At 46.0% G+C, this 122,113-nt stretch overlaps 3 protein-coding genes across 5 annotated transcripts; 2 read left to right on the plus strand and 1 right to left on the minus strand.

Moving 5' to 3' along the window:
• Positions 1-11,589: 11,589 nt before the first annotated feature.
• On the plus strand, positions 11,590-34,550 carry BUB1B (BUB1 mitotic checkpoint serine/threonine kinase B; the record flags this gene model as incomplete). Its single annotated transcript, XM_082282857.1, has 22 exons — positions 11,590-11,732; positions 12,072-12,131; positions 12,359-12,503; positions 13,260-13,456; positions 13,538-13,716; positions 13,832-14,019; positions 16,569-16,663; positions 18,471-18,697; positions 18,974-19,086; positions 19,600-19,697; positions 19,988-20,040; positions 20,845-20,929; positions 21,311-21,422; positions 21,905-22,191; positions 23,105-23,271; positions 25,312-25,452; positions 25,610-25,725; positions 25,994-26,155; positions 26,861-27,003; positions 30,112-30,283; positions 30,645-30,751; positions 34,361-34,550. 22 exons carry the CDS (start codon positions 11,590-11,592, stop codon positions 34,548-34,550), a joined length of 3,180 nt encoding a protein of 1,059 aa, XP_082138983.1.
• A 7,208-nt stretch (positions 34,551-41,758) lies between these two features.
• PAK6 (p21 (RAC1) activated kinase 6) lies at positions 41,759-77,845 on the plus strand (the record flags this gene model as incomplete). Of its 3 annotated transcripts, none has more annotated exons than XM_082283640.1 (9): positions 41,759-41,861; positions 63,159-63,367; positions 67,205-67,807; positions 70,949-71,440; positions 71,682-71,815; positions 74,514-74,640; positions 74,828-74,953; positions 75,630-75,764; positions 77,678-77,845. In XM_082283640.1, the coding sequence occupies 8 exons, from the start codon at positions 63,164-63,166 to the stop codon at positions 77,843-77,845; spliced, it is 1,989 nt and encodes a 662-aa protein (XP_082139766.1). The 3 variants fall into 3 exon arrangements, with proteins under 3 accessions (XP_082139766.1, XP_082139764.1, XP_082139765.1); XM_082283638.1 differs by lacking the exon at positions 41,759-41,861 and adding an exon at positions 53,775-53,862; XM_082283639.1 differs by lacking the exons at positions 41,759-41,861; positions 75,630-75,764 and having other exon boundaries at positions 63,164-63,367.
• A 5,754-nt stretch (positions 77,846-83,599) lies between these two features.
• Positions 83,600-119,921, minus strand: PLCB2 (phospholipase C beta 2). The gene is made up of 32 exons (XM_082284178.1): positions 119,547-119,921; positions 115,848-115,925; positions 114,275-114,343; positions 106,988-107,128; positions 106,247-106,326; positions 105,902-105,955; positions 103,800-103,875; positions 103,341-103,441; positions 102,865-103,031; positions 102,528-102,674; positions 102,202-102,359; positions 100,241-100,323; positions 99,786-99,870; positions 98,457-98,628; positions 97,591-97,688; positions 96,805-96,901; positions 96,597-96,681; positions 96,193-96,317; positions 95,107-95,261; positions 94,585-94,749; positions 93,516-93,615; positions 93,152-93,256; positions 92,126-92,211; positions 91,942-92,038; positions 91,719-91,772; positions 91,008-91,218; positions 90,638-90,809; positions 89,547-89,623; positions 87,802-87,897; positions 87,454-87,511; positions 84,776-84,862; positions 83,600-84,562 (listed from the first exon to the last, which is right to left on the minus strand). Exons 1-32 carry the CDS (start codon positions 119,628-119,630, stop codon positions 84,290-84,292), a joined length of 3,636 nt encoding a protein of 1,211 aa, XP_082140304.1. The 5' UTR covers positions 119,631-119,921; the 3' UTR covers positions 83,600-84,289.
• Positions 119,922-122,113: the final 2,192 nt, after the last annotated feature.

The raw sequence follows: 122,113 nt of genomic DNA on the forward strand, positions 1-122,113 counted from the left end.
TGCTGATAAATCCCGGGAGATGGGGTGGTTTTGTTGGAGCAGAGGAAAACGCATTCTTTTGCAAGGTTGCTCTACCTTTCTGTGGCTAATGACAGCTAGGGAATAGACAGGCTCTTTCTGAGAGAGAAGTGGAAAAGCCTGTTGGATATTACAGACAGTTCCCACAGCTCTGAATTGCATGGAATCAAGGAATGCTGAGAGGTGGTGGGCAGCATGGATTGCGTGTGGACTGCAGAACAGCTCTGACCAAGGCTCTGCCGTGGTTTAGTTGAAGAATGGGTAAAAAACTGCATTCCTGTCTAAGACTGTTTCTTTCTCCTGAAAGTCAGTGATGCCACACAGTTAAACCTCTTGGCATGCCCGTCTCTCGGATGAGGATTTGTTACTTACCGAAGGCAGCAGCTTTTCATACCAGGGAGAGGGAAGGAGTGGGTAGAGCTGAACACCGTGCTGAGTTAGCTTTAAGCAACTTAGGCAGAGACTTGGTAGGTAGGTTTAGATTATGTCGTTGAAATCTTAAAAGTAGATTTTTTTTTTTTTCTGCCTTTGAATCCATTTCCTCATGCTGCCATGGTCACCTGCCAAATAGTCTGGAAGTGTTGTGCTGAAACTTTGTAAATGTGATGCAAATCCTGCCATCAGTTGTTGTCCAGAGTTCTGGGCAGAAGGACCCTCTTGTGATCTTAGTTATGAATCCCCACACTCCCCAAAATAAGCTTTAGAACTCAAACATTAAGAGCACCTGTTTGCCCCATGATCACTCCCGGATGTGAGTTAATCCTGGTGAAGGCGGTTGGATTGCTGGTCTTGGTAAAGGTGTACCAGTGTTGCTTCCTCTCTCCTGAAATTAGCATGGAGGTTTCATCTGGCCCAAGAGCTTCCCTTTTTAAGTGCCTTTTGTCCTGTGTCCCTTTGCTCCCAGATAACCGTCCTACAAGCCAGAGTTTAGGGACTTGTCACGCCTGTGGTCACACAGCTCGATGGAGCTAAATTGAACAGGTCCTGCTTCAGGATGCACGGCAGTTCAGACATCATAAGAATTTTATTTGCTTTTGATTCGACCTTGTTAACAGTTCAGGTTGGATTTGTATTTTGTTGTTGGTTTTGTTTTATTTATTTATCAGACAATTCTGAGTAGTATGCTGGCCCTTTGCTGTTACTCATTCCAGTTTTCTTGTGTATTTTTCTAAGCACGGAACAGAATGTCTTTGCACTACTCCAAAACCAGATCCTGGAATTAGCCCAGTTGTCTCCCGTGCCTGCTTTTCTGTGCTACAATGAAGTACACAAAGCCCAAGTAATAAAATCATGTTTTTTCAGGACTCCCTGCAAAATTGAGCCCAGCATAAACCGTGTGTTAAGTACTCGCAAACCTGAGGAGCAGGAGGACCCACTGCAGCGAGTGCAGCATCACCAGCAGGATGCTCAGGAAAAGAAAGAGATGGTGATGTACTGCAAAGAGAAAGTTTATGCTGGAGTTGACGAATTCTCTTTTGAAGAGATCCGAGCTGAAATCTACAGGAAGAAAGTGAGACAGAAAGACGAAGGTATGTTTCAAAGTGGGCTGAAGCAAGTAAGGCTTTCCAGATGGAGTCATAAAAGTGTATTTGCTTCTGTCTCTATTGCAGCTGCTTCTCTTTTTCTACTGGGATAGTTGTTTAACTGCTCTGAGGTACAGAGCCAGTAACATATTCAACAGCTTTATATGGAAGCTGTGGGACAGGGAAAGACCGCCAGAAGTTTTGGTCCCTTGGCAATTCAGGCTGTACCCACCGACTGTATGGGAAATACGCATTGGGCCTTAGAGGTGTTTTTTTCCTTAGATGAAATACAAGCCATAGAACGGAAGAAGGAAGAAATACAAAGGAAAATTGAGGAGCTGGAAAAGAAATTAAAGAGGAAAGAAGGTGACAAGCAGCAACAATCGCATGAACCGGTATTGTTCTGATTTAACTGTTCTTTTCCAAGTAGCTGCAATTTTAAGTAAAAGTACCCAAGAAAGCCAAAAGGAAGCATATCTGATATTCTTCTAACACATTTTAAACTTCCTGTGACCGGATTCTTCACTAATAAAGTATATTCTCTCTCTCTCTCCTTTGCTTCCCTGTTTCCAAAACAATGCCTTCATAGTAAATACTTTAAATAATGAAACAGTTGTGACTTTGTTGTAAGCTATGTAACTGCTTACGTGTCCTTCACAGGAGACTTTAGTTACCTGTTAAAATTTATATATGGTTGCAAAGAGTAAATGATGCATTTAACTACAGTATGCAATGAAAGTGGACTTTCTTCATGCAGGTAAGCTAAGTATAAATAAAAATGGCTAAAGACAACTATTTTCTATCAGGTAATGACTACGTGACATTATCATCATGTTTTCGGAACCTTTTTGCCTGGTTTGCGCTTCCACTATTAGCACAGTAAATATTACCATATCCCACAACCGTAGGGAGGAGGAGAGAAGATCCAGCAGGCAGGAATTGTGCAGCGAGATTGATTTATTTATTTTACAAACTCTTTTATAGACTTTTCCTTCGTAGACTAATTGGACAAAGGATCAGCCACCCCCTGGGTGGATTGGCTAGAAATCCTAAACATCCATTGTCAAAATATTTTTCTACTGTACCATAAACATAGTTCTACAGGGTCACAGGTGTTCATAGTTTATAGAACTTCTGCTAATCTCTTTGTGAGAGGAAAAAGTATCCCACAGCTTAGAAAGCAGCAGGAAAATTCCTTGCTAACAGCATTTTTGTATCCACAATTCCTCCTTTTTGTTTTATAAGATAACAATACTACTATTAATCTTAAACAGAAATTTACATCAGTTAATAATTCTAAGTATGTCCATAAAGCTTTACTATCTGACTCCATAACAAGAAATTTAAAGTTCAGTTTCTGCTTGTGGAAGGACCATCTGCCTGATGGTTGACATCCTGGTCATCATCAGTCATTAGGCTGATGATCTACATTCTGGTCACCATTTGGATGGTTGGCATTCTGGCCATCATTTGGAGGTTGCCTGTTCTGCCTCTGGTGCCGTAGGTCAGGGCGAATGCATTTTGCAGGTAGCCACCGTACCCCAGTATCTGTGGAAACGCAAGCATACCCACAACCCCAAACGAGAAGCTCATGAGGGCCTTCCCACTGGTTAGGGAGTAAATTCCGTACCCAGACTTCTGCCCGGGGCAGCTGTCTGTCGCCTGCAGACTGCAATGAGAGAAAATGATTCAGAATAACAGGATTATTTGAATTTTGTGGTACTGTAAGGTGATCGATTGTATATAAAGCTTTTGCTAGTCGGCTTCAGTAACCAAATTCAAAGGTTCCTGTGAGAATCGTTGAAAAGCCATGGTAACAGCCCTTAATTCAACTAACTGAGCAGAGTCTGACTCGGATTGGTGTGTTAGTCAAGCACTGCAAAGGCAGTGTAGGATACTGTGCACCCTTACGCACAGTGACCCCTGCTAAAAATTTGTCCCAATCTGTACCCCCCAAGCTGCCTGTCCCTAAAGGGAAGTGGTTAGCAAGTTAGTTAAGGGAAGTGGTAGTAACATAAGGCCTAATTGTAGCTGTGTGCCCCTCTGAGTCCTTCACCACCACAGGCCGTTTGCTTAAATAGCTCTGTGTGGTTCCTCCTACTCCTGCGATGGCCGATCCCACCGGGGCTAAAGGCCATGAGGGAGGCCACGCAGAGAAGGAGATGATAGTTACATCAGCACCCGCATCAATCAAACCTCGAAGCTGAGTCCGGGGTGGACGGGGGTTCAGCAGGATCAGGGTACATGTCATCTGTGGCCTTTGGTCAGAGATGTCTGCAGTCCAGAAGGCCTGCGGAAGTCCCATAGATCCACTGCCGTTATCTTCGTGAGTTTGTTGTTCTATCCTGGGGACACAAGACTTAAAAGGCACTAATTTAGCAAGGTAGGTCTTTTCAGGAATAGTTACAGGGGGTTTTTGCGTGGAGACCATAGCACAAATCTGACCTTTAAAGTCAGCATCAATAACTTCTGAGTGCACTAAGATTCCTTGATGGGCAACGTCAGGTTTTCCCACCAGCATCGCACTGGATCCCTGGGCTAAGGGTCCATATGCATCCAAGGGAACCTTATAAATACCGCTAGAGTCTAAGACGACTGTGGCTGTGGTGTGGACGTCAAACCCGTCTGATCCCTGAGTGCTGTCTCTAGGGTGGCTGAGTAGGCCTGTGCCTGTACCTGTGCCACTCTCTGGGGGAGCAACTGCATCGGAGAGCAATTCCCCCTCCTTGCACCCCGGCGGAAGCTTCCCGACAAAGGCCGACCATCTGCATGAGTCCAGGATCTACAGTAGCCCATGCAATGCCCTGGCCTGCCACACCCCTTGCACTGGGGGATTGCTGTGTTCTCTTTTTGGCTCGGCTTAGGCTGTTTCTGTTTTTCGCACATTTGGGTTGCTTTGGTTCACGACCAGAAGATGTGTGAACAAGCTGCAGGAACGCAGCCAAAGCAGACCTTTTCTGGTTCCCAGATCCCACCTTAGCGCAGGCTTCGACCATGTCTGTTACCTCAGGGTCCCGTGCTAAGGCAACTATGATTTTTCTGCACTCCTCGTTTGCGTTATCTCTCACTACTTGCCTTAACAACATCTGTCTTAACCCATCATCCTCAACCTGCTTCTCGAGAGAAGCAGCGACTTTCTCTACGAAAGAGAGGAATGACTCCAATCTCCCTTGAACTATTTCAGTATATCGCTTCCTAGGCGCAGACAACTCTATGGTTTTCAACAGGGCAGCCATGCCAACCTGCTGAGCTTGCTGCAGGACGCTAGAGGACAAGGTACCCTGTAGACTGGGATCAGAGAAGGGACCAGTCCCCATAAGAACATCCGTTCCCACTGCACGTCTAGGATCGGCAGCAGGGAGCTGCATATTCCCTAATGTAGCCTTGTCGGCCAGCTTTCTCCACATTTTCTCAAAAACTGTAAATTGTATAGGTTGAAATAGGATTTGACCCAGGTGTCTGATATCGAATGGAGCAAGCAAATCTGTATTTATCACCCTTAACCTCAGCAGAACTGAGCCCATGTTGTGCCACCTTGGATTGCAGATCCTGTGCAACCTTCCAAGCAATCACCTCATGCTTGTCACACTCGCCTGAATTTGGGAGAGCCTTATACACTGGGAAAGCTTGGATCTCCCCTTTTGGGGAGTCAGTACCATCCTGAACTTCTGGCACAGCCTGTGGATGGAGTGTAACAGCTTCCTGATTACTCCCAGAATCCTCAAATCTGTTTGGCATCCCAAGTGATTCCAGTAAATTCCAATCACTCTCCTCCAAAGCCCGCATCTTAACTGACTCCAAGAAGTGATTGTAGTGCATCGGACACACAGTCACCGTGCAGTCCGGAAGGGTCTAAGGACCGGAGCAGCCTTTTCTTTCACTGCCCGGCTACGGCCGCTTTACGCCCCAGGGCCAGAACCTCATCTGCCTCACTGCCCAACGATGAGTCATCGAGTAAAGGCAACTCTGAGGTGCCGTGAACGAACAGAGGTGGGCTGGGAGGAACGGATTGACCAGAAGAGAAACTGACAGCAGAGGCTGCAGTTGGCTGTGCTGTGGTTTGAACTGCAGCTTCTTTTCGGGATGCGATCTGGGCTGGTTTTGACCGACCCGGAACTGGAGCTGCTGCGGCTGTCTCCGGTGCTGCTGTCGTGCACAGAGCCACTGCTGTCTCTTGTTCCGCGGCAGTGTTCGGTGCTACCGCTGGCCCCTGTGCTGTGGTCGCTTCCAGAACTGCGGCCGTCTCCTGCGCCAGTCGCTGACACCATGGCTGTGGGTTCCAGGTTTGGAGCCGCTGGCTGCGTCACTTACGGGTTCTGAGCCACGTCTCTCATGGACGGCACGGGCGGCGCAGGCCCAGCGCACCCCACGTGGCTGGGGGCCTCCAGCCCCTGCAGCAGCTGCTTTTGCAAGCTGAGCAGTTCTGATAACTGCCGTGATATGTTTGGCAGTTCCAACAACTGCTGTGATATATTCGGCAGATGATGTATTAGAAGGTCAACTGCTTGTGTCTGTGACTGCACAGAACAGTCTGGCACTACAGAGGGCAAAAAGGTACATCTGGGCATTCTCGGTGCAATGGATGCATGCGCAGATGGGCTAGGAGCCACCATGGGTGTCCAAGAGGCCAGACCACTGACACGTGGCCGCGGATAAGCCATGGCCACTGCTGAGCCAAACGGCAAGGCAGGCTGCGCGCCCTCCCACTGCCCAAACACCCCCGCCTCTGCCAGTGCGGGGTCCTTGGGGGCCGCGGAGCCCTGCGACTGTGCAGGGTGACCCAGTGCAGGCTCCAGGGCAGGCTCTGCCCGTGAAGCCGGGGGGGTTTCTTCGGGTCCACCACCACATGCCCCTGGAGCCACGTCAGTGGGGTCCTCTTCGGATATCTCTCCATCACTCGCCACCAAGACAGGCGAGCCAGCTCTGCTGCCACAGTCAAGGTCTATCAGCAGGTTAAATAAAAATCGCCAAGCGCAGAATAATTCTAACACTGCCAGATCCCCAAATGGAAGCTCATGCGGGACAGCACAGCCCATCTCCTGCTATATCCCAAAATCCAGGGCCGTGTCTCTGTCCAGGGAAATGCCATGCAGGGCAGCCCAGTCTAATAACTCACAGAGTGAATTCTCAGGAATGGAGGTGTGCATTATACTGAAAACACCTTTCCAGACCGTTACCACAGCGTCGCTTTTTAAGCTGCTGTTCGCCATTTTTTCAGTCCCGTTGTACATCCTGGTCCTGGGCGGGGGGGAAGGGAACAGCGTACCTCTAGAGAAATTCGGCTTGGCTCAACAGCGTGCAGGACACGTCGGGGTTCACCAAATATTAGCGCAGTAAATATTGCCATATCCCACAACCATAGGAGGAGGAGAGCAATCCAGCAGGCAGGAATTGTGCAGCGAGATTGATTTATTTATTTTACAAACTCTTTTATAGACTTTTCCTTCATAGACTAATTGGACAAAGGATCACCCACCCCCTGGGTGGATTGGCTAGAAATCCTAAACATCCATTGTCAAAATATTTTTCTACTGTACCATAAACATAGTTCTACAGGGTCACAGGTGTTCATAGTTTATAGAACTTCTGCTAATCTCTTTGTGAGAGGGAAAAGCATCCCACAGCTTAGAAAGCAGCAGGAAAATTCCTTGCTAACAGCATTTTTGTATCCACACTTCCACCACTGTAGAATCGAAGTGCGGCTTTGTTTCCACAGGCCGCAGAGATAACGGGAGCTTCGGCACCTTCGGGAATGCAAGCATTCACTTTTTCCAGTGCAACAGGATATGGGGAGAGACAGCCTCAGTCACAAAGGTAATAGAGGGGGTTTTAGCCAGCAGTGAGAAGACTTGTGAGGATATTTAGGTACAAGTAGTAACATGGATCACTAACAGCCTGTTTTTGCAGGTAGAATGGAATAAAGCCTTGGCATCAGCCTGTAACCAGGATGTGTGCTCTTTCTCCATATGCTTGATTATTTGTCTGAGGGATCTTAACTTCTTGCAAGTAGCACTTGTCATCTTGGCTTACCGTTTTTACAGGGTTTGTTTACATTTTGTGAACGTCTGTAGAATACAAACTTGTTGCTTTTCTGTTTTTCACAGTGAGTTCCAGGTCTATGAAGATACTCAACTACAGAAACCATCTTGTTCTGAGGGTAAGTAGTCAAGTTTTTTAGCGTCAAGGAGAAGGTTTGGTTAAAGGGAAGTGTTCCAGGAGTACCGAGATGGCAGCAAAGTAAAACCCAAAGCCTAGGTGGATTAGAAGAATGACAGTGTGCGTGCTAGTAGTGCCTTTTACCATATTGACCACAACATGGGGCATCTGAGGTCTGAGAACTGTCACTATCTGAAAGAACTTCCAAGCAGAAGAGCATTTTCCTTTCAGCAGCTGGAAAGTTTTCTTCCATCTTTCATGTTTGCAGTCTTACTAAAATCTCAGAAGAGTTTAATGCTACCATTAGATTGATACTTCCTTAAGTCCTTTTCCCCTAGAGGTTTTGGTAGAGGAATACAGACAGAAATTGTATATTTTTGATTTTGGTAAGTTGTGTTGGGAAGGTCACATCCTGAAGAAATTTACTTCTGATCCGACCTGACTCTGTTGCTGTTGACAGAGGTTATCCAGACTCCTGATGTGTGCCCAGATACCCACAGTGGAAATCCATTTGTAAACTCTGAGGAGGAACAGAGAAATGAGGGCAGCCTTGCAAAAAAAGGTACAAATTCTGAAGCGTAGTGTGAAACCAGCACGTTAGCTCACATAATATGGTGGTAAATGCGTGGTTCATTAATGTGACAAACCCAAGCCTGTTTTAATGGGTTTCTTTATATGCCAGCTCTGTAACTGCCTGCTAGGAGCAGTACTTTTAAGACAAGGTGTTAACCATTTTAAGTAGTGTTGGATATGCTATTTTGGAGAAACTGTGGATATGATAGAGCCTCTTGGTTTTTCTTTACAGATGTAGGTCTGCTTCCCCCACCGGCTGCTGCTCCATTTTTCTCTATATTTGATGAATCCTCTACTTTGACAAATCAGAATATAAGGTAGAATTATTCAAGACCTAGATTTCAGAGGGAAGGAAAACGAAGTATCAAAGCACTTTGTGTAGCAGCTGAAATAACTGTTTCTTGCAGGGGTGTGTGGGGGTGTGCATTTTGTTTTGTTTCTATGGGTATTTTTTATTTCCTCACTGGGAGTCCATGATGAGGAAATACTCTCCTCTTCTTCATCTTCAACCTGGAACTATTTAAGCTGCTCTATAGACCTCCTTCGTTCTGGAGAGCTGTATCTATTGCATACTGGTAGTTCTGTAGTAGAAATTAGTTGATTGGAAGAAAGGGAAATGTTCAGCTTTTAAATAAAGAAAAATTTGTCTTAAAGTCTACAACCTTTTCACTGTCTCTCCTTTTTTTTTCTCAGGATGAGCTGAATGGAATTGGACGTTTGACTGAGGATGCCATTGTGACTGGCTCCTACAAGAACAACACCCTTTGTGCTAACCCAGAAGACACGTGTGACTTCAACAGGGCTGCCCACCTGGCCTCCACGCCCTTTCATGGGGTGGCAGCTCAGAGAGTCCCAGCTCCTGCTTTCTCGCAGAGTGAACTGAAGGAAGACAGTCCAGAATCCGAGAGCGCACCTCTGAATCAGGAGACGCTGGTGTGTGAAGGAGCGTACACTGAAGCTCTCCGTGTAAAAAAACTGAGGTAATCAACAGTAAAGGACCTTAAACCCCTCCTCCTGCATGTCTTTCACAGTTGTGCTTTTAGTGTTGCTAAGGAAGGAGTTTCTGAAAAGACCAGAATATACTGGGGAGGGCCATTTCTTTAGCTCAGGGTCCACTCTGCCTTGAGCAGATTTAAGAGGTAATAGCAAGCCCACTTGGCTTTTCAGCATTACTGCTGTGGGACTTAACAACAAAGTTTTTTAACAAAATAACTTGCAGAGAAATTAATAAACGCATTCTGTCTTCATTATCAAACATGACAAGCAGAATCACTGGTTCCTTTTATACTTGTAGAGAGAAGGTAATTAATGGGACTGAGCATCACATTAACATAGCCATACTCTTCTGGGAACCACTTTTGGGCATGTCAAATTATGTATTTTCCAGGGATACCCAAAAAGTGAGGTTTTCTGTGACACCAAAGCACAACTACACGCCACTTGCAGGAAGTGAGCACCTCAGGAAAAATAACAGAATTTAAGGCAGAGAAATAACGTGGGGAATCGGCGGGTGCCAGCAGTTAGGAGAGGCAAAGAGCGGGAACACACGCGAGCAGGAACAGGAGTATGCCTTTCGGATGAGATTAACTGTGAGGGCATTAATTATAAAATTATTTTTATTTCCCCGCGGGCCGCCGCGGGTGAGGAGGAAACTACATTTCCCGTGATGGCCCGGGGCGACGCAGGACGGCGCCGATCAGGTGGGACTGGGCGCAGCCAATGGGGAGGTGGGAGAGGTTTGAATTCTGAGGCGGTGCCGCCGTTACGGCTTTTGCTCTGCTGGGGTCCTGTGGTGGCTCGGGCGGCTCGCGCCGCTGCGAGCTGTGTGCGGTGCGTCCCGCTGGGGGGGCGTTCGCGGGGCTGGGGCGGCCTGAGGTGCTTTGGAGTCCGTGAGGGGATGAGGGCTGAGGCGGTGTGGGGTGAGAGATGCGCGGGGCTGAGGGTTGTGTGGTCCGTGAGGGACTGAGGCGGCCGCAGCGGCTTTCAAGTGTGCGGGGTTGAGGGTTGTGGAGTCCGTGAGTGGCGCGTGGGTTCGTGAGGGGCGCGCACCGGTGGGGTCGGGGGGGGCTGAGGGGCTGTGGGCCGTGACGGGCGCTCGGAGATCTGTGGGGTCCGTGGGGGGCTGAGAGGTGTTCGGGTCTGATGTTTGTGGGGTCCATAAGGGACTAAGGCGGCCTTCGGGGCTGTGAGGTGCGCGGAGCTGATGGGTGTGAAGTCCTTGAGAGGCGCTCGGGGATCCGTGAGGGGCTGAGGGGGGCTGTGGGATCCCTGTGGGGCTGAGGAGCCGTGAGGTGCGTACGGCTTGAGGGGCTGGGGGTGGGCTATGGCATTCCTGTGGGGCTGAGGGGCTGTAAATTGTGAGGTGCACGGGACTGAAGCCGTTGTGATTACTGAGGTGTGTGCGGCTGAGGGCTGTGGGGTGCGCGCGCCTGTGAGGCGCTCGGAGGTCCCGGAGGGGCTGTGGTTTGTGAGGTGTGTGGGGCTGTGGGCGTCTCTGGGTGGCTGTGAAGGATCTGTGAGGTGCTATGTGGGGTCTGTGAGGGGCTGAGAGCTGAGGCGGTCCTGAGGGTCTATAAGGTGTGAGGCGCACGGGTCTGAGAGGCTGTGGGGTCCCGTGAGGGCGCGGAGGGCTGTGGGAGTCCTTGAGGGGCTGTGAGGTGTGTAAGGCGGAGGGACTGCGGGATCCGTGAGGGGCTGTAGGGGATGAGGTACTTGGCGCGCGCGGCTGTGGCTCTCTGAGACGTATTATTCTGCCTGGCACGGCTGCCCGGACAGTGCGGGGTCTCGGGCGTGGGGCGGTGCGTCCCGGGGAACCAACAGCCTCGCCTCCCCTCGGTGCCGGCGAGGAGTCCCCGCCGCCTCCCCGCAGGGGTCGAGGCTCGGCTGTGTCCCCCGCCTTCTGCAGCGGTTCCTGCAACTGGTGAAGAGCCATAGGGGCTCGACTGAGCCTCGCTGAGGCTCCCCCTGGCCGGAGCGCACCCGTCGCTAGCCCCTGTGAGGAAGGTGGGGGTCTCGGAGCAGGGAAGAGAGCAGTCACTGGGGAGGGAGATGGGTTAATCTTAGTGGCCTTTCCTGCTAACATCGCCTGCCTGCAGTTCTTCACTGTGAAGATTGGCTCTTTTTACATATATTTCCCGTGGAGGAGAATTAAACCTCCAAATCCTTCTAAAAGTTGGGCATCTGAGCGGCATGTTTTGGCTGCACAGAAAACTCGGGGACGAATGAGCTGAGGAAAGCCGGCTCTGTCAGGTTTCGGGTCAGTACCCAGCATTACAGGTGTCCATTTCTTGTTAAACGCAGGATTAAAGGAGAGGTGGTCATGTCCCAGGAGGGCAGCCACGAGTGGGAGCTGAGCAAGGAGAATGTGCAGCCCCTCAGGCAGGGGCGGGTGATGTCCAGCCTGCAGGAGGCGCTGGCTCAGCAGGACTCCTCCAGCCACACAGCTGTGCAGCTTAAAAAACAGTGAGTGATGTTATAGCAGCTCCTTTCCCCTTCCTCCCTCCTGCTCATTTTATCTATGTCTTCTTTAACTGTACTAATCTAATAGGCGTTAAAAAAGGCATAAAAGAAGTCTAGTAACTGATCTCTATACTATTATCACACTCTAGGATTTTAGAACTAGTCACTGCAGGTGCTGTGTAGTACAGACTTCAACTTTTTATGTTTGCAATGAAGCATTTAAACAGCAAACAGTATAGAGATTTCGCTGTGCTTTTTAATAAAATAACTCTTAGTTTGTAATGTACAAGAAATTTATAGTGATACAAATGTATTTATTGGATGAATAATTTTATCTTTTAGGGAGTTTGAAGCAGAAATACGATTTTACTCTGGAGATGATCCTCTGGATGTGTGGGAGCGGTAAGTTTCCCTTTATTTCAGAAAAAAGAGTTGAATGGTCAGACATCCTTGTAAAAGCAAGGGGAACAGATTCTAATTTAATAAGAAACTCATTAAAAGCTAAGTTCTATAATTGGTTTTTAGTGTTATATTGTGTTTCAATGTTGTGCCTATTTTTTTCTTCATCTCTTTGTATTTTACAGATGCTTATTAAGAACTGACTTACTATGAACACATTCTGTGTCTAGGTACATCAAGTGGACAGAGCAGACCTTCCCTGGGGGTGGCAAGGATGGCAACCTCGCAGCAGTTCTGGAAAGAGCAGTGAGAGCCCTCCACGGGCAGCAGAGATACTACAAAGATCCTCGCTATCTTAATCTCTGGCTCAAGTTTGTGAGTGTTTCAGGAACATCTCTTGGGGGCTGCGTTTCCTTGGGACTTGTCACGTTGTCTGCATACAGCTAAGTTGATTTTGTGACAAGAGTCAAACAGTGTTGTACAATGGGTGCAATATTTGATGTACTTTCCTGCAAACACATTACTCTTGAATTCTGCTTCTCATTTCCAGACTGTTTTTTAGGGTTGTTCACTTTGGACAGCTACAAGCTCAAGAAGTTTTTGTTTTGGAAAAGCTGCCTTGAATAAATAGAGCTCAAATATTTATTTAAGGAGAAAGAGAAGCAATTTAAAGATACATCATCTAAAATGTATCTGTCCTACCAGATATTTTAGCGTCTAGCTGTCTTCTATCCACATACTTTTAAACTCTAAACCAAGCTAAGTGTGTTCTGGTCCTGCCCTGTCTCTCCATTGCTGTAATTTTTGTTGTCCACATCTTTTCAAAGCAGCTTTTCCCCAGCTTTAGCTTGCTGAGCTAATTTACCAGTTCCAAAACTGGCAAGGAATGTGCTATACTTCATCTGAAGCTAAAATAGCTGTTCTCCGGAATACTAATATGGTGTAATTCAGTCACTGAACTACCTCAGATTCAAACAAGAAATGATAAAATGCTATGTACTGGCCTTACAGCTGCTCCTGTCAGATTTGTATTGAAATCAGTGGAGTCTTGCTGGGGGCATTGAAATGCAGATTTTGACTGGGAACCCTCTGCAGTACCGTGTGATTGTTGGCATACTTGGGTCGTTTCAGGGCGATTGCTGCAACGAGCCTTTGGATCTGTACAGTTACCTGCGCAGCCAGGAGATCGGCACCACGCTGGCCCTGCTCTACATCACCTGGGCGGAGGCGCTCGAGGCCAGGGGGAGCTTCAGGAAAGCAGATCTGATATTCCAGGAAGGGCTCCAGCGCAAGGCTGAGCCTTTGGAAAAACTCCAGGCTCATCACAAGTAAGGGACAAACTTAGATTTTCCCCTCAGTTCCTGGGGTAGGGAAGGTTATGCTAAGTTCTCCAATGTTTTTTTTTCTAGGCAGTTTCAGGCCCGTGTTTCTCGGCAGACACTACTGGCACTTGAGGAAAGTCCTGATGGAGACAATATGGGATTGCTGGAAATTGCAGAGCCTCAGAGAAGTTCACTGGCAGATCTCAAAGGCAGAGGGAAGAAAAAAGTGAGAGCCCCCATTAGTCGTGTGGGAGATGCAGTTAAAGGTACATTCCAGAGCTGAAACAACCTGTTATTGGAGGAGTTTCATCTCGGTAACGTGGAATTTGCAATTGAATGTGACAGTTGAAGGTTAATTGACTTAAATCTTTCTCCTTATAGCCATAAACCCAAACAGCCAGCCTCTGCCTTCTCTGCAGCTTTCCAATACTCCAAGTTTTGCTGTGTTTGATGAAAATTCTGTGTCTGGACCTGAGATTCCTACACTTACAGCACAGTCGTGGCCAGCGCCTCCAGTTCCCAGGGCCAAGGAGAACGAACTGAGTGCTGGACCTTGGAACTCTGGCAGGGTAAGGAGGCTCGAAATGGACTGGGAAAAGAGAGGAAGGTGTGTGTAAGCTGATGATTTCTGATCGCTGAGGCAGAGGTCGTGTCTTTCTCCCTTGCCTGTGGTTTGTGTCTATTGTAAATACAGATTTAATCATAGAATCGTGAAACTGTTTGACTTGGGAGGGACCTTATAGATCATCTGGTTTCACCTTCCACTAGACCAGGTTGCTCCAAGCCCCATCTAACCTGGCCTTGGACACTTGAAGGGATGGGGCAGCAACAGCTTCTCTGGGCAACCTGTGCCAGTGCCTGAGCACCCTCCCAGAGAAGAATTTCTTCCTAATATCTCATCCACACCCACCCTCCTTTGGCTTAAGGCCATTCCCTCTTGTCCTGTCACTGCATGCCCTTGTGAAGAGTTGCTCTCCTTCTGGAGAGTCCCTGGCCATGCATACTCTATTCAAGTTTAGCAAGCTGATATTGCTAGAATAAGGTTTAAAAACTCTGTGGAGTTTTAAAATCAAGGACTTGAAATTCTTGCTAACCGTAAGAATTGGCAGAGGTGGCCTGCTGAACTGTTTGGAGGGCAGAAAAGGAATGTAAGAGGGAAAGCATTAGCCAAGGAATGGGAGAGAAGCCAGGCATTAGTTAAACCTGTAAGGAAGAAGCATAAGAGTTAAATTATATTGGAAAATACGAGCTGAAGGAAGGACTTGTTGCCTGAATTGTGAAAATAAGCCATGTACAGCATTCTGCAAGTCTTGTTTTGAAGTGCTTGTGAGGAAAACAGAAGAGCGGAGATCAAAAGAATTCAACTGCTGTATCAATGGAATATTTATCCTGACAATAGGATCACAGAAAGTAGCTTCCAATGGCTTAAACTAAACATCAAAAGAAGCAGCTGAGCTACAGGTGCTTAGGCTGTTCTGGAGAAGTGATGCAAGGCATTGTCTGAAGGGAATCAATCCTGTGAGATCAGGTTTGTTTCATAGGTGCTCAGATAATCCCCAGTGTTCCCATGCTCTTTGTAGCTCAGAAAAGAACACTAGAAAGTCATGAGATTGGTGCCTGGAAATAGAACACAAACTTCTCCAGACCATGTTAGAATGATAATATAAAAGCAAACCTTCACTTGAAAGCCTTCAGGTACCCAATATGGTGAAAAATAGTGCCCCAGATTAGATCCTTACAATTGATAAGATCGGGCAATTAGAGTATCTGGCCAATATTGTCCAACTAGAGGAGCGGTTGGTTAGGTAATGTCCCACCCTGGGTTCTGCCCTCCTACCCTACCTTTTTTATGCCTGTGGTTACGTGGTGCCAAATAAAATGTCCTTGGAGAAGTAACAGGCAAGACATAACAAAATTTTAGGAATGTGTCAATAAGCACCTGTTCACTGTGGGAAGAAAGGTGGCAAAGTACTAGAAGTTACACCGAGGCACTTAACAGTCTACAAAGCTGCAAATACATGAAGATTACCTAAAAGCTAAAGACTTCAGGCATCAAGAGGAGAAAAATCTTTTCATCTTCTCAATATGGACACTGTTGTAAGTGAAGCTTAGTAACAAAACCTCAAATGAGGGAAGGATGCAACCAGGCTAAAATGGAGGGAAACTCCAGGAATATTCTTTTCAGATAGAAAGCAATTTGGTTAAATGAATGGACAAGTTTAGTAAATCACAGGTTTAATTTAGCTGAGAAGAATGAGAGGAAGAATTATTAATATAAAACTTCTCAGTCTCTTTGTGCTACTTGACACATTCATTCTGATCTCTGAGTGCTTCCATATTTCTTTTAATGTCTGCCCTTAGAGTTCTCTCTGCTCCCGCCTTACTGAAATTTCTTAGATTTAATGAAATAAAATATCCTGTTTCTGGCAGAAGGGTTGAGGATGTTTAATTCCCCTCCACTGAAGGGCAGTGCAAGAATAACCTTTGGTGAATGCTCTGGGATCTTAAAACCTGCCCAGGGAAGAAGGGGTTTCTCTTATTGCTGGTGTCAAGATGGCTCAGTAAGCAGTTTGGGAAATGATGGAAAAGAGGAGTGAGTTTGTGAAGTATTCCCACCACATAACTTTCTTTTTGTGCTGAAGAGTGCCAGAGAATTCAACTAGGCAGATGAGAGTAACGTGTTGTCAGACTAAATTCCACCTCCTCTCCTTAACTAATGGACCTCAGGAGCTGTTAAGGGATTTTTGTGGTGCTGAAATGGCCTGTGATGGGAAAATTGGAAAAAAAAAACCCACCCCAAGTCTGGAGGCTGTTGGTGGACAGGAGAATGAATATTATCAACGAACTGGGACAATCTTGGCTGTAAAATGAGGACCGTGGCATTTATATGTCTAATTTAAATAAGATATTGGGATAACAGGATAGTATGTATATATATCCGTGGATATGGATATAACATTCCCTCAGACTAACAGAAGCTGGGGCTGATGAGGGCACACAGGAGGAGCATGCCTTGCCTTTTAGGTGCCAGTGTTCAGCTGGTGGGCTGTGACTGTGTGAGAAGGGAATTGATCTTGGAAAAGTCTCCGTCAAGTTTAATTTGCCTTTCCTTCCGCAGCGTCCTCGCAGAACTGTGAATTCTGGCATGGAAGTGCCCCACCCAGTGCCCAGTTTCACCCCCTATGTGGATGAGTCAGTTCAGCCACAAATGATGTGAGTCTAAGAGCTGGAGATGGGGGATTGCATTTGGAATTCTCAAAGCCGCTTCCTAAAATTCAGAGTTGTTTTGCCAAGTCCTTAAGCCTCTTGAGCTACAAGAATTTAAAAATCTGCCAGCCTGGAAGCAATTAGTGCCACAGCTTGATGACAGAGGCTTCAGCAGAGGTTGCATAAGGACATGGGACGTGTTCAGAGCTGCTGATGATGTGGGAGCCTAGATCGTATTTAAATATGCTAATTAGTGTAATCACTTCACTCAGTGTGTTTACACAAAACCACAAGCTACCTGTCTTAGGGTGCTGTTTGCTGTGAAGCAGCCCCAAATTGAGGCAGACTTGTGGCTGGTTCTTTTCTATCTTGGGAGCTCTGTGCTCAGCATAGCTGGAGTTTTCTTCTGAAATAAGCTATCAGAGTTGCCATGCCAACAGTGTTGCTTAGGTTGTGGAGGAGTGAGTGTGCTGCTTGTACAGTGCTCCCTGAAATGCTGATAAATCCCGGGAGATGGGGTGGTTTTGTTGGAGCAGAGGAAAACGCATTCTTTTGCAAGGTTGCTCTACCTTTCTGTGGCTAATGACAGCTAGGGAATAGACAGGCTCTTTCTGAGAGAGAAGTGGAAAAGCCTGTTGGATATTACAGACAGTTCCCACAGCTCTGAATTGCATGGAATCAAGGAATGCTGAGGGGTGGTGGGCAGCATGGATTGCGTGTGGACTGCAGAACAGCTCTGACCAAGGCTCTGCCGTGGTTTAGTTGAAGAATGGGTAAAAAACTGCATTCCTGTCTAAGACTGTTTCTTTCTCCTGAAAGTCAGTGATGCCACACAGTTAAACCTCTTGGCATGCCCGTCTCTCGGATGAGGATTTGTTACTTACCGAAGGCAGCAGCTTTTCATACCAGGGAGAGGGAAGGAGTGGGTAGAGCTGAACACCGTGCTGAGTTAGCTTTAAGCAACTTAGGCAGAGACTTGGTAGGTAGGTTTAGATTATGTCGTTGAAATCTTAAAAGTAGATTTTTTTTTTTTTCTGCCTTTGAATCCATTTCCTCATGCTGCCATGGTCACCTGCCAAATAGTCTGAAAGTGTTGTGCTGAAACTTTGTAAATGTGATGCAAATCCTGCCATCAGTTGTTGTCCAGAGTTCTGGGCAGAAGGACCCTCTTGTGATCTTAATTTTGAATCCCCACACTCCCCAAAATAAGCTTTAGAACTCAAACATTAAGAGCACCTGTTTGCCCCATGATCACTCCCGGATGTGAGTTAATCCTGGTGAAGGCGGTTGGATTGCTGGTCTTGGTAAAGGTGTACCAGTGTTGCTTCCTCTCTCCTGAAATTAGCATGGAGGTTTCATCTGGCCCAAGAGCTTCCCTTTTTAAGTGCCTTTTGTCCTGTGTCCCTTTGCTCCCAGATAACTGTCCTACAAGCCAGAGTTTAGGGACTTGTCACGCCTGTGGTCACACAGCTCGATGGAGCTAAATTGAACAGGTCCTGCTTCAGGATGCACGGCAGTTCAGACATCATAAGAATTTTATTTGCTTTTGACTCGACCTTGTTAACAGTTCAGGTTGGATTTGTATTTTGTTGTTGGTTTTGTTTTATTTATTTATCAGACAATTCTGAGTAGTATGCTGGCCTTTGCTGTTACTCATTCCAGTTTTCTTGTGTATTTTTCTAAGCACGGAACAGAATGTCTTTGCACTACTCCAAAACCAGATCCTGGAATTAGCCCAGTTGTCTCCCGTGCCTGCTTTTCTGTGCTACAATGAAGTACACAAAGCCCAAGTAATAAAATCATGTTTTTTCAGGACTCCCTGCAAAATTGAGCCCAGCATAAACCGTGTGTTAAGTACTCGCAAACCTGAGGAGCAGGAGGACCCGCTGCAGCGAGTGCAGCATCACCAGCAGGATGCTCAGGAAAAGAAAGAGATGGTGATGTACTGCAAAGAGAAAGTTTATGCTGGAGTTGACGAATTCTCTTTTGAAGAGATCCGAGCTGAAATCTACAGGAAGAAAGCGAGACAGAAAGACGAAGGTATGTTTCAAAGTGGGCTGAAGCAAGTAAGGCTTTCCAGATGGAGTCATAAAAGTGTATTTGCTTCTGTCTCTATTGCAGCTGCTTCTCTTTTTCTACTGGGATAGTTGTTTAACTGCTCTGAGGTACAGAGCCAGTAACATATTCAACAGCTTTATATGGAAGCTGTGGGACAGGGAAAGACCGCCAGAAGTTTTGGTCCCTTGGCAATTCAGGCTGTACCCACCGACTGTATGGGAAATACGCATTGGGCCTTAGAGGTGTTTTTTTCCTTAGATGAAATACAAGCCATAGAACGGAAGAAGGAAGAAATACAAAGGAAAATTGAGGAGCTGGAAAAGAAATTAAAGAGGAAAGAAGGTGACAAGCAGCAACAATCGCATGAACCGGTATTGTTCTGATTTAACTGTTCTTTTCCAAGTAGCTGCAATTTTAAATAAAAGTACCCAAGAAAGCCAAAAGGAAGCATATCTGATATTCTTCTAACACATTTTAAACTTCCTGTGACCGGATTCTTCACTAATAAAGTATATTCTCTCTCTCTCTCCTTTGCTTCCCCGTTTCCAAAACAATGCCTTCATAGTAAATACTTTAAATAATGAAACAGTTGTGACTTTGTTGTAAGCTATGTAACTGCTTACGTGTCCTTCACAGGAGACTTTAGTTACCTGTTAAAATTTATATATGGTTGCAAAGAGTAAATGATGCATTTAACTACAGTATGCAATGAAAGTGGACTTTCTTCATGCAGGTAAGCTAAGTATAAATAAAAATGGCTAAAGACAACTGTTATCTATCAGGGTTTTAATGACTACGTGACATTATCATCATGTTTTTGGAACCTTTTTGCCTGGTTTGCGCTTCCACCACTGTAGAATCGAAGTGCGGCTTTGTTTCCACAGGCCGCAGAGATAACGGGAGCTTCGGCGCCTTCGGGAATGCAAGCATTCACTTTTTCCAGTGCAACAGGATATGGGGAGAGACAGCCTCAGTCACAAAGGTAATAGAGGGGGTTTTAGCCAGCAGTGAGAAGACTTGTGAGGATATTTAGGTACAAGTAGTAACATGGATCACTAACAGCCTGTTTTTGCAGGTAGAATGGAATAAAGCCTTGGCATCAGCCTGTAACCAGGATGTGTGCTCTTTCTCCATATGCTTGATTATTTGTCTGAGGGATCTTAACTTCTTGCAAGTAGCACTTGTCATCTTGGCTTACCGTTTTTACAGGGTTTGTTCACGTTTTGTGAACGTCTGTAGAATACAAACTTGTTTCTTTTCTGTTTTTCACAGTGAGTTCCAGGTCTATGAAGATACTCAACTACAGAAACCATCTTGTTCTGAGGGTAAGTAGTCAAGTTTTTTAGTGTCAAGGAGAAGGTTTGGTTAAAGGGAAGTGTTCTAGGAGTACCGAGATGGCAGCAAAGTAAAACCCAAAGCCTAGGTGGATTAGAAGAATGACAGTGTGCGTGCTAGTAGTGCCTTTTACCATATTGACCACAACATGGGGCATCTGAGGTCTGAGAACTGTCACTATCTGAAAGAACTTCCAAGCAGAAGAGCATTTTCCTTTCAGCAGCTGGAAAGTTTTCTTCCATCTTTCATGTTTGCAGTCTTACTAAAATCTCAGAAGAGTTTAATGCTACCATTAGATTGATACTTCCTTAAGTCCTTTTCCCCTAGAGGTTTTGGTAGAGGAATACAGACAGAAATTGTATATTTTTGATTTTGGTAAGTTGTGTTGGGAAGGTCACATCCTGAAGAAATTTACTTCTGATCCGACCTGACTCTGTTGCTGTTGACAGAGGTTATCCAGACTCCTGATGTGTGCCCAGATACCCACAGTGGAAATCCATTTGTAAACTCTGAGGAGGAACAGAGAAATGAGGGCAGCCTTGCAAAAAAAGGTACAAATTCTGAAGCGTAGTGTGAAACCAGCACGTTAGCTCACATAATATGGTGGTAAATGCGTGGTTCATTAATGTGACAAACCCAAGCCTGTTTTAATGGGTTTCTTTATATGCCAGCTCTGTAACTGCCTGCTAGGAGCAGTACTTTTAAGACAAGGTGTTAACCATTTTAAGTAGTGTTGGATATGCTATTTTGGAGAAACTGTGGATATGATAGAGCCTCTTGGTTTTTCTTTACAGATGTAGGTCTGCTTCCCCCACCGGCTGCTGCTCCATTTTTCTCTATATTTGATGAATCCTCTACTTTGACAAATCAGAATATAAGGTAGAATTATTCAAGACCTAGATTTCAGAGGGAAGGAAAACGAAGTATCAAAGCACTTTGTGTAGCAGCTGAAATAACTGTTTCTTGCAGGGGTGTGTGGGGGTGTGCATTTTGTTTTGTTTACATATGGGTATTTTTTATTTCCTCACTGGGAGTCCATGATGAGGAAATACTCTCCTCTTCTTCATCTTCAACCTGGAACTATTTAAGCTGCTCTATAGACCTCCTTCGTTCTGGAGAGCTGTATCTATTGCATACTGGTAGTTCTGTAGTAGAAATTAGTTGATTGAAATTATCAATAGACTTCAATTCTTGAGAGGAATGTGTTGGAGATCGGAAGCTGCTCTAACACATTTGTAATTGACCGTAACTTCTTCTTAGTTGTTCAGCAGATCGTAGCCAGAAAAGTGCCCGTCAACCTCTCGCTGTTCGTAAGCCTGTGGATTCTCTGACTGCCAAGGAAAACACAGCAGCAGCAGCAGCAGCAGCCTGTGTAAGGAAACAATTCACCCCACAGCAGATTTCCTGCCCAGGAGACACCAACACAGCCTGTGCTGCTGTCAGACCGAGCTAGGCTGGACTGGCATCACATCTAAAAAGCAAGGATTCTAAACTGCTGTCTGGCATGGCAGTAACTGAACGGGGTGATGATGAGATTATACTGGAACTATAATGCTGTGGCTGCCTCGTCCCTGGAGGTGTTCCAGGCCCGGTTGGATGGGGCTTGGAGCAACCTGGAGCTACTGGAAGGTGTCCCTGCCCATGGCCAGGGGGTGGAACTCGATGGTCTTTAAGGTCCCTTCCAACCCAGATCACTCTGGGATTGTATAATAAGTAGAATTCATGAAGACTGAGTGTCCTGTTCATGTTGGAAGGTGGTGGAGTGGAAGAAAGGGAAATGTTCAGCTTTTAAATAAAGAAAAATTTGTCTTAAAGTCTACAACCTTTTCACTGTCTCTCGTTTTTTTTTTTCAGGATGAGCTGAATGGAATTGAACGTTTGACTGAGGATGCTATTGTGACTGGCTCCTACAAGAACAACACCCTTTGTGCTAACCCAGAAGACACGTGTGACTTCAACAGGGCTGCCCACCTGGCCTCCACGCCCTTTCATGGGGTGGCAGCTCAGAGAGTCCCAGCTCCTGCTTTCTCGCAGAGTGAACTGAAGGAAGACAGTCCAGAATCCGAGAGCGCACCTCTGAATCAGGAGACGCTGGTGTGTGAAGGAGCGTACACTGAAGCTCTCCGTGTAAAAAAACTGAGGTAATCAACAGTAAAGGACCTTCAACCCCTCCTCCTGCATGTCTTTCACAGTTGTGCTTTTAGTGTTGCTAAGGAAGGAGTTTCTGAAAAGACCAGAATATACTGGGGAGGGCCATTTCTTTAGCTCAGGGTCCACTCTGCCTTGAGCAGATTTAAGAGGTAATAGCAAGCCCACTTGGCTTTTCAGCATTACTGCTGTGGGACTTAACAACAAGGTTTTTTAACAAAATAACTTGCAGAGAAATTAATAAATGCATTCTGTCTTCATTATCAAACATGACAAGCAGAATCACTGGTTCTTTTTATACTCATAGGCTTCTGCACTTATTTTGACTATATAAAATGCATTTAGTGTTTGTGGTTTAGTTCTTCTACAGAGTTAAGAAGTTGGAGAGAACAAAAAACTAGCAAACAACATTTTTTCGTTGTGAAGAAAAAACATCTATTGTATGGGAGTTTCTTAATCTAGAGCTGAGTTGGATTTTCTGGCTGTTAGTGTGTAAACGTGTATACCCTGCTGAAGGTGTTTTTTACTTGGGAGGTTCCTTGAAAACTGTGCTGATTATAATTAGGAGGAGTTATTTTCCACCAAACCCTTCACTGCTTTGAAAGCACTGAAATTTTATAGCAAAGGGAGTGATAAATATTCTGTATGTCTTCTGTTGTAGCAGTCAGATTTGGTGGAAGAGAAGATTAAAAAAATCATCTGCAGACTAAGTTTCTGAGTATAATCAATCATCAAAACTGAAATGAAGCTTTGACATGACTACTGGCTTTCTGCTAGGGATGGGAAGTAATTTCTTCATGTTAATTAAATCTGGGTGTGAGCAGTATCCTCTCCTAGTGCCTGGGTTGACATTATCTACTACTTGTATCTTTGGGAAGTCTGAGTAGTTGATGGCTTTATTTACAGCCCAATCATGGAAGCAAGCCTGGAAGATACTCGCTCATCAGGTTCTTCAGTCTCAGGAGGTTCTCTGTCCTCTGTTACACAAATGTCTGCTATTAAATATCTGCAGATCACTGAGAAACTGGATCTGGCTCAGAGCTTGCCTGCTGAAGTGGTTACTGATTCTGGAGGTGGAAATGTTACTGGTTAGTACTACCTTGAATTTCATTCACAACTAATAACTCGCAGCTGTGACAAAAAGTGGGGTTTTTTCTGTCCTTCCTGTATCCCACTGTGCTTTGTGTGTTTCCCATTGCTATGAGTTGTGACTGAACTTGTCTCCCTTGTCTGAAGCAGCAGCAAGGTGCAGTACAGAATGCTTGTCAGCATCCAAAGCATGTCAATATTAAGGTGACAGAGAAGTTACTTAATGTACTAAAGCAGGCAGTCTGTAGGAGCAATAAGATCAAATTCCAAAATTAAAAATTTGAACTGAATGGCAGTAATAACTTCTAAGATGGCTTTATTTTGGTTTGTCTTCGTTTTTTCTCTGTAATCATACTGTGTGTCTCCTGATGTGCTGATAAGCTACTACTTTGAAAAAGATGAATATGAATTTGGAGTCTAGTGCAAGTTGCATAATTTTGGTTTAAATCTGCACTTTTAACTATGCTGTAAGCTGTTGTGCTGCTTCACAGTATTATCCTTATTCCTATTGAGGGAAAACAGTACTGGTACTTAAATAGTCAATTTCTTTGGTTTTTTTTCTTCTAGTTAAAGGCCCTTATTTCTCTCTGTTCTAAATATTTAGATTACAGTTAGAAATGGTCACAAAAAGCCATCAAAATCTGGCCTGTGGAATTAGATTTGTGTTGAATGATGATTTTCAAATTGTTTAACCTGCTTTAACTCCTTTGATTTTGGTTTATGGTGCTTAGAATTGCGTATTTGAAAATTTGCAGTGTATCTACTCTGGAGAATTATGTTCTCATGTGCTTGCAGACTACTTTATGATGAAGCATGCTTGGGACCTGGAATGAAAATACAATTAGAAGTGATGTCACTGAAATAGCTGGAATATTTTGGATGCATCTTTGACTTGTTTTTCTCATATGTACTAATCTTTAGAGCAAGACAAAAAATCTCTTCAGAAAAAAAAAGAAAGCGTTTGTTCAGATATTTTAATGGTCCTTTCTTAAACTTTGGATCTTTCCTGTTGCTTTGTTTCTTGATTTATGCACATCTCCCTTGAACTACAGCTCTCACTCTGGATGTAGTAATTCTTAATACTGTGTAAAGAATGAAAATTACTTCAGATGTCTGTTAGTTTATTCCTGCAAAAAATGCCAGTAAATTTCCTAGGTTTGTGATGGCAAAAGCTTGGAACACGTTGTAGCCTCCAACCTACTCTGTTTCCTGGATCTGCTTTCACAGAATTGGTTCCTGAGCCGTACTTACTGCACTGCTTTTCAAATAAGTATGGGTATAACAGTAGATACTCTGGTTCTTACCTGTGTACTGTAAATGTTCTCTCTCATTACAGAATGGCATTTGGGAGAAGGCAGTAGAGACCATCTAGTTCTTGTGTTTTATCTCAAATGATCAGGCAGAGTAAACACTTGAGGCTACATCGGTTTTTTACAGATCACCTTGCCTGTTGAATGACCTTATATTCTGTTATGAAGGAAATTAAGTCCAGTCCTACAGGGAATTATCTTAGGTGTCTTCCAGGAGATAAAAAGCCATTAAGTTCTTAACATTGCAGTGACCAGCAGAGTTGGAGTCCAACTTTGTTTTCGTTTTCTTACATAAAACCTCTGCTGTAATCAAAGGACTAAATTTCCCTAAACCCCATAATGTAAAAACCCCAAACTGATCACTTGCTCTGGGCATGGATTTAAAAAAAGGAGTGTTGGTTCGCAGCATGAGTTTGAATTCTGCTGTGGCTGAAATAATTCAGAGCTTTGTCTCTTGTGAAAGATGCATTTTGCATGATGCTACAGTAGAACCCTTGAGACCTGATAATGGTATGTAAGGCAGTTATAAAGACAAGGGTCACATTGACTTCCCAGAACTATTGGAAAGAGATGAATTGATTTGCTAAGAGGTAGTAAATCAGAATGTGGATTGAAAGCTTCCAGTATCCAGGTTACTTTTACTGACAGATATAACCAAGTTGCAGAAAGCTAACGTAATTTCAGCTCATCTCTTCATGTTGTTTTTTTTCTTAGCGGATGATGTGGCTCAGTTCCTGTGGACCCCGGAACAGCGTGAAAAGCTTTTAGATTCTGTGCTAGCATCTGCTTCTCCAGATTTTCACTTGGAGACTGGAGCTCTGCCTCACATGGAGGTCAAGAAAGATGTTGAGCTGGGTAGGTGTGCCAGACACTCTGCAGTGCAGAGTTTGTGTTCTGATGGGTTTGATTTATGGTTCATACTCACCCTCTTAGTTTTTTGTGGTGCAGGTGGGGAATGACTTGGGAATAGCTATTTACTGTGACAGATCATGAATGTAAGCTTTCATCGCAGGAAATGAGACTTACTGCATCAAAATGGAATACTGGAACAATAAAGAATACAAGATATTCTTTGCCATTCCAGCTCGATGCGTTTTCCAGTGGTATGCAAAGGGATGTGCAATAAAGGTAACATGCATGATGGTTATTGTACAAGAAGTGTGAAATGGTAAAATCTCATCCATTAATATAAACCCCTAATTTCTGAATTCCATGCATGAAGTTTGCTACTTCAAGTCCTCTTCCTAATTGTGGATCTAGATTAAAGTTTCTGACTGCAAAAAATGTCTTCCTTGGTCAAGTGGGAGTAGAAAAAAAGAGGATGAGAAGAATATCAAGATGAGCAATTTTCACTTTATTCCAAAAATAAATGTTCTTCTTATGTACCTTCTTGTAGGTGTATTCTCAGCCTGTGCCTTGGGATTTTTATATCACCCTTGAGTTACAGAAGCGTTTGAATTCTGACTTTGACCAGAGCTTCAGTGAGAATTGCAGCTGTTACCTGTACCAGGATGGCTGTGCCATTGTGCACAGAGATACAAATTGCTTCACGCTCAGGGTCAGTACAGACAAACCAAGGACAATTCTTAGCAAACTCCTGCTTGGGTGCCAGTAGTGAGTTTGGGGTGGTGCTATGCTCATTGCTGAAGAGCTGCTCCTGTTTAATCCTGCAATATAGATGCTCTGGTCTTTATCTGTGTACAAATCACGGCTGTCTGTTAATGCCTCAGTTGGGTCTGGTTTCTCATTCATAGATCATGTGCTTCTCAGAGACAATCTTGAACCAATTTTTCACATTTTCTGCCTTTGTGAGTCATAAAGGACTGGAGCCAAGAACCACATGTTATTCCACAGCAAGATTGGCATCTAAAGCTGTTGTTTAACTTGACCTCTTTCAATACATTCCAGTCAGCTATAGCAAGGTCATAGCATTTAATGTCTTGCTGAATGATTAACACTTTAAGTCTTGAAGTGCATTTTGAACTGCTGCATGCAATACCACTGAAATTCAATAGTGATTTCAGTCCTCAGTTCAATTTCCCCCTCCTGATCTTTTGTCCAATTTTGAATAATAATGTTTCCTAACAGTTTACTGTTCTTGTAATTCTGTCTGGGCTGATCATGGGCAAAATCTGATTACACTAAATTTAGGGTGGGGCCGTTACCTCTGTACAGATGAATAATGAAACAAAAGGTCAGCTATAAATATTTCACCTAATCTAAAGTAGAAGGGTACAGAGATAGATGTTTATTCTCTTTTCAGGATATTCTCCGTGACCGTAAGTTCATCACAAAGGAAATCCTCTTCTTGGTTGTTCATGATCTTCTGCATGTGGTAGAGAAGCTGCACAAAGCAGAGATTGTCCATGGAGATCTGAGGCCAGAGGTGTTGTTTCTGGGAGACAGGTTTGTCTCTTCCTATGAATATGGGAGGTACAGAACAGTCATTTCAGCTACAGCTCCTGTGCTGCTGTAACTTCTACCCTTGAGCTGGGGTACTGAAATACTAAGGCCTGAAAAACAGGCCCTGAGCCGAAGCTGACTTCTAGTTGAACCTCCCAACCAAATGTTGTATTTGTATTCACTTATTAACAAAGTATCATTAGCAATATGATCGATGCATCCACTCACTGTTGAAACATGTATTCACCTTCCTGTATTTAGAAACCAGATAAAGCCACACCTGGGTTTTGGGGGTGTAGGAGCAAAGGGAACTCGCTAGGTTGTTCCTTGAGCCCTGGCCAGGCTTTGGGAGGAACCCAGGAGGAGGCTGACCCCAGATGTTCCCGCACTGAAAGTTGTGTGAGCTTGTTCATTGCACCCTCTCCAAGCTGGGCCCTGTCCCAGCACAGTCAGAAGCTTCTTTGCCTGTGGGTGGACACACCTGTAGGAATTCTCAGTTCCGGGAGGGGCTCTCCAGTGCTTGGCTGCCACAGGGGTCCCCAGCTGCTGTGTGGCCCTGGAGGATGGTGAAGTCTTAGGGTCACTGGTACTTTACCTCAATCCCTGTAGACAATCTTTGGTAGCAATGCTGAGGTGCATTGCTGAGCTTCTCCTTGTGTAATTCTTTACAGTTTTGCATTATAGAAAATTACACTATTCCTTAAACTGGTTTCTGTGCCTCTTGTGCTGAACCTGCCCACTGGCAAAACATATACTGGTTTTTCAGTCCAGGTTTTTTAGGCTCCAGTGTATTCTGATAAGAGTGAAAACACTTGATTTAGGAATAAACCTTCCTGTAGAAATAGTATACATTGATGTTGTAAAACTTATGCTCAACAAAATAGTTTTGCTGTTGCCTGTGTTTTTAAGTTTCTGCTTTACCAAGGTTCTGGACCGCTAACTCAATATGGTTCCTAACTTGCCTTTGGCTTTACATATCTGAAGCCCAGAAAATTAGAAGACGTACAACAGGTGGGACTGGAATATCCAGGTACCCTTAAACAAAGTGTCCAGCTTCCTCTGCAGTCCAGCTTGTACCGTGATGCATAGACCTAATTTTCTTCTTTAAGCTCTTTCCCATGTTATATTAACAAAGTCACGTATCCCTTAGAATGTGATCTATGAACTAAGAGTGGTGATGCCTGGAAATAGAACACAAACTTGTCCAGACCATGTTAGAATGATAATATAAAAACAAACCTTTACTTGAAAGCCTTCAGGTACCCAATATGGCGAAAAACAGTGCTCAGAATTAGATCCTTACAATTGGTAAGATCGGGCAATTAGAGGAGCAGTTGATTAGGTAATCTCCCATCCCGGGTTCTGCCCTCCTACCCTACCTTTTTTATGCCTGTGGTTACGTGGTGCCAAATAAAATGTCCTTGGAGAAGTAACAGGCAAGACATAACAGAATTTTAGGAATGTGTCAATAAGCACCTGTTCACTGTGGGAAGAAAGGTGGCAAAGTACTAGAAGTTACACCGAGGCACTTAACAGTCTACAAAGCTGCAAATACATGAAGATTACCTAAAAGCTAAAGACTTCAGGCATCAGTGGGAAGGCAGTAACCAGAATGTCTAATGAATCGGATATAATTCTATTACATAAATTCACTGGGGCTGTTCTTAGTTATCACTGATAGGTTAAAAATAGCTATTAAATTTAAACTTACTTTGAGCCTACAGTCATCTAACATGCATACAATGTATTTTACTTATAATTTCTTTGTGCTTGTTTTATTGTAACTTCTTTCTATAATTATTTATAAATTACATACCTGTACTATGCAAGCATTAATATTTTCTTCACATCCTGCAATGGGTTGTCTTACACATCCCTTAGGGTGCTGCATCCTATTTTGGAAGTCACTGATCTAATAGTGGCTTGATGGACTTGGATATCTCCTGCTGGATTTCTCTGTGGCAAATACAAAACAAACAACTGCCAAAAAGTTAGGATAATGGTTTGGGGGTTTTCATATTGCAAAAGGACAAGTGCATAGTATAAATTACAAAATAAGTTCACAGCATACAAGTATGTAAGAATAGTAGTGAGAGCTGTGATATGTGGATATTGTTGGCTTGGCAGCTGTCGATAGAAACATTCCTCCCTGCCCTTCCTGTTTTTCCTCCCTCACCTGTAGACTAGGAAAAGTTTGTAGAAGTATTATCAAGCTTAATTATTTTTTGTATCAAGTATTCTGAGATTTAGAAGGAGAGGGAGAAGTGCAAAACATTACACTGATGCCAAATTGATTTTTGCCTTTTTGCTTTTACCTATTCTCTATATTCTTTACATACATACATACATATATATATATATATATATATATATATATTTGTAGCTCTGTAGCCTAGTATTGTATTCATAGCTAGCATTTTACTTACTCTATTAGACAGAAAGACAAAAAAAAAGCAGCTCCAAGCCCTGGGGTCCAAGGTTAGGCTCTGTAGGAGCCAAGGTTGAAAACCAGCTCTTCGAGACACATTTTCATAAACAAAGTTTAGTTCCTATCCAAGGGGGAGGGGGGCGGGTTAGAAAAGGGTAGAACCAGGGAGGAATTACCTCATCATCTATGACTCTAATTGGGTATTCTTCTCAGTTATGCTAATTTGCTAAACATATTAAAATTGTATCCGCTTTATGTTATGTGTGCATCTTTGGTGCTTTTCATCCAGCATGTTGTGCACCATAAGGATCCTTATAAAGGTAACCCCTTTTTATCACCTGTGTCTGGCTCATAGTTTCAGGACCAGTGAAAAGGCATCACACTCTTCCCACAGTCCACAAACTGTGTTTCAGATAACTGTTACAAATATGAAAACAGCATCATCCTCAATCCTTTAGTGTTTCATATTGCTTACTGCAGAGACAGCAGTATCACTCTTAAGTTCCCTTGCTGTGAGCCCTTGCCATCCAGGGCAGCCCTTGCAGCAGTAGTTCTGACAGCAGCCATCAGAGGGGAGCATTGACATGGCTAAGATTCACCTTCACTGTGCTATTAAATTTAATTCTAAAAAAAAGATGAAGTTTGTTGGATCGTCTCCTGCCTCACGTGCTTCCATTGCTCAGGATCTGCGATGCATTTTCTGATGAGGAGGTGCCAAATGCTCTGAAGATTGTGGATTTCTCTCACAGTCTGGATTTGAGGGTACTGCCTCAAGTCAGCTTGCCCTACAACTTTCCCACAGCTCAGACTCCTCATGGACAACAGCTTCTGGCAGAAAGTTCTCTTCCTTATCAGGTGAGTTTCTGTTTTCTAGGATATCTTCATTTCTGTGTTCCTTTACAAAACCCATTTTTTTAAGTTAAAATTTGCAGGTGCTATGGAAAGCTCTGATCAATAAATACTGAATAAAGAGAATTTTACATCTGATGGAATCTTTGGTATTAAGTGAAAGGATTAGCAGTGCTGTTCAGTGATTTTAACTAGTGTATTTATTTAGAAACCTACAATGAAAACAGAATTTTACCTTTTGAAGTTTTCCTGCTTAACAGGTCTCTGGAAGATTCTGGTGCAAAGATGGTTCAGACTTAAAGGTGTGAAAGCAATAAGAGAAGAAAGTGATAGACATTGAACTTGGTCATCTTTGTTGTGATTACAGGTAGACTTGGTTGGCATTGCAGATGTAGTCCATTTGATGTTGTTTGGGGATCATATCCAGGTCTATCAGGAGAATTCCATCTGGAAAATCTGCCAAAACTTATCAGAGTAAGTCCTTTTGCAGGGGGGGCTGCTGGCAAAGAAGCGACAACTAACTTCATTTTCTTTATAGTGGTACTATCTTCAGAGCTTACAACATACAACTTGGGGCTGGTTTTGCCAAAAAGTGGTAGGTAGTTTTGTGGGGACTGAAATTGTGAAGTTGTTGGACTTGTTCACTGGTAGCCTCAGTGCTGTGTAGGAGACAATTTTAAGCTGAATATGAATAGTCCAGTTGAGATGATTTTGCTTTTTCCCTCCTTTCAGATGAGACTGCCTTAATCTCTCTGCACCTTACAGATAAAGCCTGGAGAAGTTTCTAAGTGGGTGGGTGGTGAGGGAGGCAAAGATCCCATGAGTATGTTGCTTCAGAAATGGGTTCGTTTGGCTTTCTGCTTTTTTTTTTTCATTCTAATAAGACTCTGGTGGCAGGCTGTAACAGCTGTAGAAGCAGTACATGTGCACAGCAAAGAAAATAATTAAAAACTGTCATCTAAGATGCAAGTCTTCAAATAGCTGCTTTTTGGAAGCTGCTGTTTGTCTCAGGTATTAAATTCTACTGCTCTCTTTTAGCCATGTGTTTAGGCTGTAAGTCTGCTCTGCCTTCCTGTGCCCTTTGTTTGTACTTAGACTGAACACTTGTTCATTTTGTTAGGCACATGCTGCAGATTTTTTTGCCTTAGCATTTCATAAAGATTTTCCAGAGCTCTGCACTCATGACAGCAATTACTGGGCAGGTATCTGATTCAGGATCATGGATCACTCCTAGGACCATTGCTTTAGGAAAACCTACTACTGCGTGGGAGTTGTCCAGTTCCCTAGCAACCTGTACTGCTTACATCTCTCAGTTTGTTGTATTCAGCCTTTGGAAAAAATCCCATCTCCTAAAGCTGTGTACAGAGGAAAAAATGTTTTTTTTTTTTTCTTTACTGCATATATATCTGGTTTTCTACTATGATATAATTTCCTTAATTCTGCAAGAGATTAAATTGAGCTGCTGCAGATGAAGCTACATAAGGCCTGAGTTGAGAAGGTTGGGACATGGTGTCAGGGACCTGATCAGGATGTGGATATGGGAAAAAGATCAATAACCGTCTGGATAACTGGAGCAGGAGGAATAGTAAGTCTGAGTTGGGAGCTATAGGGCTGGCTGTCTCTCAGTGGAGTTTGGAGAGGAGGGGTCAATTGGAAAGGAATTGTAGTCAAAGCTGGGGATGCTGGATTGAAAAAATTAGGATTTTGGGTTGAGGTAGAGCTTGGAGGGGGGACTTGAGGAGTGAGACCTGTGGAGGGCTAAAGGAGCCACAGCAGGAAGAAGGTAAAGCCTGGGCATGAGTTCTGTGGAGCTGGAACCAGGCTGTAATGGCTTCTCGCTCACCTGTGTGCATCAGTTCATAATTTGGGAGTTCAGACTGCAAATAAAGAATTCCTATTTTCCACCCTCTCTTCTGCTTTGCTTCTGAAAGTGTTACAGACTTAGCTTTCATCATCTATACTTACTTTTCAATATCAGTTATTCCAAGAAATGTCTGCAGAGGTGCTTTAGTTACACACTGTACTGAAGTCTTATATCAACAGTGCAAATGAGGCGTTTCATTATGTGGGAATAAGGAATTTGCACTGAATCTGTTTCCATTCACATATGGATCTTTTAGTGTGTCTGGTTCTTATTGATTGATGACACTTCCTCTAGTCAGTTTGAAGCTTTCAAGTAATCTGTGACAAGCAAATTCAGTGCTGCAGGGAACCTTCATCCACCAGAAGAGACTCTGCAATTAAGTATTCCCTGGGAGAAGAGTCAGCTGATGAAGATGAATCTTGTTCTTCATCCTTTGCATACAGCCACACGTGCTGGTGACACCCATTAAAACACAGGATTCTTCTTCTTGTTGCTTTTAGTATTCCTACTTTTGTAAAGATGACATTACTTTTGTCCTTTCTGTTCAAAGTTCTCTAAGTCATTTGGAAAGTGATTTTTTTTTTTTTTTTTTTTTTTTTTTGCTTCTTTGAGGTTCATTTGAGTTTGGTGGTTTGTTTTGGTTTGGTTTTTTTTTTCAAAGATTGTACTGACAGAACTTTCCTCAAAAAAGTTTTTGAGAATTCATGTATTGACAACTAGAAAGAGGGCTTCTTACTAGAAGGCTGACTGGTGTTAAATACAACAACCATGACCCTTTTAAGAAAGCTTTTTAAAAGGACTTAATTATTTTTAAGTATTAAACAAATGTAAATATAGCAGAATGACTGGAAGAGCTACTGATTGTACTACCAGTTCAGCAAAATACCAAAGCAGTTGGGAATTGCAGGGTAGAGTGTAAAATTATTCTTCCAAGGTCAATGGCCCTCAATAAAAAGGAACCCACTCAAAAAGTGACAGAACGAATGGAAAACACTGAAACATTGTGGTAGAGATTTAGGGGAAGGTAGAATACAAATTCTGATCAAGTTGGTTTTTTCACCTCTGAGCATAATGCTGACAGCCTGTTTGTCAGGGGAGGAGTTTTACCAGTATTAAAGAATGGATATGATGATTTTTTTCTGTTTCCACTGTATTATTTTAGGAAACTTCATCTGTGCAGGTTTATGTGAGGCAGGATATAGAAGCTGCGTTTGAATTTTTAGGACTATTTTTGTCACTCAGAACTCTTTACACCCCCTTAGCAACACTTCATCTCCTCTGCTACACCTCTCGCTCATCTAATCCCACAAAGAAAATGGTCTCAAGTCTTGCATATTTTTTCTTGGTTTGCCTCTGCATTGACTTAATTATTTTAGCAGAGTTACCAGTGTAATAGTTCAGGCTGGATTCGTTCTGAGACTGGCTGCTGCTGTTTTCTAAGTCACTTAGATAAAGCAGAGGCAGGTAATTTGTTTCAAAGCCACTGTAGCTCCTAGTGCGAGGGAGAAAAGTGCTTCAGTAGTCAGTAGCAGAGCAAGACTGAAGAACAAAGGGTTAGTTCTAATACCAGTTTTATAAGACTTAAATGAGTCACTTAACCTTTTTATTGATGTTGTGTGAGTACATCTGGGAGAGAGGGGATTTATTACTATTAATTGTCTCTAAAGTATTATCTATACAGAACTCTGGCAGATGGAAGGCAGGGAAAAAAGGAAGCAAAACTGGCTCTAAACCACCTCTTTCTTTTTTCTTTTTTTTTTTTTTTTTAATTTTTCTTGCAGCTTTCCTTTAATATTGCCCTGTTAACTTAGCTTGCAAGTAGGTAAATGATATTTACCTCTGCCCTTTATTCATGAAAGGAGTTTCCCAAGTTGTTTGGTTCAAAAATGTTCTTGATAATTCCTTTAAACTAAAACTGCCATGGTTTAGTGTGAATGGTGGTAGTGGTCAGGTATACTAGAAGAGGTAACTGTATAAACAGTTGGTTTAGACCTGTGTAGTTACTATCCAGAAACTTATTGGAGAAAGAGAATGGGGTCCATACATATAAAATGAACAATACATTCCTAGTTTTTCCTTTATATTTACTCATGTGAGTGAAATTATTATTTCAGGCATGGTTCTCTCAGGATGTTTAGTGCTGAATATAAATGGAGACCTTGATAGGTATGTTTTGTGTGTGTATACTGTTCCACTGAACACTGCTCTATTTGTTTTAGGAGCCCTGACAGTGATTTCTGGAGTAAACTTTTTGAGAGAATTCTGAATGCAGGTGGTAAGTCCACAGTACCTCTGCTGAGGGAGTTGAGAGAGGAAATCAGTGAAATGTTTGACAGCTCTTTCAAAGAACGACTTTTGTTCACCTTAACTGCTGTGGGAGAAACTTTCCTCCTGGTGAACTTCCAGTGACTTCATAGAAGACAAACACGTTTTGTATTCTAGAGAAGAATTTGTTGTTGCTTTCTTATGTTTTCAAATGTAAACATGAGAGTGATTGGAGCCATTTCTGCAATACTTCACATGGGACTTGTTCAAGAATGTTTCTATTGCATGAGTGCATGAAAAGCCTCCTAAGCCTCTACATGAACCTTTCAGAGCAGTTTATGAGAGAAAATTGTTTGTCTTAACTGCCACCTCCCCTTCTTGTACAGCTCCTTAAAAATTTAACACCTAACTTGTGCCGCACTCTTTGAAATGTCTTTGTCCTGCATTCAGTTGGTCTTTTAATTAGTGTTTAATCAATAAAGTTGTGTTTTAGTAGTGAGTGTCATATTTAATGTTGCTATCAAATGGTTTCAAAAGACTTTATTTATAATCCATGAAGGAATGCTGCTGTATGACTGGGAATATTTTGTGGCTGCTGGATGCAAAAGCCCCTCATTTGGTGGCAATTTTCATAACCACATGGGATTTCCTGGACACCTGAATACAACTTAAATGATTCTACTTGGAATGTGCTCTCATAGAAAGTTGTCCTAAGAAGAAGTAGATGAAGTCACAAGTGGAAAAGCTGTGCACATAAACCTTTATGCTTCTTAAGGCAAAAGTTTTGTTTACTTTTGCAAGGGCTAGAGTTCCTGACTGGATTTGAGCATCCCTGAAGTCTCAATTTGCCTAAGTGAAGTGTTGGCAAGCTTTTGTGGGAGGTTTTGTGGATAACTATAGGTGTTAACCTTTTGTATACTGCATTACTGAAACCAATATGAAGGCTTCATTTTATTCAAGACAACAGGATTCAAACCCAAGGTGGTGTACTAGGTACTTGAAGTGTATGGAAACTTCTCAGACTTGGGATTTACTTCCTTGCAGCTTCTCCCACACATGAAAGAGAGAGTAGACAACTGCATCATTAGTAATTTTTTCTCCCTGTAAAGGCAAATTTGCTCTGTTTTTTTCATTTGGTTAAATTCTCCAGCCACGATTGTGCTTGGTTCTCCCCTTTTGTGTTGTCTACAGATTTTGTGGTGGAACTTAGTTTTGTCTTTTCCACATTGCTTCAAGCCACCTTCTTTCCTGCTTTTTTCTGCATATTCCATCACTATTCCTCTTTGGCCTGTCATCTTTTTGCTCTCACAGATTCGTAGTGCCTTTTTTTACACTTCCTCTGAGAGGGTTATATATTCTTCTAATTCAGGAATAGGACCTAAATGGTAGACCAGCTTTAATATCGAATGTATATTGCTGAAGAATTTATTTTTGTCCATTAATGCCTTAAATAATACTTCTTGTAGTACATTGGTCAGTCATCTGTTGAGCTAGCAGATAAACAGTGATCTATCTCTAACCAGAGTATAGAGCCAAGATCACTGGTAGAGTACCCAGGAGTCCAATGCACAGCTCACTTCTAGCTCTAAAAAGATGGCATGTTTGTTTTTACTTCAGCTGAAATTTGTTTGCTTTTGCTGATTCTCTAACTGCCTTTTAGATAAAACTTGGGGAATCTCACTTGCTGTCCTCTCACTTGCAACTTTTTCAGTTTATATCCTGCAGCACTGAGCTGAATACCAGGTAGATTAGGAAGAGAAGGCTCCTAACAAAGTATCGGTCATCCCAAGGACTTCTCAGACAAGACATGTTTGTAGTCAGTACAGAACAACTTCACTGTGTCTAATTCACACAGAAAGCTTTTGAGAACAGGCTGAACTCAGAGATAACAGCGCTCAGCAGAAGTTCAGTAACGGAAATCTGTTCTTCAGGTCGTTAAAATATGTAAGTGAACCTACTTATCTTTACTTAAATGAGGTCTGAATCAAAGCTGCAATACTCCACTATTACTTATTTGTTGACTTGGCATCTGTTTTCTTTCTGAGCAAAATGTGTGCTAATCCTTCTCCATCTAATAAGACTGCCCTTGATCAGTTACTCTTCATATTCGTCCCAGACAACACAAAACTGCCACCCAGTACTGTAAAATAAGAAACACAGCAATGGCATTATAAATTTCTCTGTAATAAACACAAATAATTATGGAGAAATGAAGAGGAGTGAGCAGGTATAACAAGAAGGAGTAGTCATCTCTTCTGATGTTTGTTCCCACTTCTGCTTGGATGGAACTCTGCCTTTTCTGTTGCACAAGTTATCCTCTGCCTCCCCTATCCCATGAGCTGATTGCACCAACATGTAACAGGAGGTCAGGGAGCTCTTTGGACATCCCTGTTGTCTGTTCAAGTAACTCTGCCTCCAGCCTTAAACAAGTTTTTCCTAAGCATCACTTTTTGAAACCTTGTGTAACGCACAGATGCTCTGTGACCTTGCAGGCTGAGATTGTCATAGACTGTCATGAAGTAGGAGACACACCAGCCTTGCTCACAGGATATTTGGAGATGAAAATTGTCTTAACATTTTCCGAGGGAAAAGAGGTTTCTATAAATCCTGAGATGACAAAATGTTCCACACCAGGTAGAGGGTGGAATGAAACTGTGTGACAGCCAGATGTAGAAGTCCTAGTGAGGTCATCACTAAAGTGATGGAATCTGGGCTATGGCAAATTTTAATCCCTATTATACAGATAAAAGTGCACAAAGGAAAATAGAAATGTGTTGTACCAGGTTGCTTGAGAACAAAACTTGACCAGAGATACAAGAGGGATGTCTGGAAGATATCTGCGGGCTTCAGCTGCTTTGATTCAGAAACTGAAAGAATCAAATTGTTAATGTCCATTGTGTTAAGTGGAAAGGGATCTAGAAATACTTGCAGGAAATCACTGAGCACCCAAAAATGCTAAAGGTAAAAAATGGCGGCTGATCAAATGTGCTTGAGCTGTGGGTGGGGCAAACCCCACAGGTGTGAACCATTTTCTTCTCCTTAAGCTCTAGAAGCTGTAGCTGGAGTTGACTCCTCTGTTTCTAAGGGCTCGTGGAGATCATTGCCTACATCTGTGAAATACAGGTGGTCCGGGTTACCTCCTTCGTGGCTGTGGAGTGACCAATGATGTTACAGAACCTAATTGCTTTTTAAGGTACACCTGCAAGCAGTTACAAGGTGTGAGCTCTGAAACTCACCTTGTTTGCTCACTTAACATCTGAAGAGATAATTTTAAGGAAGCTTAAGGAAAGGTGAGGAGTACTCTTCTGCTGGTCTTCAAAGGTATGTGATTTGTAGATTTAAAATCCTAACTCTGAGGTAATTAGGAAATGTCCTAGAATTTATCAGATAAGTGTACTCAGAATATGTGTATCTGAGACTTTTCCAGCCTGGGGTCTGTGTTCAATAGAAAAATTAGGAAAACCTCCGAAGAGAAAGATGCACCTGATAACTGGTACATTATCAGAGGTATAAGCTTGAGCTTATGCTAGCAGATAAAATGATTTCACAGAATAAACTAGGATTTTCTTTTTTCCCCAGAGTGAACTAGAAGGGGCAAGCAATTCAGGAGAGCTATGAAAATGTTGTGAGGTTATGCAGGGACAAAATTAAAAGGGCCAAAGCCCAACTAAAACTTTATCTGGGTACTGCTGTGAAAGACAGTATAAAAATGCTTCTGTAAATAAGCAACAAAAAGGGTTGAGAAGAATCTCAGAAGAATCCTTTCTAGAACTTGGGGGCACTCCTCCCAAGTAAGAAGTGGTTGAGTCAGTGTCCCTGCCAGGATTTAAATAATATATAGAGGTGGCACTTGGGGACCTGGTTTAGTGGTGAACTTGGCAGTGCTGGGTGGGTTCTTGGAGATCTTTTCCAACCTTAATGATTCTATTATTTAAAGAAGACAAATCACCCCTCCTGCATGAGCATCAGCAAATAATTCTGCATCTTTACTCTGCTGCTGATTTCCCAGATAATATTCCAAAACGCCTTTGGGCTAAAGTGCAGCTCCTGAGGTGCAGTGCTCCCTGCTGTGCCCCGGTGATTTCCCCAAGGATGCCTGGATGTACAAAAGCCGAGTTCTTACTGGAAGTGAGTTATTTGCCTTTGGGCTGGGGAATTGGTGGTTGGAGTCTCCCCTTTAGCCTTGAGCTGTGGCCACTGCAGTCACATGGATGTGCCTGTACTTACACAGATTGCCCTTAAATTATGACAATGGTACGCTAAACTCCTTTGACAGTTTCATTCTTTCTGTTCTTACTATTTCACACTTGTATCCCCTCTGCTCAGTTAATCCAGCAGAAGCTTGATGCTGTTTGGAAGCTTAGAAATACAAAGGTTTCATTTCCATAATAGTTTAAATTATTAACCAACATGTGGATACTGAGGTCATTCAGCAAAGACTGAGAAAGAATGTTTTTCCTTTTGTTGGTTCTAGAAATGTTTGTCCCCTATTTCCCTTTCATAATAACTATAATCCGAAGCTATTTAATTATTGACCTCGTGGTTCCAGCTGGTATGGAAGTGTGATTTACAAACCAGGAGCAGCAGCTGGATGACACAATGCTGACAAATGTTAGTGTTCAGTTTCTAGACCTGAGCTGATGTTTGTTTTCCCAGTGGTTTGGATTCTCTTGAATTTTTAGTATCTCGAGTTGTGTATTTCCTTGAAGCTAAACTAGTCATACACTTTGTAGTGTAATACTTTATATTATATTTCGCTCAGGAATCATTTTGTAGGGAAAAAAAATGTTGGAATATTGCAGAATTCAGTGGGTGGATATGACTTATTGGTATGCTTCCTTGATATCCAGCAAAGGCACTGGACTGTTCTGTCACATCTGCATCTGCTACTTAAGAGCCAGCCTGGATTAGTATTTTACCTGTATGCAAACTGAACTGGCTGCAGCTTGTCCTGTTCTTAAACCACCCTCTTATTCCAAATGCATTCTAAAATTATTTTTTTTGTTCCTCTTTTAAGTTTTAAATCTTCCCTTTTCTCTCCTCTGTGTTTTGCAATTTTTACATTCTGTGCAAGTTGTGTGGATGTGCAATGGCACCCTGCATAGCCAAGGCCAAACCAACAGTCACAGGCTCCTTGGGGGTCCCTTCCAGCTCAGGCTGTACTGTGATTCCATGAGTTATTACTGACTGATCATAAGCAGTATGAAGCCTTTACATAAACCAGGGTTTTTGTCCCCTCACTTTTTGTGACATGTTTTTCCTTCCAGAAGGGGTTGGTTGTATCTCAGTAATGCTGTGGAGATTTTCAGGGTAGAAGTTACTCTACAAACATGAGTGTTATTTAACCTCAAACCCAGTGAGGAGCTGGAAAGATAAATCTAGCTCTAATGAATGAAGTCTAAAAGCTGACAGCATTCAGTAATTTCATGGGCTTGGGATATTTTCTGACAAGAAAATTCGTTTCTGAGACTTGTTGACAGAAACATAAAGAATGAAGCTGCTGCCTTTGCCTCCACCCACCCCAGCAAAGAGTGGGGGAAGAGAAGCAGCTCTTAAAAATAGCTCAGTTCCTGTTGTATTTGTAAGTTCGGTGCTTTTTGTGTCAATGACATCACCCTCTTCTCCATGGCAACCCCCTACGATATCAAAACTGCAGGGCACCATCAGAGGAACTCAAACCAGCAGATGAACAGGTTGAATCAAGATGATTTAACTGCAAAATAGTGCAGAGGCAACAGAAGGAGGTGGGAAACAAACAGAAGGGGCTACTGGCAGCTCGGTTACTCTGGAAAACCAGCATCTCTAGTGGCTGGTTCCCCAAACTCTGTGCTATCTCCTTTTCCAGGTCCTTGTCAGGAGGAGGTAGGTGGAAGGCAGGCAGGCATCTTATTCCTGATCTCCAGTGTCTGGAGAGCAGAACTACAGGTGACTAAGCAGGAGGAACACTGACTCATTCCTGAATTATTTCTCACTCCACTTCTCTTCCCCCCTCCCATCTATTCTGTTTGTTATTTTAGCTTTCACCCAACAACTCAGATTTTTCCCCAGGCCCTGATGAGGAAGAATTAGCAGCAGGCTTTCTTGTTACCTAATGTTCACAAAAATGTGCTTGTGGTTATCCAGGTGAGGAAATAGAAGCCAGCTCTAAGAGCAAGAAAAATGAATTGGCTCTTGGATACAACACCTTTATCTGGGGGGAAAAGAAAAGTGCTTCTCTTTTCTGAGTGTTGCGTAGGAAATACTAAAATAACTGATGTGCCAGGAAGCTGTAAATAACTGGCTTTTTTATCAGGATACCTATGGAAAATAGCTAATTGCCTCCCTGGCATGCCTGCTGGTGTTGATTTCTAAACCGACTGCAGTGGGGAGAAGCCATGGCCCTTGCTGTCTTGATTACAGCATTGGATTCTGCTGGGTTGCATTTGGGACTCTAGGATCAGGAACATAATGGTTATAGCTGCAGAGTTTCAGCCAGTATAAGCTGTTTCAATCAGCTTAATAAATCTACCCTCATTTACATCCCTATGAAGTCTGAAGCCTTAAGACAGTTTACCTTCCTTCTCAGGGTGCCAGGAGAACTGTTGCTGAAACCTAGCCTGCAGAAGTGTCAACTTTGTGTTAGCTTTTGCATTTTTTTGAAATTGCATGACATGGACCCAGGCAAGTTACGCAAGACCAGCACAATGCCCAGAGTCCTGACATCCACAAAGGGACATGGCAATGCTCCCCACATGGAGAAGGAAGTCTGTGATGGAATAACACTATATTTGCCACTCATGGCCTGCAGTTTACAAGGCATGAGAGTCTTTAATCACAGATTTTTGAAGTGTGAGGCTCTGTTATGTCTGTAGCTCTCTCCCCACCCCAGTGTGATGCTAAGCCTGTGATTTCTAGGCTTGGTTAAGGGGAAAATGCATGGAGTCTCTACACACCAGAATCTTGATTAGTATCTTGCTCTTGCCTTTTGTGCAAAATGCCACTCAAGGCACTGTGCCATCCTCTTTGCTGAGCTCACAGCATCAGCCCACGATAAAAAAAGGTCCCAGAAAACATTGACTCACTGCATCCCAGCATCCTGACAGGGCTATGTGTCTGCAATGAAATCTCAGCTGGAACTGCGAGGTTTCAACGCAATTGATGGTTGTGAGGCTGTTTTACCTTCCCTGAGTTGTGCTACCACCTGTACTGCCTGCCAGGAACAGGGGTGGGAGCACTGGGATCACTGCCCAGCACCTGGCACGGGGCAGTGCTGCTGAGGAAGCAGCTGGAGCCGGGGGGGTGGGGGTTTGCATGTGCATGAGGAGTTCTCTGCAGAAGCTTTAAGACTAAATTGCTGAGAATTTTTGCCTGAAGCAAGGGATGTTTCCCGTGTTTAAGACAAGCAGCAACCTGCAGTCAGAAGGAAGAAGGGACTGAATTCACTCCAAAAGTATTTCTCCAGGATCTTTTTTCAAGGTAAGCCTGCTTTTGTGGGAGGTAGATGGGGCAACAGGGTTCAGCATTCTGAACACTAAAACTGAGATGACTTCTGCATTTTTGTTACCTTCCCAAGCTGTAGAAGTCAGATAAATGTATTATTCTCTGGTAGTCCCTTTTTAGGCTGAAAAATCAGCTAAGAAGAGCTAATTTTCTGAGGTCTGAAGCTATAAAAAGGGGTGAGGGAGAATGTTTTTAACACTGCCTTATGCCTCTCTGTGTTCTAGTAGTGAGTAAGTGCCACGGACTGTGCCTCTAAAACATATATTTAAGTAGCAGAATGATGGGTGTTGAAAGAACAGTAGGTGAATGAAAGCAAAGTTTAGTAAATAGACATCAGCTTATTGTTTATTAATTTAGTGGTTTTCAACATTGCTAGATTATTTATTGTTCTGAAGGAGGCAAAATGAAGATGGTTCCTGCCTTGGAAACTTGGACTGAAAGGTTTTTAATTGGCATGGTTTGCAGAAATGCTGTTGAAGCCAAGAGCAAGGAGATAAGATTTTTTTTTTTTTTTTTTTTAATTTGAATGACACCTGAACAACCAGTTTATTGCTGTTGAAAACTATTGGTTGAGAGGCCAGAAAGTAATTGAGAGTTTGTCCTAGCTGCAGGAAAAGCCTATTTATGGTAGGAAAAAATACCTTGCAAGTACAGAAATGGCTCTGAAAAAAACTGGTAACGCCTAAAAAATGTTTGGTCATCCACATCCCTTCCTTATACTGAAACCCTTCCTAGCTGGGAACCCACCAGACTGAGAAATGTGTGCTTAGGTTATGGGGTATAAATGATAGTCCTTGATGGAAGTACATCAGAGCATGGATTTGGCAGAGCTGCTGGAGCCGTGGAGGGAAGGCACTTGCTGAGCCCGGAAGTGCAGGGCAGAGCATCTACACTTTCCCTTTGCACGCTAATGGCGCTAATACTTGTATGCAGTTCCATTTTGCTCTTGGAAAAGGAATAATATGTGCTCATAAAACAAAACCACCTTCTGGTTAGGGAAGTAACTGTAGTCAGTAAACTTTTGGAAAAAATCCTTGTCAGGTCTGTGAGGAGTGAAATCAAAATACTTTGTTGCCTCTTCTTTTCCCTAGGGAAGGTAGGAACTGAGAGGTGCCTGGAAGGAAATTGTGCTTTGGGCAGGCTGCAGAGTGGCTGGGTGAGGTTGCCTGGGGAAGGGCACCTGTGCCCATTGTTGAGGCAGAGGCTGGTGGCCAGGAGGGCCTTGGTGCTAGCAGTGGTTGTGTAACGTTGTGCTGTCTCCGCAGCTGGTGCTGCCAGGCGCTGGATCAGCTCATGCACTTGGATGTAGTCGCTGCAGCTTGATTCCACTCTGTAGAAAGAGTTGAGGATATACCTACCAGCTTCCCAGTCAGGAGTCATCAGTTCTGCCTCTGTCACTTGGGGAGCATGAATGAATAACTCTTAAATCATTAATCTAGGGCAGCTTCCAAGAATCCTGTGTACCCAAGTCTGGAATACATTGTGATCCAATTCATTATCCAGGGATGGCAAAAACTTCGAAGAGGTGTTTACCCATGGGGTGGACATGCTGCCCATCAAATTCTCAAAGAAATCCACAACATGAGAGCGTAGGGGGGAGCAAGGAAAGTGCAAGCAAGGGCCCAGAGGAGCAGGGAAGCTGGAAAGGGACAGTGATAGCCACATGCTGTGGACTGGTGGACAGGCCAGCACAGCAGCCTGTGACTTTGTGGGGGCTATGGAAGCTGCCGCTGCTTTTGGCAGCACCACTTGACATCATTTTAAACTGCAATTCTGCATAACCAGTGTTAAATGTCAGGGTATCTTATATCTGGTAAAACCTTGTATTTTGGCTGATAGGATTTGGTGGTAGAGGGGGGCTTTCTCCAATTCCAGAGAGAACCACAGAAGGAGGGATAAATAAGAAGAACCAAGTGTTGCTGCTGGAGAATGCACAGCAACCTAGATAAAGGTGATCCTAATTGAGGAGGAGGAGGACTGGTATTTAATTAAAACTACTCCTAAAACCTAGGCTCTTAGCAGTAAAATAAATAATAGCAGGACATGAGTAATTCCTCTCAGGGGAATGTCAGAGACAAAATTACACTAATGTAGTAATAAGAGGGGCCTGTGTGCAATTGCTCAGAGGAATAGGAACAGGGCAGAATGATTTTTCACTGCTAAGAAGTTCAAATGTGGTTCAAGTGAAAAGGGACTTGTGCCTGTTAAAGCACACACTCCTTGGGCTGCTTCCAAAGGAAGAGCTGTCTGAGTTCCTGAGCTGGATGTTCTTGCTGGACTTGGCGATCCCAGCAGAGAGACCGAGCTCCTTCTCTGCTTTAGTGAATGATGGCAAGTTCTGTGTGTCACTTGCACTCCTGCTACTCAGTCAGGGTGTTTTCAGTGAATTAAAAAAACATATTTCAGACCCAGACTTAGGACAATTGTGCTATGTGTCATGCATCTGGAGGCAAGAAAGGACATTAAACCATCTTTTGCTTCCTTATTTCCTTCCTACTCCTCATTTCTGATCATCTCAGAGCTCTGGCTCCACTCCTCAAGCTGTGATGCCTGTTCTGGGCAGGTGGTTAAATAGCGTGAACTCATTAACCACTCTTGACTCAGTAACAGCCAGTGGCATAATGTTGTTTCTTCTCTGTAGCTGCCTTGTATAATGCTGCATTTCAGTTTTGGTTACTCCTTCCCTTTTGTGCTTTTCATTTCTGTGACATCCATCTGTTTACCAGACAAGGGCGAGATGGAAGCAGTCCCAAAATACAAAAAGAAAAAGCCATACAAGTGAGGCTGGATGGGGCTTGGAGGAGCCTGGTGTATTGGAAGGTTCCCTGTCCATAGAAGGGAGTTGGAACTGGGTGATCTTTAAGCTCCCTTCCAACCCAAACTATTCTGTGGTTTCTGTGATTCTGTGAGTATATAAAGGGGATTTAATGAAGAACAGAGGCATTGGAACACTGGAATGAGAACTGCTGTTGCAGTGAGAGAAGATCCTGGGTACTTGGGGACCAGGAAAGCAGGTAGCAGAACCTTTTTCCTTTTGTGTTCTTTTTCCTTTCTTCTCCTCTTACCCCATCTGTGAAAACAACCAACCTACCACCCACAGCTTCCCCCCAAAACCCCCAAGTTTCATCAAAGGAAAGAGTACGGTGATAGTGGTTTGTGGTAGATGTGGAAGGTAAATTGTAACCTGCTCTGAAGAATCAATGTAGCCAAACTGTGCCTTTGAGCAGTGTCAGTTTTGGTGTAGACCCTGCTGAGGCACTGCAGCAGCATCCCCTGGCCAGGAGCAGGTGTCCTAGCTGGACAGAGAGAGGCTATATGGAGAGAGTATAAAGACAAGATGGTTTAGTTGTTAAAATGAAACATGGCATTGCAAACTAGAAAGCAAATGCATTCAGCAACTTCAGCAGAGACAGTGACTCCATAAACTGATAATGTCAACTTAATGGCTCTGAGCTCAATTGTTTGTCCCTGAGACCTGGTTAAATTGGACTGTCTGCAGGGTCAGCATTACCTTATTGATGGCCACCTAGTTTTTTGACTTCGTTCCCTGCCAAGTGTTGTGGGTACCTTTTTAGCCCCACCTGTGTCAACCTTTGAGTCTTCTAAATCTGTGACCTTTCAAGGCACAGAAAGAGCTGAGGGTCTTCACAGCACAGCTGGAGAGCTGTGCTTAGAGGGAGAGAAGAGGGGTGCAAGTGTGTCCTTAATCTGGGCCAGGGACAGAGGAGTTAACGTGTAGTGGCCAGAAGGCACTACACAGATCTCAAAATAACCAAGAACAGGATAATTTGGCTTAAAAAACCATCTGGGTCTTGATTCAGTGCTCATTAAAATTCATAGTAGCCTTATGATTGGCTTCTGGAAGAATTAAGCAGGGTGTTACACTTCATAATGAGTACTTTGGGCCTTGGCCAAGAAAGTACAGCACTGCATACAATAATGCTAGAATTAACTTCTTTCCTGTAACATCCAGCTTAGAATGAGGATCTTCTCAGCACTTTTGGAAATCAGTGAAAAATCTCTGTTTTCAAGAGATTTTGGATTGCACCTGAAGAACAGATGTTACAGCTGACTTTGGGAAGAAGTCTCTCTGGGCAAGTCGTCTCTGAGCTGGTCATGCTGCAGCAAGCTGTCTGCTTTGGGGACACTCACAATTTGCAGCCATCAGAGTTCCCGAGTGTGCAGAGAAAGGGGGGAAAGTCAGACTGCAAACCTAGCGGTGGGATGGAATAATTGGGCCATAAAAGGAAAAATGCCTGCTTGTGTTTATTTCATTAGAAACCTAAATGTATTAACTAATGGCACAAATAGCTTAGAGTCTTGTGGCACCTCATCAACCATAAGATGATGTCAGTAGACAAAATGCTCCTGTCTGTGACTGCTGCTGAGAAAACATCCTGATTTCTGCCTCTTTCTTATAGAATACTGTTTGGTGTTAAAGGAAAGAAAATACTAATTCTGCTTGCTCCCAAACCAGAAATTTGCAAAGCTCCTTGGGCTTTTGTGTTCTCTTCTAAGTTCTAAATATGTTCTCCTAAAGCATCTCGAAACAGCAGCCTGAGTGACAAAGCTGAGCCAATAACTTATTTAAGGAACATTACCTTTTATTCCTATGTCGTTTAAAGACATATTTTTAAAAGAGTCTCTTAGAACTTGGACTCACCTGAATTTTCTGGCTACTCCTAACCTGTAGTCTGGGGTTACCTTCAGTGGTCTGTGGCTGTGCTTAAACTGGGACTGCTACTTGTGGAAAGAAGGAAATGAAGGAATTTTCCAGATAAATACTGAAGTATTTCTGTAGGACATCTTTTGGCACGACTGTTACCCAGGCCTTCAGTTTTCATTAAAATTCAGAAGAACTAAATAAGAAAATGGTCATTTTAAGTGTTAACAAGCTTTTTTCTTTTTTTTCCAAAGGTCACATGTGGAAATGAACTAGTTAATATTTTTTGTATTGAAATGTATTTTTTTTAATTCACTGATTTATAGAATTTTTTTAGCACCTCAGAGAGCACGTGAACAAGAAAAGGATTTTTTTGAATTAGTAGTTTGAAGAATGCTAGCCTCAGAATCTCTAAATTTGCAGGTTAGGAAACATTACATCTTATTTACAGCTTAAATGGCTATGTCTTATGTTGCTCTTTTCTTCTTTAAGTATTATTATTACTGTTATTATTGAGATTTTCTTTAATCTTTAGATTTACACGCACACATATATGCATATCAGTGGACTAGTTTCTGGTGTCATGTTGAAGAGGATTCTGGTTGAGTTGTTCCACCATGGTTTCCCTCTCACAGCAGCCAGCAGGATCTAGACTCCTTCCAAAGGACAGGCACTCGCTCTGCCAAGTGCCAGCAGGTCCATGTGTTCAGGTAGGCTGTGACTGTGCTCAGTTTGGCCTCCCTCAATCATAGGGTAGGGCTGTGGTAGAAAAATGTTCCTACAATACCAAAGACAGCCAGTGTGCTCCAGTCTTCTCTAGCATGCATTGCCTGACTGCTTGCATGCTTTAGTTCCTTATTGTGGAATCTGACAGCCTTAGAAGTTGTACAGATGTTTTGGGTAGTTTGGAAACTTTTTTTTAGTGGAGACAAGTGTTAGTTGGAGCTTTATTGTTTGCCCACTAGTCCGTGTTGTGCTGAAACTGTGTGTCTCTCAGAACAACCAGTACCTGCTGTCTCAGGCAGTATTCAGGCTGTTAAAAATTCCAGTCTAAATGAAAGCTGGAGGAGATTGCTGAGGATAAAGAAAGTAAGAGACTTCTGTAACTATTATCAGGAAAGACTGAAAGTCACTCTCAGGGAGGTAGGAATTAGCCTTTTCCTCTGTCGTAGCAGTTAGAATGCAAGACAAGGATGTCTCAGCTACCATTTTTCTTTGCTATATCAATAAATCTCTAAGTGGGGATTATAATAATTTAATCCTTTGCAACCCCTCCTGTGGACTCCAGAGCATTCGTAGCTCATGGAGATAAGGGAAACTGAGGGTACAGTATTGTGACATGCTGCCTTCAGTGGCAGAACAAGAAGCTCCAGTTCCTGCATTGCAGGTCATGGCTGCTGTGTTGTGGCATGACTTTGTGTGGCTGAACTGTAACCCAGGCTCCTGAAACAACCAGAGCTTGAAAATAAATTAAATAACAGTAAAAAAAGAAACCCAAACCAGATTTAACCTTTCAGCTGCCTCCTATTTCCAGGGAGGGGACATGCTTGATGCAGCCTTAGCAGCTAGAGAGGGTTGAAATAAATTTTGGATACTTGTTCCTGTTGCAATGGTCAGCCCTTCCCCTCTTTTCTTCCACGGAGAGAAATAGCTGCTCTGCCTCTATCAGCCTTCCCCCCGAAAATCTCACCCACTCACCACCATGGGCAAAAGCCCCCTCCTGTACTTGCTATAGGGAAGCTGCTGCTGGGAGGTGATGCCTGTTCCCTGGCACGGGATTAGTAGTTCATCTTCCTGATTTTCCTGGGCTGAATGCTTTCAGTGTAAGGCTGAGTTGGCTGCGAGGACAGTTGTTCCCTGCCTCCACGAGGCTGCAAGTGGGATGGGAAACCTGTGCTACATGGAGGCACGTGCCTGGATTTTGACAAGCATAAGCTCCAACCCTCAAATTATTCTAAGCTCTTGAGAGTTGGGTTTGAATGTACCCAGAGGTAGAGTGACTAATGACAGCAAATGGTGTCAGACTTTTGCAGCCGCTATTTTAGCCACTAGGAATTCAATGGATTCTGGCTAATACTTCAGCGATAGCTGACTGACCTAGTTATTCAGAACAGAGGCTGCAGTCTGTATTCCTCTGGTGTCAGTGAGGGATTTCAATCTGCATTTCTATAGCATCCTTAAGGATCACAGCATGCTTGGAAAAACAACAGATTAAGCTGCCTCTGTTCTGGGGGAGTTGAGCATTGTCACAGTTATTTTACCAGCCTGCAGAATGCCTTTCCCAAGGTGACCTGGGAATCTGTAGGCAATGTTGGCTTTCTGCTGTGATGTTGCCATTGCAGAACTGATCATCCTGACTTTTGTGGGAAGCAGAAGATGCACCTTTTGTAGAGGGTGGCACAGGCTTGTCTGGTGGAGCATGACGTTACTTCTGTTCTAACCAAAGAAGTCTGTGAATTTTTGCAAGAAATTCGGAAGAAGTGTGAAGTGGCTGTGTTCCAGGCTGTATTGATATTATCTGCAGGGAACGTCTACCAAGCCACAGGAATTTAACCAGTAGCAAAATAGCTACTGTGTGCTGTGTTCAGGTGATCTTCTTGAGCTTTAATTTCAATTTCTCATCAGAGTGGGAGTTAAAATTTTCAAAGAGTCTGCTGTTTTCTTACTAACTCTAAACTTAACCTGCTTTCCTCACTGAAACACTCGTCAGGCACTGGAAGGGGCTGCCCAGGGCAGTGGTGGAGTCAGCACCTTGGAGATGTTCAAGGAAGGACTGGATGTGGCACTCAGTGTTCTGATCTGGTTGACAAGGTGGTGATGGGTCAAAGGTTGGACTTGATGACCACAGAGGTCTTTTCCAACCTTAATGATTCTGTGCTTCTTGCCTCTGGCATGCTCAGTTTGGCAGAATTTGCAAGTCCTTGTGCTGTTTCCTTGCTGGCCATGGTCTGCGTCACCACAGGCATTGTTTGGCCTGGGAGAACCTGGCTGTAACCCAATGTGAGCCTGAAGCAGGACAAATTCCCTTCTTCCGTGTGCCTCAGTCTGCACTGTTTGGCACAGGGTCAAGAAGGGACTTTGAGCTCCCCACTGCCATGCCAGATAGGAGTGTGCAGATGTGTCCGTATCTTCAACAGCACCCAGAGCTCTGGCAGAGGCAATGCACTTGCTTGACCAACTTCCAGTTCTTCAGCTCTGGTGCCTTCCTTTCGTTTTGAATTGTAGAAAACCTCCCCTGGATTAGACTGTAAACCTTGGATAAAAACACTGGATGAGCTCATGCAGCTGGAGTACAAGCAGGGCTTTGTCCTGCTGGCATCTCAGGACAGCTACCTGGATAATGGCAGCAATGCATAGTAAGCAGGAGGATAACCCAAACACTGGAGCTGGCCATCCAGGTAATGCTCTCCTGGAATGTTCTGCCCACCTCTGAATGGGATACCCTTGGGGAGAGGTGGCTAAACTGCAAGCACTTACTTAAAGCGAAACTGCCTCTGGATTGCTCTCTCCTTATCTCCAGTCCTGGCTCATGTCATATGTTGATTATGAGACTCCCAGACTTGATTCCTATCTTGTGCTTCCTCCCACTGGTTGGTGCTGATGTGAGATTTGCAACACACCCTTTCTCCTAGTGACCCCTTTGCCCCCATCCTTAAGTGTATTCTTTCACTTCCCTGACCAACTTCTCTAGATTTCCAGAACCATGAAAGAGAAGATGGAAGGTTTTCTGTGTGGAAGAGCATTTCTGCCTCCTATCAGATCCCTGAGCACAGAGAAGACTTGATGGAAGGGCCGGCTCTGAACCACAGCCTGGCTTCATAGATAGAATTGCTGTAGTTCTTACTGGGATTTCCTGAATGTATCAGATTTCCTGTGCCTCTGTGTTAGGCTTTCCCTGGAAGCTTTGTTGAATACAGATCCATTTTCCTTAGCAGCTTGCCCAGTTCCCACAAGCTTCAGATAGGTGGGCAGGTACATTTCTCCTGGCTGAGGTAGAAGACAGACATTGTATATGGTACAGTTGTCCCGGGTGTCTCTGATCTTTTATTTTTTAAGTTAGAAGTCCCTAGTGTTGCCTATTGGAATAGGAAAACGTTGAATAGTGGGGTTTTCATCACAAAATTCTCCTCCTGTAGTGATTAAATGGAATTAAATGGAACTTATTGCAGCAGCAGTGCGAGGTGTGAGATCCTGGAGCTCTCCTAGCACAGTGATGTGGCTGGACTGGGTGAGGAACAAGGTGAGATCAGCACTTTGGATCTGAAATTTGCTTTGCTTTGTGTCTGGGGAGGGAACATGGAATATGGAATGGCCTTTGCTGGGAAGATAAATCAGGCAGGCTGCAATGCAAACATTCAGTCAACATACCCTGCAGCACTTGTTGCTGCCAGGAATGGCTGTCCCAGAGACCGACAGGACCTGAGTGAGCAGCACAGAGCAGCCGTAGGAGGAGTGGGGTATGTATTGCATGTTTATATAAATGTGCCAGTATAATTATTGTCTTGTGCCATTTTCTAGGTAAGAAGGGAGCAGTGGGCAGGCAAGGAGCAGTAAAATGTGTAATGAAGGGACAGTTGCTGAAGGGGAAAATTAGAGACGTGTTGCTTTTACTGGGAAATTTTTCTTCAAAGTGTGCAGGACTGCTGGGACCAAAATTGTGAATATAAAGACTGGAAAGTGTCCTAATTTTTCATTAAGACTGTAGGCAGCAGAGGCTTACACTGACTCAGAACTGCCTTAGTTTCATCTGAGCTTGTGCCTTGACAAGTAAAATAAGGCTCTGCCATTTATAACGAACTCAAGTCTTGTTCTAGAAGACTGTGCTAGCATGTAACCCAGGATATACAATACTCATGCAAATGTGGAGCCAGCTCCAAGGCTGGATGACTCCTTGTAGACTGTAAAAGCCATTTGTGTGTGACGCTCCCCACGCCATGGTTGTGCAGATGACTCCTCACTGCCTGGCACAGCAGCAAAGCCCAGGTGCACAGATGACAGGGATGATTTGCCATCCACACCTACCAGCTTCACGCTCTGCTTCCTCATCCCTGATCCTCCACCACGCTGCTCTGCCCTGTGAGTTCCAGTGCTTTGGGAAAGAATGCTGTCCCCCTTTGTTATTTACTACGATTTGTTACTATTAAAGGGAACTTTCCTTTTTTTTATTACATCTGTGTATGGGGCCTGCCCCATAGGAGAGAGAAGCTAATCCCCAGACAGAAAGGAACCTGGCTATATCTTATACCCTGGAGAGGGAACAGGCAGGAAATCTGCGTCACTGTGGCAGGCAGGAGGACCTGCAGTGTAATGTAGAAGCGCTGACTGCACATTCAGGAAGCAGCCTTCCATAACTTAGCTAGCAGGTCTGGAAATGAGCATTAGGAACCTCAGACCATCAGCCCCAAAAGGTTCTCTCTATGAACCTTGGTTCTGTTCCTTCTCCATGATAGTACTGTAGAGCTTATGAATTCCAACTACAGCCAAGATTCTGGTGGTTGTACAAAGATACTGCAGCTCTTTTAGTTGGAATGAACAGGTAGGGAGGAAAATGGGAATGGGGAAACGTGGCTAAAAGGTCACTGGGCTGGCCCATCTCTGCTGGCCAAGCCACTCCCAGCAGTAATAATGAGAGCCTAATGATTATTTGTAGCATGTCACTCATTTATTTATTTATTTTAAGGGTGGTTCAACAAAACCAATGTTAAAAAAACCCCTAAAAAGTCACGGTGGTGGGTTTTTATGGTTTATATCTCTGTTCTTTGGACCTAAAACTATCTGAGGGTTAAGCCAGCATTGTCAGTGGTTTGGAGAGGCCAAGAATCCTCTTTATTTGCAATGAAGCAAGGGCAGCTGATGGGTTTGCTGCCATGAACTCTGACCGCTCCTGGCTGTAATCCCCAAAGTGTCCTCTGATGATGGCCCAGTCACCAAGCCCACCTAGCACTGCCGGAGCTGGTGTCCTGCTGAGTACAGTCGCTTGTGGAAAGTCTATTTCCAGGAGCCAGTAAACCCTGAGGCACAGGCAACGCAACAGGATTAGAGGGTGATCCCAGACTCCAGACCTGGCAGCACTGACTCATGGTGAGGACAGGGGAAAAGTAAAAGCGCCAGGTCATGTGCTACTCATCTGCAATGCAAATAAATGGGGTGAATTCTTCTACAGCGAGCCATAAAGCAAGCAATCAAAGCTTTCCTTCCTGGAATGACAAGGGATTGGTGGCAGGTCCTGAAATCTACAGCCAGGCGGCACAGGCGGAGATGTCAGGTTCGTTAGAAGCTGCAGCAGCTCCTGGCCCCGAGGCTGTGGAGCCGAGAGAGAGGAGCTGATGAGCTGAGCTTTAAGAAGTCACAGTGAAGTGGGGTGGTGAAAAAGGATGGAGGGGAATGGGAGATGATCTCCCCAAGGTTCTTGCCTGAGACCCGGCACATTGGGGTGCCCAGGTGTGACTCTGAGTTCTTTCTCTCTTGTCCCCTCTAGGGACCAAGAAAGGAGATGGTGAGAAGAAGGCGACATGGTCCCAAGAGGCTCTGCTGTCGACATCTGTCGTTTTCCGTGGAACAGGAATCTGAGGCTTCTCCACGCTGAGCGCTTCTGTGTCACATCTGCTACCACACCCTGAAATCAAACTCGGCAGCTTAGGTGAACCAGGCACTGTACAAACATGTCAGACTTGCCTCCACCCCTTTTTCTTCTCCCGCTTTCTCCTGCCGTCTTTCTCTCTCAAGTTTATCGACGCGTCAGCGGATTCCGGTGGCGGAGCATTCTCACTTCACCTCTGGTCACGGAGCAATGAGGAGTCAGGGGTAAGGGCCCTCCTGCAGATTTGGGGATCAACATTGATTTGCTTGCTTGCTTTAAAGCCGTAACAACCGTCCTAATGGCCGCTGTTTTGTGGGATTTGTTCCCTGTGTTTACGGAGGACTGGGTTTGTCAGTTTAAACTAAGTCTCCACTTCCCAGTGGCTGTGCTGCCTCGGCTTAACCCCTTCCCTTCAGAGCTGAGCTGTGCCACTGCCAAGGATTAGGGTAACGATCACACGTGTGTTGGCAGTGACAGCCTGGGGTGAAGTGAGAGTGGAATAGTTCAGAGGGGTCATACAATATTTTCTCTCAAGGGATGCTTCTGGAAGGGAAGAAAAACTGGAATCTGGATTCCTTTGGGAAGGAGTTTGCTTCATCTTCACTCCTATAGCCCAGCAACACCGTCCTCCAATCGGCTTTGCTGCATGACAGTGGGAGAGTTTACCTCCAGACCCTTCTTTCTCCTCTCCCTTGGAACTGTCCACCTCCGGCATTGTTGCAGCAGGACTGCCCGTAAGATCCTGTGGTTTTTACTTTCCAGGGTCTGTGAGGTGGGACAACGTGTGGGGCTGAGGTCCGGTGGTTCAGTCAACGGACACTCAAGAGGATGGGGAACGTGGAGAGAAAATGCCTTGTTGAATCTTGCAGGGTGATGATCTTAAAACCTTGGGGTGAAGAAGGGGTTAAAAATTATTACGGATGATGCTTGAGAGAGCAGACAGCATGTCAGGAACATGCATACTCATCGCCTTTACAGGAGACAGAGCAATATCTGCTCTTAAGTATCTTGTATCTGCAAGGACCCTCACCATACCTTACAGAGGGGTCTGGTTAAACCCCTCCTGTCTGTATTCCCAACCTGCTGGCTGCTGTGCTGGCCAGGATCCTTTCAGAATACCTCCTGAAGCTATGCTGGAGTACTCGTGTGGGGCTGGGTGTGTGAGTGTGTTTTGCCTGGCTGAAAGCTGCCTAATCTCGTCCTATTTAAGTTACAATATATGGTTTTATTGAGCGTTTGTACTTAATTATTTTTGTCAGGTAACCAATGCATACAGGCAAGTATTTGCAGTGAGACAAAACAGTCCTGTCTGTTAATATTTGCTTTCTTCTTTGCCAGGACATTAATGCTTTAATGTATTTGGGGACAGAGCACTGAAAAAACAGAAGAGCAATTTGTGTCTGGTGAGTGCAAGCTCTCAGGTGAGGCTGGGGGATGTACGGAGAGTAACAGACCTTTGCCCAGTCTTTGCTTTTTTGAGTCTGAGTACAACCTGAGTCAGCCCCTAACACAGCTGCTGGGGAAGGGAACCTGCTGCCTGGCTCTCTCTCCAGCCCTGTCCCATGGAAAAGTCTCATTCCTGATGGTGTGATGAAGCTTTATATTGATTTTAATATTCACTGCTGCCTTGGTATGTATGTCCTGCATGCTGTGTGAATAATGGTTCATGAATCTAGAAGTAAAGCTGATCACATAGTGGAAAGAGCTATCAGGAAATAGCTTGCTGGGTTAGTAACTGTGCTCCCAGATGGAAAGCCTGCTCCCTGCACAGGGGTTGTTTCTGTCTAGATGGGTGTGAGTATGGATGTACCTGGGAAGGCCACCCTGGGTCCTGCTGCCAAGGCTTGCAAAAATGAGAAACAAAACTTGCTTGGTCACAAAATGGTTTTCATTCCCAAGGAGAATGAAATTAATTAAGGAGAATTCTTTAAAGTTTGTCTGTCCTGCCTCCAATCAGGAAAAAAGAGCTCTTTTTAACCTACTTCTCTAATATGCTTAGGGAAATTCACAAGCAGAGAAAAGAGCTAAATATTTGTGTAAATTGCTTTAAACAAAATTGCTTAAAGCAGCTTGGACTAGCTTAGCCCAATTGCAAGTAAAAACACAGCCAGGCTCTGAGCTCTGTATTGCACTTGAGGGTTTTTTGGGTACTCACAGGGGGTACCCTGCTGAAGTTGCATCTCATTTGGAGCAGCACATGAGCTCTGTACCTGGGCAGGACACAAGTGAGCAGGAGCACCTGAAGGCTCACCAGGAGTTGTGCTGCTCAGCACTGAAGGCTGCAGAGAGCACAGCAGACTCTGACACCTTGTTGGGGGCGGGGGGGGTTCTGGACTGGGGACTGCCTTCCTTGCCTGTGGCACCAACCCTGTTTCAGTCTCACTGACTTTGAGTTATAATGGCATAGACTTAGTGCAATGGAGCACAAAATCAGCACTTGGCTGCTGCAGGTCTTGTTTTTAAGGAATTCCTCATTATGGTTTCTAAAGTTGCAGGATTACCATGTGGTTCGAGGACTAATGCCCTGCTATTCTGTCTTAGCAATGATACTGTTGTTCTGTGACTGACCTTCCATTTGTCTGGCAAAAGAGAGCAGTGGGAATGGAGGATGCCTATAGACTAAAAGTTGAAGTCTATTTCCCTCAAAAATGTCTCAGGAAATTACACTTTCTCTAGGGCTCAGCTGTTTAACTTGTAGTGTTAGTAGTTAAATTATTTTGTAATTAATTGATGAACAGAGTGTAGCTGTAGCCAATAGCAGTCATTTATCTCATGTTAGGAGTGTACCTCAGGTTTTAATGTACAGAGGACTGTGTGAACACTCACAGTCATGGCAAACAGAGCAGGATAACCGATATTCCCTGGGAGAAGACTTGTCTGTTGCAATTTAAATTTGCATCTCAGTGTTGGCAGCAGTGAGCAGGAAGGCACTGACGGTCAGGCAGGTTGTGGGGTTTAAGTGAGTCTGTCCCTTCCGTGTTTTGGGGCACACTGCCTGGGCTGCAGTTTTCCCATCAGTTATCCTGTGGGGATAACACAAGCAAACTGCCTTGCAGGCTGCTGACAGCAATTAAATATATTTGTAGCTCTCTTTGGGAGAACATGATGAGCATAACTAGGGACTGAGGACTGAGATTGTTTAGTGTTGGCTGAAAGGAAGTTTAACTCTTGCATCTCTATACTTGGGTGATCTGGGGAATTTCTGGGGCGTCTCCGTCAGTTCTTTGCTGTGCTGCTGGAGTGAGAATACTTGTCCAGGACAGAGGTCACCAGTGCCTCTGCTGGGACAAGTCTGCTTGTGAGAATTTAGTCCTGCTCCCTGAGTGTGTGACTCTTCCTGCATACAGTAAAATCTGTGCTGTTCCCGGTTGCAGCACAGAGCTGCAGCTTCCCTCTCATAACCCCACGTGCCAGAGGCAGCTGGATCTGCGAGCCATGCAAGAGCGCACTGAGGTTCCAGTGCTTGCATGGAGCTACAGGACGTGGTGCCCAGTGTTGCAGCCCAGTGCCTTGGCTCCTTCCCTTGCCATGTGACCCTGCATGCCAGATGTGGCCCTTTGGCTTGTCCCAACATAACCTCTTGTCTGATATGTAAGGTGTTACTATTCATGTGAATTTTTGGAGACAGGAACTTAAATGTTCTTATTCTAATCTCAGTAGTACTTTTATGATGATTTTGAATGGATCTGTCACACAAGACAGTAGAGAGTTGAAGTCCTGAGTCTTTCAAGGACTGTCTTGAAGCTCTGTGGTGCTTTTGATTAACAGCAAAATACAGCAACTTATTTTTAACCCTGATGCATCCTTCATGGCAAAATAATGTCAGTAAATCCATGTGGAACAACGCAGCTGCTCTTTGGACCGGGATCAGGGAGGGGTGTAGGTGTGAGGTGAGTGTTAGAGGTGCAGTGCTGTGTGGTTTGGTATAGCCAGAACAGGACACAAGCCACATGAATCACCTAAAAGGTGGGGGAAAAGGCTCAGAGTCGTCGTGGCTTTGGTCTCAGCCTGGTGACCTGCAGCACACGTCCTTCTGGCTCTGCGTGCCGAGGCCACAATGAGTGAGCTGCCTTCCCTGGTGATGCAGCAGTGTTTGGTGGCTCTACCCTCTCACACACTGAGCCCAGGTGGGAAAGGCTGGTCTTGTAATGAAGGCACTGGACTGCAGCTGAGGTTTGGGGGTGATTTCTGTTCTGCGCTGCTGGGTTCTGTCAAGGCATCTGGACCTATGTGCTGGTGTCCAGATGCAACCTGCAGTCAGAGTGTGTCTTGGCCTCCACTGGGGCCCTGCACCCGTATTTTCTCTCTGTGGAAGCCAGGGTGTGTTGGGCCTGGATCTGGCCTTGATATAAAGTTAAAAAGCAGCCAGGAGGCATACCTGGGAGATGTTGTAGATCTGCTAATCTAGACATAGCTGGGAAGAAACAGGGCTAGTAATTTTTTTTCTGTCTCATCTGCAAATGAGGATAATAATTCCCTTTCCTCACCTTTCGTCTGTTTAGATGAAACCTCTAGAGGGTGGGGCCTGACTTCAGAGACAGACACAATTGGATGGTGACTTCAGCTGGGATTTCTAGGGGACTGTAAATAATGGAAAACTTTGTTATTTGTCAAGGGATAAAGCCCATTAGCATCTGGGACATGTCTGTACTGGTTTTGGAAAGTTCAAGAGGTCTTTTCTTTGCAAGTGCTTTTATATATGTCCCAGAATGAAGTTGGTATGGTATAGCTAAAACACATCTAAAAGTATGTAACCCAGCAGCGTCCCAAACAAGCTGAGCAAATAGGCGTTCACTGGGTTTTAGGTTTTAGTCCTAATTTATGAGCAAGGAACTGGAACAGGGGAGAGAGGCAGCACCAGAGCCTTCAGAAGCCTTCAGACCCTGCTCAGTGGAGGCACAGCAAAAAATGTCAAGCCGGTTGTGCTGTTCTTCTCATTTCTCAGAAACAAACCCACCAATATAACAAATATGTCTCTCCCTAAGCTTATTTCTAGTGTAATATTACAATCTGTGCTCTCATGTGTGGTTGGGCAGGATTTAGAGCATTACATCAGTTTGCTGTGCTGTTGCTTTGCTCTGACACGCAGCTTTGCCATGGGGGCTGGTGAGGGAGAAAGGAGTAGAAGGAAAGGACTTGAAATGAGGAAAGGAATGGCGCACCAAGGAAATATCCACTCTTCCTTTAGGAGGATAAAAAAGTACTTCAACCAGTATTTCTAAAACTAGAATTGCAGACAAATGTGGAAGGTGTCAGGGCAGTGCTCTTAGACCCCATTTCAGATTTTGGACCATTTGGCTTTTCTTTCTCCCTTTCATTGACCCTTGTTGCCATTCCTTGCTGTGTGAAGTCACATTTGGTTTTGTCAGCTCTTTAGGGACCTAACCTGTCATTTCCCTTTGTTTGCAAACTGCTATGATCGTTTATGGCTTGTTATAAATAATAAGAGTGTTGCAAACATGAGTATTTTAGAAGGTATGGGATGCAGTGAAATTCCGTGTGTGCATATTCACACATACATTTGTGTGAACCCATGCATATGACGTGCATGGATAATGGCCTAGTTAACCTGTAATCCATTTCAAATGTAGCACATGACAGTGACCTGAGTAGCAGAGTATGGAAATAACGCATTTTTTCTTTTTATTGGCGGGTTCTCTGGGACCTTCATCTTCCCACTGCAAACTCAATCTGCATATTGCAGTTCCTCAGGTCCTATAGGAAGAGTTCTCCTTCTCTCCCTCTCCTCTTGGAGCTAGGCAGAGCAGTTTGGCAGATCAGCTGTGGGAGGACTTGGAAATTATGGGAATGGCTTTCTTGAGCTCAGAGACCAAGCGTTATCTCTCGTCCGGGGCAGGAGGAATGTAGGGAGCTGCGTCCAGATCTGCGATAGCGACGCAATGAGCTGATGAGCGAGTTCAGTGCTGCAGCAAGGAGGGGGAGGGAGAGCTTATTTTTAACTGGAAACTGCACGAGTGAGACTGAAGTAGCTCTGTGCTGCCGTGCTATCATCAAGTGCATGTGTGAGTGAGGGAGGGTACTAGCACGGGTCCGTACGGCGCGGTGTCCTAGCGGAACGTGTGGCTGGACGTGAGCAGGGTGGAGGCAGGTCGGGTGAGAAGGCAGTGCTCGCTGCTGCCTTTGTCTGGGCGTTGGAACGAGCCACTCCTGATAACATTTATCTGCTTTGTTTTGTTGTTTTTTTCCGGTGGTGTTGCTTCATTTCTGTGCCCTCCTCCTCGGGTTGCCTGTCTCCCACCCATTCCTCTCTTCCTTACTAACTCACAGTTCCCCTTCCATCCTTAATCTTCCCACCCCTTCCTCTCATCTGAGCCTGACCCCTCTCCCTTCTTGCCCCTCCTTCTCAGCTGATCCCTCCCCCTGCTCTGGATCTGCTGGCTGTGGGATTTTTTCTCGTGCTCACTGGCAGATGTGACAGCTTTTGGAACTGTATCATCTAGGAACAGCTATATCTGGAGTTGAAAAACCTAACGTGGTTTCCCAGGGAGCAGGAATGGATCGCTGAGAGAATTTCAATCTCCGACTGCTTTTGTCTTGTGGTAGTGACTTTTATTATTTATGTTTGTGACATTTCTTACAGTACAGTTGTCAGCACTGAATGAAAGACTAAAGTGTAGTAGATTATTATAAAATCAGTGTCACAGTATTTGTGTTGTTATATTAAAGGGATGCTGCCTATGTTTAAATACAGGTTTTACTTGATTTACAAAATCTTATATGCATAAAATGTTCTTATGAATTTCTTACTGACTTAGAGAAGGGCTGGTTTTATGTGTTTTATTTAACAATAAACGTTCTTTAGCTGGGTATTGGAAATACAAGTAAATAGGTCTTGCATGAAAACCACAAAGTGAAAGGAGACTGGTTAAATACAGACCTCCTCAATGAGATGCAAAACCTAGCAAGATTATTAGAATTCATTGGATTTCAAATAACTATTTTTAGTGTATGTATTTTGTTTGATCTTAATGCAGTTTACCTTTAAACCACCTGTCTGATCTCTTTATAATCAGGGATTGATGCTGACCATATAAAGCAAATGCCATTGGGTGCCTAGGGGTGTGTTGTATTTGGAGCTGATTACATTTTGTTGTTTTTAAGCTGTCTGTTTTAAGCCAATAAGGTAGATGCAGGCCATGCCAACCAGTCACTTAAAACTGACCAGGAACTCAGTAGGTGCTCCTTTCTGGGTTTTGGAAGCATGCTTTTGGCTATAGGGTCCAAGTGTAGTCCATGTGTTGATTGCCAGGGATAGGGGTTTAATGTAAATATACAAATGTAGTGTTGTGTTTCTGCTTCTGCAAACTGAGGTGGTGAAACAGAGCCACTGTTCTGGTTGGGGCCAAAATATCACCTGGGCTTTAAAAATTTGCGTTTTGAAGCACTTAAGCCAGAATAATTTTTTTTCTGGGGAAATACCTGACATGTTCAGAAAACCATTGATGCTAAAAGTGCTAATGATTGTGACATTTGTAACACCCTGTTTCACAGGACCCTTTGCCACATGAAGCACTTAAAAGAGCAAACTTGAGACTGTCTGCTATGGCCTGGGTATCTTCTCATTGTGAAGCTGTGAGAGTAGGAGCAGGAGAGATACTGGTTGAAATAGTAAGATCACTGGGATCGCTCTGGCTGGGTCAAGGTGGATCAAGGAGCTGTCATACCTGACATGTAGTCAAGGATTCAGAACTGAACCACTTGCTGTAATACTACAGAGATACTCCCTGCTTTCCTTGGAGGCTCTGAAGCTCCTCAGCAGCTTCAGCTGTTGGTTTGAGCACTAACACCACAAGCTATTAGACTATCTTTCCTTTCTGGGATTGTCTGCGCTTTTTTTCCTTAAAGAATTGCCCTCTGACTTTAGTTGTGATTATTAGTTAATAAGCAGCACCTAAGGGGCCCAAGAGATGAATCACTGTGTTTGAGGAGCTGCAATACAGACCTGGAGCACAGACACCCTTCCCATAAGCTCTCCGTTAAGGCGTATTTGAGTTTTCATTGGAGCTTGTTCTAAGCAAAGATTATTCTGGCTGCAGAATCTTCTAGGCAGAGCAGTTGCTTCTAGCCTCTTTTGTAAGTACTTTTTTTGTTTTTTAGTTTCCTAACCTTTTGTTTTCTTTTTCACCTGTGAGGTGTCTTTAGTAGGCTGTTGCAATGGGACAGTGTGTGTGAATCCAAGGATGGATTGCATGACTGGGAGGTTAGATGGAGCAAAGGTCCTTCTCTGCCATACAAACACTTCCTATCTCTGTAACGGCAGGATTGTGGTAACCAAACTGGGAGCCAGTGTGTATTGGATTTTCAAGACCCCAGTCTAGCACCAGGGCGCAAAGTCATTGTTCAGCTGGCGGCTGCACTTTGCTCCCTAAACAAGTTTAGAGTGGGACAACCTGGAAAATGTTTGACATAGATTTCACTGTGATGTGCTGATTTTGGAGACTGTTGTCCTCTAGAAGTGTGTTCATGTCTACACCACAGCAGGTTATCTCTCTGTCTCTCTGACCCTTATAAATATTTATTCAGCACAAATAGTTGGACGCTGAGGTCCTGTACAGGGGAAGAGTGACTGCTACAAAGTTGAAGATTAAGTGGCAAAAATCTTCAGTCTGATGTCAGGGAAGAGATGGCATTCATAGCTGTAAGCAGTGTTAGTGAGAGGCAAATGCCAATAGTAATGTTGTTTGTGGAAGAGGAAGAGCATATAAATGTTATTTTTGTTTATTGGTGGATGTTAATTGCTTTAAAAAGCATGTGCAGCTTTTTCCCAAAGCAGTGAATACAGTCATAGAACATTTCAGAAGAGAAGGGACCTTGAGAGGTGCAGCCCAACCCCCCTGCTCAAGGCAGGGTCAGCTCAGAGGGTCAGGCTGGATTACTCAGGGCTTTGGCTTTGAGAGCAAACCCCTGAGGATGGAGCCTGCCCGGGCAGGCTGCTGAAATGCTGGGCTCTCCTGGTCACAGGAAAGCTTTTCCTTCTATCCTGTCAGGACCACTCCTGTTTTGATTTATGCCTGTCTCTCACTTCCACCACTCCCCACTGTGAAAAACTTGGCTCTCCATAAAAAACCTCCTTACCTCACCCTACCTTCACTATCTGGTTTTTTGAAGATGTTGTGTCAATCCATTGCAGTCCTCCAGCTTTCCCACCTCTTGACTGCATATGGAACTCCGGTTCTTCCTTTTCCTTCATAACTTCCCAATTTCAAAAAGGTCCAATCTCTTAGCTTTCTATCTAAGTATCTTTTTTTGGTTATAAATTCTTAATTCTGATTTTGGATGTCTCCTGTGTTTGGGTATGTTTCAGTGTTAGGTGCTTTTGGCTTGTTGCACTTGCACTGGCTGTTCACACAAGCTGTCTGTCTCAGCCCCCAAGGGAAAGGAATCTTAGTTTTTAATTTTAGCTTCTTCAGCTACCTGCTGACAGAGTTTGATTTCCACCTACCACCTCCTCTCTCCCTCCTGAGCCCTCTGTCTAAGCAAGAAAAACTGAGATCCAGAGTCAGTCTCGGGCAGCTCTTCCTTTGGCAACAGCTCTGCTGTATTTAAATGGGAATCAAGTGGATATTACTTACTTGGCATAAGCAGTGAGAAGAAAACCTGAGCCCTGTTTATAGCCACCTTAAATTCTAGCCTTGTGGTGGAATCAATGCTGTCTAACTGGCTGGACTCCAAGCCATTTAATGTAGGTAAACAGGTAAAATATAAATATGTATCTCTAAGTTATTGTTTTTAATCATTTTATCAGGTAATATGAATTTGTAGAAATAAAGGAAGTCACTAGAAATCCCACCTCGGTCATGAACCTGTGAGGTGGCCTTGGGCAAATCATCACTCTCTTGGTGTCTGTTTCCTCATCTGTAAAAGCAGGTGATCAGCTCCTGTTAAAGTGCTTTTCGCTGGAGAATGTTCTCAATACAACATAATTAACTCATAGAATTGATATGTGATTTTGCTGGTTGGGCACTTCAGCCCTAGACAGGCACTCACAGCGTTGCCTTCTCCTCTTCAGGCATCATGTTCCGCAAGAAGAAGAAGAAACGCCCCGAGATCTCAGCCCCGCAGAACTTTGAGCACCGTGTCCACACCTCGTTTGACCCAAAGGAGGGCAAATTTGTGGGCCTGCCACCTCAATGGCAGAATATTCTGGACACGCTGAGGCGCCCCAAGCCAGTGGTAGACCCTTCAAGGATCACGAGGATGCAGCTCCAGCCTATGAAGGTAAGAGAGGGAGACTGTTCTTTCCTGTTCCTTGGGGAGTTGCCTCCAAGTTGAGGCACTGTTTCCATTGCCCCATGAATGGGACTAAGAGCGGTATCTCTATGGAATTCAGTGGATAGCAGGCTTTGATAGCCCAAGGTGATAGGAACTTCATCAGGAATAAGGACAGTAGGATCCTGACCTGTTGCTGTCAGTGTTGAAATAACCAGCTGGCTGCCTGTCACTGTGACAGGGACCTGTGAAAGCTCCTGTGGTAGATGACAGGACCAGGATGCATTCAGCTGTTGTACAGAGAAGCCAAGAGAAGAGTTCATGGAGAGACCTGTTTTAGCAGGTTTGTCGTTTTCGTGGGTGAGCAAATTTGGCTGGTAATTAAGTTGCCTGGGAAGCCTGAGTGGGAGAGAGAAAGCAGGGTAGTGCTGCCTTGCTGTTCATCGACAAGTAAGGACAACAAGGACTAAACTAGGGTCTGGACTAAAATGGTTAATAAACTGGCATTTTAATGGAAAGTGGGACATAGTAATGGTAGAATGTCCTTCAGTAAGGGAAAACAAGTGATTCCTGTAGATGGGTGGTTTTAGATGGCTGCTGGTACTGGCATCTGGAGACTGCGTAAGTGACAGGAGGAACATGCTGTGGGAAAAGGCAACTTCATGGTGACCTCTCCGGAAAGGAAATGAAAGATGGTGACAGAAATACTGTGCTTAAAGTCTTGCTAGCTTGGGGGAGGTTTTTGTTGCCAGTTAAAAGAACCCTGTGGGGGCCTAAAAACTGAATGGTTCGTTGTAAAATAGAGATGTTGCTACTTGGGAATTTAGGAGGGATATAAAAGAGTTGTCTATCTGATGAATATATGTGTACAGGTGCTTAAAACATGGGGACTAAAGGGGACTATATTTGGTATAATGCAAGATTTAGTACATAATCAAACCTGCAAATGAAATGGCCCATCAGGATCTTTGAGCAGATGCTGTTTTATAAAGGAAAAACTTGCTTAGGAAGAAAAGGTGAAAAAAAAAAAAAAGGCAGGAGGTTATTGCCTGGTGTCCTGAATGTGCTTTGAGGTTCAAAATGTAGTAGGGGATAGGAGCACAATCCAGAGAAGAGATAAAATGTGTAATAAGAGACCAACTTGGTTAGATCAGGAGTTCTTTAATGAGTTTAAACTGCAGGAGGATTGCTCAGAAGGGTAGAAACTAGGTCAAGTTATAAAGGCCAAAGAGAAAAGAAATTCATGTAGAAGCAAAACTGGAAGGCCAAGGCACAAAAAGAGATGTTATTCTTAAAGAACATAAAGGGCACTAAGGAAGACATCGTGAGTGCACTGAGGAGGATGAAGGAAAGAATTTGTTCACTGCTGATTTTGGAAGAAAGTTGTCAGATGACACTGAGAATTCCTAAGTGTTTAATGATTATTCTCTGGTCTTTATTAAGTGTGATCAGTGGGCTGACAATTAGCATGAGCATGAAGGGATGAGAATGTAGGCTGGAAAAAGAAAAGAACAGGAACAGAAATGAGACTTAGCTAAGAAGTTGCATATTTTCAAGTCAGTTGGGCCTAATGAAATTCAAGGAATTGCAGATCAGTCAAAATAATTTCTATCCCCAGAAAGAGACTGGAACAAATAAGCAAGTAATCTATTTGCAGCCGCTTCCAAGGAGATAGCAGGGTAATAGCTGGCAGCCAGTATGGATTTATCAAGAAAAAAGTCATGTCAAGCAACCCAGTTTTCATCAATCACAGGGTAGGGGGCTTTGGGTCAGGGAGAAGTGATAGCACTCCCCTGTATCTTGACTTCAGTGAGGCTCTGGACACTGCACCCATGGCATTCCCAGAGCAAACCAAGTTTCCTCAAGTATTAGGCAATGGATGCTCAAAAAATAGTGTGAGGCATCACTGTTGAAACAGAAATGTGTGTGAAGAGATTTCCTGGAGTTCACCCTGAGCCTTACGCTGGTCAGGACATTCATATCTGACTTACTAAACCCGAGGATGGTAAAAGCTGAAAGAAGGTGCAAATCCTTAAGAGAACAAGGATAGAATACCCAACAGTCTTTAAAAACTAAAGAATCATCTTAAACTAACACTATTTTTTCCCAGTAATTCCAAGTGCAAACACTCTCTTAGACTGCATAACAAAGCTGACTGTTTCTGGTAAACGCCATTTGAATTAATTCCTGTTCAGTGATACCAGTCAATTAGGTCTTTTTTTTTTTTTTTTTCCCAAGTGCTAGTTGGCCAAGCCCTCATATATAGTCCTGGATTCAACTATCAGAGTAGTTCCTGGGTTTGTGTGTGGCTTATTAAAAGGTGCTTTTCTTGTTATAATTTCTCAGTTTTGGTCAGTAAGGCATGATCTATGTAAGAGCATTCCATATAGATTTGGCTCCAATTTGGATGTTTCCTCATTAATCTGATGCAGTCCTTAAACACAGCAGCAAAGCAAGATTAATTCACATCTTCCCTGTCTGCTGGGGCTAGATCTGACTTCATGGGAGTGATCTATTTGTAGGGAGTTTTAGCTAGAAGGGGAGGAGAGCACTGGAGTGGATTTTCTGGAGAGGCCATTGCATGTTGTTGGAGACTTCTTATTTTGAGAATACACACGTCTTTCTGGAATTACTTTTGTCCATTCTGGACAAAAAGTTTGTGTCCCCAGCACGTTGTTCTGTGACAGTAGCTGGGCTGTGGAGGAAGGGGTGTGTGTGTGGTGAGGGAGTAGGAGTGAAGACCAGAATTTCCAGCTGCAGCTCGTGTGTGCGCCATGGAGCGAGTTGAGTTGTCCTTTCTTCACCTTGTTGAACAAAAATCTTCTGTTCTGTCTTTCATTCTCAGACACTGAGCAAACCAGGTGCTCATTTGTGCACTGTGGTGTCATTCTGTTGAAATTGCTGGAGCTACTGTGTTGCACCAGCTAAATATTAGTCTCAGTATAATTAATTCAGCATGTTTAGAAGATCCCTGGAGCTCAGTCAGCAAACAGGAGATTGCTGTCACTCCAGGGAAGGACTTTCCTCAGGCAGAGGTTCATGAAAGTGTAGGAGTGATCCTGTGCTGCAAATTTCTGTGGAGAAATGAAACATTTTGGTTCCCAGCACTAGAAAAGCTTCTGTAAGCTTTTCAGTTCCAGAAAAAAAACAAGGAAGAACGCTACATAATATACCAACAGCTTAAAGTGTCCTACTTGTACAGAGCTGGTGCCTGTTTGGATGGAAGCCTTGTTCTTCAGCGTTTGCTTACAAGGCAGTTGTGGGCTGCTGTGACCCTTTGTTCATAGTTTTTAATTATAATAGCTTGGCAGAGCAGAGCAGGGAGGCAGAGTTGGAACAGCACGGTCTGCACTGGTCAGGATTGAGATGTATTAGCAGAAATTGAGGAGAAGCAGACTGACGGAGGCTGATTACGACGCTATTGAGCGTGCTTCAGGGGAGAGATGAACCTTGTGTTGGCACAGCAAGGGTGAGTTTTGCAAATGGAGCTTGCAGCATGCTGGAACTTCTGAGAACTAGTATTTCAGGAGCTTGGTGAGTGCATTAGTGATGTAGTGTCACACAGTTTCAGCACAAGAAAGCCAGGAGTTTTGAAATATCCCAGTTTTGCTTTTAGAATGTGAGCACAGCAAAATTGACTGTTCTGGCTGACAGCACTCTGACCCAAGGACTCCTTTTTTATCCCCCAGTAAAGGACGATGAAACAAAAGACAAAAAATTGTAATTTTCCCTGAACTCCTTGAGTTGTCTTTAGCTATATGTACAAAATTTAACCTTTGGCAAGATAAACTGAGCTTCAAGTCTTACAACTCTGACTTGTTTCTCACCTTCCCTTTTGTTTCCCAGACCGTGGTACGGGGCAGCACCGTGGAAGTGGAAGGCTACATCTCTGGGTTGCTCAATGACATCCAGAAGCTTTCTGCTATCAGCTCGAACACTCTGAGGGGCAGGAGCCCCACCAGCAGGAGGAGGGCCCAGTCCCTTGGGCTCCTGGGAGACGAGAGACCCCCAGACATGTACCTTCAGAGTCCTGAAGGAGACTGGGCAGACAAGTATGGGAACTACCTCAGCTGCAATGGTGGGTCCAAGGTGGCCCGGAGGCAGACCATGTGGCCGGATTACAAGCCTCGCCTGGAAGGGCAGTCTCATCCCAACGGAATGGTGACAAAAGCCCAGTCCCTGGGGCCGTCGGAGTTCCAGGGCGCCGATGGCAGCTGTCTGCAGCGCGCCTCGGGGCTGCAGCACGTGCCCGCTGTGCCGGGGGAGAGCGAGACGGCGATGAAGAGCCCAGAAGAAGGCTGGCTTCAGCGACAGTCCAACGCCAGGCCCTCGGGGGAGGGCAGCCCCAACTCCAAATCCCGGGAGAACAGCCTGAAGAGGAGGCTCTTGCGCAGCATGTTCCCCTCATCCGGCGCCTCAAACAAGCCAGGCCCTCCCCTGCAGATCAAGGTAAGAGTTATTCACTGGAGTGCAGTGTTGACTTTACAGTTCCAGAGGTTACATATACAGCCAATTTAATTGCAAACATCGGGCAACCATCTGTTCTTGTTATGATTAACGTTGGAATCAAAATAGTCCTGGGCAGGGGAAATGTGTGGTCCGCCTGAGCTTCACGAGATGCTGCGAGGCACAGCTCAGGATGGCAGCCAGATCTCCAGCAGACAGTTTGGCGGAGCTGCGGGAGCGTGGGCTGGGAAGGACGAGGGGTCTTGGTCGTTACCTTCTGCGAGGTAAAGGCATAACTGCAATGCCATTCTGCTGGCACCAAAGAGCCTTTGCCATTTGGGAAATTGCCATGATTTGCATTAGCAGTGTATTCTTCTGCCTGTGCAAACTAGAGCTACCTCAGGAGAGTGTGTTGGTTATAGCTGTATCTGCCGGCTGCTACAGCAGCAGGGTTTGCATTAGCACCCACGGTGCTGTCACACAGGAAATCAGACTGTTGGATTTTGGAAAGGGTGGGACAGCTCATAGCTACTGCTCCCCCAGGAAAGCTGTCCTGAATGGATGACTCATTTCTTGCTAAACTGCAGAAAATCTCTGGTTCCTGGTACTGGATAGGAAATGCAGACATTGCTTCTTTTCCATTCTGGGCTGACCCAGCACCTGTCTTCTTTGCATGGCTTGTCTGGTGGTTTCAAAGTTGGTGCTGGGCCAGGCTGATTTCCAGCAGCTGTGAAGTCCCTGAACTGGGAGGACAATGATAGGAACCACTGTCCAAGCCAACCTGACTGTTCTGAAGGGTGTTGCACGAAGGGGATGTCTCCAATCCAGCGTCTTGCAGTTTGCATAAGGATCCAGGCTCAAGGTTTTGGGCACAGTGGGTTTCCTTTCCAAGGGAGAGGATTTTGAAGGAATGCAATCCTTGTGTAGCACAAACTGCTCTTATTGCTGTCTCAGTAACTCTGGGCTGATCTACACTGATTGGAGGCCTGTCCCTGAGTACCTGGAACTGGCCACTTCTGTCTTCCCTAGACAGAGTGTCTTTGCCAGGCTCAGCCCTTCCACAAGCAGGAGCAGAAGTTACCAGCCAAGTGGATGTGCCTGGGAGTGTTTGAACTCCAGCTGTTTGTCAGAGAAGAGGAGTAGGGAGGACCTGGAAGATATGTAATCTATCTCCCTACTCCGGTAAGGGATCTGTACCATCCCTGGTAGGTGTTTATCTAAGATGTTCTTGCCAGCCTCTGATGATGAAAACCTGGATCTCCTGCTCTGATGGAGCTGATGATGTGTGAGAAATGTGTAACTGCAGATGAAAGGGACAGGGATATAACTGAATCATGGAATCCCAGACTGGTTTGGGTTGGTAGAGATCTTAATGTCCATCCAGTTCCACCCCCTGCCATGGGCAGGAACACCTTCCACTAGACCAGGCCGCTCCAGCCTGGTCTTGAACACTTCCAGAGATGGAACACCCACCACTTGGCTGGGTAGCTGGCTGAAATGGTGCCTTGAAAGGCACCACGGGAAGTTTGAGCGCACCTTCCTTATGAAGGGAAGGAGTGGGAGAACCAGTGACACCTCAAAATGTCCCAAGACAGAAAACATGTACATGGGGACTGTCAGATTACAGGAGCAGGAAATGAGACTTGCGCGTGGTTAAACAAACCTGTGTGAGCTTGCACGCGTGTTGTGTACCCTTCTGCACGCTCTGGGTTATGTAAAACTTTTTTTTCCTCCTGAGACAAAACAAGATTTGGGAAATAAATTCTGTGTTGCTGTGAGCATGTCAGCACAGGACTGCAGGGGTGGAGCTGGTGTACAGGGAGGAAGGAACTCCTGACAGGCAGTTGTATTTGTGCTGTGCCCTGATGCCGCTAAACTGTTTTCCAGGGCCTCTCCGTGTGTGAGGCTTATGCAGATTCTGCTCTTGACAAAAATCCTTGATTAAAACCCAAAGTGCATAGAATTAAATCCTACACAATTATTTTCTGTCTGAGACAGGGAAAATGAGTGCTCTTGTAAAAAATTCTCGATTGGCAATTTTCAGTTCCCATGCCCATATTATTAACTTTATTAATAATCTCTCTGAATTGTGAGAGAGAAAAAGCTTTTTGCTTTGAGGTTTTTATTTTACCCTATAATATAAATGATGGGCTTGCTCTTTCTGAAGTTGCTTCTTTGACAGATCCACTATTATTTTGCATATATTTATATAAGTATAATGTTTATTTTACATATATACATGTACATATATAATGTATTTTGTACCTCACCTTGAATTTTAATTAATCAATGTTTCCAGGAGTATTAGCAGGACAATATTTATCCTTCCTGGCATGGGAATGCATATCCTGAAGCCACATTCCCACAGGCTGTGATCTTACTACATCTCCTACACTAAACAGGGTTGGGCCTGCTTGTCATTTGAGTGGGAGGTCTCCAAAAACCTCGAGCACTGCTAATCCAAATTCACTGTAGGTCAGTTGTAAGTCAGTGAGGTGGCAGGTGGCTCTGTGTAGCTGGAGTCTCGTGCTGGCTGCCTCCAGCTGTCCTGGTTCCTGGTGCTTTTCCCAAAGTGGAGAGTTAATTCCATGCCTGATCGACAGGAATGCTCTGCAGGTACCAGTAGAAAGTGCAGAGAGTGTTTTCAGTAGGCAGTGTAATTACCCAAAGGGAATTAGGCCAAGACATCAAAGTGATTTACAGCCTTGGCATGAATCCCCTTTCCTTTTATACAAAGAAAGATCAGAGGCACAGAGGGATAAAGGATTTTCAAATTCTCTGCAGCACAGGTTGCCCCTGAGTTTTGGTGGCAAGGTTGGAATGCTTTTTAGCAGCTGGGGTTTTTTTCTGTGGGTTCTGTGTCTTGGTGGTTTTTTTTAAAGCATGTTCCCTTTAAACTGTCTCGATTTGGAGTAAAGTGTAGCACCCGTTCCCTAAGGGATTCTTGAAGATCTGCATCCAAGGATATCTTCATCCAAGCTATATGCTGGGCAGACCTGGAGACAAGAACCTGAAGCTCTTGACTCCAGTCTGCTTCAAGGTGTGCTGGGGCAGAATGGGGTGACACAGAACTGATTCCTCACCTTGCTGCTTGCTAATCCAACCATCACTTTTTCTTTCTCTTCCTCTTTGTCCTTCTGGAAGCCTAATGCTTTCTTCAAGCCCCAGCAGTGGGGTTCTCCCCACAGCCCTGCAGCCAAAGCCCAGTCTCTCCCCCCAGAACAACCTGCCTCTGAGTTCCCCAGGATGGTCTCTGAAGCTGGGACTCCCCAGAAGTCCCCAACAGCAGAGAAGGCTGTGGCAGTGCCACCAGGCCGGCCCTCCCCGGCAGGGTCCCCCAGGAACCGGCAGACCCAGACCAGTTCCAGCAACCTTCACCTGCCCCAGGACTCTGCTGGGAAGGGGCAACCACCCAGCGAGGACCCTGTGGTTGTGACTCACGAGCAGTTCAAAGCTGCCCTCAGGATGGTTGTGGACCAGGGAGATCCCAGGACATTGCTGGAGAATTATGTCAAGATTGGGGAGGGCTCCACAGGAATTGTGTGCATCGCTCGGGAGAAGCACTCAGGGCGTCAGGTGGCCGTGAAAATGATGGATCTGAGGAAGCAGCAGCGCCGGGAGCTCCTCTTCAATGAGGTGAGTATACTGAAGTCAGGGGAATTCTGCTGTCCACATTGGAGCAATCAGTGTGGCAAAAGGAGGAGAAGAGCAGGATCATCTTCCTCTTGGTAGCATTATGCTTGTACCAAGAACAGTATTACTGGGGGGATGGAGGCTCTGTGCTATGCTCACAGGGCTGTGTGCGCTCACTGGGTTGGAGAAGATGAAGTGTGGTGAGTGACTTTGTGGTGGTCACTTGTCCACTGTGGTTTTACAGGTGGTGATAATGAGGGACTATCAACACGTCAACGTTGTGGAGATGTACAAGAGCTACCTTGTGGGAGAGGAGCTCTGGGTGCTGATGGAGTTCCTTCAGGGAGGAGCCCTCACAGACATCGTGTCTCAGATCAGGTACAAAGCAAAATCCCAGACATCAACATGGGAGAGCAAGAGCGGCAGAGTGGGGATTTCTGGGACAAATAGTTTCCCTCAGAGATCTTGTGTTTGCAGTGCCCTGAAACTACTGCTGTTTATAACTGTTATCCATTTAAAATATGTGATAATACTTCTGATGTAGAAGGGACTAATTTAAAGTACCGATCCCTTTAGATACCCACTAGTCATCTCCCTGATGACCTTCCCTGTAAAACACAGTAGTCATAAAAAGTGTTGTTTACTATATCTGTTGAATCCTGGCCAGGATGTTCACTGAATAAGTATAAAGAGCAGGCAGAAATAGTTTTCAGTGGTGGAACTTTAGCCACAAATTCAACCTCACTAACTCCTCTGGAGAAGTGCAGCAGAGCCTTGAGATCTGGACTCCTTCCCAAATTTCATTGCCTAAAGATAGCAACTACTAGACGCTCTCCTAAATTTGTTTCCTTATCTACACTGCTTCATATTCAATAGTACCCAAAGCATTTCTGTAGGGCAAAGAAGTTGTTCTCAGATGGCCTCTGCTCCATCTCACAAGGTGTTCTGATGATGCAGTTATGGTGATCATGTCTTACCCATGACTCTGGAACACCCTCCTCCTGCTTCAGAGCAGTCCTGCGAGGCTGGAAACTGAGGCAGGGAATGCCAGTGGAAAGACTGACCAAGAAAGTCTGTAGCATGAAAGTTTCTTTTTGGAAGATTCAGGATTTTAATTGGATTACAATTAGGCAGTATTGCTAGCACTGATTGTATTCAGGTTTTTTTAAATCATAGTATACCTTTAGTTCACATACGTGCTTGGCTTAGGTGCTGTGGTGGGTTTAAGGCATGTATCTTACTCGTTTGGTGGATTTAAGGCATGTAGCTTACTCTGTTGGGTTCTGTGTTTTGGAAGCACACCTGTGATAATTTTGAGAGACATAAAGAGCCACATTATCCTCTGTAGCCTCCACAACCCCACCTGGAAGGAGTGTCCTGGAGACACTTACCTGGGGCAGGCCTGTCCAGAATTGAGTTCAGAGGCATCTCAGGGTCTGCAAGCTAACATTTAATCCTGAGGAGTGCTCAGTTACAGCTGACAGGGCCAGTGAAACTCTTGTAGCTCTTGGCTGGAACTGAATTACAGATAAAAAGTGATGAAGAGGTTTATGAAGGGTCTGTGTGTTTATATCCACCAGTGAGACCTCAGCCTAGTTTTGTTTTAAGAAGCTTCCTTTGAACCTGTTAATGAATGCTTGTTTTTCCACATGATGGAAGCAGGATCTGTTATAACCATAACATTTATCAGAAGTAAGCTGCAAACCTTTATCAGTTTTTCCCAGGGAGGAAAGTACCATCATTGCTGTCATTAAACTTTTGCTGAGGGGGATAAGTGATTTACATCTCCAGGAGCAAGGTAATCCTTCAGTAATCTGTTTTACACTATGCAGTCACTTGACTGAAACCAAATTCCATATGTGACAGGGTAAAAATGCACCTCTTGTGATCTTCTGGAACCACAGGGCTCTCAGGTGGATCAGCTCAGGCACTATGAAATGAAAAGTACTGCTCCTAAAAACATTGGCTTCTGTGCTGGGAAGTCCCACAGGTAGCCTTTGTCCCTCTCCCTTTTCAGGTTAAATCATAAAGGCAGAAGTAGCCCCCTGCTACCCTTCAGATTTAGTTGCCGTGAGTGTGGCACAGTGCAGCTACAACCTGTAGCTGTCCTGGTTTGGAAGAGTAAGGTGTGGGATGCCAAATAAGCAGCACGAGTGTAGATTTCTCAGCTGATCGTGTAGAAATGATTATGGGTTTAGAAGGTGCTGGTTCACTGCACAGCTCTGCCTTCTGAGTGTTCTCTTCTCCTTAGGCTCACTTGCAGACCCAAATTTGAGGATGTTTCATTTCTCTGTCCTCAGCTGAGGGTTGTTCAGAACTACTGCTAGAATGAGGCTGAGAATCCACAGTACTCAAATTGGGTACTTCAACTATTCTTTGAAATAATTCACTCCTAGGATTTTTCAGTGTAAACATGCAGAGCTGTCACTGTCCCCAGGTACAGGAGAGAATTTTGATTTCTACCATTTTTCACTTGATTGTGAAGGTTTTTGTATTGGTATTCTAAACAGCAAGAGCTTCTAAAGAGGAGGTTCTTGGGGCTCATATTCCATGTGCTAACAGAGTGGTAGAAATCAGAAGTGTCTTCCCTGCTTGTAGCTTGTGCTACCTTTAGTTAGGTGTGAGTGTACCCCAAGTGTCTGCAGGAAAGGCCTAAAGGATCCCTATATTCACGCTCAAATGATATGTTTGGATGTTTTGTGGATACAGTTGCACAATAAGCCTTGTGAATAATGGCTTTACTATATTTGCTTTAAAAAAAGCTGTCTCACCAGTTACTGCAGCACCTTGGCATCAAGCAGCACTGCTGCCTGTCAGAACTGCTTGAAACAGCATCTTGCAGAATGAATTTAGGTACAGAATTTAAAGTGCAATTTCTCTGCATTAAACCTATGAAAACTTAAAATTGTCAACCTTAAAGTCAAAAATGTTTTCTGCAGTAACAGATACAGAAAAATGGTAAAGGTGAGATGGTAATTGTCATAGGGAACCAAAGTGTCTGTGCTTTAACCTCTGTGTGCCCCTGTCAAGGAGCACTGTTCTCTGCACAGTTTAAGTCCCCTGCCTCTAATTGCAGGCTGAACGAGGAGCAGATTGCCACAGTGTGTGAGTCAGTGCTGCAGGCTCTGTCCTATCTCCACTCTCAGGGGGTCATTCACCGAGACATCAAGAGCGACTCCATTCTTCTGACGTTGGATGGCAGGGTGTGTTTCCTCAGACAAATTGTTTCCTGTCTTCTGCTGCTGCAGCCTCCGTCTCTTATTTCCTTTCTGTTCCCAATCCCTTGTTTTCCCCTCGTCCTCTTACTCTCTTTGTCATCTTTGTCTTGGTGTTTCCCTCTGTGTTGTTTAAGGCTTATTTTTAAGGTTGGTTGCTTTTCTCTTTGTACAGGTCAAACTGTCTGATTTTGGCTTCTGTGCTCAGATCAGTAAAGATGTACCTAAAAGAAAATCCTTGGTAGGTACTCCTTATTGGATGGCTCCAGAAGTTATTGCAAGGATACCATACACCACTGAGGTAAGGGACCGCCTCCCTAATAGCAGGAGAGGAGCAAGTAATGGTCTGAAGTGTCACAGGAAAATAACTATTGGCTTTTCTAGGAAGTCTCTAGATTCTATTTAAAATATAAACCTGACTATGACTATGGCTTTGATGGTGATGACATCAATATTTCCTAAATCAGTAGAAAACCAGATTGTTCTGCTTCCAGGAACAAGGCATCAACTTATTCTATTCTTACACCTAAAGCTTGGCCTAGACTTGTACCTGCTGTGGACAGATGTGGGCAAGGAGCAGCCTGTGACATGATAGGGATCAGTAAATCGATTCCATAAAGGAAGCAGGGGAAGTTGTGAGCTCTGAGGGGCTCCCCTCAGGGAAAGCAGACATGGGAGCTCTGGAATTCTGGGCAGGTGGCAGCAGACTGACTAGTTTTGTTTACCAACCAACCAGGTGTGGTACAAGCAGTTACTTGCACACCTTTACATGTTGTAACACCAGCATGGCTCAGTCCTGGGTGCAAAATTGACTTAGTTATACTCCTGTAAGGAGCCCCAAGAGCATTAAGGGCATCAGTGTTGGACTCCCTTGGTACCATTTGTCATGGATGGGGCGTTGGGATCTTTGTGAAAGCGGCAAAACAAGGACCTGCTGCTCTGGAGTGTGTGTATTGATGTGACATTATCTCCCACAGGTGGATATCTGGTCCCTGGGGATCATGGTGATAGAGATGGTAGATGGAGAACCCCCCTACTTCAGTGATTCTCCAGTCCAGGCAATGAAGAGACTCCGTGACAGCCCTCCTCCCAAACTGAAAAACTTCCACAGGGTGAGCATGCTGCCAAACACTTGTAAGCCTGATGATTACCATAGGCAAGCATCCATATCAGCTGTTCCCAGTGCAGCTGGCTGTGGAAATGGTCTTGCTAGGACTTGTTTCTTGGGGAACAGCTTTCGCCCTGGGGTCTTGGTGGCTGCTTTGGGAAACAGCCCCGGCCGTGAGGGCAGCTGGGCATAAATGGAGAGTGCAGGTCAGAGCTGCTTCAGGTGGACCCAGCAGTTCCCAGCTTGCTGATGTCAACAGAGTAGCTTATCTTCCAGGGAAGGGAACAGGAGGATTCCTGCTCTTGGGAGTTTCCAGCTGCATGGCCTTCAGGACTACAAAGGGTTAGGAGAGCAGGAGAGCTCAGGACAGACGGGAACTTGTGGAGACACTGCAGCAGCTCAGAAGATGAGCTTGGCTTCATGGTTTCTTAGGAGAAAGTAGCAGTGACATAAGAAATAGAGTGATCACTTTTCAGTGCCCTCTTAAAGCAGTCCTCCTTTCATTCCATGCCCAGCCTCTGAGATCAAACAGCTTCTGCAGCATCCTGAGCTACCCAGCCTTTCCAATTAATCAGAGCATCTGCAGCTGCTAAAACTGAATTATTTAAGAGAGTAGACTGCTGAACTAACAGCACACACTCCAACATCAACAGCTGTTCTTTCTTTTCTGCCTTTGCAACACTAATTAAAATTTCACGGTCACATTGTGGACCTGGTGCTTGCCCTCCTTGGGCAGTGTAAAATCATCCTGGAATGGGTCACACCTTGCTTGTTGACATGGCCCTGCTACAGGCTCTGACAGCCAGAGCTGGTTATGGTCTTGCTCTACTCCACTTTGTACTGGGAAGCAAACTGGCTTCCAGCAGACCTCTGATTTATAGGCCGGTGTGCATCCTCACCAGTGTCCTGCTGGAGTGCAGCTTCAGCTGTGGATCCAGCCTTCTGTTCTGGTGCCAATTCATGGCTCACTGTGGTCAGTGACTGCAATACTGGGGGCAGCAGGTTAAAGGGATGCCACCTAGGATAATCCCTGCTGGGTTGCTAAAGTATAGGCAGATTTATTGACAGGGATACAGGCTGGATCCTGGCACTCATCCTGAGCTGTGCGGTGCCTTCTCCAGCAATCCCAAGCAAAGTCATCCAAAGCGCTCCTAAGATGAGCAATAGCTCTGTGTGAACAGTATTTCAGGATCTACTAAGTGAACCAGAGCTGAGAAAATGCCCCCAGTCTAAACTGAATGTAATTATCAGCATAAATATATGCCAAGTTCATTTTTTTATTCCATTTTAACAATGCAGAAGATGAAACCAGCCAGAGATGTGCAGGGTCTTGAAGTGGTGCTTGGGGGCTGGTGTCTCTCAGGCTTTTACATCTCTTCCAAAGGACAAACCTGTGAGGTCATTCAGCTTTTTGGTACTTATTCTGCAGCTTCTTCATCTTCTTGTACCATTAGCATGAGGGTTTTTCAGGCTCTTGGAACCTGTTGGAGAATCCTACTTAACTACCTTTCCATAATCTGTGACCAGTAAAAGAATGGATTGATGCCCCCTTCCTACCCAAGTGATGTACCCAGGTAGCAGGAATCCTGCTGAATTTTTGAGCTGAAATCCAGAAAAGTTTAAGAAACAAAATGGCAAGCAGGAGTAACCCAAATGGAAGGACGTGGCAGGCAGTCTTATCTCAATTGGCTGTATCCCATTCAAAAGAAAACAACCTAAGTGTTGTGCCTACTAGTGACAGAGAGTTAATTCCATAGCATAAAAAGCACGTGACCTGTGTCACATTAATGGGCAAACAGGGACATAGATTGGGAATGTGCAGGATGCTTTTAACCACACCCAATTTGGCAGCCTGGTGTTCCATGAGTTGTGCCTGGTCCCTTTGTGGGGTTGACTTGGTTGGTTGCTTTTTCACAGACCTCACCAGTTCTGAGAGACTTCTTGGAAAGGATGTTGACACGGGATCCATTGGAAAGAGCAACAGCACAAGAACTTCTGGATCACCCCTTTTTGCTCCAGACAGGACTTCCAGAGTGCTTGGTTCCCCTTATCCAACAGTACAGGAAGCGCACTTCCACCTGCTGAATTTATATGAGGGGAAACTGTAGGGAAAAGGAATGGTTATAAAAAAAAATACAGAAAAAATTAAGAGCCCAGGCAGTCTTAACCTGTGAATGGTGCTTGGAAGTTGCCAGTGATTGTTTTGGAGGACGAATGTGAATCCTGTCTGTGCATCCTCAGCCTTCTGTGGCTTCTCCTTTGCTGAAGACAATCAATACAGACTAGATCTAAGTGAGACCAAGTCTGTCTCAAGGATAAAGCGGGTATTCCATGGCTTGGGGATCACTGCTGCCGAAGGATGGCATTCGAAAGTGGAGTCTGAAGCTGTGTATCTGAATGTCTGTGAGTTTCTGCACACCCTGGCTACTGACTACTGAGCTGGAACGATATTTCCCACTTAGAAATGTGATCTTTGTTTCCTTCATTGTACACTGGAGCTGTGAGCTGACTCACTTTGGGGCACAGACCCCTTTAAACTCTCAATGCACAAAGACGTGACTTTTTTTTTTCTCTGAGACCTTTTCACAGATGATTTTAATTTCCTTTGGTTAAACGTGAACCTAGAAACCTGCACACACTTCCTTAGGGAGCAGATGTGATATGTGTATATTTGTTTCTAAGTGGCTCTCTTGCATCAACATGCTTCTCTTTTGCTGCAGAATATGTATGGTTTAGTGGTCAATCTTGAATCCATTTCATGACTTTAAACTTTTGGAGGGGGAAACCCTTGGATACGGGCCTCAAAGCGGACTCTATGAAGACCAGGTGCTCTTGCCACCAAAATCTTATGGTTGAAAAATTCACCATTTGCAACACGTTGTGTACTGGTTGGAATGTGAACAGCGTGTTCCTGTGGCTGGTTTCCAGGCACCTTGCTTTCCCAGTCCTTTCTCCCAGGAGAGGCTGAGAAGAGCTGCCCTGGGGCAGTTATTGGGTAGCATTTTGGGAATGCTGTAGGAGACCGAATGGAAAAGTTTGAGCTGTCCTGCATATCCCAGGATTGATTTTTGTGTTTGTGTGCTGCTGTCTGGCTATTGGTCTGCCCTTCCCCATCATCCCTTTACATCTGGAAGGTTTCTGGTTGTCTAAACAGCTCTTTCAGTTATTTTAACATAGTTTTTAGGTATTTTGTATGCTGCACTCTCTGGTCGGTGAGATCCTCAAGGTAATTGGACTCTAGTTTGGGGTTAACATTGTACAGTGATGGTGTGTGTTGTTGTGAGGTCTCAAGAATATATTCCTACATGTGGAACTGGGATCTTGTTTTGAAACTCCAGATACCAAGATATTGGACTTTAAGTTATTCTCAGGACAGTCTTGCTGTCTCAGAAACTGACCTCAGAACTGCGTTTTCTTCAGAAGATGTTCATAATCTTTGTCCTCTGCTATTTGCTCCAGCTACAGATCCTGCTTCAAAATTGAAGCCACAGTTGATTACTTGAAGTAATTTGGGATGGAATTCATCTGCACTGCTGCTAGCCATCAAAGGGTGGGCACCCAGTCTGCAGAGCATGTAGGTTGGCTCTGTAGCCCATGGGGAGAGGAACACCCCTGGGGGAACAACTCTGGAGGTGGTTCATCCCCTTGGCTCAGACACCTGCTGAAGGATGAAATCACTCTCTCTCACCCGTGGCAGGTAGAGAAGTGGTAGGGGTTTTCTGTAGACTGGATGTCTAAGTTTGGGGTTGATGGAGTTGGTTGAAATTAATTCATTAAGCTCCTCCTTAGCTGCACTGGAAAATTTTTGATGTAAAATGTTTCTGTATTCCAGATATATTGCTTTTTTTAACACAAAAAAAAGCAGGGCTTGGAAAAGATTTATAATTTGAAACAAACAGTCCTGCTCGTCTGTAGTTGTGAATCCTTTGCACTTGTGTTTTAAATTAAAGTAGTTCTTGATTTATTCATAAGCCTGTTACAGTGCTGAGATGCTTAGAAATGTGTCTGTAGTTCAGAGATGGGAGTGTGAACCTTGGAGTCTGCTCTAATGTCCCTGTTCTGTGGCTATGTGGCTTCTAAAACAAGAGGAGACTGGGGCAGGAGCCTGGATCCCTAGTCCTGAAACAAAGGTTTCTTGGACACAGGGGTGATGGGTTTAGCATTTAACACCATTTTATACTTTAGCCCAAATCTGACTAAACACAGTGAGGGAAGGCCCTGGAAAAACTGCATTCAAGTATCTTATAAAATTTTAAAATCTTATTACCATATTTGTGAGGAATGCAAAAAGGCTCTATCTTCCTGCCCAGGGTAGAATTAAATTCCTGCTTCTTACGTTTCTCTCTTTGCAGTTCATGCACGGCACAGCACCAATTAACTGCTCCATTACTTAGATGAGTGTGGAATCAAACCTAAATCCTAAGATAAACCTAGATTAGCTGAAAGATTGAAGTTCCGTCTCCAGGGCCGACAGCTCCTTCCTCAGGAACCAGGCAGCCAGGCAGCAGAATGAGGACACAGAGCAGGCTTGGAATTTGCATTGCAGTAGTGTTCAGGTTGGGATTTTGTGTATGCTAAGTGAGATCTGACTGTACAACAAGGTGTAGCCTCTTCTCTGACAAGCTCAGAGCCTACTCAGTGGGTAATTATGCTCAGAGATGCTGTTTTCTCTGAGTATCTTTCCTTTTCTACAAGGGTGGAGTCGTGTCTCAGGGTTTGCTGCTGTTCTGTGTCATGTTTCCCCTGAATCCTTCCCTTTTATTTTCCTTCCTGTCAGCTTTGCTGGTATGGAGCCTTTTCCTTGCTGCCATAGCCCTGGCAGTCAGCATCCAGGAGGCCTTTGAAGATGGCACATGGTATTTATATGAACGATTTGCTGAATCAGATGGGGAGTCTGCCAGTGCTGTCATGTTCCAATTGCACTGGTTTATCTATAATGGTGCCTGTCTTCCTCCAGTGGGCTTCTGATGCTGGATGCAGCAGCTTATTATCCCGTTTATTTTGGAACAGGACAAATCTTTGGCCAGAGGCCCCTGTTTTTTAACCAGTGGCAACAGAAGGATCCTGGCTCAAATGAGGCTCCTGAATAGTTGCATTTGATGAGACAAACCCCACCCTTCCCCTGCACACTGGGGAGAGCTTCTGGCTGTGCCCTGGGTCTGGGGGATAAATGGGGATAACAAGAAGTAATCTTGGAGGATCTTGACACGTGGGGTACATGTGGGTCAGGGAGAGTGTCTCTAAAATGGAATAGTTAATGTGCAGCAATTCCTTCTCTGAGTGCATTAGGCACATCAGCACTGTATTACAGAGGTAGAAAGGATTTGGGGTCATTCTGGTACAGTGCCTCCTGTTTGTGTCCCTTGCTGGGGCTGGAGTCCTCCTCTGCTTCAGACATCCCCCATCCCCATTATCTAATTTTTAATTACATAGTACAAAGGTTGGCCTCACTTAAATATTTTGGGCCCGAGAATGAGATCTAGAATATGCCACTTAAAAGATGGAAATGTGGAAAGGATCAGAGATTGTACCTAAATCTGCTGCTGTTCAGTGTCTGAGCAGATGTTATTGTCCCAATTGCCATTGGAGTTGTGCGTGTAACTGCCTGGTGAGAGGCCTGTCTCATTGCCCAGTACCACATCGCCCTGTGCTCGGCAGGTAAGCGAGAACACAGGCAGGGCTGCAGATGATGGAACCCTCAAGGATGTCTGAGTCCTGTGGGCAGGAATAGTCCTGGAAAATCAGATGGCCCCTCTCCTCTGGGAGTCCGTGAGTAACCAAACCCTGGTGTGACTGAGTTTTGCTGCTGGAGGGATGGTGGGGTTCAAGGTGTGCTCGGGAACTTTTGCAGTAACATTTGGTTTAATGCTTTTATTTAGTTTTGTCCATTTCCCATCTTGCAGAACTTTCCCCCATTTTGTGCAGACAGGGCAGTGTCAGAGGCACCACAGGCATGTGTGGGCTCAGAGGCACAGAGGGGCTTCACCCTGGGGAGAAAGTGGGTGATGCGGAGTGTGGTCTGTGCTTCATGGGAGCCCTGGCTTTGCTTATAGTGGTGCTTCCATCATGTGCACTCTGAAAAGTACATTTAGAAGGTGTTTTTTAGCCCCACAGTGCAATCTGTGTAAAAGATTGCACCTCTTTTCCATGAAATTTGGCATCAAGCCCCTCTTCCAGTGTTGGGTTCAATAACAGAAGGGTTGCAGAGCAGAAACTGTTGGGGTTGTAAGGGCACAAGTTGTCATGGTGGGTTTCCTTAGTCAGGTTTCAAACATCAGAGGACATTAATGCCACAAACCCCAAGTGCTGAAGTTCCGCTTTCTTAGCCCTGTGTCATAGTCCAGCTGAGCTCTGGTTGATTTGGAAATGCCCATGCCTCAGGGAGCCCCCTGCAGAGCATTTTGCTCTGGTGCTGTGTCAGCCCTTTGGCTTCTGGATTTGTGCTGTTCAGAGCTCTAGGGACACTGATGCTCTTCTTGGGGAAGGGGCTGAGGGGCTCAGCTTAGGCAGAGCAAGGGGTTCTGCTGGCTCTCAGATGGCTCCCAGGGGAGCAGTTGCTGCAAGGCAGGAATTAGAGGTCTCTAGGCTGGAAAGAGAAGCTGTTTGGGAATTGTGGCAGGCTGGAGGGAAGGAGTCTGTAGTGGGTGTTATCCAGTGTCACAGCTTGTGCCAGTGCTGTTGGTAGGAGCAGCCTGTGAGAATGAACCTGGCCAACCTGACTTGGAGTGTTTGTCCTGGTGTGTGGCATGTGGAGGGACAGAGTGGGTCCTGTCTGTCACTGCCACTGTCCCTGTGCAACATGATCTTCAGGTTGTGGCACTGGGGGAAGGAAAACTCCTGAGAACCCCAGCCCTGCTGTTGTGTCCTGGCTTTCCATGCGTGTCTGACTCAGGTTTATTCTGAGATTCATTTCCAGAGAGGGTTTGAGGGAAAAACCCAACCCTTGGAGCTTCAGCAGTGTGTAGAGAGGGGCCACCCCGTGCCCACCTTCTGGTCTGATACTGGCAGCTGGGTTCCCTCCAGGGAGAGATGGGACATATTTTCCTTTAAAATAATCTCTAAAAAGCTCCTCTGGAGGGGTTTGTGGCCAAAGCTGGTGACACACTGGTGTAGGATGCAGGGCTCAGTGCCTCTGTGCTCTGGTATGGAACTGCCAGCGTTGCCTCTGGATTTAAATCTCCAACTGCTCCCTGGCTGCAGTTGGACCTTGCTGGGATGTTTGTCCTCTGGTGAGGAAGGGCCTCAAATACCACAGCGAGATAGAGACAAGTGCACAGACAAGCACGAAGGGCTGTGGACTCACAGACAGTCACACACACAGGGACAAACACCCAGTAACCTGGACACACAGAGAACAGATACAGAGCCACACCCACACAGGGACACACACATGCACCTAGCCACACAGACCCACAGATACTGGGACAGAAATATGGACAGACACGTGGGATCACACACACCTGGATACAGAGACACAGACATGGACACAGAGATGCATGGATACCAAGACAGACATGCACACACACTCAGGCACAGAGGAATACATGTGGACACAACACAGCTGGGTTGATGGACACAGACAGACACAATCCCACATGTGACATACACACACACATAGACATACACATCCATACCTGGACATATGAACACAGGGGCACAAATGAACAGAGGGACACACAGGGACATGGATACACCTGGACACCGCCACACACCCCTACACTGTCACAAACATGGGCAAACACACAGACACACACACACACTAACTGCAGCTAAGTAACAAGTTACCCAGTTGTTTAAGAAGAGCAATTTTTAATTTTTTTTAGAAAATAAATAGCTCAGAAATGTACAATCCATAATTCCAGTACTCTGGTGACACCACAGGGGCGATGTACACTCGTGTTGGGTGTTCAGACTAGGCTTGGAACATGCTGTCTCATACCTGCTTGAGCTGGAGTTTGGTTTGTTTTATAGCAGCATTTGGAATTGTTTATTAATGGAGCTTCAGGTGTAACTGTTATCCTGTAGCACACACAGCCCAGTCTCGTTTGCTGTGATTGAGCCCACTTTCCATCCCCACCCCCCCTGTGGTGTCCCTTTGTAGAACTGTTTAAGGGGTTTTGGTTGGTTTGTTTATTGCTGTTTCAATGAACTGTGTGCAAGATGTTAGGAGGAGCTGGACTGATGTGAAGAGATGCATGTGAGGAATGATGAGGGAACTGACTCTAAAAACCAGTCTGAATGCAAAGTAAATATTCCTGTAGCTGCTGCTGTGCTGCCAACAGCAAGCTGGTCTGCAGGTACAGGCCCTTTCCCACTGCTGAAATACCTCAGAGCTCAGGCTGGGGAAGACAGAGAGGGGAGTACTCTGAAGGGTGAGCTCTCCAGACTAGTTCCAGCTCTCTGGGATAATGTAATACATTCCTGAAGGATTTCAGGAGCTCCCTAGAATAGAACAGGAGAGTAGTAGTTTGTGAAGCTGGTTGTTACTTCACCATATACCTTCTTGCAATGAACAAGTAAGGAAGGGACTCAGAATATGCTCTCTTCTATCTCTACACCCATTCCAGCTCCCAAGGGCTCAGTCATTGCCAATGTAAGCCTGGACACCTCTGCCACTGGGATGTTTGCTTCCAGTTGGTCTGTAGAGCCTTGTTCTCCCTCAGGAATGCTCTGACCTGTTTTCCTCCCAGTCTGTGACTCTCCAGGAAAGCTGGCTTTGGTGTAGTTCTTCACCATCTCCTGAACCTCCATGTTCAGAGCTCTCAACTTCTCCTCGTATTCCACCTGTACCTGCTGCTGGAGCTGCAAATGGAGAATTGTGTCATTCCCACACACTGGAGCCAAGCAGAGAGCCCAAGAGCTCTGGGATGAGCTGTTGGTGCTTCTGGGCTCTGTGTGGGCCCCTCATCCACTTTCTCACCCCCTGGGAGTGGGTGGGCTGAGGGTGGCAATAAAGATTGGGGGTTTGGACTTGCTGTGCCAAGGAACAGCCCTGACCCGAAACGTTGTCCTTACCTGGCTTTCTCTCTCCTTGATGGACTGGAGACTTGCTGCCTGCTTCTCCTCCAGTTTCTGCTGGAACCTGCCAGTCTTCTCTGTCACCTTCAAAAAGAATAAATTAACCCCCCTCAGGTTCCAGTTTTATAAGCAAGGGCTTAGGAGAGCCTGAGCTCAGCCCAGCAGGGCAGGCCTGGAGCAGCAGCCACACCCCACCCTGGATTCAGAGACACCATGACAGCCTGGCAAGTGAGCACACATGGACATGTGGGACATAGGGATATGGACACAGACATACAGGGACACACAAAGATGTACACAGATAGGCAGATGTGCATAAGGACAGACACCTGGACACACACGGGCACAGGGATACAAGTACTCACATAAAGCCACTTGGGTACAGGCATACATGGACACCGACCCAGACAGCTGGCTGTAGACACACACGGACAGACAGTCACGAGGACACTGAAGGAGACGGACCCAGACACAAAAGGACACAGACACCCGTGGCCACATGCTCACACAAGGACACAGACATGGACATGCACACAAACACACACCTGGCCACAGACACCAACATGCTCGTGTAAATGGACACAGAGACAGACACACAACTGGATACAAACACGGAGAAACACAGATGCTCACACCTGGACACGCACCCCTGGAGCCAGACACACACACTCCTGATATACAGACAAATGAACAGAGAGGGACACAGACACAGGACATGGACACAGACACATGCACAGACACAACAGGGACACAAGCAGACACATAGGCATGGACCCAGGCAGACATGGGCACACACACGGCCATACACACAAACAGTGGGAGACACATGGATAAACACAGACACAAATGGACACACTGACACAAGGACAAACACAGAGATGGACGCGGACACATAGAGCCACACTGATGCACATGGACACCCACGAACACAGGCAGACATGTGGACAGATACAGATGTAGACAAACGGACACACACACTGACACAGGCAGACATGGATACACACATAGACACACATGGACACAGACACACAGAGGCAGACACGTGGATGCACACATGGATGTACATGCACACACACATGCCTATGCAGAGGTGCAGGGACATGTGGACAGCTGGATACAGCCATATGGACACACACACATGCACACACCTGGACATGGGGACACAGGCAGAGACACATGGCCACAGACATGGACAGACAGACAGACACACATGGACACATGGAAGTGCATGGACACAAAGACACATGAACATAGACTCGGGCACAGGCACACAGAAATACACACAGACACACACACGGACACACAGACTCCCACAAGAAAATGGACACAGATGCACACAGACCTGGACACACACTCACAGAAGGACATGGATAGAGAGGGACATAGGCACCTGGACATGGACAGACACAGACTGTCTGGACAAAGAGGGACACAGACATGGGGACACACACAAGGACACAGCTAGAGATGGACAGGGACAGACACAGAGGGACACAGTCACAAGGCCACTGATGGAGATGGATACAGACACCCGGACACAAACACCCATGGACAGACACAGATGGTCACAGACACCTGGACACACCCACCCATGGACAGACACAGACAGATGGACACCCAGACATGGAGACACACACAGGAACACACACACCCCCTAGCACAGGCACACAAAAACACTCCTGAGCACAAGGACAGACAAACATGGACACAGACACAAAGGCTCTCAAAGACACGGGGACACACAGAAACAGACACCTACATGGACACAGGAACAGAAGGACATGTAGACACACAGACATGCAGGGACACAGGCAGACACCCCCACACCTGGACACATGGACAGATACACACAGCACACAACAACAGACACCTGGTCACAGGGACACACACAGATACAGACATAGATGGACAAACAAACATACATGGATAGACACACACAAGGACACAGACTCCTGGACATAGAGACACATGGACACTCGGATGCACGGATGCACACAGACACAAAGTATCTCTGACACAGGGATACATGGAGACACAAACAGACATAGACACATGGACAGGCACAGATGGACTCACACAAGGACACACACACAGACATACATGGACACAGGGACAAATGCATAAGACACACAGACACGCATGGACACAAAGACACGTGGACATAGATGGGCATGCAGATACACACAGGGACATACAGACACAGGGACACAGGCAGATGAACACACAGACAAAAAGGGGCAGGTACACATGGACACAGACACACAGGTGGACACAGACATACAAACATGGACACATGAACATAGAAACATACAAAGACAAACAGGGACACACACACGGATTCAACACAGAGACATGGACAGACACACGGACAAACAGACACAGCTGGACAAATAGCCCCACATGGCCATTCAGACACACACAGACATGGATGGACATGTGGACTCACATGCCAACACTCACTGAGGGACACTCACTGATGGACACAGACTCAGCATTGTCTGGCACCGGGTCTCCAAAGGGCAGAGCTGGGGTCCTTGAGGTGTCTCTCCTGCCAGGCTTTGCCGTTGCTCCCGAGCCGTGGGTTACAAATGCCCCAGACACACTGACCAAGCTCTCCCTGACACCCCCTTGCAGAACCCAGAGCCACTGGGGCAGCCTGACCCCGCAGAACTCACCCGTTTGACTGTCTGCACCACTTCCTGAATGTGGGAGTTGTTAATTTCTTTCTTCAACCTTTAAAGGAAAGTATAAAACCCTGTAAAATCCAGCTGTTCTTCTTCCATAAAACCCATCTGTCAGTACTGATCAGTGCCATACTGATCAACAGGCATGTTACATGCCCACGCTGTCCTGCCACAGGGAGAAGCTGCTGTAATTTTAGGCAGGACAAATAAAGCACCACTCAAATTTGGCTGAGCCATAAGGCAAATAACTGGATGCAAAATTCTACTTTTTCAGCTTCCAAGTCAGCAGGAGACCCTGCATCCTGCACAGACAGAGCCCAGGAACATCCACTCCCGCACCTCTCCTGAGCAGCCTTGTCACTGGTACTCCTCAGCATGGCCTGGACCCGCTCCATTCTCTTTGCCTCCATCCGCTTCTTAATGTGTTTAATGTTGCTGTGGAGAGAAGAGAGGAGATACAGGCCTGGTTACAGCCCCAGCCAGCAGAGCCATCCTCCATCCACAGCTCTCTGGAGCACTCCGCTGTCCAGAAACACCAAGTGTACGAGACTGTGCAGCAGAAGGCCTAAAGTCTTAAGGATATTTTAACTCCTGAGTCAGGACATGTCCTGCCCCAGCAGTGGAGGCAGCACATGCTAAAAGCAAGTGTGAGAAAGAACAAGCATACAGGAAATTTTCCCTCCTCCACCTTCCCAGTTTCCAGTCTATCCTTCAGTATCTGTGCATGTGTCATGTTCCATGATGTCACTCATACTTTGGAGTTTACCTCTACTTTTGGATTTCATAGCTCCTTGCCCTGAGAGGAACAGTACTTAATTTGTACACAATGTGACAGAGGCACCTGAGACATTCACTGGGCGTCCCACCCTTCTTTCCTATGAGAAACAGTGAGCAATCACTTCCCTCTTCTCTTGCAGACCATTCATGATTTACACATTCCTGTCACATTCCCTCAAACATCTGTTCTCCTAGCTGTCCCATTTAATTCCTTTTTGTGCACAAATTCCTCCTCAGTGCTGGCTGTTCTTCTTGCTCTTTCAAAGACTTTTTTGTTTGAAATGGCACACTGAAAAGGGGACAGCTCTATACAGACACATCCAATGGCACAAGGCTGACTCAAACTTTTTTTTTTTTTTCCCCCTCTACCATTCCCAAAATCCTGTTTGCCACTTTGGCCACTACAGACCTGGGAATGAAGAGCATCCACAACAGCTGAAGATCTTTTACCTGAGTGCCAACACCAGTGCACAGCTGGGCTATGGCCAGGGTTTTCAATTCAGATTATTTTATATTTATTCTTGCTGAACTGAACTGCCCTTTTGTTGCCTGTTGCTCCAGATCTTGAAAACCTTCTGGAGCTTCTCCCAGCCAGCTGCAGATGTGACTGTACTAATAACATCCTACTGTCAGCAAACCATTACCTGGCTAATCACCTGCTTCCTTCGACTTGCCTGAATATACTGAATAGCTGAGAAAAGAGACTCTGGCTTGGGACAGGACACAAAAAGAGGGAGTTTTATCTGAATTCACAACTAAATTCTGAGAGAGGATTTAATGGGAAGGAGCAATGAGTAAGGATTTTAGCTTCAGGACAAAACTCCTGCAAGAACAAATGGATACATGTCTGGCTAGAAACTGGTCAATTGATTCTGCCAGTTTGTTTAAACACTGGAGCCAAAATGCTCAATTCACTTAGAGGATGGAGCAGATCAGTCCCTTGAAGGGATTAATGTGAGGTCCTGACTGCAAGAGACAGAGGTGGCAGCCAGGGACCAGCAGTGCTATTTCTTATCCTTCCCCATCAGTGGCTCCAGGCTGCTCACTGCAGATGGAACACTGTATCCTGCTTGGCATCTCGTGGCAGGAACACTGTTCTGGGGAATCATGAGAGGCATCTTCCCCCCATACCACTGGGTGAGATCCCATGTTACATCCCCCTGCTTCCATTTCTTGCCAAAGGGAAAAAAAGACTTCTCTTCTCCCACCCTCACTCCCTGGCTGCAGAGCAGAGCTTTGAGATCCAGCAGGAAGTGCTAGCCTGGAGCAGAACTGGGCATTATTTGGGATTCCACTGCCACGTTTACCTTTCCGACGTGTCCCTCAGCACCCGCAGCTCAGCTGCCTGCTTCTCCTTAGCCAGCTCCAGGATCCTGGCAACTTGCTGTTCAAGGGATGGACACAAGACCAAAAGGGAACAAAACCAGGATGAGACACTGCCCCCCATCTGTATCCAGTTGCACCCAAGTCAGCTGTACACCTCCCTGCATTGAATTCCAGGAGCCACAAATTCTGAATCCATGAGGCTCGGTGTGAACACTGGCACAGCAGTGAGCTCAGCTGTACACACAGGCCCCACTGTGCCAGTGGAGTGACACTTGTGAGACAGGAAGGTTTCATCCCTGGCTCCTCTCCCAGGTAAGAAGCCTGATTCCCAGGTGAGCCAGTGCCCAAGTGTTATTTTCCCTTCAGGGTTGCACAGAGTTTGCAAGGAGCTTGTGAAGCCTAAGGTGCACCAGGGAACTGAAGATTTAAGGTGTATCAGTGCAAGTTCCTGCAGACAACACTAATGGGAAAAGGCATCCCAAGCCTGGAATCACTCCTCCTTCACTGGAACAGATAGCATATGCTGGATTTACCACCACCACCTATGGCCTGCACTCTGTCCCCAGGCGCCACCACGGCTCCTGCTGGCCTCGGCTGAGCTCAACCTGCAGGACTCCCCTCACCTGGACTCTGACTTCCACCAAGTCAAACAGCAGAAGATGCTCTGATGGTGCCACTGGTGAACCCTCAGCCCACCTCCACATCACCCCAGCTCTCAGGGTTCCTGGGCTCCCAGAGAGGTGGAACCTGGCAATGTGTGAAGCCACTAACCACCACATTAACTCTGTGCTAAGCCATCAGAAGAGCTGGAGCTGATGGAGCCTGATGTGCTCCAGGGCAATGCTGCTCTTTTTTTAAAAAACAGCAGACAAAAAAATGTTTCTGCAGGATTTTTAGGGCTTCTAACAAATAAGTTTCATGTCTTCATTCTCAGTTACCTGGCATAGACCTGACAATGCGTGTGCCAGGTGTGTTCTGGGGCCACATTCCCAAGCTCAGCTTAGTGAATAACTTGGGATTTCTTGGGCTGTCCCAGGATACATTTTCAGGTGACAGCCCTCGCAGCCCTCACCTCGGTGGCATGCTGCTCTTTTTTCCTTCGGATCCGATTGTGGTGCTCCTCCCCGAGGCAGATGAGGTCCATCTCCAGCCTCTCCCTCAGCTCCACAAGCCAGCAGTGATCGATGCTCTCTGCTGCTTTTACAGGATTTGCACTGGTACCAGCATCACTTGGGGTCACACTCCTGCAGAGGAGAATCAGGGCCCATGCTGCTTCTCGCCATGCCAGTATAATCCCAACCTTCCCACCTGCCCACAGTGGGAACAACCCCCCTGGGTTGCAGATACCTGCACTGCTCCATCTTCCTGCAGAGAAGGGGAGCCCATGTTTCCCTGGGGATCCTTGTTTTGGTTTGGGAAAGTGACCCCTGGGCTGTGGTTACCTCTTCTTCTGGGTTTTCCTTGTGCGTATCGTCCTTTTCTTGCCCCCAGGACAGGCCAGCTCGGAAAAGAGCGCAGAGTATTTCTGCAGCAGCTCCTCCCTCTGTTTGCTTCCTTTCTGCTCCAGCTCCCTCAGCTCCTTCTCCTGCCTCTTCAGCAGCTTCAGGAAGCGCTTCTTCTGCTGCAGCTCAGCAAGGCTGATTGTCTCAGGCTCTGAAACACAAAATAAAAAGGCTAAGCAGGGCCAGCTCCTTCCCAAGGCTTGGAGTGAGGAAACTGGAGCATACAGCTCCAACACATGTCCCTAATCACCACATCCACACCAGAGCCCCCTCTGCTCCACACCATGGCATGCCTCTCCCCAGGTACATATTCTGTCCTGGGGAACACTTTCTTTTAGGAATAACTTCTAAAAAAGCAATGTACATGACAGTTACTTGCCAACATATCCTGAGTGAAACAGGTTTCCCCTTGTGCCTTCAATTTGGTTTTGAGGCACAATTAGGCCCCATGCTTGCAGGAATTGGCATCACACTGCATTCAGACATCCAGGAGCAGGTGAACACCACATTGCACAGGAAGTGCAGGTGTGCTGAAGGAAACCTGTCCTTGAGCCCCAAGATTCCTAGGATTTGTCTTTAGTGCTGGCTACACCTTGGGAATGTAAGATGACAGGCAGGGCCTCAGCCCACGTGACCAGCACGAGGAGTTACCTGCCATCTGCATCACTTCTAACACAGCTTCATCCTTGGTGAATACTGCTGCTCCTGAAATCCCAAAAGAGGTTCCTGTTAACGTCCCATCTTGGATGTCCAGGTTGGAAATAGCCAGTGGAGAGCTCACCAGAACACAGGCCATGTGAAGAATGTTGGTGTCAGTACAGAAGAAATTAAGCTGCCAAGATGCCTGAATGCTTGAAAACTCTTGGAAACTTACCTGTGGACCCATTAGAGGGAGGAATGCTGGGTTTCCCAGTGGAGCCTGCCACCCCGTTAGTCTCAGCAGATGAGAGGTTTGTCTGTGTGCCAGACCTCTAAAACAAAGAGGTAAATGAAAACTCTGTTATTTCAAGCTGAATCCATGCAAGGTGCTCTAGAGAACAGAACCTGGAAAAACTCACCTCCCCTGAGGCATCCTTGAGCTTCACCAAGCGTTTGTCCTGCAGGTTGAAGAACTTGATGGGATTGGTGAGGGCAATAGTGAGATCTGGAAACAGAGAGAAGGGCTTGGCTTGGACAGCAAACAACTCATCAACTCATTTTCCCTGCCCAGCACAGGACACTGTGAAGAAGGAATAGTTTGTGTTCTCTGCTTGAAACCAGCCTCTCCCTGACAGCACAAGGGAGGGAGGAAGGGAACTTCCTTCACCTCAATCCCAGCCCAAGGCCGTGACTCACAACTTATATTCAGGGCAGTTCTGTGAGGTGATTTTGAGAACTCTGCTCCCAAAATCCAGGGCCAGAGTAAGACTTTTCTCACCTGCACAGCTCCCTGCTCCAATTCCAGTCCAATGTTGTATAAACCTCATCTTTCCTATAAAAATGCGATAAACCCACTTTATCAGGATTTCCCCAGTGAATAAGGTTCATTTATATGAACACAGGGGAGGAGAGAACAAACATGGGAAGTGTTCACAAGAGCTCCTGTGGCTGACACTGTTGCACTCTGTGTGGGTTTGGTCATGACTGTTGATTCCTCCAGTAAGGCTTCCGTCTCATCCAGCTCTGACCCTTCTCAAAGGAAGGTCCCCGTATCTCAGTACCAGCAAGAACCCTCCTTCTCTTCCAACAGGGAAGAACATCACTCCTAAAATCTCCCATTCTCCACAGCCCCCAAGAGATGTCACCTATTCCCTCAAGGAAACCTCTCCCTGCCTCTGAACAACAGTAGGGCTGAGCCATGCCACACTGGAGCCTGGTACACCTGCACTGCACCTCAGGTGGGAACCAGGCACAGCTGCAGTGGGAGCCTCCATACTCTTCCCAAGGCTGCAAGGCTGTCACAGGATGCTGGCATGTGCTCAAGTCCCACCCTGACAAGGAATTGAGGGCACAGCAGGAAAGCACTTCCCAGGCTGGAAAAATGCTTCTGAATCAGAGTTTGAAGGAGGCCAGACGCACCCCCTGCGCATTCCAGCGCTCCCTACCTGCCCAAGCATCCGGCACGTAGTCCTTGATCTCCAGGAACATAAAGAGGGCGGGCATGGTGAGCGGCATGTTGCTCTCGCTGCGAAGGCACACGTGGTGGTAGCCTGGGGCAGAGAGGAGAGGGAGCTGAGCTGGCAGCATCCTGTCCCTCCCTGCTCCAGCAGCCCAAGGCCCTCTTTACAGGAGGGCATGGTGAGTATATCATGGGATAAAGCCAAGGCCATGACAAGATAGATTTGAAGGTTACACTGCCTCAGGCATGGAGATTAAGGAGCAAAGTATGCAGCTGTTTGTATCATCTTTATGGCTCCCACTGGACAGGTCTCAAGGGTACAAAAACTGAAGGAATTTCCACTGATTTACCTGGGTACATTGCGATGAGGGGAATGATACGCTGGCCAATGAACTTCCCTCCTTCTTCCCAAGCCACAATTTTGAGAGAAGCCAACTCAGGCATCATGATCTAAGGCAAAAGCAGAGTAAGGCACCAGTGTCCTCGCTTCTAACTCCTGAAAGCAGCATCCTCCTCCTCCTTCCAACCAAACAATTTCATCTCTTCAAGGATGGCACTGCCTATTTCTGCATCTTGTAATTTAAGGGCACAGTTTATCATAGACAGCTGAATGCCCAGAAACTCCACCAAACGCAGGCTTCTCAGCCTGCCCCGGATCACAGGTTACCTAAAAACAAAACCAGGGCAACAAACCCTCCACACCACTGCTTCCAGGAAGCAACTCACTGGAGAATGGAATGAACTGGGATGGATACTTTAGCAAACATGGTAACATTGCTAGAAGGGGTTTTGACTTCCTCCTTTCCTGTTTTCTTGTGCCATAAAATGAACTCAGAATTATTCTGCCAGGAGTGAAGTCTCAGAGTGTTTCTGAAAGGAGGATATTTCAGCCAATTAGGCTGAAAATATCTGTAGCTTCATACTGTGCCTGACAGATTAATTGTGTAATGTGTACTTGACTTAACTTCCCTGTGCCCTACAGCTCGATTGGGGATCACTGAATTCTTGTTCGGGAGAGACAGGGCAGCTTTCCATGTTCTGGCACAACTGGAAACCGGTCCCATTACTGCTCCAGTTTGGCTGTTTCTCACTGACAGTTTAACCACAGACATTCAGTTCCTTTCTGGTGCTGGAAGTTTTCCAAACTGATCGGTCTGAAGAGGGCATCACAGAGGGGAGACTTTGGATGCCTTTTACTTCCAGAACCATTCCCAGCTACCCCTTGTCTGTTCTGGGAAATACTGATGGAAAGTTGTTTTGGATATTGTTGTTTGGATGTTACCTGAGTGTGTCCAAAGCCAAGCCTGATGTCTCCAGAAGGGGGTCCCTTCTGCTGGCACTGACCTCTCCTGAGGCAGTGCTCATGGCCATAAGGAGCTTTAAGGATTCTCTGTCTAAATTACTACCAAATCTTCGCACCTTTTCAAAAACAAAAGCCTCCTCTTTCCACACAGGGTTAATGGAGTTGGCCGTGGAGGTCAGTTTGGTTCTGTGTTTGCGTTTGGCATCCCTTGGCAGCCCAAGGAGCTCCACTTCCACGTAGGTCTTCACGCTGCGGTCTGAGAGGAACTGACCAGAGAGTACCTGTGAACAACACACACAAAGTTAGAAACTGCTGGGAAGAAAAAAGCAGAAGGACCCACGCATTCCTTCTCCCCAAAGTCACTCTCCCACCCCAAAACAGCTTTTCTGCTCCAGCTCTTCTTTTACCTCCACCCCTATTTCTTGTTTCAGCACTTCCTCCTTCCCCACCAGCACAGCCTTGGCTGCCTCTGCACAGCAGATGCTCATTTTCCATTTTCATGTGATTGTGATTTATTTAAAATAGTGACAAGCCTGGGAGTTGCCACAGTAACGCCTTCCCCCAGGACTCCACGGGTTCATGGGGCACTGAGAGTCCCTCTGGGTGACACAGGACAGGGTCCTCCAGGCTGTACTTGCCGTGACACAGACAGTAGTGGCCACCAGCCCATCGATGTGGTCCACGGAGAAGGGATCAAACTGCTTGTCGGGTCGCCGCATGAACTCGTGCTTGAGCAGGTACCCACACTGCCCGTTGAACTCAAACAGGGCCATGTTCTGCTGCATGGGGACATCTGAGAGCAGAGCAACACAGTGAGACAGGGCTGGGAGGAACAGGCAGCCTGTCTGCTATGAGGGAGCTGAAAGCTGCTGGAAGCTTCCAGCCCCTGCCAGCCCACAGCTCACAAAGCCATCTTGAAAACTAATTAAGCCTCTCAGCACCCTACAGGGAAAAATATTGCAGCAGCTGTTGTAAGGAAGGGAAGTGGTTTGCTTGCACTTGCTCCTTAAGTCATGGGCAGAACTAAATTAAAACCTGCTTTAAGGAGCACCCACTATTTTTGGGTGGGAATAAGTAAGTGCCTAAGCCCCTCTGCTCCTTCCCCCTTTCATTCTGGGGAGTCCATCTTCTGTCTGACACTTCTGAGGACACTGCCTGGTGGTTTCTGCACCTGCCTGCACTGTGTCATCCTCTTCGGAACCAACCTTGCACTCACTCCCTTTTGTTTCCTATGTTCTATATATAACACAGCCCTGTGAGAAAGGAAGAGAGGTAAGGAACAGCTTTCTCTCAAGGCTTTTCTTTCCTTCTTATGCTGGTTGTGCAGCAAGGAAAGGCCCTTCCTCCATGTTCAGGTCAAAATCCTGGAAATAATGGCACAGACAGGTCAGCGCTGTGGCCAGATGGAGCTGTGCCTCTGCCTTGTAGAGGTAGCAACTTGGGGGACAGGGGCTGCAGGTGCCCTCATGGATGTGATTCAGTGTCACACTGTGGAACAGGACAGCCAGCGACAGTGCCCAGGCACAGGGTGACAGCAGCCCACGTGTGTGCATACCAGCTCTGTGCTGGGCATGGAAAAGTGCTGTTGGTTTGTGGGAGATAAGTCAGAGAAGAACAGCACTTGGGAAAAGGCAGCAAAGGAAGAGACGGGGACCAGGAGCACCCAGAGACCAGCACCACTTGACCTAACCTGCTCAGAGGCTGGAGGACACCCTGACACTCACCCATGGTCTGGAAGTTGAGTGCCACCATCTGACAGCCAATATTCCAGAACATCTGGGGCTGGTAATTGGAGGAGTCCATCCGGGTGCCTTTGGGGTAAATGCGGCTCATCTGCCGCTTGTTGTATCTACAGGCTCTATAGGAAGCAAGTCGGGAGAGCTCCTGTTGTGCCCTGGGGCCAGCCCACATATTCCCATTATAAAAACTGTTGGAGCTCTGCTACCAAATGCTCAGAGCCACCCAGAAACGACCCCGGAGAGGCCCAGCCTCCTCTTCCATACACTTTCCTCTTAAGGACAAGCATCTGGCAGCCTTGACATTGGCTACAGCAGGATGCATCCTGTCAAGAATCTCCCTTGCACTCCAAGCACCCAGTGGCACTGGAAGAGGGCTGCCAAAAGGATACTCTACAAACTGCATGGGGAACTTGCTCAGTAGATCACAAGCCTTCATCTCAGTGAAGGAAGAGATGACGTAACTCCGGTTCTTCTCTGGAAACAGGAGATGATAAAGCATTTAGGAGCAAGGCACGCCCAGTCCCATTCTGTGTGTAGGGGAACGACGGATCCAGGAAGCACTTGGCCTGGATTCCAAAGGGACTGAGCTTGACTTACTGGCAGAGACCTCGAAGGAGTTGAATTTGATGGGCTGTATGTAGTTAACCAGGCTGGACATCTCCTCATAGGCCGTCACTTCCAGGCCAGCTGTGCCCTGAGCAGAAAATGATCCAAAAGGAAACAGATGAAGAGACCTTTCCTGGAGATGAAACAAACTGCACCACGGCCTCCCAGTCAAAGAGCTCTGGTGGCTGCCCTGAGCAGAGCGCTCCAGTTTCTCTGGCTTCTCAGTCCTACAGTTCCATGGCAGGAAGGGGCACAGAATCTCCAGGCAACTGGGCAAAAATGGAACCAAGGCACATGGAGAGGTTCCAGGGAGGATGTAGGAAGCCCAGGACCTCTTTGACCCATCATAACATGGAGTCTGGGACAAAGTGGGGATATTGTTTTTCCTTCTCTCCAAAGGATACCAGGGAGATGGAAAAGGGAAGTACACTTTTTATTCAAGGGAAATGCTGATCTCCTCCCTCCCCCTTCAGCAGCAGCACTTTCACTAACAACTTCTCAGACCAAGGCTAAGCCTCTCCAACACCCCAAGGCAAACATAATCTCCAAATCATGCAGAGTCAGCAGTAACTCCTCTGCCACATTCTTTATGCTTGCAACAAAAATTCTCTTCTTCAGTTTCTCCTGGAAAAGTTTTGTTGAGTGGCGGATGGAAAGCTCCCAGCAGGTTCATTCCCCTTTGCACCTCGGGTTCATCTCTGTTCAACAGGGTGAGGCCCCAGAGAAAAATGGAAGGCAGCAAAAATCCAAACAGAAAAGAACCAACAGTGCCAGCACCTCATCTGACTGCATCTTTTTAATTTCTTCTTCATCCAGGTTTCTGAGCTGTTCATCCTCTTCCTCTGGCTCCTCTTCAGCCACATCACCTGCCCAGACTAAGCACACAGGCCCACATCAGTGGTATGGATCAGCAGGACACAGACAGGACCCTGCAGGCTGATGACAATGAAACACTCTGCCAGACCTCCCTACCAAGTAATGCTGGAACACTGAGGGGAAGAATCCTACAAATTTATTGGCCAAATCCAAATAAACTGGTACACTGAGCACGCCCAGGAGACCAAACCATTCCTGCTGCAGGCTTCCCTCACACCTAGGAGTGACAACCACTGGGCTGTTTCTCCTCCAAGATCACACATATTTGTGGGAATAAATGTCCATTTCCAGGTGTTCTGCAGCAGTGCTCACCTTGTCCTCACATGACTTCATGTGCTCTTACCATGACAGGGTCTGTTCTACCACAGGGGCCTTGAGGCCAAGAGGTGACAGGAAGGGAGGAGAGAGGGGCTGAAGGTTTTATGAACCTCCAAGACCCTCACGGTGAAGAACTAGGCTGTGGTGAATTTGTCGTTATCAGAGAGCTATAAGTAGTAACAAATTATTCCCCTTCTCTCAACCCAGAAGCCAGCATGTATCAGTGAATCACTAAGGGATGATGGGCAGGGTGTAAACAATTGACACTTTTGGTTGGACTAAGTGCTCAAAGTATTATGAAGATTTCATTTCTCTTCCAATTTTATGCTGCTGCTTGGGATAACTGATTTAATGACTAGTGCTGTCTCACCCCAAGCTCATATTGAGTGATTTGGATGCTTTACCCATCAGTTTTATTAGTCCCATTCCCTATGTATGAAGATACATACCAGTATCTTCAGCATCCACAGAGGTTGGCTGCTCAATGGTTTCTGGTTCCACATTCCTCCCTTTCTTCAAAGAGGTCTGCCTCTTCCCAGACATAGATTGATTCTTTTTGTTTTTAATCAAGATTTTCCTTAAGAGATCCTTAGGACTTGGCAGAGGAACTCCTGGCTTCAGCTGCAACAGATAAACATCATCACAGAGAGAATTCAAACACTCACCTCTCCTGTGCCAGCACAGAGACACATTTCTTACTCACTGTACCCCTGATTTCCTCCATCTGCCAGCATATCCCACTAGATTAATGCAGATTTTTCCTAAGATTTCACCTGTGGTTTCAGACCAGCATTTTGCACCTCTCAGGCTCTGCCATGCTGCCTAGCCACCCATCTTGCTAAAAAAACACCTACACGGCCTGAAGGCATCTGCATACCTCTGGCTTCACATTCCACCTACTTCTCTCATTATCCCAGATCCTCAGTCCTTCATCAGCACTTGGGCCAGATTTAAACACTGCCTGCAGCAGATTTAAAAAAAGATCCCAGAGGAGGTGGCTCAAGACAAGGACATGTGACAGACTGCACAGACAGCAAAGGCCTGTTAATAGCTTAGCTGATCCCTTGAACTGTTCCCCGCCTCATCCCTCTGTTCCTATTGCCTGGACATGGGACTGGACAGTGGGCAGCTGCTGCTGGCTCACTGCTACTTACCAGCTCTTCTTTGGGTCTCAGTACTTTCAAACAGATGCTTGGGCCAGCTGCCCCTCCTCTACACACCCCAAGGACCTGCCTCATGCCCTGCAGAACACAGGCCCTGCTCAGATGTTCAAAACCATGTCCCCTGGCAGGGCAGCTGTGACACCAACATGATCAGGGAGCACCAAAGGTGTCACTGGGCCCACAGAAATATCTATTGTACAGGTAAGATGAAGACTGGGGTCAAGCAGATGGGGAGATTTCCTCAGTTATTTCAAGCACATGGCACTGACCTGCCCACCTATGCCTGGAAGGGAATATTTCCAGGCTAGGAGCAGGATTAGGCCCTTGCTCCCATTTCCAAGTGCTGGCAGACAGAGCTGGACCAGTGCCATGTACAGAACACACCTGGAACCACTGGTACATCCTGGCCAGCCAGAGCTCAGTGCCCAGAGCCCGTGGGGTGATAGTGTTAAACAAGAAAACCTCTGTGACAGAGTCTTCCACCCATCCCCCTATGAACCAGGATCCATGTCCATGGCATTGCGCTCTTGTGGCACCTCCCAGCACCAGGAGTGACCAAGTTTTCCAGAAAGGCCTCCCCAGCCTGCCCCAGCTCCTGCCCCAGCTCCCTCGTACCGGGTACTTCTCCAGCGGCTCTGTCAGCAGCATGTCTCCAAAAATGGTTCGGCAGTACTCGGCCATCTTTGCCTGCTGCTTGGGCCTAGGAGAGATTAGGCAGGAATGAAGAGGAAAGCAAATGCCCAAATCCAGAGTTTGGCATGAACAAGCACCTCGAGATCCATGTCCTCCACCCACAAAACCATCTCAGCTATGCAAATGTTGAGGTCCAATTCCCAAGCCAACTCCCACGCTCATACTCTGCAACTCTAAGGTAAAAGGCTGCACAACTGTGATCATTCCACTCTGCAGGTTAAGGCTCATCTTTCAGCTCTAACCCACTTCCAGTTGCTTCAGAAACCTCAATTAATGCTTCACTTCAGCTCAGCACTTGCCTAAAACCCAACAGCCCATGCCAGTGTATTTTCTGCTCTGGACACAGCAGGCAATTCTCCCAATCACCAGATACTCACGAGTCCACGTGGTTCTCGAAGGACAGGATCACAGGGTACGGAGATGTTTTAAAAGCACTTTCTGCAATGGCCTCGATGGCATCCTGAAGGAGAGGCCATGGTCAGAGAGAAGCTCAGCACTCAAGAACAGACACACAGCTGACCTCCCACTGAACGGACTCCAAAATTGTCTCTCAGGAGCTCCTTTCAAAGTCACTGAACTTCTCCCAGTAAGAAGGTGAGAAGTGTCATCTTTTTCACACCTGCCCAGATTCCCAGCTCCAGGGGATCCATGCTGAGCTAAACTCAACAGCTTGCAACAACACAAAGCTGAAGATACAAGTAGGTGAATTTTTGGTCTTGCTGCATAGGTCAGTGTACACATCACTGCATGTGAGAGCATCTGGCCAGAAGGACAAAGCCCTGCCTGAAGCACCCTGAACTGGCACAGAAAGGTGTGTGCAGCACCAGATTAAACCACGGCAAACTCTATCCATACTTACCTCTGAACCTGCCCAATTTTCTATCATTATAAGCAGCATTTTCTGCTGCTTATAAAACCCTTTTGCCTGGCAGCAGAGAGAGATGGAGTGTTCAGTCACCAGCTGTGCTGACATTTCAAATGCAAATACCATGGAAACCTTCTCAGCATTAATGATGTAAGAAAAAATATTAATATTTTCCCCAAGCCCCTGTTAAACTGCCACAAACTTTTCACTATTTTCCCTTCTGGTGCTGCTAATTGGTAAAGAAGTACCATTTGTTCCTTTGCAATTACAGTCCCCTGATCATCCCAAATCATGGGTCAGCCATGACCTCAGCAGGAGGGTGGCTGCTCCTCTATGGACCACTGGGAGTCTGTCACAGAAGCTCTGAGGAGAAGCCTCAGACAATGCTACTAAAAGGCCACAGGAATTGTAGTAGAAGGAAGGACTATGTGTTACGTAAAATCAAAACCCAGCACATGCTGTGTTAGCAGGTTATAATTTCCTTGAGGACTGGTCCCAGGCTTCAGCAGAACTCTGCAATTACAGCAGCTACAAATGCCATTATTGCTGTTCTATCTGCAGTGAACTGCTGTGCAAAAAGCAGCAGTGATACCACAGGGCTTTGGAAATTACTGAGTCTGAGGATGACAATACCTCTGACATTAAGGACTGGTTTGGTTGGTTGCTTCCTCCCCACCCCCCCCCAATAAATATTTTAGTAATAGTGAAGTGTGGGAACTGGGGGAAGATACAGAAGAAAAATACAGAGCTGGGAAAAACAATCTAAAGAGCCTCTACCTGTTGGCAGCAGCTGTAAAGGAGTGCAGAAAAAAAGTCAGTGTGATGCCTTTATTTGTAACCTGCAAGCTGTGAATAAATGCCCTGTACTGCCTGGCTTTGTGCTGTGCTTCCAAAGCCTGGGAGCTGAATCCTCAGGGAAGCCAGCTGCTCCATAGAACACATTCCAACACTCAGGTCATTAGGAAGGAATTGAACCCTGTTCTTCCAAAAGCCTCCACTGGAGGCTGTCAGCCATATAAACCTGCTGCAGACAAGAAGATAAACTCATTTTAACTGTGTGTTTTCTAAAACCCATCCTGTTTGCTCCTCTGATGTGCCTCTATCTATAAATCCATCAGCCTCATGCCACATCCTGTCCATCCATCCTGTGACACAGCCCTGTGTACACAGACACCTCTGCTCAGCCATCTCTCCATGGCTTCTGCCTGACTTCCCACATTTCCCTCATTCATTCATCCATCTTCATCCAGGTATCAGCCTCTCTGCTACTCCTCCCATACCAAAAATGTACAAACTCCAACCTAGTGCTTATCTGTTCACTTTTCCTTCTACCCACACATTCGTTCACTTATCACCTCGCCATCAGTCTTTTCCTTTCAAACATCTTTGCCCTCAGCCCATCCCTCTGGCTCCCTCAGCAATCAGTCTAAAAGCAGGCAGGGGAAAGCATCCATGGAGAAAGCTCTTCCTTACCTTGAAGAGGATCTCAGTTGTCATGGTGAAGCCATGGGTGATGATGGGCTCCTCGTCTGGGGGCCGGCCCTTCCAGCAGTCCAGCTCCACACAGCGGCAGCCGGCCAGGAGTGTCTGGCGGTACATTTCGGGAGAGGATGTCCCAGAAAACTGCCCAGCTGCAGGAGAGAAGGTCAGCATTAGCTACTCACACGGGACAGCTCCTGCTCAGTTGCAGGGTGACACTTCTTCCTGTCACACAGCATTTAGAGTCAGCACAGCCCTCAAAACCCGCAGGGCACACACATCTGCCCGGCTGATTGTGCCCTCCCCGATCCCGGCAGTACCTGTCAGATAGGTGTTGTGTGAGGAATTGATGTAGTAGTGCGAGAGAGGCTGGGTCATGTCTTGGTACAGCATCAGCTTGTCCAGCACTATCAGGTTGTTCTCGGGGCCACAGAGGAACCAGACCATCCCCTCTGGAGACAGCTGCCCTGCACAGCAAACACAGCTGTTAATGGTCCCCAAATAGAACAGTTCTGGCGCCTCTTTGGAAGTGCAACGCAAGGAGTTGCGGGAACCAGGCTGACTGCTCTCCTGGGAAGCAGGATGGCAGCAGGCATGAGATCTTCTGCTCTTTCATCCCACCCCTACAGCAAGAGCTTTGGGCTGAACAAGACTCACCTCTCTGGATGTTAAACCCGCTAGGCTCATACTTCTCTATCAGGCTCTGCACCTGCTCAGGTTTGGCTGGTGGGAAGAGGATGTCATTGAGGCGGGTGTCACGCTGCTTCTTGTTGATGAACTTTGCCAGGTGCTCTTTGGTCATGTAGGGCTTTGCTTTCAGATGGCTGAAGTGAGAGAATCACAGGGGGGGCAGAGGTAAGGCCTGGCAATTACTGAGGAAATCTTTTCACATAGGAGATGTTGATCCTTCCTCAGGCTGATCCTCCCTCTGGGCCCATGTATTTCAGGGTCCTGTAGCACAGTGAGGCCTCATCCTTTTCATTCAGGCTGTGAGTAAAGGCATTAAGTGACCTGGCATCCTGCCCTTCTAAAGCTTACGGCCAGACAAACCACATGGCATTAAATGCCCTCCTTTCTGTCTATCTTTTGCCACAAGAGATCAAGTTCTGGGCTGTGGCTTGAGGGAAACTTACTGTGAGGTAAATATCTCATCAATCTCAGGCCGCGGACACAGATTCATGAGGAACGTCTTGTACACAGGCTCTGGGAAGTCCTCAGGGTTGATGGCATCATTCTGAGAGTGCAATGAAGACGTGTTAGGACCACAAACCTGTGACAGCTCTTACCTGTCACTGAACACCCACAGCTCTGCACTTGGCTGTGACAACCCCAGCAAGTGACAGGAACATCTGCCCGGGCGTTGCTGCTCCTTGTGCCACACAGGGCAAGTGCTGGAGTCACAAGTGTTACTGAAAGGCAGTCAGAACTGATGCCAGCAGGCCAAAGTTAAGGCCTGGCAGTGGTAGAGTAAGGTAGGCAACTGCGAGCATCTCAGCTGATGGTTTTTCACAGCCAAGGGCATCCCAGTCAGGGCAGGGAAAATGATCCTTCTCAAGCTCATGAGACTTCTGGATATCCAGAGAAACCCTTACCTTGCCATTTGGCAGATGACAAGCACTCAATGCTTCTTCCACCCTCTTTTTGTCTGCAGGGAACATCTGAAAAATACTGACCAGACAGGCAAACAAACATCACCATGGAGCAGGAGGAGGTCAGGGGGCTGGAGCTGTGGGCAGTGCAGGACACTCCAAATGCACAGCAAGACAACTGTAAGCATGAACCAGCAAGGACAGACAGGGTTTCTCCAGGGGAGTAACTGAGGGACCAAGTTTGATAAACCTACACAGGAGTTTTTGACTGCTGATTTAAAGCAGAAGTTCTGTATTTCTGCTATGGACTCTGTTAGAGCCCTGTCACTCAAAATCCCTCTCCCACCCTTTCCTACCCCTCTTGGAGGTGCTTCCCATGGTACTGTGGAGAAGTAACAACAACTGAACTTTCCCTCCTCTCAGAACATCCCTGTCAACAGCACCATGGTCTCCTCCATGGATAAATCCAGCCTCAGCTCTGTTAAGCTCCTGGAATCACAGGTGCTCATAGCAAACAGGGGAACAAGGAGTGCCCTGTGCTGCCAGGTGGGAGTGGTTGGGGGGACTGCAGCAGCTCATGCAAACCCTGCCCTTTGCAAGGCAAAACTGCAGCAGCCTTGGTGTGATTCCAAAGGGATTTACATATTTAAATGGAAAGGTAAATGCTCGTGGAATTTTCAGAATTTTCAGGAGTTTTGAAAGCCTTACATTCACCTGCACCTGGAGATACTGAGTATTTTTATAAACCTGGTTCTTAATATGGACTATTTTATGGTCTGCATTTTTACCATTCTGCAAGAAATGGGCACTGAGGAGAGGTACATCCTGTATCAGATTTTTTTTCTAGCTTGTTTCAGAGGAATAAGCTGGTTTCTCCCTGCAGCAATGCTACCTTGCTTGCATTTTAAAGATGAATTCAAAGCACTCTTCCCTAGTGTGTTATTCATTACAGACCTACACATTTTTAACAGCCCTTTGATGAATACTCTGGTTTCTGACAATGAAATTCTGCTGGTTGGTGGTTTAGAAAACAAATAACAAAAAATGTTTAGTGTTGAATAAAGCTCAGCCCTCCAGGAGCCCATTTAGTCAGCACAGCCCTAATCCAGCACAATTCTACCTTACAACACACCCTGGGGCCTGTGTTTATTTGGGGTGATTAGTGCTCGCCTCTCGTGATGCTGTAACACAGCACAGACCTAGAGCAGAGTGGTTCAAAACTTCCCAAATGCACTGTCTGCAGCTCCTTATTCTTAAAACAAAAGGTAATTTATGGACCCAAAAGGGAATTCAACATGGCAGTGCTGCCTTTTGTCATTCTATGAACTAAATCAACACAGATGAACTGAAGGACCAGCCCTGGAGCAATTTTACTTGGGAAGACACTGAATGGCACAAAATCAATTCCAGATTCATGCCACATAGTGCAGGGGAGAAGAGTTACAGGCTGGGCTTTGCTTCCCATTCTAATGAAAGCCCTACCTGATGCACAAGGGCAAGCTGGGGACAGGGAAGGACAAATCTCCTTCTGTTCTGCTCCTAAACCAGCACTAACACTGGCCCAGAGGCTGCTTCACTCTCATGCACATCCAGAGTGAAGGCTGAGGAACAGAGGAAATGGGGAAGGACTGGAGTGGCCACACAGGGAGAAAGCAGACAAGAAAAGCAAGGGAGCCCTGCTGCAGGTGAGGTGCAGAGTCCAGCAAAGAGCTCTCCAAATACAGAACTCCTTACAGGAAAGGAAAACAATCCTACACCTCATCCACCTTTCAGCTCAGGTTTGCAAAACAATCTGTGATCAGAATTTTACCAAAGTTACTTCGTTTTGTTGATTTTTTTCTTGGCAACAGCCAGGAAGAGATATCTGTGGCTATTTAAGCCATTTCTTGCTGTAGATGAAGGCCACAAAGTCTCCTTTCCAGACTCAAATTATGTGTCACCTAGGTGCAGCAGGAGCCCTTCCATGGCCTGGACACAGAGGGAAAGTTCTCTGACTCCTAGGTGCAGGAAGAGCGGACAGCTGAAGCCGCTGAGCAACCATCCTCTCACCACTTGCTCTGTGCCTGTAGTCTGACTGAACACACAAAACAAATGTCCACACTCACTTCCGGACAGGAATCTTTCCCTCTTCATTCAGTTGCAACTTCAGCTTCACCAGACTGTGAAAAAAAACCCCAAACAAGATTACAAAAATGTACTTGTACAACCGTAAGAGATCCTACTAAGTAAGAAGACAGGAAAACCATGCAATTGGGAAAACAATCTAACAGCGAGCTGAAAATCAGGGTTCTACAGACAATCAGCTTAACCTTGGCATGACCCAGGCCTTGGTCTGGAGGCTTCCAAGGGACCTGGATGCCTAGAAGTTTGCTGGGTTTTTTTCCCCAGTACTGACAGAAAGGGCAGGACACAGATGTTTCAGAGAACAACATTTCTCAGAAAGGACTTACATTTTCTCTAGGAAGGTGTAACGGGGAGCATTGTACGTGAGGGGATTCCGGGCAATGGCCATAATATCCTCAGCCCAGTCCTGGAACAAACAGGGCAGAGACAGTTGGGCACTATGGAACTGCTCCAAGTAGTCTACAGCAAACACAGAAAGGGCACAGAATCCTGGAATGGTTTGGGTTGGAAGGGACCTTAAAGCTCATCCAGTCCCACCCCCTGCCATGGGCAAGGACAGCTTCCGCTATCTCAGGTTGCTCCAAGCCCCGTTCAACCTGACCTTGGACACCTCCAGGGATCCAGGGGCAGCCACAGCTTCTCTGGGCAACCTGTGCCAGGACCTGCCCATCCTCACTGGGAAGAAATCTTCTCACATCCACTCAAAATCTACCCTCTTCCAGTTTAAAACCATTACCCCTTATCCTGTCTGATACTGCTGGGCTTGACTCTCTCACCTTCCTCCTGCCTATAAACACCAGGAGCTCAAACTTTTCCACTTCTCAGCTGCCTATTCATCCATACAAAACACATGAAGGACAACAATGGCCAGTGTTCTACTGGTCCTTCTCCATGCAGGGCAGAAGCTTCTAGAACTACAGAGATACCACACCTGACTGGAACATAAGCCTTGTCAGCAATGCTGACAGAGCTCAGTGTCCTGTCTCCCCCCTCTCCTTTCCTACTCCTCACTGAATGCTCCAATCCTTAGTGGTTCCCAGTGCTTCCACGATCTCAGAACCCAATACCTTGCAAATATTCTCCTTGTAGGACACAAAGTTATGGAAAGTGAGGTCAACCATGTCAGGGCCAGATACAATCGTCAGGGTCTTCAGCAGGAAGGTGCTGTAAGGGTAATCCAAGTTAAAAACCTCTCGGAGTTTCAGGGACTGCAAAAGAAACAGAACAGATGGGGGTGACTGGAGAACGAGGGAAAAGTACCCAAAAAAACCTGACGCCAATATATGCATTGGCCCAAATTAAACAGCAGCCATCTCAAGGGTTGCAAAATTGCTTAGTGCAATCCTCCTTTCCTTGGCTTTCCTTATTTTTTATCTTTATTCTGGAGTCTGCATTAGTGGATCCTCCATGAGACAAACCATCATAACTAACACCCCCGTACAAGTCTGAAAAAGTCAAAGTTGGAGACTGCTCTTAAAAAAATTTCTTCTAAAACTTCAGACTGGACTTGCAGACAAGCAGGGGAGGGTTTGGTCTGCTTGTGCCAGAGGTGTGTAACCAGTTGATTTTATCAAAATACACACGCTAAAAAAGTGTATTAGTGTGACACCATTATGTGTAACCTTCCTCCACGAGAAAGATGGTTTTTGGGACCCCCCGTCACCTCAAAGCTGGGTATTTTCCCTCCAAACCCCATTTCCCGCTGCTGTCAGTTGCTAGTAGTGGTTTTTTCCATAGCAATTCCAGTACCCTACAGCAATGGCTCACCAGAGACTTGTTTTGTTAACTGTAAGGCTCATCCGATTAGTGGTACTTGGATTGCAGCACCATATGAAAGTATTTATAGAATTCTTTAAATTATTCAGCACTTTCTGCATTCCTATGCATGGTGTCACTAAGACAAGGTATCCAAGGTATCCCAGAGTTTTACTGATGGTGCTATTTATAATGGGAAGATAAAAATTTCCATTCCTAGACTAAAGCACAGCAATCCATTATCTGAAGTGCAGGACAAATCCCTGTCCAAGCAAACAAGGACCTGTCAGAGCACCTGCTCCTTTAGAAACTGGGCAAAATCTGCAATCTGGGATTGTTAGAGCAGGTCAGACTTGGAAGTTAAACTGGAGCTGGAACGTGACTGCACCTTCAGGTTTCAGTCTGCACAGTATCACACACACAGTGGCATACACATTTTATAAGGAACTGCAGAATTTCTTCCACTGCAGTTTCCCAAATTTCTGGAGCATGTGCAATTTTGACACATCTGTAGCAAACAGGCATCTTTTAAGACAAACAGGATGGGCTGGATTGTAACTCAGGGTCATCTGACTGCTGTCTCTCATTTTGGAAAAGCACCTCTCCAAGAGGGTAACTCTGAAACCTGTTTAATCCCAGAGCATTTGGAGGGAGGGAAGGGAAGAAATATGATTTGCCTGTTTTCTACAAGGGAATTTCTAAAATGGCTCCTTCTTGCCTTGTGAGCCATTTTCCTTCGCAGAACTGAGCACTACCAAACACCCACATCTCGTGGCAACTCCTTGTTGGAGCTCAGCTTTCCAGTGCCAGCGGTAAAGTGTTGGGATTTTAACTCCAAACTTAACTTCATCTTGCAAATGCACCAGCATTTGTTCAGCTCCAGGGCTGTACAGAAGAAGAGGCCCAAACAATGGTGAACTTGTGGTTGTGCTGAGCTCATTTCCTGTATTTGTTATCCGGGGCTCCTCCCAGCCCTTCCTTCTCTGCATGCTGCTCTCTAGCAGACATTCGTCACCTGGATCTCTCCAGACCTCTCTGTTCAGGCCACGTCCCCAGCAATCCGAGCACTCTTGCCCTTATCCAGACAATGATGCATCCAACACCCAAGGAAGATGTGGAGAGAGGACAAGAGACGGTGTGCAGGAGCTCGGAACCTGATGCCACACTGTGGCTCTCTCACAACCTGCACTCCTTTAGCACCTTGTGCCACAGCTTCACTCTGGGATTACTTACTGTCACCTTGCAGGTAGCCATAAAGGAAAAATAGGAATTGCTGCACAAAAAGCCGGGCACGCCATGCAAATCAGAAGGGAAACATTTAGCAAATCCCCTTAAAAAAAACCAAGCAGAAAACAACCTCCTGGCAGAGTGGCTGAAATATGGAGTCAGCTGGCATTTCACATCCCACCCTCCTGATTTCCCTAAAATACTCAGCTGTACAGAGATCCCTAGTCCAGAGAGAAGCAAATTCTCATGCAAATATAAACAAATAGAGACAGCTGCAGGACAGAGAGGGATGGTCCTTTCTCTGCTTGAAAGGGGGCAGAGCCAACTGACAGTGGGACCTGCTGTGTCACTGTGCCCTGACAGAGCTACGTCTTGTGGCACTAGGACAACAAATCTTCTCTTTTGGAGAAGACAGGTCTTGTTTGGTTGCTAGGAGGGAAAAAGGAAGCCCCAAGATATTTCCAATGCCTTTGACTCTGAAGGTAACGCTCCTGTCCCCGTTAGTGTTGCTGCTCCATGCTGGAGATGATGGCTGTGGAATGGGGAGCCAAGCATCTCAGGGACACAGGCAGACAAAAATCCACAGTGAAGCACTCAGCTCTCAATGTCTTATCTAAAGGAACTGGAAAATGCAGCAGCTCAGATTCCCAGCCACAGAATAACCCACGGTGTTCTGCAGTCCAGCAGGGACACACTGCCAGGGACAGAGAAGACTGTGTGGCCCCAGAGGTCACTGCCCAACGATGGCAGAGGCAGGAGGGCCCAGCACAGCAAAGGCCATCACTCACGTGCTCATTTCCTTGCTCAGCTCCTGCTCCATCATTTATAAATCCTTTGCCAGCCATAGGCTTGTACCTGCCTCTCTCTTGCACACTCACAGATCCGTGGCTCCATATGATCGCTCTCCAGTTGGAGGGCTGGAATTAGACTTAGTTCAACTCCATCCTGGGCTCACAAGTTGCTGAATCCCAATGCCAGAGCTGTTCATCCCCTGTGCTGCAGCAGAACCACTCGCAGTGTTAACAGCCCACGGCTCCGAGGGCACTTGATTGTCCTGCATGGTTCCTGAACATTCCCACTGGCTCCAATTTTATTGTCTCAAAACATGATGAGTGAAATACCTCGGTATCATTTTCTCCCTGTACATGTGCAGTCCAGGCTGCATCTCTAGGTTCAACACCAACAGAATGTGGACAGAGGATGAAGCTGGCTTACAGTCATGACAACCAGAAAGCACAAATTTTGTTTTTATTAAAAAATGCGCCTGTCTCAAAGCCAGTGCCTCCTGAAACATCTAAACAAACCCTAAGACACATCCAACAGCCCAAAAGTCTGGCCTAAAACATTGTGTATTTTGGCCTTAATTATTATTACATTCTCTGTCAGCATTCCGGGGTCTTGGTGCCTCAGAAAAAGAAACCACAAAAAGCCCCACAAATGGAGCAGCCCTTACTGTTCCTCATCACCGAAATGAAAACACAGACCTGAGTGTAAATAACAGCCTGATCTGTATCAGCACACTGCTGAACTACACTCAATTTTTAATCTTGTCTCCTTGCTGTTCAGAGGCCCTGCTCATTCTTATCTTTATTACTCTTGAACACGAGCCAAAGTTCGTTCTGCCCCATCTAAAAAAAAAAAAAAAAAAAAAATTCCGTGAAGAAACGTCACGGCAGAAACTCGAATCCGCTCTCAGAGAACCTCGCACGGGCGGGTGAGCAGGGGAGCCCTGCACAGGCGGAGGAGGGGCCAGGGAGGATTCTGCTCTCTGGTGAGACGAGGGCTGGGAGGGCAGGCTAGGGCCATTCCCATTTGGAGGTGGCTCCTATGGCTGCCAGCTCTTAGTGAGTCCCTTTTCAGGCTGTGCTGCGCACTACCTGCTCCCTAACCATCCCTAACCACGGATGGGATCCCAGCTGTGACCTGTGCTGGCAGTGCACACAACAGCAGGTCCCTTCTCAAGTGGTTTTCCGCGTGGGTGCTTTGGTGTTACTCTTCTTGCTGTGTGTAGAGGTTACAAAGAAAAACCCCAAACCTCCTGCTCGGTGGTGGGAAAGTGCTACTGAAAGGAGGGACCTCCCAACATCCAGAGTGACCCACCCCCTCCCAGGGAGACTCCAGTGCCATGGGACTGGAAAACTCAGGCAGGGCATGTTACACCCTTGAGACAGAGCCCAAGCCTGCACAGCCCCTTGCTGTGGAAAGCAGTGGCACAGATGCTCTCCATACAGCACACTCTTCTTCCTCTGGAATTCCTTCAGTCACAATCCAGTAGGAAAACCAGGCCACATGCTTTGCCTCAGAGCAGCTGCGGCTTCACTGGGGCATCACTTGCAGGGAAGGGGAAAGGATGCTCCTTTTGTTGATGGTGCCATCCACAGCTCTTCCTACAGCTGTGATCCTGTTCTGCTTGTCCTAATCTTTGTCCTAAATAAGGCCGATGGCTCATTTCTTCTCCACCTTCAGGCAGTGAAATAACTCTTTGTATTAATTCCAACAGTTCTATTCCACAACTATTCCAAGCCACTATTTTGTAACAGGGCAGACAGCACCCATGTTCATTCTTCCACCTCAAAACAGACCTTTGTTTGCTTCACCACACCAGTTTTTTATATTAATACCTTTTGTAACAACGCCCCAGACAGCTGCCCCACATGGAGGGTGTGGTGGTTTATGTGAAGAAATTTTCCCTGCTTTCTGCATTCCTTTGTGAAATTCTGTTCTCAGGAGAGCCAAATGAACATGACCCTGAGGGCTTTCAGCCAGAGGCATCATGGATAGCAGAGCTACGTGTAAGTAAGAGTTTTCCAGACCCAGATAGCACATCTTTGGTTCAACACCGCTTTCAGTGCCCACACAAGACCTCCCAGGATCCACAAAGAAAAGGTGGATAAGGAGCCAGACTAGTGCATTTTATTACATGTTATCACAGAATTCCAGAAAACTCCCTGAAATAAAAAGGGGAGTTATTTCAAATGAGTTTCTGTAAAATGCAGAATTCAAAAAGCACTTGGGATTTTCATAGCAAAGGTTGTCATCAAGTGCATCACTTCTGCCCACTGAGAATACTTAATAAATCAGTCAATGCTTGACCTTTGCTTCGTTGTTCTTCAAAAATGAGCTGCAGCCAATTCCCAGGACTCTGAAATCCCATCCCTGACATATTACAACAGCTAGAACAGAGCAGCTCCATCCAGGTGCCTAGGGGAAAACTCTGAAACAGGGCAAACGCACTGGCACTTCCCTGAGACATTCCTGCAGCTCCCAGCAATTCAGCAGCTTCCTAACCCAGAGGCATTATCTCACATTTAATAACCCTCCAAGGGCATTTCTTTCTTGTACTGACATTTTACACTCACTTTTCCATGACTGTGCAGGAAGCATCACCCATGGCATGGTGACATGAGGTGGGACAGCAGCAGCAGCACCGCCTGCTTGTGCCACTCCTACCTCTGGAAAATTCCACCTGATATGGAACTCCTGCACTGGAAGAAACCCTGAGTAACTGCTTCGTGCTCCCCTTCTCCATTCAACTCCTGATTTTACAGCACTCCACATCCCATGCACCTTACTCCTTCTGCCAGAATACAGTCCCTTCTGCTCAGGTGCTCTGCCCCCAGCAGCCACTTCATTCCTTTGTTAATCCTGCTGCTCTTCCACACCTTTTCCAGTTTTCGCCTAATTTGAGAGTGCACTAGAACTGCAGATAAATATGGGTCCATCTGGGGTGTACACAACAGCATGACTTCCTAATTACTTCCTTATAATTCCTAACATGCAATTTACTTTTAGGGGGCAAATACTGCTGAACACTACATTGATATTTTACCATACACCCACAAAGTTTTCTGATATCAACAGTCAACTCAGGGCCTGTTATTACTGAAGGATGAGGGATTTTTTCTGCGTGCATTGCCTGATTTTTATCTGTATAAAATGTATCTCTCATTAGATCATGCAGTCAATCAGCAATTCAAGGTCTTCCTACAAACCAGATTTTTTTACCCCAAATAACTCTGTACCATTGGCAAACCGTCTTCTCCTGGTACTCTCCAATTACCCTTCCTTAACTAATTCCTAAAATCTAGGACATGTTTCTCCAGCCACCTCATGGCCTCAGTACCTCCACCAGCAATTTATCATCTATATCAAAGATCAATTCATTTTGCCAACAGGTTACTCTCCTCAAAGTTTAACACCCTAGAAAAGAGTATCTCATACCTCTCCTTTAAGTCAGCCTCTTCCTTAGTGTGTGCCATCTGGAAGGCAACACCAACTCTAACAGCCCCAAATATTTTATTCTCTCAAATGAAAATCCAACCTCCTGACAGTATTTTTAAGCACAGTTCTCACAAAACAAGTGGGAGACAAAATTTTAGGCTCATTGAAAACTCAAGTATGTTCCATTCTAGTGAATTTCTAAGGTGAAAGGCAGTTTCTCTGAAAGAAATACGATTTTTAAGAAGATGGGTACTGTTCTTGAGCTCTGCTATGCCTTTAGTACCCACTTTATTATGGTGTTTTGAGAAATACTGATCTTGGGGAGCTCTGAACAGACATTTTCAGAGCAGATTGAGAAAACAGACACACAACTTATGCAAAAAGCTGCTTGAGGCTCAGTAGATAATTGCAAAACCTTTCCCTTTTGCCTTAGAGAGGCACCTGTGTCACCCGCCATCAGCTTTACTCCTTTGGTCCCTTTCCACCTTTGAGCTTTACTGCAGTTTTCTGCTTGCCTTTTCCATACACGGAAAAGTTAAAAACAAACAAAAAAAAGTCACAGAAACAAAATCCTAACAAGGACTGCAAGAAGCTTCAATTATAACTGAAATCAAGAACAAAGCCCTGATCATGTGCAAATGTAAGAATATTGGGGGGGGGGGGGGGGGGGGGGAATAAACAAACAAATTTTTCTGAATATGCATTTTCTTCCCTTTAAAGGGAAAAACCCCATCACACACTGTTGGAATGGCATTGTAACTCTGGGTTTGTGGGCACCCTATGCATCCTTACACAAAAGCAGCTCCGGTGACTCAGTGGAGGAGCATCAGAGTCTCCAGCAGGACTTACCAGTGCAGCAGTGCACTTGGAAGGGGAATTGGTTTTCCTGGCTTTCTGATATATTCCTTCCAATGAGCCCATCTACTATAGTCTGGAAGTGCTGCTTTCGGGTGCACAGAGGGCCCCTGGGAGGTCAGGGACCAGAGTCAAGATGGCTTTTCTGTATTTACATAGCTGTGATGTAAGGAGATGAGATCCTCTCTACCTTCTTCCTACAGAAATCCAGGACAAACTGCCTGAGCTCCTGCCAAAACCGCAGGCAGCCCTGCCTTTCCACTGAAACACCAGATAGAAAGAAGCTATGGACTCACCTTGGGCATTTTGGCAAATCGCCCCGCTCGGGTGTCTCGGATGCTGGTGATATCCAGAATTTCCCTTTCCTACAACAGAATGAGGAAAATGAGGAAAGATAAAGGAGGAAGGAAAGCACTCCATGACAGAGCCCCCAGAAGCTGCAAAGCAGGTTTGGCTCAGTGTCCTTCCCCGTGGAAGAGCTCTCCCAGCAGGAACAGGCAGAGAGGGAAGCCATTCCCACACAGGACACTGCACAGTCTTCCCCAGGCAGCCCCTCCATGTCCTCACTACTGGCTTGTTGTCTTGTTTGTTCTTTTAATATTCAACCTGAATTTCCTTCCTCTGTTACTAATTTTTCTTCTCACCATGGGTCTGGAGAACAAATTATACTTGTTGCAGCAGATAATATTATTTTCCAAGATCACAATACAGGACAATGTAGATGCCATTTCTTCTGGGTGTATCCCCATTTTATTGTTAAGCAGGAGAGTAATTTTACTCCTAATCCCACACCTTTCTGAGTCCCTAGGGCAAAAACAGTTCTGTTTACTTCAGCTGCTAATCAACAGCATTTTCCAGGAATGCGAGACCCCTTCCAGTCTGGGTTTCCTTGTGGCAGCTATGCTTCCTTCCCCCAACCCCTTTCCCAGGTATCCCAATGAAATAGCTCCCTTTCCATGGTGACACCAGCTCCCCTTGCCTCACTTCTTCTTGCTGGAACCCTTAGAGCAGAAATTCTACTGCCCAAGTGGACTTTGAAAGCAGAACAGGAGTGACAGAGACATCGAAGGGTGTGACCGTCCCTAGCATTGTGACACTGTTCTCGGGGGGATGTGGCTGCAGCAGTGCCCGGCCTCAGCTGGCACTGGGCACAATCTCTGGAAAGGCAGAGTTCACCTAAAGCACCAGGTCCTTGGCCAGGGCCTGTGCAGGACGGACTGACTGAATCTGCCACGGCATGTAGGTCAGGCAGAGGAAGTAGAGCTGAAGCACAGCCTGCTCTGGAAAGCGGAAGCCCAGCCTTCCACCTCCCTTCTCCATTACTTGATGCTACTCATCAGGGAGGAACTGAATTCTCTTTCCTGCATGTGTTGCCTCTCCCTCTCCTCCAGCAGCTGGCATCCTGTGCTTTGCTCTGGCAGCCTGCACACATCATCCTGAGTACAACTCAGACTCCACATAAGCCCTACATCACTATGGTCACTACTTTTTAATTAAAAAGTCTAAAACCCCAATGAGCCAGTTAATGGCCCCACTGTACAGGTTAGGAGAATCCTGTCTCTTGCTGGGTGACAGGGATATCAGCACAACTGTTCTCAATTATATGTCCTTTGAAGGACATGTAATGAGCTCTGCAGGAGTCAAAATGCCAGCATGACAGGCACAGAAAAGCCACACTCACACCTTCAGTTATTGCTCTTTCTTGTTGCTGTGAAGACCAACCTACCACTGATCAGCTCCCACTCCTTGGTGAGGTGTCCCTGCTAAGAGGAACGAGCGTGGCAGTTTGCTCCCAACTTGCAGTGTTGTCATCTCACACAAACCTGACCTGGCTGGTTGGAGCCCGAGCTGTGCAGTCTCAGCACTTACCGTGCTCTGATAGGTCCAGTACACATAAAAGCCCTTGGGATCCACTCGGAGAATCACAGGAGAAGCACTCGATGTTTCCTGACAAAAAAACAACAAAAGAAAGAATGCTGGCACCTTGGGTGACTTGGAGAAAACATCCTGGGACACGAGGTTCCCACTTCAAATACAGACCTAGGCAGGTGAACACCCTCTGGGATTTATAGGAATGAACCCAAGGATTTTAGGACATCTCCAGAGTGACACTGTGAGGCTCTGGAAGCTGAAGCCTGAGTCTCACCTAACCCGTGCATTTAACAAGAACAGCTCTCTTGGAGCTTTCTACACAAAGAACTGGGAGAACAAAGTATCTGGGCATTCAATTAATGGTTTCACTTGAAAAGTCTGCCTTGACCTGCTTCATTCTACAAGCTCAGGAGTAGCCCAGGCCAAGGAGAGAAAGCATTCATCCATGGCATCTCCCATCCAGGTGCTCATGCTGATTACCTGGGCTCCAGTCAGGAAGGCTTCAAGGAGGGGATGCATCAATGCAGCCTCATTATGCTGCTTTAGGTGGGGATTCTGAAACTCCACAGACCGTCTCTACACAGACTATCAAAAGAAGCAGCTATGCAGACTCCCACACCAGAGACGCAAATCAGACGAAATTATTTGGGGCTGATCCTAAACCCCACACAGCCATTTCTGGGAAGGTTCCAGCTTCAATTCAGGAAGCTGCTAAGATGAAACCAGTAATGAAATCTGGAAGTTGTACTTGTCTCTTGGCCTCAGGTTCTTCAGGTTGTTACTCAACTTGTATTTCACTCTAGAGTGTATCTGGATTTTCAGGGACCTCCATTTCCATGCTCAATATTTACAGTAAACTGCTCATTGCACAGCACATTATATGTGGTGCTTTTACTCCCTCCTGTCTTCATTCCACTGTGCCAGGGCCAGCGCCAGCCTGCCCAGCAGCACCATGTCCGTATCCCCAGAGCTCCTGGCTGTCTCCCTGCACACGTGGCCATGGAGAGCAGAACAGGCCCCACGGTACCACCACAGAGTATTGTGCCATGTTCTAGATTACCCTTATCTCCCACAAAGCAGCTTTCTGGAGGGCAAGCTGAGGGTGCAAGTCAGCTGCTGCCAGCCGGGCTCCTGGGCAGGGCCAGGCCTGCCTGGGGATGCAGGCAGCCTCTCCAATGCAGTGGCTCCTGGCAGCAAGGGGAATAGGCAATCCTACAGAACACAGTCGGGCAGCCAGACTGGCTGCTTCTCACTCTATGGGGCAGAAAGCAAACACTGTCTGCTAAAATCCTGTAATCCATAATCTTTCAGAGATAGGAACAGTTTTGACTCTACTAAGAGGACTCAGAGGCAGCACAGAGCCAAACCCACACCCATCTGCACTTCTTAAGAGGTCAGCTACTACCCTGTGCCCTACCTGGGGTTCTGATAGGGTTTCCAGATGGCTCTTTAACTCAGCTACCACCCATGTAGTAGGACTTCACCTCTTCAGTATGCTTAGGAGCCCCAGCTTGCTGGATGCTGAACAAATACAGACCTAGGCAGGTGAACACCTTCTGGGATTTATAGGAATGAACCCAAGGATTTTAGGACATCTCCAGAGTGACACTGTGAGGCTCTGGAAGCTGAAGCCTGAGTCTCACCTAACCTGTGCAGAGCTGCTCCTTACCCCAAGGTACCTAACTCTGTGGGACAGGTCAGAACAGTCCTGCCTGTCGGGGATCCATTGCTCTCTCCTCTAAACAGTGCCTTACCAAAGCTGGACAAGGCGAGGGCTCTGTAGAAAAAGCGTGGGTTTGCTTTTTTTGCTGGAAGGCCCTAGTTCAGTCCCTAGTTCAGAAGCTGAACCGTGACGTAAGAGCCAATCTGATCTTCCTTAACTCCTTTGCCTCACTTACAGTGGAAGGAGTTCAAAACTGTTACCAACAGCACAGTCAGGTCAATTGAAAGAGATATAAAAAACATAACAGTCATGAATTCTAAAGCACAGCAATCCTGCAGTCTGGAGTTCTCATCATCATCCTCTGCAGCCTGTTCTAACCCATGGATTGGGAAAGCCCAGTGTGATGGTGCAATGTGACCAGAACAGCCCACTCATGGAGAAGCCTTTCTTTATTGGTGGAGACCAAGCCTATAAACTACTTAGTTGAGGCAACCTTTTAGAAATGTTTACAAATATATAAACCTTAGGGAAAGATCCAGACAGGAATTGAGCTCACTAACCAACGGCAACAGCAGCAAATAAACACTTGGTGGGTCTTGGAAGCCTGACTTGACTCCCCTTGGGTTTCAAGGGAACTTATCCCAGGAATACCCAGTGAAGTACTTAACAGCTTCCAGTTTTTGGGAGAGTGGTCTCCAAGGACTGAGCACAAAGTCATCAGCAATTTTAGATAAGTTTTGTTACTGTTATTCTGAGAAAGCAGATCCCTGTTCAAATTCTAAGAAGCCCCGAGTGCACATTGCAGGCAGTGGGCTTACAGGAAAGAGGAAGGCTGCGCTTTTCACTGTACCCTGGTGTCATCCTCCTGTTTATGTACCTCTAATGGAGCAACTGGCAGCCATATTCCAAGCCATATTCCTCACATCCATCCTTTCTGCCAGCTGCACAGTACACTGCTCTCATTTCTCAGTGCCTCTGGACCAGCCTGCTGATGTTGCACACAGATGATCCGCTCCCCCACACGCTCCTTTGGGACTTTAACACTGTACTCCAGCTTCACACCCACAAAAGTGCTAATCCCTTCTTCACTGCTGCTGCAGGCTCCTTCTGATCATCTCATTTGCAACACCACATGAACAATCTCCCCAGATCCCTCTGAATAACCACAACCTGGGCTCCCCCTGCTTTTATCAACATTCATGCTCAACAGCAGACAATCCATCTCCAGACAGCATGGATGGGCAGCCACTCTCCTCCTGCTTGGGTATGTGGGTGCTAGGGTAAACACTCCTTTGCCTCCATAGAAAGTGAGGAGGGGAACCCTTACATTCCAACGAACTGCTGCTGCTCTACACTTTCTTCCCCTCACACAGAAAGGCAGTAACTGCAAAGCAGCTGTTTTGAAGGTACAGAGGACAATGAGCTGGAGAGAGCAGCAGCTTGCTGCAGCACCCTGAGGCTCCAGCCCTGTTAAAGCACAGGCCCTTTGCTGCTTGGTCATTCCCAGACCCAGGGGCCGGGCAGGCATGGGAGGCCATGGCTCACCCCCGATCCACTCAGGCAACAGGGCCATAAGAGGAAGCAACTTGGAGCCTGATTTCATCTCTGTCTGCAAAGTGAGCACTCTTTGCTCTGGAGTAGATCCTAGCCCTCACACTCCTCCAGAAAGTCCAAATGTGGCATATGCATCACACCCACAGAGACTCCCAGCAGCAACCACCTTCCTGAGGGCTGGACCTTGTGTCCTACACCAGGGGCTGCACACAGACCCAGTGCACACTCACTCCATTTGTTTCCATCCTCCTCAACAAGAGGTGCAGAAATCACATCCTCAACCCCTTACACACACATCCTTGATTTCAGTCCTCAGCTTTCCTGTTCTTCCCAGTTCCCTCTCCCTGTCCAGAGACCTCTGCTGTCAAGTGGGATACCACATGGAACACAGGCTCCCAGCCTCCCCACAAACCGTGACCCAACCAGTGTCTCCCTGCCACCACAGACACAGCCTAGGGAAGGAACACCCCAGTACTCACATCATCCCATTTGATGAAACGGTCACCCTTGCACAGGTACTCCTTCACCTCCGTGGGCTGCAGAACAGGGTTCAGCACGGACATGGTCCTGCAGATGTGCTCCTCAGCTACCAGAAGCAAGAGCAGCTGCACAGTTCACTCCTCCTTAGCCCCCTCTCCTCTATCTCTGTCTCTCACGTGGTAGGGCGTTCTGCCATGGCCACTGTTGGCATCGGAGAGCAAACAGCCTCTTATATCCCAGCCCAATTTAGGAGGGGCAGGGGCAGGCAGGCGACGAGCAATGAATCTGCATTGTAAATCAACAGCTCTCCAGGCAAGCAGAGCCTCACCCAAGGTCACCCAGAAGAAGGCTAGCGACGGCTGGGGTGCTCGTGGGCACACACGCCCACCGTCCCTCGGGCGGGATCCACTCCTTGGAGCTGTGCTGGTGAGGCACCCGGCTCAGTGAACTTCCGCAACTCAACTTCCTTAAATGCTCTCTTGACGAACTACAGGCATTGCCAGAAACGCTCCAACTGCTTCAGCAGCTGTGGTTACAGAACAGCTCAGCTCCAGCTACAAGCAGACTGCCCCCTTCATGCAACAGGCCAGACGTCCCAGGAAACAAACTCATTCCTTGCTCTGGACGGATTCCATTTCTGGGGCCACTCACTGCACTGTCCAGTCTTAAACAGTTTTCCTTTCTCTTATGGGCTCTTCTGAGTGTCAACCTCAAAGTGAGACAGACCAGCAGAGCAGCTGGAAATTCCCCAGATGAAGTAAAACATTCCCAGAGTCCCAAGGAACTGCACTATTCCCTGGATTCACTTGGGTCTGCAGCAGATATGTGGGGCACAGAACAGAAAAGGTGGGCACAGTGGGGATTATAGTGACAAGGCTGCAGGGAAGTGACCAAAAGTAGAACAGGTTATAGGCAAACAGGGCCGAAATGAGACTCTGCTCCTGACCTTGGAACAAAGGAATTCCATGTGGGCAGCAGAAGAGGAAAGGAGCTCCACTGGCTGATGGGCACTGGCTAACCTGGAGAGTGGATTATGAAAAGGCCTGACATGGGCAAGATCAATTTTAGTCAGAGGCAGACTAAATTACAAGTGGAGATAACTGTGCTATGATTGCTGTGGATTCCCAGGCACACGGTGGGATGTCATCCTCTTCTATCAAAGCCAAGGTGTGGCACTTGCCATTGCTCAAGAGGGACAAGCTGCTGGCAAAAGTAGCACAGACTCTCTAAGAAGGGGGGAACAAACCCCCCACACACACACTGTGAGGAGAGCCAGATGCATGTTTTGTTCCTTCCTTTCTTCCCAGCCCTGATGTGATAAGTCTGGCACTTTGGAGCCCGGACAGCTGGGGGAATGGTCACTGAAGGAATCCTAAGGGCATTCTCAGGTGTTAGCAGCATGAGGCAGAAGAGATAAAGTGGAACTCTAGCAACTGCTCCAACCGTTAAACAATAAAGGCAGGAATCAGAGCTTGCTGCTGCAGGAAAAGAGAACCCTGAGCAAACCCACCATCCTTTGTCTTCCAAGGGGTTTACCTGCCCCAAAAAAACCTGGGAATAAGAGAGCTTCCACATTTCCAGCTACCATGGCATTTTCTGCACTTATCAGTCTTGCCCTTACAGGAATTGGCTATCCAAGGGAAGGCTGCTGGCTCTGTTTCCTTAGGGTCACTGGGATATTCCAGGCCCAGCCAAGCCAGTGTCACCAGGATCCCACACTCAGGGAAAGTAGTTACTCCCAGATGAAGCAGCAGATGACAAAGGGTGTAGTGAGAAGTGAAAGTTCTCTACACTCACCTGATCCCTTCTGCAAGGCCAGAGCACTTCAGGGCTGCTTCCTTTTAAATTAGGGAGCAGCAATGGAGATAATAGAGAGCATCAATCTTGCGCAGAGGCGCTGCAGTCCTCCCAGCCTCTGGAAGGCCCTGGAGGTCACAGCTGCGAAGCAGTAAGAGGTGGGATGAGCTTTACCACCTGGTACTGCCAAGAGCAGGTGAGATCAGTCATAGCTACTGGATCCCATGGCTTGACTGGTATCATCAGCTATCACAGCTTTGTGAACCAAGTGTGTTTCCTGCCAGAACCTTCCTGCCAGGGCCTCACTGAGAGGCTGCTTCTGTCCTTCTCTCACACCAGGATATTCATCAGCTTTCTCTGCCTCATCAACAAACAAAGTAAACAAGAATCGTGCCACAGCTTCACTCACATGTCACTTAAGGTCAGCTTTTCTCTAAGGAATAAAACCTTAATTCAATAAATAATGAAATCATAATTAAGACCCAATCAAACACAAGCAGCATGAAGAGCAGTGCCCAAGCTGGTGGCTGCCCTGCAAGGTCATGTGATGCCCAACAGCAAGGGCCAAACCCCCACTTGCACAAAGGTTGTCACAAAAGTTGCAGCTCTCTTCCTTTTGCCCAACCCAGCCTCCTTATCTTCCACTTCACACTCTTTGCTCTGTGGGAGCCTCTGTCCCTTGCATGCAGAGATGGCCGATGGAGCCATGATAGGATAGAGCAGCAGTCCTGGCCTCTGCAGAGACCTCCAACGCAAGAGCAGGCGGGAA

Source organism: Coloeus monedula (genome assembly GCF_965178545.1).
Source record: "Coloeus monedula genome assembly, chromosome: 6".
NCBI classification, from domain to species: domain Eukaryota; kingdom Metazoa; phylum Chordata; class Aves; order Passeriformes; family Corvidae; genus Coloeus; species Coloeus monedula.

What these genes read in the sequence shown, in the direction of transcription:
- PLCB2 (XM_082284178.1), bottom strand. Translation starts at nt 119,630, where the DNA reads ATGTCCGTGCTGAACCCTGTTCTGCAGCCCACGGAGGTGAAGGAGTAC. An exon ending in ACTGGACCTATCAGAGCACG is followed by an intron (nt 114,344 to 115,847) that starts GTAAGTGCTGAG and finishes ATTCTGTTGTAG; the next exon opens with GAAAGGGAAATTCTGGATAT. An exon ending in ACAAGGAGAATATTTGCAAG is followed by an intron (nt 106,327 to 106,987) that starts GTATTGGGTTCT and finishes TGTTTGTTCCAG; the next exon opens with GACTGGGCTGAGGATATTAT.